Source organism: Mustelus asterias, chromosome 6, assembly GCF_964213995.1.
Source record: "Mustelus asterias chromosome 6, sMusAst1.hap1.1, whole genome shotgun sequence".
Taxonomy (NCBI): domain Eukaryota; kingdom Metazoa; phylum Chordata; class Chondrichthyes; order Carcharhiniformes; family Triakidae; genus Mustelus; species Mustelus asterias.
Genome location: NC_135806.1, coordinates 114,731,458 through 114,875,636, shown reverse-complemented (window position 1 = coordinate 114,875,636; position 144,179 = coordinate 114,731,458). Strand labels below are relative to the sequence as shown.

Sequence of the window (144,179 nt, the reverse complement as noted above, 5' to 3'; positions counted from 1 at the left end):
TTGGGGTGGAGATGTGGCAGATCAGCTCCCACACTATGTCGCACTGCTGGGAAATTTTATCCGTGGTTGTACAGGTTTATAACAGGCTTCCCATCATAAGGAGTTGAGGAAGCTGAGACATATTTCCGGCTGCTGTCAGGACTTGGACCTTTTTGTTAAAATTCTGCCCGTGGCATCATTATAGCAAAGAAGGAGCAACTCATGTCATTGAGTCCATGCTGGCTCTTTGTGGAACAATCCAATCGGTCCCATTCCCCCACTCTATCCTTGTAGCCCTCCAACTTTCATTTTGCAATCATTGATGATCTTCATTTCCACCACCCCCATAAGCTGAGTTAAAATGTTATTCCTCACATCCTGGCTGCATCTCTTGCCCAAAACCTTCAATCTGTGTTCCTTAGTCCATGCACTGTCAGCTATTGAGAACAGCTTTTCTTAATCCACTTTATCTAGACCCGTCATACTCTTATACACCTCTATCAGATCTCCCTCAGTCTCCTTTACTCCAAGATTTTATTTAATCCTTAGGGAAGAGGCAAGGGAAGACTTCAGAGGAGACAATTAAAGACCTCAGAAAGACCATAGCAGGACGACACCAAAAGTCCTCAGAAGGAGTACATAGAAAGACACTAAATGACCAAATGAAGGACAACGAGACAATTGCGGAATGGAAATAAGTCAACACTTTGTCAGAGAAGGATCTGACCAACAGTGAAGTCAAAACAAGTAGAAATGACTGTTCCATTCGTAGAGTATATATATCCAGTAGGAACATGATGGATTTTCCTTGCAATAAATGCAGCAATTAAAGACTTCAAAAGAAACAAGGAACTATGAAACATAGAGAGGAATCAGCAAAAGGAATTAAAGCTTTTTGAACTTATAAGCACTGAAATCCCTGATTAACCTGTTATAGAGATGACTGATATCTCCATGGAAGCAAGTAGTAATGAACTGTCTGTGCCTATTTCCTGTGAAAATGACTTGGGTCAGATATTTGTTGATCACATTGTTAGAAACGAGGAACTATGAAACGAGGAACTATGAAACGAGGAACTATGAAACATAGAGAGGAATCAGCAAAAGGAATTAAAGCTTTTGAGAGGACATTAAAACAACAAAGATGAAATGAGTAACAGCAAATTTATAACAAAGTTGCAAGAATTGACAAAATGAAATTAAGAAGAAGGAGAACTTAATGAGAGTGTGGACTAAAAATACGTCCACAAAAAAGCAACCAGAAATAAGAACAAGTCCAGTGAAGAATTGAGTCAGGTGAATAGGAGCTTGAAGAAGGAAGCTTGACAATGAAAACTAACTGAGGAGGTAGAAACATTAAAATTGATGCAGGATCAGCCATTCAGACAGAGAAAGAAACTGAAATAACAGGCCAGAACAAGATTGTTGAAATGGTCACTCTAATACAAAAGCAAAAGAACCAATATGATGTAACAGAACGTACAGGGTAAATGGTAGGACTCTGAAGAGTGCAGTTGAACAGAGGGATCTGGGAATACAGGTACAGAGTTCCCTAAAAGTGACGTCACAGGTGGATAGGGTCGTAAAGAGTGCCTTTGGTACATTGGCCTTTATAAGTCGGAGTATCGAGTATAAAAGTTGGAGTGTTATGGTAAGGTTATATAAGGCATTGGTGAGGCCGAATTTGGAGTATTGTGTACAATTTTGGTCACCTAGTTACAGGGAGGATGTAAATAAGATTGAAAGAGTGCAGAGAAGGTTCACAAGGATGTTGCCGGGACTTGAGAAGCTGAGTTACAGAGAGAGATTGAATAGGTTGGGACTTTATTCCCTGGAGCGTAGAAGATTGAGGGGAGATTTGATAGAGGTGTATAAGATTTTGATGGGTATAGATAGAGTGAATGCAAGCAGGCTTTTTCCACTGAGGCTAGGGGAGAAAAAAACCAGAGGGCATGGGTTAAGGGTGAAAGGAGAAAAGTTTAGAGGGAATATTAGGGGGGGCTTCTTCACGCAGAGAGTGGTGGGAGTGTGGAATGAGCTGCCGAATAAAGTGGTAAATGCGGGGTCACTTTTAACATTTAAGAAAAACTTGGACGGGTTCATGGATGAGAGGGGTGTGGAGGGATACGGTCCAAGTGCAGGTCAGTGGGACTAGGCATAAAATGGTTCGGCACAGACAAGAAGGGCCAAAAGGCCTGTTTCTGAGCTGTAATTTTCTATGGTTCTACTACCATTTATAAGTTCAAGCCCAAGTCACAAGCTACCCTGACTTGGAAACTGGGCTACAGTAGTTATGTCATCAAAAGAATATGAAGAAACATTTTGGAAAATTGCCCTACAAAAAACTGTAATTTTTGCTCAAATGTTATTCTGAAAATTCATTCACCCATTGTGAGTTCCTGTGGCAAAAAATATCCAAATAAAAGAAAAAAGTCAGTTAAATCAATTGTCTGTAATTATGGATAAGAGTCAAAGTAACTCATTAGCCTAAAGCTGGTTTCCTACCATGGAGTTAAACTGGACCAGTATTAAAAAGGTCACACTCAAAGATCTGTGGACAAATTCATGGAAGCGTACAAGTTATTATTCAGTGCAAGCGAGGTATTCGCACCCAAAGGTTCCTGTGGAGTTCGAGCAGAGGGCAGCCCAGCTGGCAAATGTGGAATAGGACTGGGCCATTGGAGCTGGGTACGTTGGATTTGGGTCTCCACATTCATTGAATAGAAACCTCAGGTGCAGAGATGTCTCCATGTCAGACTTCAGCAGAAGCCCAAGCCCAAAGAGGAGCCACGCGAGAAAACAAGAGGAGAGATGTTCACCTGTAGAGGAGTCACAGCACCTGCACCCTTCTCTAGCCCAGACACACATACCTTGATGGGTATGATCTCCAGGATAGGAAGGGTCTCACACCCTGGTGGTCACCGCATAGGCACATGGAGGAGGCAGGGTCAGCCAAGCTCACCAGCACTCGGAGGAGTACTGAGTAAGAGGCATCTGTGAAGTCAGAGTCTAATGGTGGGCCCCTGGAATTGGCCTTCTAACTGATGGTGGAGAGGCAAGAGGCAGGGAAACATAAAGCAGAGTTGTTGGCAGCCCTCACAGGGGTGCAGGCGTGTCAGAGGAGTCCATCCTCCTGCTGGCTGGTGAAGTGGTGCTGACCTGGACACCCCTGTGGCATCCACTCAGGAATCACAGAGGTTGTCAGCCCTTCCAAATCCCCTCTGCCTGTCATCCCTTCAATATCATCCTCTGCCGGCTGGCCCACAGGAGAATAGCCAAAGGAAGCAGGGTTCTCCATGTCTCGGCTTTCTCGAGTACAGCTGCCAAAGTCATCCAAGGCAACAGGGTCAACTAGTCAGCAAGCTGCCTCCACCCCTGCTGCAGATGTTGGCTGGAGTACATAGAAGGAGTAGCAGGCAAAGGAAAATCAAGGAATATCAATGACAACTGGTTGCACAGGTGCACAATTGATTGTCACAATTATAGAACCTATATAAAGTTATTAATTTTCACTTCAATAACGTTTATTGTCTTGTTTCAGTTTGGTACTTAAGACTTATTGAAAGACCCCCCCCCCCCCACCTTCTTTCGTGCAGACACATGACCTCCAAGGAATCTGCAGGGAGTCAAAGACTAAAAGGGCTACATAGAGTGAATGTGAAGAAGATGTTTTCATTAGTAGGAGAGACTAGGATCTGACAACACAGCCTCAGAGTAAAGGGACGATTCTTTAGAACCGAGATAAGGAGGAATTTCTTCAGCCAGAAGGTGGTGAATCTGTGGAATTCATTGCCACAGAATGCCGTGGAGGCCAGGTCATTGAGTGTATTTAAGACAGAGATAGATAAGTTCTTGATTGGTGAAGGGTTCAAAGGTTACGGGGAAAAGCGGAAGAGTGGGGTTGAGAAATATCTTAGTCATGATCAAATGGCAGAGCAGACTTGGTGGGCCAAATGGCTTAATCCTGCTCCCATATCTTATGGTATGTGTCAGGGCCCTTTTGAGCCATGTGCAAGCACTGAATTTCTACTTCACTGATCTTACTGGTGGTAGGGTGGAAGTGACAAGGGCTACAAAATCGATAGTGGTGTGTAGCCGATTTGAATATTTCAGTTTTCACTAATGGGCTGGTTTGCCAGTGGTTCACCAGGGGACCCATGAAGCCTCCTAAACTGAACCACCCAGCCCACAGGGATCAATGGGCCACCGCTGTGACCCCAGGCCATCCTGTGACAGGGTTCCCCCTCCACACTGATGGCCAGGCAGCTGTGGCCACAGTTTATTTTTTTAAAAAGAAACATCTTCAGAAGGCACCTCAAGATGGTGAAGCCAATTAGGCGGTCGTCTCCCTTAAGCTTATGCTGGCATATGCACTGCCAGCAGGTGTGAGGCCAAGACCTGAAATGGCCTTAACCAGCGATTATTTTTAATGTTGGTAAAATTCCACTCTATAAGAATGAGGCTATATTTTAACTCATAGCAAAATGGAGAGACAGGAAAAGTTGCAACAAAGGGAGGGCTTGGAGACTAGAGGTAAGAAAGGGATCCCTAGCAGATTGAGCACTTTTCTTTGTAAGCTGTGCAAGAATACAAGTATTAGGTTTCTAACTCAGACATGAGAACAGTATTCATTAATAGGTTGTCTTGGTCCTGAAATGTGATGGAACCCATCCTGCCATAACTACCAAGTTGTACCCACCAGAAATCTCTGGTATCACACTGGGCATTCTAGAGGTCAGGAAATGTTCCCTCAGTTGTCTAAGAGAGACACCCATTGGGTTTAGGGCACATGCCTGGTGACGAAGATAGAAACTCCAGCTGATGAGTGCCTGGTCTTGGAGAGGTCCTGTCCAGGTAGAACCTTGCGCGGCCCCTGCTAGCACTCTTTATGAGGAGGCTGCTGTAACAATTTTTCTTAAAAATAATATTTTCTTTACCTCAGTGTCCAGACCACTATTCTAGTTTGGGTTTAAGTTATGTCCAATTTCTTCAGCATTTGAGGCGTGGTAAGTCAGGAACTCCTGACATAGAGAGTTCCTGCGCCGCACCCCCACATCCCAGCTCCCTTACATCAATGGACTTGTTTGAAGTAGGAAGAGTCTCTGCCACCATCCAAGAAGGTCAACAATAGGCCAAAGGCTAGCATAGCTGGATCCTGACCTCATCTCAAAATCTTTCAATGGACTCCTGCTGAAGTTGGAGGAGGAGCACACAAGAAGAGCTTCAGATTTTTCTGTGCCTTGATTTTCATAGAAATCTGAATATCGAGAAGAATTGACAAATATGAAAGAGGAAAATTGACCATCTGAGAAGCAGTTTTGATAATTAGTAAGCGAGGCATTCCATTAATCAGAAGGGAGAGCAAGGCCAAGGAAGACCAAGGGTGGAAGTGAAACTGCTGATTAAATTTGCTGACATGTAAAAAAAACTATGAAGAACTCAATGACAGATACTTTTTGCTTCATTGAAGAGCACATAGAGTGCATACGATGCAAAGATTTAGCCATTGCACTGCAATCTGACTAAACTTTTGTGATCTGAAGGTAATTGATCAACATAAAGGATAAACACCAGTTAAATAATGGCTAGGATTTTAAGATGAATTGGAAGATGTCAGTATAAGAGAAAAGAGAAGGAGAGACGACACAGACCCAAAGTACCCTCGCCAGGGGGAAAATTGGAGTAAATAAATATTCCTTTGAAAAACCATAGCTGTCAATCAGGTCTTTGTAAACATTATGGTTGGGAACAAACAGGGTACTTGATATGCATTCAAGTGTAAGTGTAAAGATAAATAAACACAGGTGACTGGAGCCTGAGTAGAAATCCATTAAGCTGTGAATGAAAGCCTATTTCAAAGTACTGTACTATGAAATTGAAAGAGATCACAGGTTTTCAATGTAATAGAGAGGGTTTCAAAGGTTTTAGCTTTCTAGGAAGGTTCAGAGACTTCAAATAAAAGCTGTATGAATACATTGGAGCTGAGTGAACAGCTGTGGAGCGTCCCGCCCGCCCCCCCCCCCCCGCCCCCCTCCACCCAGTGTAATTAACATCTCTCTGTCAAAGGACTTCAAAGGGGTTTGTTCACACCTGTAGCTTCTGAAAGAGAGAATGGGAAATCCCTGTTGAGGAATGGAGTACTGCTGTGATTTATAAGCCTGCCAGCTGTCCAAGGGACATAGAGATTAAAGTGGCTAGGCCTTCAAATATTTACAGCTGACAGGCAGGAATGAAGATGTTAATCACAGAGCTGCCTGAAATCACCATGCCAGGGGTAATCTTCAAGTCTGCCAAGGCTAAAAGGGGCAATCCAGCCATGAGACCTCCATCCCCCAAGGCCCTTGGCGGATCCTCCCTCTGCAGCCTGGCAGGGGCAGAGGGCAAATGGCCACTGGACTTGGCTCCTTGACCCCCTGGGGACCCAAGGCATCAGGTCAGGGTATCAGTGCTAGGGAGCAGTGCACCACTGGCACTGCCAAGATGTAAGGTGGGGGGGGGAGGGGGGGGTCTGAGGAGGGAGGGGCCCTGAGTGGGATTCTCAGAGAGGTGGGCACTGTGGTGGTCTCAGGGGGAAGGGAGGTTGAGAGGGATCAACTTCATGGTGGGGTGACCCATTATTTGAGTGGTGAGGAGGTGCCCCCCCTCCTTTGAGGGTTTGGTAGTGCTTCCTTGGACCCTGAGGATCCAGCATGTCAGACCTATGCTAGTCATTACCAGCATCAAAGCCCGCCTCATGCACTTCCCACGGGAGAGACAGGCAAATGGTAGGGCACCACTGAATGGGCCATCAAACTCACTAATTGTATTACAATTAGTGGGTTTGCAGAATAATTGGGTTGCCGTCCGCTATGGGCAGGAACCCAATTGGGCCAGCAGGATGGACCAGGAGCATCGTGATGGGTTTGGTGTCTGGCACCAAACCTGTTTTTTGCCCGAATCCCAATTCTACAGGCCATCGCGATTCTTGCCAAGTGCGAGCGGGCCCAGAAAATCCCCCAGCCCCCCAGGGTCTAGATGCCGTATTAGTGACCATCGCTGCAGATGGCACTGCTGGGATCAAAGAGTTGCCAGCCAATCATATTGGCAAGCAGTTTTCAGAAGTGGATCTTTCTCCCCAGATTGGGGGGGTGGAAGGCCAAGCTAATTTCTGCTGTTGAGATTGTTAAATGACTGTGGGACAGTCTGCCAGAATAGGGGAGCTTTACATGACATTTTCAATGAATAGAAAACCCCTCTAGCTGTAAAATTATGACCATGGAATCATAGAATGATAGCACTCAGAAGAAATTCAGACTATTGTGCTCATGCCCGCTCTAAGCAAGAACAACTTACCTAGTTCCTTTCCCCTGCCTTTTCTACTTAGCTCTGCAAATGTTTTCTCTCCAAATAATTATCTAAATCTTTTTTGAAAGTCTCAATTTAATCTGCATCCGCTCCACTCACACCCTAACCACTCATTGCGTAAAATGTTTTTCCTCATGTCACCATTGCTTCTTTCATCAATCATCTTAAACCAGTGTCCTCTGGTTTTCGATCCTTCTGTCAACTGAAACACTTCTTCCATATCTACTTTGTCCAGACCCCTCAGGATTTTGAGCACCTACCAAAGCTCCTGTTAATTTTCTCTTTTCCAAGGAGAATAGCTCCAGTTTCTCCAATCTATCTACGTAACTGAATGGTTCCATGGTTGCAGATATTCCAAGACCAGAACATTCCATCCAATGTTGCCACTTGTAACCGGAAACAGACCAATAATTAAACATAACCACGAATGATTAGTCAAGAAATTTGAGAGAATTACTTTGTATTGCAAGGTGGGAGAGTGGAACTCATTGCCACCAGGAGAGGATGAAGAAGATAGCACTGGAGAAGGTACAAAAAAAGATTTACAAGGATGGTGCTGGAACTGAGAGGATGCAGCTATCAGTTCAGACAGCTCTTTTCTTTAGAAAAGAGAAGACTGAGTGGATGGGGGCAGTGGTGAGGGAGGAACTTAATCAGAGTATTTAAAATTTTGAATGTCTTTGCTAGGGCAGATGTAGAGAAGATGTTTCCATTCCTAGGGGAATCTAAACATAAGCATAAAAATAGATCAATCATTAATAAATCCAATTAGAAATTCAAGAAAAATTTTTACCCAGCAAATGGCTAAAGTGTGAATCTTGCAATCACATGGAGTAGTTGTAGCAAATGACACAGATGCATTTAAGAAGAAGTTACATAAGAACATGTGGGAGAAAAGAATTGAAGGATATGTTGGCATGTTAAAATGGAGTAGGGTTGAGGAGGCTGGTATGGCACATAATCACTGGAAAAGATCTGTTAGACCAAATGCTCTGTTTTTATGCTATAAATTCTTAAGGGAATGTTGACATGGTGGTAATGGTACAGGTCCAGTATTCCAGAGGCCACGGCTAATGTTCTGGGGCCATACGTTTAAATCCAAACACAGCAAACTGATGAAATTTAGATTCAATTCAGTTAATTTATAAATCAGGAATCAAAAGTTAGTCTCAGCAATAGTGATCATGAAACTACTGGATTGCCATAGAAAACCATCTGGTTCACTAACGTCCATTAGGGATAGAAATCTGTCATCCTTACCTAGTCTGGCCTACACATGTAAGTCCAGACACACAGCTGTATGGTTGATTCTTAACAGCCCTCTGAAGTGGTCGTGCAAGCCATTCAGTTGTACCAAACTGACAAAAATGTTGAAAAGAAATAAAACCATATAGACCATCAGGCATTGACCCAAGCACCGGCTACAGCACAGTTGAGTCTGCCCAGTTGACCTTGCAAGTTACTTCTTACTAACATCTGGGGACTTGTCTAAAAATTGGAAGTGCTGTTCCACAGACTAGTCAAGCAACAATCTGATTACTAAACTGTTTAATTTTCATAAGCCAAAGGTCTAGTGTTCTCCATCAATATCCCTACGTGTGTCACGACGAGAACAGACCCAACATATATGATGGCACAATGATACACTGTTGGGAGAGAGAGGACCTGGGAGTCCTTAACATTTACTCCAGATTCCATGAAGTCTAATGCAGTCAGATAAATGGACAAGGAAGCGTCCTGCTGATTACCATTCAGCACCCTCCCTCGGTACTCCTCCACGTTGAATACCACTTGGAAGGAGCACTGAGCATACCAAGGCCACAGAATGCACTCTGGTTGAAGGACTTCAATTACTACTATCAAGAGTAGCTTGGTGCCATGACTACCGACTGAGCGGCCGGGTCCTAGAAATCATAGAAACCCTACAGTGCAGAAGGAGGCCATTCGGCCCATCGAGTCTGCACCGACCACAATCCCACCCAGGCCCCACATATTTACCCGCTAATCCTTCTAACCTACGCATCTCAGGGGCAATTTTAACCGGGCCAATCAACCTAACCCGCACATCTTTGGACTGTGGGAGGAAACCGGAGCACCCGGAGGAAACCCACGCAAACACTGTATGGACATATCAGGCAGATTGGATCTGTGAAGGTGGTGAAGGAGCCAAAATGAGGGAAAAACCTACCTGAACTTACCTTCAGCAATCTATCTGTTGCAAATGCATCTACCAATGACACTATTGATAGGAGTGACCACTGTACAAACTTTGTGGAGTCCTGCCTTCATACTGAGGATACTGTCCATCGTGAATTTAGAAAAGATTTAGCAGTTCAAAGTTTAATATCCATGAGCTGCTGTGCTACTATCTGTAACTTAATGGCCTGGCATATCCCTCATTCTACCATTACCATCAAGCACAGGGGTCAACCCTTGTCAATTGAGAAGCCCAGGAGAACATGCCAGGAGCAGCATTAGCCATACTTAATAATGAGTTGCTAACCTGATGAAACTACAACATCTGGATACAGCAAAGGATATGAGCCCTGACAACATCCCAGCAATGGCACAGAAGATTTGTGTGAAAGAACTTGCTGCATTCTGAACCAAGCTGTTCCCGTGTAGCACTGACTTCTACCCATCACTGTGGAAGATTGCCCAGGTATGACCTGCCCAAAAAAAGCAGGACAAATTCAATCCAGCCAATTACTGCCCCATCAGTTTACTCATGATTATTCAAAAAGTTATGGAAAGTGTTGTTGACAGTGCTATCAAGTTGTACTTACACTGCAATAACCCACTCACTGATGCTCAGTTTGGATTCCACCAGGGCCACTCAGCTTCTGATCTCATTACAACCTTGGTCCAAATATGGACAAAAGAATATAATTCAAGAGGTAAGATGAGAGCGACTGCCCTTGACATCAAGACAGCATTTGATTGAGGGAGGCATCAAGGAGCCCTAGCAAGGCTGAAGTCAATGAGAATCAAGGGGAAAATTGTCCATTGGTTGGAGTCATACCTAGCACAAAGGAAGATGGCAGTGCTTGTTTGAAGCTATTTATCTCAGCCCAGGACATTGCTATCTTCAGCTGTTTCATCAGTGACCTTCTGTCCAGATATAAGAATTTTTGCACAGTGATGATTGCACAATGCTCAGTACCACTCACAGGCTACTCAGATACTGAAGCAGTCCACAACCATGTGTAGCAAGACCCAACAACATTCAGGCTTGGGCTGATAAGTGGCCAGTAACACTAAATCCACACAAGTGCCAGGCAATGACCATCTTCAAGAAGAGGGAATCTAACTATCTCCCCTTGACATTCAATGGCATTACCGTTGCTGAATACCCCACTAACAAAATCCTGGGGGCTACCATTGACAGAAACTCAACTGGATCTGCCATATAAACACTGTGGCTACAAGAGCAGCTCAGAGGTTAGGAACTCTGTGGCAAATGATTCACCTCCTGAATCCCCAAAGCCTGTCCATCACCTACATGGCACAAGTCAGGAGTGTGATGGATTATTCTCCAGTTACATGGATGAGTGCAGCTCCAACAACACTCATGAAGCTTAACACCATCCAAGACAAAGCAATGAATTTGATTTATGCACCATTCACCACATTTAACATTCACTCCTTCCATGACTAGGGCGCAGTGACAGTAGAATCATAGTATCCCTACAGTACAAAAGGAGGCCATTCGGCCCATTGAGGCTGCACCGATAACAATCCCACCCAGGCCCCATCCCCATATCCCCACATATTTACCCTGTTAATCTCCCTGACATTAAGGGGCAATTTAGCATGGCCAATCTTCCAAACCTGCACGTCTTTGGAGTGTGGGAGGAAACTGGAGAATCCGGAGGAAACCCTTGCAGACACAGGGAGAACGTGCAAACTCCACACAGACAATCACCTGAGGCCGGAATTGAACCCGGGTCCCTGGCAGCAGTGCTAACCACTGTGTCACCGTGCCAACCCATTTACAAGTACTGCGTATCATTTACAAGGTGCACTGCAGCAAATTCCCAAGCCAATTTCAACAGCATCTTACAAATCTTTAACCTCGACCACCAAGAAGGACAAGGGCAGCATACACATGGGAACACCACCACCTGCAAGTTCCTTTCCAAGCCACACACAACCTGACTTGAAACTATCTGCACAATTCTCCGACTCCTCACACTCATGCACAAATCACACTAGCGCCGGAGAATCACGGGGAAGGAGGCCATAACGATTAGCGTTAGTAAGAACCCCTTTTGGGATTCTCCCAGCCCCTGCGCCTGATGTAATCTGGTTCACATCCACCAAAGCATAGTGGGAACCTGGACGAATCACTACTGGTCCCCACAAACGGAAACCAGTCGTGATGGTCATACCAGGGGCTTGGAGGCCATTGAAGCCCCTGGGAGGTTGGGGAAATGATTGAGTACTGTCCTGGCACTTCCCCCTGGCACTGCCAGGTTGGCACTGCCAGGTTGGCACTGCCAGGGAGCCAGATTGGCAGTGTTAAAGGGAGGACCTGAAGGCAGGTTATTGGGTGGTGGTGGAGGGTGGGGGAGACAGCTCCTGAAGGTGGAAAAGACATGGGAGGGCTCCTGAGGGGGAGCCAGAAAGAGGCGGCCCTTCCCGACCCCATAACCAGGTGCCGCTGACTTGGGTGAGGGGTGCTGGTACAAGTGAGTGGAAGGGAAGCTGATGCCAGCTAGTGGCGGGGGGAGGCCTGGTGCCTTTAAAAATGGTGCCCTGATCTCCGAGGAGCCAGCATCTTCAGGTTCCCATTCCAGAGAAAATTCGCTGTGTGTGAATTAATTGAGAATCTACCCAGGCTCCAAAAAACTTCCCAAGGGGACAATCTTACCAGCTCGTCCCACCAGTCGATTGGTATGGCGAGCCGGTAAGATCGCAAAAGAGGCAAGAAACCGGTTTATGAAAGTTTATTTATTTATTAGCCACAAGAAAGGCTTACATTAACACTGCAATGAAGTTACTGTGAAAATTCCCCAGTCACCACACTATGGCGCCTGTTCGGGTCAATGCACCTAACTGGCATGTCTTTCAGACTGTGGGAGGAAACCGTAGCAACCGGAGGAAACCCATGCAGACATGGGGAGAACATGCAAACTCCACACAGACAGTGACCCAAGCCGGGTCCCTGGTGCTGTGAGGCAGCAGTGCATGCCCGGTTTCTCACCTCTCGCGATATTACCAGCCCTGTGAAGCTGTGATTAGCCTTGCTCCCAGGAACAGCGGGATGCTGATTATAATATTTAAATGCAATTTAAATGTCATTAGTGAGTTCCGAATGGAATCATCCAGTCCTTGCTGGTGAGGATTTCATATGGTCCCCAGCAATGGGGACCTGTCGTGATGGTCTCGTCGGTGGGACTAGAGGCCATTGATGCCCACCGGGTGTTCGGGGGGCAGGGGAGGAAGTGCGAGCTTGGGGGGGGGAGGGCGGGGTGTATCGAGGCGGCGGTCAGCCGGAGAGGCCAGCGATCTGGGGGGATGATGTCCGCGGGGGTTGGGGGGAGTGACAGATTTCTTAGTGCACTATATACAGTTGTACACAGAACACTGAGAGATGAAGGCTTCCCAGCAGGCATAGACACCATCCACTTTCCCTACTAGCGCGAATCACACTTTGCCTCGTTTTTTGCATTTTGGCATAAGATACCATCTGAGAGCTCGCCCAAAAATGAGAGCAATTCTCTCCCGTTTTCACACTCATTTAGCACTTAGAATTTTTTTGGTAAGATTCCCCCCCCGACCACCACCAAGTGTGGGTGAATTGCAAAATGAACCACACCAACCCTCCCAGTATACTGATCTCACTGGTTTTGCAGCTGGTGACAACATTTAGAATTTTGGGGGAAAATGCCACCCTATAATCATTGTTCCTTCACTGTGGTTGGATTAAAAACCTGAGCTCTCTCCCTTAGAGCTCTGTGGGTATATCCATAAATAAATAAACTTGTTATGAGCAGGTGAGAAGGAGTGAACTGGCTCCCCTCTATTCAAACACCTCAGTTGGTCACAGTAAAGGTTTAAGTTAGTTTTTCACAGGGATATGCCTTTTTCAAATAAGAATGTATTTAACAATTTATGCAGTGAGCAATAATGAGCCAATCAAACAAGGCTTTCTTGAGTTAAAGAAAGAGCAAATGTATTAACCTCTAAACCCAAGAGAAAAAAAAACAATATTTTATGTGCACAGGTATGAGAAATAAAGGAAATTAGAATCCAATTTAAAAGTTAAAAGAATCTACTGTTAAATGTCCTTTGATTGTCCTGCAGGTGTAGATTTTTAAACATTGTGCCCAATTTTGATTAACTGGTTTTGTGGATGTGGTCAGAGGTAGTAGATGTTGTAATTATTACCAGATCTCAGTTCGACAGTTGATTTCCAGTAAAGTTGCCTCCTGAACTGGGAAAAACACTTATTTCAAAATTGAGAAAGGGAGACAGAGACAGTTTTCAGCCTGTCTTTTCTGCTGAAGTCTTTCTTGCAAATCCTTCTGCATTGGCTGCAGTCTGGCCTGTTATACTTCACTCATTGTGTATTTGCAATCGGTTTTGGGTGTGTCTGTCTGTGACAGCCATTGTTTCAATATCCAGAACCTTGCATTTTAATGTCCCTACTTTAGATAGTGACAAGTTTTAATGGGTCTCCAAATTATAGGAAATGTCCCTCTCTTCACACTCCCATGAGGTTGTCTTGTTTGCTTTATCGCTTTCACCTTGGAAGGTGATGTCTCATTTCAAATTACAAATTTTCCAGTCAGCTGAAAGTTGAAAAGTCATACTTTCAAAAACAAAGGGGCAGCCTCGTGGCAGACAGCAGTGGTTCAAGAAGGCAGCTAATCACCAACTTCGCAAAGGCATTTAAGAATTAGCAACAAATGCTGCCTTTACCAGCATTGCTCACATCCCATGAAAGAAGAAAAAATATGAAATGCCAAGCAGAATCAGGCAGAGGGCTCTTGAATATATATGAAATGGGGTTTAATTTGTGGATCCCAAATCTGCTCTGAAAGACCAAAGTTTTAATAAAGGGAATTCATTTAATTCTCAACAGAATAATTTCCTTTCATTCTTTTCGCACCTAAGCGTTAAACTATACTGCATTATTTGTAAGAAATCTCCTGTGGTGAACCATTGTTGGTTCCCACCAGGTAGTGCTGAGCCAGGGTCTGGCCAGTACTATGAGTCTGTATATATGTTACTGTTGGGGTTAGGGTTAGGCTGTTCTACATGTTACTGTTGGGGTTAGGGTTGGGCTGTTCTACCTGTAATATAGTTCTTATGGTACATCCCAGTCGGGCTCCGCCTCCTGGGAGAGGTATAAAGGTCACTGCTCTGTCTGGGACCCTTTAGTCTGGGATCGTGTATTATATATGGTAGCTCTATTGTTGTAGTCAATAAAAGCCTTTATTTCCCCGAGTACCTCTAGCCTCGTGAGTTATATCGCGCATCAATTTTATTGACTACAATTGAACTCTCTTCGTTGAAAAAAAAAACCAACACAGAGAACATGGAGCAAATGCTTAAACCCGAACGGCTCACGTTGGACCCACGTGCGGCGGGCGCCTCAAACACCTTCGACCACTGGTTGAAATGCTTTCAGGATTACCTTGAAGCCTCCGCAGCGGTCACCACCGACGCCAACAGACTCCGGGTCCTCCACGCAAGGGTAAGCGACGCTGTATATTTAGCGATCCGTGGGGCCACCGACTACAAAGTGGCCCTCGAGCTTCTTAAGAAGCGCTACATTAAACCGCTGAACGAGATGCATGCTCGATATCTCTTAGCCACTCGACGGCGGCAGCCCGGCGAAACGACGGAACAGTACGTGTGCGAGCTTCTACAGCTAGCCAGGGGCTGTAACTGCAAAGCAGTGTCGGCAGACCAGAACATGAACGACCTCGCTCGAGATGCGTTTGTGGCGGGAATCGGCTCGTCTTACATCCGCCTTCGGCTGTTGGAGCAAGGTAATCTCGATCTCACTAAGTCCATAGAGCTAGCGGATGCGCTAGAAACGGCCTCCAAAAGTCTGGCGATGTACCCCGACGACCACGTGGAGACAGCGTGGCAGGAGCAGTCACAGACCCCACTTCATTCAGCGGGACCGAAAAACTGCGTGATTGCGTTCCCATCCTCGGGCCTGACGACGGCAGCAGCTCCAGGCGGCCCGCGGTGATACTTCTGTGGGGGAGTGAAGCACCCTCGGCAGCGATGTCCCGCTAAAGCGGTGTTGTGCTCCGCCTGCGGCAAGAAGGGGCATTATTCGAAAGTATGCCGATCCAAACTTCCATCCAGGAACAGCAGTGCGGCGTGTGACTCCCCGGAGCCGGTTTCCTCGTCGTCGGCATCATCAAGGGCCTCTTCCACGTGCGAGGCCAGGACGTCGCCATTCCAGACGACGGAGTCGCAAGAGACGCGCAACCACCAGGGGCCGCTGGTTTTGGCGCCATCGCCCACGTGCGACCTATGGGGGCAGCCATTTTGGTCGGCACCGACCGCGAATGACCAGCAGGGGTCGTCATCATTCATCTCAGCTGCCTGCAGTGGCGCCCACGAACCAACGGTGGCGTCGATCATCCTGGACCAGGCAAAGCCTCACAGACTCGACAAGTCCATGATGGACATACAGGTAAACAAACGCACGATTTATTGTCTGTTTGACAGCGGGAGCACGGAGAGCTTCATTCACCCAGACGCCGTGAAGCGGTGTGGCCTCTGGATTCAGCCTGTCAAGCAGACAATTTCGATGGCGTCAAGGTCCTGGTCTGTCACCGTGCTAGGGAGTTGCGTGGTAAATCTGACGGTGCAGGGCACGGTTTACGAGAGCTTCAAGCTCCTGGTGTTACCGCACCTTTGCGCGCCAATACTCCTAGGACTAAATTTCATGGTCCACTTGAAGAGTGTAACCCTACAGTACGGTGGGCCACTCCCTCCGCTTTCAGTGGGAGACTCGCAGCCTCTAAATTGCCCAACGCGCTCCATCTGTAGCCTCTCGACACTTAAGATTACCACACCCTCTTTATTCCAGAATCTCGTGCCAGGCTGCAAGCCCATCGCGACTAAGAGCAGGCGTTACAGCGCTGAGGATCGGATCTTCATTCGATCTGAGGTTCAGCGGCTCCTCAAGGAAGGGATCATGCAACCTAGCGCTAGTCCTTGGAGAGCGCAGGTCGTGGTGGTCAAGAGTGGGAACAAACCCCGGATGGTCATAGACTATAGTCAGACCATTAACAGATACACGCAGCTGGATGCGTATCCCCTCCCGCGCATATCTGACATGGTCAACCAGATTGCGCAGTACCGGGTGTTCTCCACCATCGACCTAAAGTCTGCTTACCACCAGCTCCCCATTCGCCCAGAGGACCGACAATACACGGCTTTTGAGGCGGATGGTCGCTTGTACCATTTTCTAAGGGTTCCTTTTGGTGTCACGAATGGGGTCTTGGTCTTCCAGCGTGCTATGGACCGAATGGTGGACCATAACGGACTGCGGGCTACCTTCCCGTACCTGGATAACGTCACCATCTGCGGCCATGACCAGCAGGACCACGATGCCAACCTTCTTAGATTCCTACGCACTGCATCTCGCCTGAATCTGACCTACAACAGGGAGAAGTGTGTATTTCGCACGCGCCGCCTAGCTATCCTCGGATATGTGGTGGAAAACGGGGTCATTGGCCCTGGTCCAGACCGTATGCGTCCCCTCCTCGAACTTCCCCTGTCCACTAGCGTAAAAGCACTGAGAAGATGCTTAGGCTTCTTCTCTTACTACGCACAGTGGGTTCCCAATTACGCGGACAAAGCCCGTCCGCTCATCAAGTCTACCTCTTTTCCCCTAGCACCAGAGGCTCGTTTGGCCTTTGAAAAACTAAAAGCCGACATCGCGAAAGCCACGATGCACGCTATCGATGAGTCCATCCCCTTCCAGGTGGAGAGCGATGCATCTGATTTCGCCCTGGCCGCCACACTTAACCAGGCGGGCAGGCCCGTCGCCTTTTTCTCTCACACCCTCCAAGGCCCCGAAGTTCGACATTCGGCGGTGAAAAAGGAAGCCCAGGCCATTGTGGAGGCCGTCCGGCATTGGCGCCATTACTTGGCGGGAAAACGGTTCACCCTGCTCACGGACCAGCGGTCCGTGGCGTTCATGTTCAATAACACGTTACGGGGCAAGATCAAGAACGATAAGATCTTGAGGTGGAGAATCAAACTCTCCACCTATAATTACGACATCATGTATCGTCCAGGGAAACTCAACGAGCCCTCGGATGCCCTGTCGCCTGGAACATGCGCTAGTGTGCAGGAGAATCGATTGCAGGCTCTCCACAATGACCTCTGCCATCCGGGGGTCACTCGGCTCTACCACTTCATAAAAGCCCGGAATCTACCCTACTCGGTGGAGGATGTCAGGTCCATAACCAGAAGCTGCCGGGTATGCGCGGAATGCAAACCGCACTTTTACCGACCTGACAGGGCACAACTCGTTAAGGCCACTCGTCCCTTCGAAAGACTGAGTGTGGATTTTAAGGGCCCCCTTCCCTCGACAGATCGGAACGTGTACTTCCTCAATGTGGTTGATGAGTACTCACGATTCCCTTTTGTCATTCCCTGTTCTGATATGACCGCTGCCACGGTTATCAAGGCATTTCGTGATCTTTTCACCCTGTTCGGTTACCCCTGTTACATCCACAGCGATAGGGGCTCGTCGTTCATGAGCGATGACTTGAGGCAATACCTGCTCTCATATGGGATTGCCTCTAGTAGAACCACGAGCTACAACCCAAGGGGTAACGGACAGGTTGAACGAGAGAATGCTACAGTTTGGAAGGCTGTCTTACTGGCGTTGAGGTCTAAAGGTCTTCCAGTCTCCCGTTGGCAAGAGGTGCTCCCTGATGCACTCCACTCCAAACGCTCACTCCTGTGTACGGCAACCAACGCTACTCCCCATGAGAGACTGTTTTCATTCTCTCGGAAGTCTTCCTCTGGGACCTCATTACCGTCTTGGTTGATGTACTCAGGACCTGTCCTCCTGCGGCGACATGTTAGGACCCGCAAGTCCGACCCTTTGGTTGAACAGGTCCATCTCCTCCACGCCAACCCTCAGTATGCCTATGTGGCATATCCTGACGGGTGAGAGGACACAGTCTCGATTTGAGACCTGGCGCCAGCAGGGGGCTTGGAAACCCCTGTCGCTCCCATACCTCCTGTTAGAGACCCCCCAACTATTGTTTCCCCTCCTGACACGGCGCGGGCAGCATCGGGACCATCACTTAACCCTTTTACTCCCGTGTACAGCTTGCCTGAGTCCAAGAGATGGTCGCCACTTCAAGGCGTGCCCGAGTTCAGTGGATTGTCATCACCTCGGGGTCTACCGGCCCGTGAGACATTGGAGGAGCCGTTGGACACCGCCTTGGGGAGAACGCCACCGCGAGTGCCTACACCGGTGTCATCGCCGGTGTTGAGGAGGTCACAACGACGGTGCGGTCCCCCAGACCGTCTGAACTTATAGACTGATGAACAATTGTTCTGTGTTTTGTACCCCGCCGGCCTTTGTTTTCAAAGGAGGGGTGAATGTGGTGAACCATTGTTGGTTCCCACCAGGTAGTGCTGAGCCAGGGTCTGGCCAGTACTATGAGTCTGTATATATGTTACTGTTGGGGTTAGGGTTGGGCTGTTCTACATGTTACTGTTGGGGTTAGGGTTGGGCTGTTCTACCTGTAATATAGTTCTTATGGTACATCCTAGTCGGGCTCCGCCTCCTGGGAGAGGTATAAAGGTCACTGCTCTGTCTGGGACCCTTTAGTCTGGGATCGTGTATTATATATGGTAGCTCTATTGTTGTAGTCAATAAAAGCCTTTATTTCCCCGAGTACCTCTAGCCTCGTGAGTTATATCGCGCATCATCTCCCAAATCAACTACTTCTGCAAACTGCCCCCTCTTGTTTTCCTAAATGCTGGTGAAAAGCTGTTACAGTTGATGAAGATACTGATGGCCAATGACTTCTGGATGCTCAAGGCTGTGAAGGCTCAGCTGTTGATTGCTGCACTGTGGCTGCTGTGGGCAGTCTGGCCCAGATAACTTGCTGGGACTATGCTAGATATTGGTTGTGTGGATAATGAAGGAGCAAGCATGTCCTGGGAGAAGGCAACATGTATTATTCACAGCATGCCTTTCCTATTGCCATGGGGCTGATTCTCATCACTTCCACTGATCTGTTGGAGAGCAGATGCAAAAGCTGAGTGACTCCTTAAAAGTCCCGTTCTGTTTTCTCTACCAATCGTTTTGCATTCGTCTCTGCATGGCACACATCTGCCTCTTGAAAGCGGACACAGATTTGAGCCCCTAGTCTGCATGGCAGCTGTTTGAGCTTCCATTAAGCATCAAAAGCTGATTGTGGAAATTGCCATGTTTTCCAGAGAGCAGAGTGCTGATGTTATGGCAGAGAACACAACACAGGCTGGAAGTGGACTTTCAGGCTGAAGGGACAAATTTCTTTGGCATGTTTTCCAGCACCTTCTCATAAACTTATGCTTATCAATCAATATGTTCTTTACCTCAATTGCATTATACAAGCAAACATAGCAGCCAATTTGCACATAAAAGTAGTGAGACTAGGAACTAGATTATAATTTTTTTGGTGGAATATGTTGACCAGAGCATTGGGAGAACTCCTCTCCTGTACTTCGAATAGTGGGATTTTTTTACATCCACCTGTAAGAAGTCCTTAGTTTAATATCTCATCCAAATGAGAGCACATCCACCATTGATGCACACCCTCAGAACTGCAGTTAGCTTGATTTTGATACTTAAGTGCAGCAGTGGATCTTGAGCACAATTCCCTGGCTCAGAGGCACGAATGCTATTACTGAACCAAGAGTAAATGTAACTGAGGTACAAACAAGTGTCACCATGTGCTGAGGTTCTATCTGTCCCCAGTGTTGCCACATTGCAGTAAAATGCTCCAAGCTGTTGGACTGTGCCCCACCATCCAGCCCTCATAGAAAGGCTTATGTAGAAAAGCATCTTTGACCACAAGTCCATCAGGCAGTGGTCTGCACATAATATCCTAAAGGCCTTGCGAGAAAAATGGACAGTAGATCCTGTTGGATGGTTCCCTGAGCAGACTATCAAAGCCATTAGGTAGAATGCCTCAATGCCAGAACTTTCAAACAAGCACCAAGATATAGCTTGACTGGTTGTAAGAAAGGGCCTCCCAATTAAATCCTTCCTGCGCACCCAGAGCCTCACCCACTTCGCACATTGCCCTCAAGATTGTTATAGCTCTAGCTCGTTAGAGGGGTCAGTTTTTGTTCAAAGCGTGCAGGAAGGTTTTTTGACTCAGTATGTAGACAGGCCAACTAGAGGTGAGGCTATATTGGATCTGGTGCTGGGAAATGAGCCAGACCAGGTGCTAGACTTGGAAGTTGGTGTGCATTTTGGTGATAGTGACCACAATTCGGTTACGTTCACCTTAGTGATGGAAAGGGATAGGCATGAACCTCGGGCCAGTGGTTTTAGCTGGGGGAAGGGTAATTATGAGGCTATTAGGAGAGAATTAGGAAACATAGGTTGGACTAGGAGATTACAGGGACTGGGAACGTCCGACATGTGGAGTTTTTTCAAGGAGCAGCTACTGCGAGTCTGTGATAGGTATGTCCCTGTCAGGCAAGGAGGAATTGGTAGGGCTAGGGAACCGTGGTGCACCAAAAAAGTTTCTTTGTTGGTTAAAAAGAAAAAGGAGGCTTATGTTCGGATGAGACGTGAGCACTCGGGTAGTGCACTAGAAAGCTTTAGATTGGCTAAGAGGGAGTTGAAGAGCGAGCTTAGAAGGGCTAAAAGGGGACATGAGAAGACTTTGGCGGATAGGGTTAAAGAGAATCCTAAGGCGTTCTATAGGTATGTCAAGAACAGAAGGTTGGTTAGGGCAAGTTTAGGGCCAGTTATAGATGGCAGAGGGAAGTTATGTGTGGAACCGGAGGAGATTGGTGAAGCATTGAACCAATATTTCTCTTCGGTGTTCACGCAAGGGGACATGAATATAGCTGAGGAGGACACTGGGTTGCAAGGGAGTAGAATAGACAGTATTACAGTTGATAAGGAGGATGTGCAGGATATTCTGGAGGGTCTGAAAATAGATAAATCCCCTGGTCCGGATGGGATTTATCCAAGGATTCTCTGGGAGGCAAGAGAAGTGATTGCAGCGCCTCTGGCTCTGATCTTCAGGTCGTCGTTGGCCTCTGGTATAGTACCAGAAGATTGGAGGTTAGCGAATGTTGTCCCATTGTTTAAGAAGGGGAACAGAGACTTCCCCGGGAATTATAGACCGGTGAGTCTCACTTCTGTTGTCGGCAAGATGTTGGAAAAAATTATAAGGGATAGGATTTATAGTTATTTGGAGAGTAATGAATTGATAGGTGATAGTCAGCATGGTTTTGTGGCAGGTAGGTCGTGCCTTACTAACCTTATTGAGTTTTTTGAGAAAGTGACCAAGGAGGTGGATGGGGGCAAGGCAGTGGACGTGGTATATATGGATTTTAGTAAGGCGTTTGATAAGGTTCACCATGGTAGGCTTCTGCAGAAAATGCAGATGTATGGGATTGGGGGTGATCTAGGAAATTGGATCAGGAATTGGCTAGCGGATAGGAAACAGAGGGTGGTGGTTGATAGTAAATATTCATCATGGAGTGCGGTTACAAGTGGTGTACCTCAGGGATCTGTTTTGGGGCCACTGCTGTTTGTAATATTTATTAATGATCTGGATGAGGGTATAGTTGGGTGGATTAGCAAATTTGCTGATGACACCAAAGTCGGTGGTGTGGTAGACAGTGAGGAAGGGTGTCGTAGTCTGCAGGAAGACTTAGACAGGTTGCAAAGTTGGGCCGAGAGGTGGCGGATGGAGTTTAATGCGGAGAAGTGTGAGGTAATTCACTTTGGTAGGAATAACAGTTGTGTTGAGTATAGGGCTAACGGGAGGACTTTGAATAGTGTGGAGGAGCAGAGGGATCTAGGTGTATGTGTGCATAGATCCCTGAAAGTTGGGAATCAAGTAGATAAGGTTGTTAAGAAGGCATATGGTGTCTTGGCGTTTATTGGTAGGGGGATTGAATTTAGGAGTCGTAGCGTTATGTTGCAACTGTACACAACTCTGGTGCGGCCGCACTTGGAGTACTGTGTGCAGTTCTGGTCCCCACATTACAGGAAGGATGTGGAGGCTTTGGAGAGGGTGCAGAGGAGGTTTACCAGGATGTTGCCTGGTATGGAGGGGAGATCCTATGAGGAGAGGCTGAGGGATTTGGGATTGTTTTCGCTGGAAAGGCGGCGGCTAAGAGGGGATCTTATTGAAACATATAAGATGATTAGAGGTTTAGATAGGGTGGATAGTGATAGCCTTTTTCCTCTGATGGAGAAATCCAGCACGAGGGGGCATGGCTTTAAATTGAGGGGGGGTAGTTATAGAACCGATGTCAGGGGTAGGTTCTTTACCCAGAGGGTGGTGAGGGATTGGAATGCCCTGCCAGCATCAGTAGTAAATGCGCCTAGTTTGGGGGCGTTTAAGAGATCCGTAGATAGGTTCATGGACGAAAAGAAATTGGTTTAGGTTGGAGGGTCACAGTTTTTTTTTTAACTGGTCGGTGCAACATCGTGGGCCGAAGGGCCTGTTCTGCGCTGTAATGTTCTATGTTCTATGTTCTAAGATGGCTGTGGTGAGAAGAGACCATTGTCTCTTGTGGAAAGTGCCTTTGCAAAGAAGGTCTAGAGAGAAATGCAGTGGTTTTTTTGAGGTTCACCCCAAACAGCTCTGTGATGCAAGACTGATGCAGCCCTACTGGCTGTTCACAGGAACACACATGAAGATAAACATTAACTGTGGTTACAGGACCATCAACTTTTTGGTCTTCTCGAAACTTGCTGGTCTTCCGGTGCAGAGTTTTCCTCGTCTGAGTGTTGCAGACAGTCGCATTTCATGGTACAGCACTATGTGCTGAGGGATGCACTAAAGCTTGGGGCTGATGCCTCAGAGGTGCAATTGGGAAAAGCCACTGTCTAAGTCCTTTCAACCACAGTACACTGTGGTGCTAGAATCTGTGGAATGTGCAATGTAAATATCAAGAGTATTAGAGTTGCATTGAGGCAACTCAGAGAAGAAGATGCTGTATAATGCAAAATGGAAATACACTTTCTGTAATTTTCTATTTGAATTGTTCTGCCCTCAGGTTCTTTGCCTGACATGGAATATACAGTGTAAACATCAAGAGTATTACGGTTATATTTGTTTGAGCCTCTCAGTTACAGTCCAGTAAAGGAAACGCAACTCCTGTTTCTTCATAAGCTCACTTTATTTTCTGATTCAACTCCACATACACATCCAACACCCAGTGCCACCTGTAACCTCTTTATATATCCCAGTGACTTCTATTAAATGATTAACACCCAATTTAGGGCGAAAGTAGAAGGTAACTGTTAACCCATTCCTAACAGTATTGAGGCTGCTAAGGGTGGAACATACTGTATGGAGACAATTTTTCTTCTATTCATTCATGGGACATGGGCGTTGCTGGCTGGCCAGCATTTATTGCCCATCCCTCGTTGCCCTTGGAGGGCAGTTGAGAGTCAACCGCTCTGGAGTCACATGTAAGCCAGACCAGTTAAGGACGGCAGATTTCCTTCCCTAAAGGACATTAGTGAACCAGGTGGGTTTTTCCAACAATTGACAATGGCTTCATGGTCATCAGTAGATTCTTAATTCCAAATATTTTTCATTGAATGCAGCAGGTGCAGCTTGCAATAAAAAATGCAAATGGGATGTTGGCATTTATTGCAAAGGGACTGTAGTATTAAAGTAGAGAATTGTTATTGCAATTGTATAGGGTGTTAGTGAGACCACATCTGGAGAATTATGCCCAGTTTTGGTCTCCTTATTTGAGGAAGGATGTGGTGGCATTGGAGGCAGTTCAAAGAAGGTTCATCAGATTGATTTTTGGGATGAAAGGGTTAACGTATGAGGAGAGATTAAACAGTTTGAACTTATACTCGCTGAAGTTTAGAAGGATGAGCGGGGATCTGATCGAGGTATATAAAATTTTGAAAGAGATTGAGAAAGTAGTCCAAATGTTTCCTCTTATGGGGCAATCTCGAACAAGAGGTCACAGGTATAAGTTGAGAGACAGTAGATTTAAAACTGAGATGCGGAGGAACTACTTCTCGCAGATGATGGTGAATTTGTGGAAGTTGCAGCCCCATAACGCAGTGGAGTCTGAATCATTAAATGGTGTCAAGAAGGAGATAGATATATTTCTAATTTAAAAACTGATAAGTGGACAGGTGAACAAAGAACAATACAGCACAGGAACAGGCCCTTTGGCCCTCCAAGCCCGCGCCGCTCCCTGGTCCAAACTAGACCATTCTTTTGTATCCCTCCATTCCCACTCCGTTCATGTGGCTATCTAGATAAGTCTTAAACGTTCCCAGTGTGTCCGCCTCCACCACCTTGCCTGGCAGCGCATTCCAGGCCCCCACCACCCTCTGTGTAAAATATGTCCTTCTGATATCCGTGTTAAACCTCCCCCCCCCCTCACCTTGAACCTATGACCCCACGTGAACGTCACCACCGACCTGGGAAAAAGCTTCCCACCGTTCACCCTATCTATGCCTTTCATAATTTTATACATCTCTATTAGGTCTCCCCTCATCCTCCGTCTTTCCAGTGAGAACAACCCCAGTTTACCCAATATCTCCTCATAACTAAGCCCCTCCATACCAGGCAACATCTTGGTAAACCTCCTCTGCACTCTCTCTAAAGCCTCCACGTCCTTCTGGTAGTGTGGCGACCAGAACTGGACGCAGTATTCCAAATGCGGCCGAACCAACGTTCTATACATCTGCAACATCAGACCCCAACTTTTATACTCTATGCCCCATCCTATAAAGGCAAGCATGCCATATGCCTTCTTCACCACCTTCTCCACCTGTGACGTCACCTTCAAGGATCTGTGGACTTGCACACACAGGTCCCTCTGCGTATCTACACCCTTCATGGTTCTGCCATTTATCGTATAGCTCCCCCCTACATTAGCTCTACCAAAATGCATCACTTCGCATTTATCTGGATTGAACTCCATCTGCCATTTCTTTGCCCAAATTTCCAGCCTATCTATATCCATCTGTAGCCTCTGACAATGTTCCTCACTATCTGCAAGTCCAGCCAATTTTGTGTCATCCGCAAACTTACTGATCACCCCAGTTACACCTTCTTCCAGATCGTTTATATAAATCACAAACAGCAGAGGTCCCAAAACAGAGCCCTGTGGAACATCACTAGTCACAGGCCTCCAGCCGGAAAAAGACCCTTCCACTACCACCCTCTGTCTTCTGTGACCAAGATGTGGAGATGCCGGCGTTGGACTGGGGTAAGCACAGTAAGAAGTCTCACAACATCAGGTTAAAGTCCAACAGGTTTATTTGGTAGCAAATACCATAAGCTTTCGGAGCACAGCTCCCTCGTCAGATGGAGTGGATATCTGTTCTCAAACTGTGCAAACAGACACAGAAATCAAATTACAGAATACTGATTAGAATGCAAATCTCTACAGCCAGCCAGGTCTTAAATGTACAGACAATGTGGATGGATTGTATTCTGTAATATGATTTCTGTGTCTGTTTGCACTGTTTGAGAACAGATATCCACTCCATCTGACGAAGGAGCTGTACTCCGAAAGCTTATGGTATTTGCTACCAAATAAACCTGTTGGACTTTAACCTGGTGTTGTGAGACTTCTTACTGTTCTGTGACCAAGCCAGTTCTCCACCCATTTAGCCACCTCCTTCTTTATCCCATGAAATCCAACCTTTTGCACCAACCTACCATGAGGTACTTTGTCAAACGCTTTACTGAAGTCCATATAGACAACATCCACGGCCCTTCCCTCATCAACCATTCTAGTCACTTCTTCAAAAAACTCCACCAATAAATGTAATTTTGAAGGTGGACTTGAGACCAGGCAGAGATCTGACATGATCTGATTGAATGGCAGAGCAGGCTCAAAGTGTTGAATTTCTCTACTTCTGCTCCTAATTCCTATGTTCCTATTGAATTCAAATTCCACTACGTGGCAGGACTCAACCCCAAGTCCCCAGAACATTAGCTGTGTTTCTGGATTAATAATCCAGCCTCCCCAAGTTAAATTTTATTGCACTTTTTGTAATTTTGAAGGTGAAATGTTTTGCAATGTACTTTTATATGTGTTATTGGGGATTTTCACAGTAACTTCATTGCAGTGTTAATGTAAGCCTACTTGTGACTAATAAATAAACTTTACTTTAGTTACCCATATTTTAGGGATGAAATGTTGAGATCAGCCAGGATCTATTTGAGTAGTTGAACATTTCAAGGGACTGAATGACTATAACTATTTGATTGTTTATTGACTTCATTGTTGGGTATGGGTTGTCAAACTGTTTTATATAAATCAGTCATTAGCCCTTTATCTGGATCATAACCACTGAAGACCTATGACTAGTCAGGCTAATCCAAAAATATACTTTTTTTTACAATAACTGTTAGGTCAGTCTGAAGAAAAATGCAAACCTCTGATTTTCAGACTTTTAGAAAAAGCAAATCAGACATAAGTAATTTGCATGCAAGACATATACATATGTTGTGTTAAAAATCAATCCAAAAGTATTGCATTAAACTGGAGATACTTTTGATTAGTACAGAAGTTTCCAGACTTGTCAGAAAAATGAGGCATATAATTCTCCATGGATCTTGGATATTCCATACTAAAATATATTGCATCCCCACACCTTCTAGAAGGAAAACTTAAAAAGATACAAAAATCTTGTGGAGTCCAATTTCCAATTTGTCATCTAGATGTGAAATGGCATTCTGGATGATCTGCCTTCAATAGAAATCAAAACCAGGAGGTTTCTACAACTGGTGTCTGATCTACAATGCTATCTTTATATGGTGGCATCAAGGAATCAGAGGAAACCTCTCCACTGTTGGACTCATACTTGGTACAAAGGAAGAAGATTGTGGTTATTGGAGGACCATCATTTTGGCTCCAGGACTTCATTGCAGAAGTTCCTCAGGGTAATGTTCTAGGCCCAACCATCTTCAGCTGCTTCATCAATGACCTTCTTTCCATCATAAGGTGAGAAGTGGGGATGTTTGCTGATGTTTGCACAATATTCAGAACCATTTTTCTATTCCTCAGATACTGAAACAGCCCATGTCCAAATTCAGCATGACCTGGACAGTATCCAGGCTTGGGCTGACAAGTGGCAAGTAATAAATACACCACACAACAATCATCTCCAATAAATGAGAATCTAAACATGGTCCCTGGACATTCAATGGTATTAACACCATTGAATGCCCCAAAGTCAACATCTTGGGTGTTCTTATTGACTAGAAATTTAACTGGACTCACCATATAAGTACTGTGGCTACAAGAGCAGATCAGAGGCTAAGAATTAGAATTAGATAAGTTTAAGTTTATTTATTAGTGTCGCAACTAGGATTACATTACCACTGCAATGAAGTTACTGTGAAAATTCCCTAGTCGCCACATTCCGGCATCTGTTTGGGTACACTGAGGGGGAATTTAGCATGGCCAATGCACCTAACCAGCACATGTTTCGGACTGTGGGAGGAAACCAGAGCACCCCGCAGACACAGGGAGAATGTGCAGACTCCACACAGACAGTGACCGAAGCCAGAAACGGAATTGCTGTGAGGAAGCAGTGCTAACCACTGTGCCACCATGCCATCCCAGGAGTGGAGATTGGACAAACCTGATTTGTTTTCACTTGAATGTCGGAGCCTGAGAGGTGATCTGATAGAAGTTTACAAAATAATGAGAGGCATGGATAGACTGGATAGTTGGAGTTATTTTCCCCAGAAATGTCAATTACTAGGGGACATAGGTGTCAGGTAAAAGGGGGAAAGTTTAAAGTCAATGTGAAAAGCAAATCTTTTATACAGAGGGTGGTAAGTGCCCGGCATGTGCTGCCAGAGGAGGTGGAAGAAGCAGATACAATACCAATGTTTAAGAGGCATCTTGATAGATACATGAATAGGTCGGGAATAGAAGGATATGGACTCCGTAGAGGCAAAGGTTCTTTAGTTTAGAAAGGCGTCATGTGTTGGCGCAGGCTTAGTGGGCCGAAGGACCTGTTCCTGTGCTATACTGTTCTCTGTTCTCTTTGAATATAAATATAGTAAAAGAATGAAGGAGTAGAGTTGATTAGGGACCAAAAAGGGGATTTATACATGGAGGCAGAGGGCATGGCTGAGGTATTAAATGAATATTTTGCTTCTGTCTTTACCACGAGTGTAGATGCTACATGGCCATGGAGACAGATGAGGAAACTCTGTCCCTAGAATGGTTCCAATTGATAAGGAGAAAGCACTGGATAGACTGTTGGTACTCAAAGTTGACAAGGCACTGGGGCCAGATGAGACACATCCAAGGATATTGAAGGAAGTGAGAATGGAAATTGCAGGAGCACTGGCCATAATCTTTCAGTCTTCCCTAGACTCAGGGGAGATGCCAGAGGATGGAGGATTGCAAATGTTATGCCCTTGTGCATAAAGGTTGTAAGAAAACCCCAGCAATCAGGCAGCACGGTAGCACAGTGGTGAGCACTGCTGCCTCACAGCGCCAGGGTCCCAGGTTCATTTCCGACCTCGGGTCACTGTCTGTGTGGAGTTTGCTCCGGGTGCCTACAGACATTCTCCCTGTGTCTGTGCTCTGGTTTCCTCCCACAGTCCAAAGATGTGTGGGGGGTAGGTGATTGGCCGTGCTAAATTGACCCTAGTGACAGGGGGATCAGCAGGGTAAATACGTGGGGTTGCTGGAATAGGGCCTGGGTGGGATTGTGGTCAGTGCAGACTCGATGGGCCAAATGGCCTCCTTCTGTACTGTAGAGATTCTATGATTCATCACAGAACAGTCAATTTAACATCAGTGGTGGGCAAACGTCTAGAAACAATTATTTGGGATAGAATTAGTAGTCACATGGAAAACTGTGGGTTGTTAAGGAAGAGCCAGCATGGATTTCTAAAGGGAAATTGTGTTTAACCTTTCTGCCGGAATTTTTTTTAAGAGTAACAGAAAAGGTCCATGAGGGTAATTCTATTGATGTAGTGTACATAGACTTTAAAAGAGGCTACGCACAACAGACTTGTGAGAAAAGTCTGGAATAAAAGCTCATGGAATAAAAGGGACAAAAGCAACATGGATACAATTGGCTGAAAAATAGGAGGCAGGATAATGGTCAGTAGTTACTTTTCAGGCTGAAGGAAGGTTTGTCGTGGTGTTCCCCAGGTATCAGTATTGGGACCCTTGCTTTTCCTAATATATATCAATGATCTAGATCTTGGTGGGCAGGGGACAATTTCAAAGTCCGTGGATGACACAACACTTGGAAGCATTGCAAACTGCAAGGAGGAAAGTGTAGAAGATTGGGCAGATGAAATTCAATGCAGAGAAGTGTGAAGTGATGCATTTTGGTCGGAATAACATGGAGAGACAATATAAAATAAGGGGTAAATTCTTAAGGGAGTGGAGGGGTAGAGGGACCCGGGTTTATGTATACATAGATCATTGAATGGACAGGAGCAGAGAGCAGTTAATAAAGCATATAGTATCCTGGGCTTTAAAGTAAGGTAAGGTTTATTTATTAGTCACAAGTAGGCTGACATTAACACTGTAATGAAGTTACTGTGAAAATCCACTAGACACTACACTCCAGCGCTTGTCCGGGTACACTGAGGGAGAATTTAGCATGGCCAATGCATCTAACCTGCACATCTTGGGACTGTAGGAGGAAACCGGAGCATCCGGAGGAAACCCACACAGACACAGGGAGAACATGCAGACTCAACACAGACAGTGACCCAAGCCGGGAATCATTAATAGGGGCATTGAGTTCAAGAGCAAGGAGATTATGCTGAATGTATACAAGACACTAGTTGGATCTCAGCTGGAATATTATGTACAATTCTACATGTTGGATTATAGGAAGGAAGTGAACGTACTCGAGAGAGTGCAAAAGAGGTTTACAAGAATGATTCCAGGGATGAAAAACTCCACTTATGAGGATAGATTGGAGAGATTGGGATTGTTCTTAAAGAGAAGAAGGCTATGAAGTGATTCTTAACAGAGATGTTTAAAATCATGAGGAGGATGGACAGAGGAGACAGGGAGAAACTGCTCACATTTGTAAAAGAATCAAGAACGAGAGGGCACAGATTTAAAGTGATTTGCAAAAGAAGCAAAAGTGATGTGGGAAAAAAAACTTTTTCATACAATGAGTGGTTCAGGTCTGGAATACACTGCCTGGAAGTGTGGTGGAAGAAGGTTCAATTGAAGCATTCAAGTTGACATTAGATGATTACTTAAATAGAAACAATGGGGCCGATTTCACCAAATCGGCTCTAAGTGCCGGGTGCGGTCGTAAATCAGACCCGCGCCTGGCAGCCGTGCTCCAGTGCCCCCATACGCCTTTTTTCGGCGCGGGTCCAGTGGGTGGGGCCTAGCGCATTTGCATCTGTCGGGGCCGACAGCGCTCAGCGCGCCCGAGCGTGAAAGTCAAAGGCAGCGCTGACAGCACTGCTGTCTGCGCTGCCTTTGACTTTCCCTGGTTGGGGGTGGGGGTGGGGGGGTGGTGGTTTGTGACGTCTCTTCCCTCGGGGGGGGGGGATGTGACATCTCTTCCCTGAGGGGGGGGAGGGGATCTGACATCTCTTCCCTGAGGGGGGGTAGGGGAAGGATGTGATGTCTCTTCCGGGGGGAGGGGGGGGGCGGCAGGGGAGGGAGATGTGACGTCTCTTCCCTGAGGGGAGGGGAGGGGATCTGACATCTCTTCCCTGAGGGGAGGGTGGGGGGGGATGTGACGTCTCCGCCCACACCCAGGGGCAGAGACATCACATCCTCCCCCCTACCCCCCCCCTCAGAGAAGAGATGTCACATCCCCCCCTACCCCCCCCAAGTGAAGAGACGTCGACTATCCATCAGGACCCCCGGAGCAAGGCCAGGATCCAGGATCGCAAGATGCTTTCGACGGACACCAGCAATCAAGATAGGTCGGGGGCCCAGGGGGTCCGATCCCGGGGGGGTGGGGGGCTGCTGGCGGGGCCTGCGTCCCGGGGTGGTCCGATCGGGGGGGCGGGGGAGATGGGCTGCCAGGGTGGTTCGCGGGGGCGGTCCGCCAAGGGTGGTCGGGGGCGATTCGGCGGTTCAGTTGCTGAGTTGAAGCCCTATCGGACTTGAATTCAGCAACACGGTAAATGCGCGGGCGCCGATCGGATCGGAGCCTTGTAAAGTGGGAATCCTTGGGTAAGTTGGGCGCGGGCTTCATTATGCTGATTTAAATGCATGCAAATGCATTTAAATTGGCCCGCTGGCCGACTAGGGCGCGCGCCCGATAGGCGCCCGGATCGGCCGTTGGTAAAGGCGCGATTGGCCTTGGGTCAGGTCTGGACCGCGTTTTAGGCCTGACGTCCAACTTTACCACGATTTCGCGCCCAAATTTTGGTAAAATCGGGCCCAATGTGTTGGGGTATGAGGAAAAGGCAAAGGAATGGCATGAAGTTATAATGCTCATTTGGAGAGCCAATGCAGACACGATGGTCCAAATGGCCTCCTTCTGCAATTCTGTGATTCTCTGTGACTCTGAATCCTGCAGTGAGTGACTCACTTCCTGGCTCCCCAAAGCCAAGTCGGGAATGTGTTAAAATACACTCCACTTGCTAGGTTGAGTGCAGTTCCACCATTCAAGAAGTAATACTCATAAGGGCATCAGGCAGTGTAAGTGTGCCATTGCAGAGGGATGTCAGACATGAGTTATAACAGCACTCACAAGCAGATACAGTGCACTGAAGGTGTGTCTGCCACTTCATGGTCTCAATCTTCTGTCAGGCGCAAGATATCCTGTTTCTGAATCACTTACTAGGGAAGGCTCAGGAACTGGCAGAGTCATGCATGCCCCTAAACTGCTAATGCACTCATTGGGATGCCACTTAATTCTTCTGTATGTCTGTAGGACAAGAACGCTCACAACCAGAGGGACTGTGCCAAGATCAGCGGTAGCATTTCAGGCCTCAGAGTCCTCACCACCTTTGAAGGGGAAGCTCCTGGTGCTGGGACACGCTATGCCAGCTCCTCCTCAGTTGCACCATGATTAGCAAAACAGCAATGTGCTTTCAGCCATTATCCGGGCTGCCTGGGGTGCTCTTCGATCACATTGTAGTAACCAATGGAGTCATCACATTATTTGATACTTTTCCTCCATCTCTGATCAATTCAGTCAACAGGACGGCCTGTATCTAGTATCGGTTTACCCCTGGCACCAACACTGCACTATGCCTCTCCGGACACGGTACACTCCCCCTCCCAGACACTCTGCACTCCCCCTGCCCAGACACTCTGCACTCCCCCTCCCCGGACACTCTCCACTCCACCTCCCTGGGCAGTCTGCACTCCCCCTCCCCGGACACTCTGCACTCCCCCTCCCCAGACACTCTGCACTCCCCCTCCCCAGACACTCTGCACTCCCCCTCCCCAGACACTCTGCACTCCCCCTCCCCAGACACTCTGCACTCCCCCTCCCCAGACACTGTGCACTCCCCCTCCCCAGACACTCTGCACTCCCCCTCCCCAGACACTCTGCACTCCCCCTCCCCAGACACTGTGCACTCCCCCTCCCCAGACACTGTGCACTCCCCCTCCCCGGACACTCTGCACTCCCCCTCCCCAGACACTCTGCACTCCCCCTCCCCAGACACTGTGCACTCCCCCTCCCCAGACACTCTGCACTCCCCCTCCCCAGACACTCTGCACTCCCCCTCCCCAGACACTCTGCACTCCCCCTCCCCAGACACTCTGCACTCCCCCTCCCCAGACACTCTGCACTCCCCCTCCCCAGACACTCTGCACTCCCCCTCCCCAGACACTGTGCACTCCCCCTCCCCGGACACTCTGCACTCCCCCTCACCAGACACTCTGCACTCACCCTCCCCGGACACTCTGCACTCACCCTCCCTGGACACTCTGCACTATCCCTCTCCCTGGACACACTGCACTATCTATCCCCGGACACTCTGTACTCCCCCTCACCAGACACTCTGCACTATCCATCCCCCGGACACTCTGCACTCCCTGGACACTCTGCACTCCCCCTCCCCAGACATTCTGCACTATCCCTCCCCGGACACACTGCACAATCCCTCCCCGGACACTCTGCACTATCCCTCCCCAGACACACTGCACGATCCCTTCCCGGACACTCTGCACTATCCCTCCCCGGACATACTGCACACAGAAGGAGACTTATGTTAAGATGAGACGTGAAGGCTCAGTTAGGGCACTTGAGAGTTACAAGTTAGCCAGGAAGGACCTAAAGAAAGAGTTAAGAAGAGCCAGGAGGGGACATGAGAAGTCTTTGGCAGGTAGGATCAAGGAAAACCCTAAAGCTTTCTATAGGTATGTCAGGAGTAAAAGAATGACTAGGGTAAGATTAGGGCCAGTCAAGGACAGTAGTGGGAAGTTGTGCGTGGAGTCTGAAGAGATAGGAGAGGCACTAAATGAATATTTTTCGTCGGTATTCACACTGGAGAGGGACAGTGTTGTCGAGGGGAGTACTGAGATGCAAGCTGTTGGACTGGATGGGATTGATGTTCATAAGGAGGAGGTGTTAGCAATTCTGGAAAGGGTAAAAATAGATAAGTCCCCTGGGCCGGATGGGATTTATCCTAGGATTCTCTGGGAGGCTAGAGAGGAGATTGCAGAGCCTTTGGCTTTGATCTTTGTGTCGTCATTATCTACAGGAACAGTGCCAGAAGACTGGAGGATAGCAAATGTTGTCCCCTTGTTCAAGAAGGGGAGTAGGGACAACCCTGGTAATTATAGATCAGTGAGCCTTACTTCTGTTGTGGGCAAAGTATTGGAAAGGATTATAAGAGATAGGATTTATAATCACCTGGAAAGGAATAATTTGATTAGGGATAGTCAGCACGGTTTTGTGAAGGGTAGGTCGTGCCTCACAAACCTTATTGAGTTCTTTGAGAAGGTGACCAAAGAGGTGGATGAGGGTAAAGCGGTTGATGTGGTGTATATGGATTTCAGCAAAGCGTTTGATAAGGTTCCCCCTGGTAAGTTTTTGCAGAAAATACGGACACATGGAATTGAGGGTGATTTAGTGGTTTGGATCAGGAATTGGCTAGCTGTAAGAAGACAGAGGGTGGTGGTTGATGGGAAATATTCATCCTGGAGTTCAGTTACTAGTGGTGTACCGCAAGGATCTGTTTTGGGGCCACTGCTGTTTGTCATTTTTATTAATGACCTGGATGAGGGCGTGGAAGGATGGATTAGTAAATTTGCGGATGACACTAAAGTCGGCGGAATTGTAGACAGTGCGGAGGGAAGTGGCAGGTTACAGAGGGACATAGATAAGCTGCAGAGCTGGGCTGAGAGGTGGCAAATGGAGTTTAATGCGGAAAAGTGTGAGGTGATTCACTTTGGAAGGAGTAACAGGAATACAGAGTACTGGGCTAATGGTAAGATACTTGGTAGTGTGGATGAACAGAGGAATCTGGGTGTCCATGTGCATAGATCCCTGAAAGTTGGCACCCAGGTTGATAGGGTTGTTAAGAAGGCGTACAGTGTGTTAGCTTTTATTGGTAGAGGGATTGGGTTTCGGAGCCAGGAGGTCATGCTGCAATTGTACAAAACTCTGGTGCGGTCGCATTTGGAGTATTGCGTACAGTTCTGGTCGCCGTATTATAGGAAAGATGTGGAAGTGTTGGAAAGGGTGCAGAGGAGATTTACCAGGATGTTGCCTGGTATGGTGGGAAAATCGTATGAGGAAAGGCTGAGGGGCTTGAGGTTGTTTCCGTTAGAGAAAAGAAGGTTAAGAGGTGACTTAATAGAAGCATACAAGATGATCAGAGGATTAGATAGGGTGGATAGTGAGAGCCTTTTTCCTCGGATGGTGATGGCTAGCACGAGGGGACATAGCTTTAAATTGAGGGGTAAGAGATATAGGACAGACGTTAGAGGTAGGTTCTTTACTCAGAGAGTAGTAAGGGCGTGGAATGCCCTGCCTGCAGCAGTAGTGGACTCGTCAACATTAAGAGCATTCAAATGGTTATTGGATAAACATATGGATGATGTTGGAATAGTGTAGATTAGAGGGGCTTTAGATTGGTTGCACTGGTCGGCGCAACATCAAGGGCCGAAGGGCCTGTACTGTGCTGTAATGTTCTATGTTCTATGTTCTATCCCTCCCCGGACACTCTGCACTATCCCTCCCCGGAAACTCTGCACACCCGCTCCCCAGACACTCTGCACTATGCCTCCCTGGACACTCTGCACTATCCCTCCCCGGACACTCTGCACTATCCATCCCCAGATACTCTGCACTATCCATCCCCGGACACTCTGATCTCCACCTCCCCAGACATCCTGCACTCCCCCTCCCCAGACATTCTGCACTCCCCCTCCCAGGACACTCTGCACTATCCCTCCCCGGACACTCTGCACTCCCCCTCCCTGGACACTCTGCACTCCCCCTCCCCAGACACTCTGCACTCCCCCTCCCCGGACACTCTGCACTCACCCTCCCCGGACACTCTACACTATCCATCCCCGGACACTCTGCACTCACCCTCCCGGGACACCGTGCACTCTCTTACCCCGGGACACTCTGCACTATCCCTCCCCGGGCACTCTGCACTCCCCCTCCCCGGGCACTCTGCACTCCCCCTCCCCGGACACTCTGCACTATCCCTCCCCAGACATTCTGCACTATCCCTCCCCGGACATCCTGCAACGTCCCTCCCTGGACACCTTGCACTGTCCCTCCCCAGTCACTATCCCTCCCCAGATACTCTGCACTATTCATCCCCAGACACCCTGCACTAAATTCTACACTGTAAGAGATTATTGTCTGGGATGCATTGTCTGAGAGTGTGGTAGAGGCATATTCATAGGATCGTAGAAAATATACAGCATAGAAAGAGACCATTTGGCCCATCATGCCTGCACTGACTAGATGAAAACAAAATAGCAGAATTAAGGAAACGGTCGAGTAAATGGGGCCAGCTGAGTTTCTCTTGCAGGCTGAAAGGCTTTCTTCAATGTTTTAAGAATTCTATGATTCAATTCTGTGGGAGACAGGGAAGAGAAGGTGGCATAGTATTCACAATACTAGTATTCCAGATACTAATGTCCTGGAGACATGGTTTCAAGCTCCACCATGGCAACTGGTGGAATTTAAATTCAATTTTCAAAAGTCTGGAGTTAAAAGCTATCCTCAGTGGTAGTGAACATGAAACTATCAACAATTGCCATAAAAACCCATCTGGTTCAGTTGATGTCCTTTAGAGAATGAAATCTACCACCCTTACCTGATCTGGTCTATATTTGAGTACAGATTGACAGCAATGTAGTTGGCTCCTAACTGCCCTCAAGCTATTCAGTTCACTGACAATTGGGGATGCATAACAAATGCTGGCCTTGCCAGTGATGCCCACATCCCGTGAAAGAATAAATAAGAAAAATACTGTGGGCTGGATTTTCACCGAGTCAAAAAGACTCAACAGACCTTTAAAAATGGTTTGTGGGATCTGGATGGGGAAGTCCCATCCTCATTTCCAACAGATCCAATGTTTTGTCAGGAGGGAAAAAGGGGAAGGTGTAATTCACATGAGAAGGAAGCTTGAAATCTTCGTGCTGAGTTCAAACAGACTATTTTTGTGGTTGCAAAGACCTTAAGGTACTCTTAAGGGAGTCACAAATTGATGGAGTTGACGGAAATACTCCTGAAGGGCGAGTAAGTCCTGTATAACTGTCATAGAGTCATAGAGGTTTACAGCACAAAAACAGGCCCTTTGACCCAACTTGTCCATGCCGCCCTTTTTTTTTAAACCCCTAAACTAATCCCAATTGCCTGCATTTGGCCCATATCCCTCTGTACCCATCTTACCCATGTAACTGTCTAAATGCTTTTTAAAGGACAAAATTGTACTCGCTTCTACTACTACCTCTGGCAGCTTGTTCCAGACACTCACCACCCTCTGTATGAAAATATTGCCCCTCTGGACACTTTTGTATCTCTCCCCTCTCACCTTAAACCTATGCCCTCTAGTTTTAGATTGTCCTACCTTTGGGAAAAGATATTGACTATCTAGCTGATCTATGCCCCATGATCTGAAGTAACTTAAAGAAAAGGCTGCAGCTGTCAGTTAGAATTCAAAAAACCCTCTGCTGGACTGCCATGATTGACAGGCCATTAGGTGCAAGTTAGAAAAAATTTAGCATTTTTTGTGCAGTTTCAATAAAGTTCTTTGTTGACATTTCCCAAAGAGCTATTATTATGTCATTATGAATACTTGGCTGAGTTTCTAAAGTTACAATTGTCTCAGCAGGGATTCTGAGTTCACAATTTCATAGGCAGCCTACAGAATCTATCAAAGAATCAGTTGTCTTTGATGTGGGGGCTGAATAGAAATATGTTTGTTTTCATAAGAGATTCACTTGGGGATATTTACTGTGGCGGCACGGTGGCACAGTGGTTAGCACTGCTGCCTCAGTACCAGGGGCCTGGGTTCAATGCTGTCCTTGGGTGACTGTCTGTGTGGAGTTTGCATGTTCTCCATTTCTGCGTAGGTTTCCTCTGGGTGCCCTGGTTTCCTCCCACAGCCAAAGATGCGCAGGTTAGGTAGATTGGCCATGCTAAATTGCCCCTTAGTTTCCAAAGATGTGTAGGTTGGGTGGTTTAGTCATGGTAAATGCATGGGGTTGTGAGGATAGGCGGGAGGGGGGTTGGGTAAAATGCTCTTTTTGAAAGTCGTTGCAGACCTAATGGGCTGATTGGCCTCCTTCTGCACTGTAGTTCTATGGTTCTAAAAGCTTTGAATGAATTTTATGAATGGGAATTTTCTCCCTATCACATATATGAGTGAGAGCCGTACTGCATTAACAGAAGTATTTTTTTTATCTCCACATGGCCCCTGAGGTCTGCCCATGGTGATTACTGGGTTATGGAGGGGGCATAGGAGTATGAGGGGGTGGATGGGGCTGGATGGGTGACATACCTTGGCACTGAGTTGGCATGGAGGATATGAGATATCATGGGGTTTGTGTGGTGGATGACTGAGTGTGAGGGGCAAGAACAAGTGGGCCTACTGTCTTCTGAAACAACTGGGGCAAAGTCCCAGAGCCTGAGGAGGGCCTTTAACCTGCCTGCCTCAGTAGTCACCCACCCTCATGCCCATTTACACTCTGCCTCCAGACTCAACAGGCCCAACTCCAACCCACACCTGACCTCAAAATGACAATTGCATATATTGGAGTACATTTTTAACTGAGGCAGGTCCAGCAAGAGGGATATTTCCTGATTTGAGCAATGTGCCTTGGCAGTAAAAATCTGGCCCTGTGTGTTCAATTATTTCGAAGTTACAAGTTTTTGGACTTTTTAATGTCTGGAAAAGGTGAAGTTGATAAGCCAAGCGTCACCCAGAGAAGAACTCGCTAAACAGGTAGGTGCAACATGAGCTGTTGATCCAACCAACGTGACAACAGCATGTAAAGAGAAGGCACTCTGAATGAGTTGAATAAGGACAAGGATCCAAAAGATATCATAGCCAGAGGGCCCGTCTGATTTGTTTTGTAAAGTGTGACAGGAGGTGCTAGATATGCATACATTGGAAAAGGGCATTTTCTGTGACTTTTAAAGGAATTGTCGGTTCAATCGAGGCGCTGTGATCCAGCCACCATTGCATATGCCTATATGCTAAAGGTCTGTAATCCACACATTGCAACTCTGAACAGATGAAACAAAAAACCCACTTTTCTCATATCTGAAGGTTCATTATCCCTGCCAACTTCCTGTTGTGCCGCCTGAGCCACTCAGGATGCAGTGGTGGGTGGCTCTTCACAACCCAAACTAGGGCATTTGGAATGACAGGATGCTGTGTGTGTATAATTAGCAGAAAGTGTGGGGAGCTGTCCTGACGTCACCCTATAATTGCTGTGCTTTGACGTCAGGCCGATCCGGAACGAGGCGGGCGAGCGCGCGCGGGGCGGGGAGGAGCGGCGACGGCGCGACGCGCTGACGTTTATTTAAAGGTCCGGCGCACGGAGGATGGACGGACATAAGTGCCGGAGTGTGTGTGAGGGACGGAAGGGAGGCAAGGCAAGGCAAGGCAAGGCAGACACCGACCGACTGACTGAGTGAATGGAACTGGAGCTCTGCTGACAAAGGAATGGAACGTAGCAGCTGGAACGCCGTGTGTCTGGAATCTTGACCCGGCTGCACGAGCGAGCCTCTCGCGCCGGCCACTGCCTCTCCTTCCCCTGCGTGGAATCCTGACCCGGCTGCACGAGCGAGCTCGCGCTGCTCACCGTCCCTCCCTCCCTCCATCTCTCTCAGCTGGGGCCGCGAGCGGTTGACCCTTTCCACCCTCCCTCTCCCACCTCCACCTCCAGGCACTCCGGACGGGGAAAAGAAAGGGGGGAGGGAGGGTGGTCCGCAGAGGAGAACTTGTCGAGGTTTAAGCCGTGCTGGTGGCGGCGGCAAGCAAGCAGCTCTCCCTCATCCTCCTTCTCATCTGAGGGCTGAAATGATCCATTGCCATGTCTTGCTGAGCTGAGCTGGGGAGAGAGGTGGGGGGTTGCTGGCTGGCTGTAAGAGAAGCCTGGGTCTCGGCACCATCACCATCATTAACGCAATAAAGCGTTCCCGGCAGGCGGAGAATCGGCGTGTCTTCATCAGGAGGAGAAGAAAAAAAATGGGGTGAGACATTCCGTTCCCTACTGCTGTTTGATGTGTGGGGTTGGGTGGGAGGGGAGGGGGGGCGAAAGGCACACTTTGCACCACCCACGGTGGGTCGAGTCGGTCCAGGTTCTTCTCCCTCCCTCACACTGAGGTTCAATATCTAATGTTGCTTTCAGGTTGACATCAGGTCGCTGACGCGGGTGTTTCGCGCTACTCGACTGTGGCTGTGGGCGAGGGTCAGTTACAGAACCCCTTCAGACTGATTAGCTGCATTCCCCCCCCCCCCCGGTTTAAATTCGCATAGTTTTAAACGTATACATTTGGTCATGCAGCCTTGCTACCAAGTCAGAGGAGGCAACGGCGTGTGTTGAGCGGAGTCGATCCTGCGAAGTCATAGTGTACGGTTATGATGTAACATTAACATAATTTGAAGTTTGAAAATTAGCCTGGGTCTGACCTGAGAAACTTTGAAAACGCCATTCCCGTAATTTGATCACGCCAGAATGTTCTCCTCCAATTGTGACCATATACAGCATGATGTAAAGGGTACCTAGCTCTGTAAAACTTGTGTGTTCTAAGTGTTCACCGCACTGGATCAAGACTGTTCAGTATATTGGGCGTGCTAACACTTTCTTTAAAGTAGCGGATAAGGACTCCCAAGTTAAAATCGTGTTTATGGCAAACTTAAATATCAAATATTTTTATTAAATACTAAAACAATTAAACCCCAAGTGCTCTTGTTTGAGGATCTTGTATTCCAGTGCTCTGGGACCCGACATGGCAACAATCAGCTAAACTCGTGCTGTCTTCGTAATGCAGTGGCAGTCTGTCAAGCAGCATTATGAATGATAGCTATTCAGTACATTGATTTCTTCCTTTCGTATCTCATGTGTTTCAAACCTTTTTTATGTCTGACTTTAATTTTCAGTCGAGGGTGATTAAGTTGGTGAAACAACATCTGGTATATTCCTTAATTCTTGGTAAAACTTTTATTTAAAGAAAACTCATCACCTGGTAGCTGTGGATTCGGTTTAGATGAAGGTGAATGATTTGTTTTAATAAAACTAAATTGGACGACTATTTAAACACTTAGTCACAATTTGTACATGTTAAGATTGTTTGCACATTTAGAGCTTAAATTTGGTTTTGATTGTGAGTTGGTAGCTCTGGACTAGGTTTTATGATTAATTTCTGAAGCTTGAAAGCCAAAATAGTGGCAAGATTCAAGCTCAGGTCTAAAGGCATTTTTCACATCGATTTTTGTGAAATCAAGTGTGCACATGTTTGTGTTTCAAATGTTCTAACCTCTGCATTTAAAATTCACATGGTCATTCTGTGGTGTCATTGCACCAGTTAATAACTGCTATTTGTCATAACAAATCATTGTAGTTTAGTAACATGTGAAGTGTTTTTTTTCTTAACACTAGATTGTTACAACTACTGTTAAAAGTATTTTTTGAATGATCTCTACATTAGTGAGAGGTGTGGTTTCCTGAAGTGAGCAAGAATTAAATTGCAACTTATGAAGCTCTTCTCCATTTTGCCATGCAATGATCTGTCCAAATTATATTTGTTAGGAACATGTGGGCAGTTTTAAAAGTTCTGAGTAGACCTTTACCTGTTTCAAGAAGTTTATGGTCCCACTTTAAGCTTTCTCAGTGAGCACTCTATATTTTCAAGCTCAGCATCAAAATGGAATATTTTTCAACATTTATTTTTAAGCTAAGATTTCAGGTCTGATCAAGGCATTTTTCACTTTTTTTGTATCACAATTTATTTTCCGTTTACTATTTTGTAAGAGGTGATCTTTTTAATATTTTCTGTGGGGCCAAACCAAACACATTTAAGCAGTGAAAAAATACATTTTGTTGGATAAATGGTCTAAATTGTACCTCTACTTGCTTGATGATTAACCCAATAAGGCTTGTTACACTACCTACTCCAATACTTGTGGTCACAACAGGTTAAATGTGTTTAGCTTCACAAATCTTAGCCAGCATGGTTGTACATAATGGCATTATACCCATAGATGTAACTGGGTGATGGAGGAACGAGAGTCATTCAATGTAGGTGTGAGTATGCTTCTGTTTCAAAAACAACATTCGATAAGGTGCCACATCAAAGATTACAAAATAAGAGCTCATAATTTTGGGGATAACATATTTGCATGGTTAGAGGATCGGTTAGCTAACAAGTAGAGAGCTGGGATAAAGTGTTATTTTGGGATTGGCAGGCTGTAACCTGTAGAGTGCCACAGATATCAGTGCTGGGACCTCAAATATTTACAATGAGTGACCTGAATGAAGGGACTGAATCTACAGTTGCTAAATTTTCTGATGACACCAAGCCAAGTAGGAAAGTAAGTTGTTTCAAGATCATAGTCTATAATGGTATGTAGAAATGCTAAATGAGTGGGCAAAAAATTGACAGATGGAAAATGTGGTCTTGCCCACATTGGCAGCAAGAATAGAAAAGCAATATATTATTTAAATTGAGACTGCAGAACTCTACAGTACAGAGGGATTTGCATGAATGAGAACAAGTTGGTATGCTGGTACAGCCATTGATTAGGAGGACAAATGGAATGTTGGCATATATTGCAAGGAAGATCAAATATTAAAGTAGGGAAATGTTGCTGCCGCTGTACATGGCCTTAGTTAGGCTGCATCTGGGATACTGTGTACAGTTTTGGTTTCCTGACTTAAAACATAAAACCGCATTAGAAGTAGATCTGACAAGATGTATTCAGTTGATTCCTGGGATAAGGGGCAGAGGGGGGGTGGGTGAGTGGAAGGAGCGACTTGTCTTATGAGGAAGCCTTGGATAGGTTGGGTCCGTATACATTAGTGGCTAGAATGGGAGATAATATTATTGAAAAATATAAGATCCCAAGGGGACCTGACAGGGCAGATGCTGAGAGGATGTTTCCTGTGGGGGAAGGAGGTCTAGAACTAGGGACACAGTTTAAACATTAGGCGTTTCCCATTTAAGACTGAGATAACAAAAACAATTTTTTTTCTGAGTTGATAAATCTGTGGAATTTTCTTCCTCAGCAAGAAATGGAGGTTGGGTCATTGAATAGATCCATGACAAGTTAGCCAGATATTTTGATCGACAAGGGACTCCAGGATTGTAGGGGAATGACAGGAAAGTGAAGTTACAGCCACAGTCAGATCAGCGATAATCATTGGCTGAGCAAGCTTGATGAGTTGAATGGCCTACTCCTAATTTTGTCGTTCAATGTTCACAGTCCCTTAAACTATAAGCATATAGCTGCAGTTGCTCTTTTTAGTAGAGATGCTGTTGAGTTATTTTTCTCTCTAGTGGCTTCAGTGTAACCCACAGTTGTGTTTCATCTTCTGGTCATCTAAATGGTTTGCATTTTGTTTGTGTTATCTATGTTGTCGTCTTGGACACTATCATCTATAGAGCTATCACTTTCCATCAAAATCAGTCTGCTCCCCTGCTGAGGGAAATCACTTAACAGCTGAGAACTTCTTGAGTAATGTGGAAATGTAAATTGAAAGATGCTGGAAATGCATGGTAGGTCTGTCACTTTAAGAAGGAAGTAAGGAGCGAAACCAGTGTATTTAACGAAGTGCTGTAAATTCTGAAAGCTTTTTATAGATTTCTTTTTTCAGTTTTTTAAATTCAATTTCTGATCTTCCTGTTTCCAGGTCTGAAACATTAACTTGTATCTTCTCTTCAGATACTAGCAGGTGTATTTCCAAAATTTTCTGTTTTATTTTGTAACAAGATTTCATTTGTAGTCCCACAGTATGTGGTCTAGTTATGAGAAGCAAAGGATTTAGAAAACTGCAGTCAAAAGAAGCCTAGATTAATAATTCTAATGGAATAGATGTGTATGGAGGCAGCTGCAAGTTTTATTCTCAAATGTAAAAGATCCAAAGTGATGGTTGTAACGTATCCGTGTATGTAACAAAAATATCCTTCGTGCAAACTTTTGTGGTCCATAAACTTGGTTAAAGAAGTCTGCAAGTGTTGCTAACAACCCTCAGAACAAAAAAAATTCTTGTCTGTCTGTCTTAAATGGTAGACCTCTACTCTCAAACTCTATCCCCTAATTCTATTCTCTCCCACAGGTGGAAGCATCATCCCCATAAAGTCCCCTCATGATCCTATATATTTCGATAAGATCATCTCTCATTCATTCTTTTAAACTCCAATGGGTAGCAGAAATCATAGGTTGTGGCACAGAAAAGGTATAAGCCATAACATATAAGATCCGTTGATACAATAATAATGTAATAACCCTATAAAGATGTATTGGGCATTGTACATGTTTTTCAGTTTAGCTATTTTGCTTGCTGCAGGAGAATTATTTTTGTCTCATTGCAATTAAGTCAACATATTCTGTAGCGCCTAATTGAAGAATTCATCTCCAGTACATCAACTTGGCTGTTTCTGATGTGTAGAAATTAATCCCTGTCAAACTACTTTCTTCATGTTTCTGAATCTTTATATAGTAAATGAGTATTGCTTTAAAGCAAATTGTTTAAAGCTTTTGAAACTAAAACTTCTTCAAATTTGTCACTTGAATTGATCATAGAAACTGTTTTAATTGTATTATTAACATTGAGGTTTTAAGTAGCAGCGTAGATGAGGGAGAAACCAGTGGATGTTGTGCATTTGGATTCATCAAAAGCCTTCTACAGGGTATCAATAAGAAGTTTTTACACAAAATTAGAGTTCATTGGATTGGGAGAAATATATTAGCATGAACAGACAGGCTGTTTTCAGGTTGACAGACAGTAAATAGTGGGGTACCACAAAGTTTAGTTCCTGGGTCTCCGCTATATCAAAGACTTTGAGGAGGAGCACAAGCAAAATTCTGCAGATACTGGAAATCTGAAATAAAACACATTCTGTAAATACGCGCTAAAAAGAGGTCAGTCAGTCAGACCAAACAGATTGGGTGGCTGCTTTGCAGAAAACCTCCGTTCGGTCTTCGGGCATGACCCGAGGCTTCCAGCCAGCTATCAAAGAACAAAGAACAATACAGCACAGGAACAGGCCCTTCGGCCCTCCAAGCCCGCGCCGCTCCCCGGTCCAGGATTGAATCCTGAATCCAGGATCCCCGCCCAATTTTCCAGCCTATCTACATCCTAATATCCTATCCACCGAGCTGTCCCTCACAGCTACGATGCTTTGTTCTATCATTTAAATGCCTCACCTTGGTGTCTCTCAGATCTCCGGGTTCAATGAAGATCAACATAAGCTTGATGAGCAGCACCCTGGCTTCCGATTAGGTACATTGCCGCCTAACCTAACTCAATATTTGTGTTCAACAGTTTTAAACCATAATCTCTGCCCCTACTTTTTCTTTTTTTAACCTTGTAGGTTTTGATTTGACATTTGAATGGCAATTATTCATCATTCTGCCATTCCTGCATCTTCTGGGCACATCTTTTGTTCCTTTACTTGTCCAATTAAAATGCTCTGTCATTTAATTTCTTGTCTTCCACCCTATCATGGTCCTTTTTTTTTCTGTAGTTCTTTCCAATCCCATTTCGCTTGCTTGAAACGCATGACGTTTAAGTTTTCTCAGTCCTGATAAAAGGTCATTGACCTGCAATATTACTAACTGTTTCTCTCTTGAAAGATGCTCCCTGACTTGCTGAGCATTTTCTGATTTTACTTCGATGAGGAGGCTGAGAGTGATATGTCCAAGTTTGCTGATAGGTGGAAAAGTAAGCCTTGAAGAATCTGCAGAGAGGCTTCAAAGGGATCTAGTTTAAAGTTTATTTATTAGTGTCACAAGTAGGCTTACATTAACACTGCAATGAAGTTACTGTGAAAATCCCCTTGTTGCCACAACCCGGCACCTATTCGAGTACACTGAAGGAGAATTTAGTATGGCCAATCCACCTAACCAGTCCATCTTTCAGACTGTGGGAGAAAACTGGAGCACCCGGAGGAAACCCGTGCAGACTCTGCACAGACAGTGATCCAAGCTGGGAATTGAACTCCGATCCCTGGAGCTGAGGCAGCAGTGCTAACCACTATGCCACCGTGTTGCACGATATAACCAGGTTTACTGAGTGGGCAAGGAAGTTGCAGATGAAATATAACATGGCGAGGTGTAATGTTTTCCACTTTGAAAGGACAATTAAAAAGCAGAGTTTGTTTTAAACGTGGGAAATATTGCTATTCAAAGGGACCTGGGTACTTTTGTTTATGAATCAAAGTCAACATGCAGATATGGCAAGAAAATGATGTGTTGTAACAAAGGGCTTTGGAAGGAGTGAAAAAATGTTGATTAGACTGGCTCCTGGAATTAGGAAATTGCATGTTGAAAAGAGATTTAATAGACTTGGACTATATTCTCTGGAATGTGAAAGGATGAAGGTGATATCATTGAAATAAAATTCTTAAAGGTCTTGATAGTGTTGATGTTGAGAGGATATTTCCCATGGCTGGCTAGCACTAGGGGTTACGCTCTCATCAGGAGCCAGCCATTTAAGGCTGACATGAGGAGAAATTCTTTAACTCACTTTTGCAATTCTCTACTGCAGAAGCCTGTGGATACCCCGTTGTTGAACATATTTGAGACAGTAGATTCCTTTCAATCATTTCCTCTTTTGCACATGCACTGTAACCAACAGTATAAGGGTAGAATGATTTTCTTTATATTTATATAGTGCATAATTATGGGGAAAAAGAGCAGTTTTTAATCAAATATTTAATTTGATAGAGTTAATGCAGTGTTAAACATCCTTGTCATTCTAATCTAAATACGGCCATAATTCTCTTTTTTTTTCTTAATTGTGCTTTCCTTTTTACAATTTCCCACAATCTTGCTATACAACTTTTTTAAATCGAGGATTCCTTACTGAATTTTATTGTATAATGAGGGCAGAAAGGATCTATCTTGTCACTCCCTTTAATGAGTGAATCTGCAATTAGTTAATCCAGAGTTTGGTAGGTGCCTGTGCTGCTGTATTAATACTGCTGTGTGAATGAGAAGAAGCTAAGACTTATCAACATTGTAGCCATCTTAATTGCTGCCCTGTAGCTGAAATTGCATCTTCTCTCTTTCGCAGTAGAGTCAATAAAATAAATATATTGTTGTGCTTTTGAATGCTGAAAGAGTAGCTTGACTGATTCCTTTCCTCATCTCCATCTTTTTATCCCTCACGGTTATTTTCTCATTATTTCTATTACAATTTTTTTTTGGGCTTTTGCAGCTCCATGATGCAATGGTCTATCATACTACAGCTGCAACCTACACTTGGGCAGTTCTTGTAGCATAGTAAAATGTCTCAAAGCAGTTCACAAGTTCTACTGTTTGCTGATCCATTATGAACCATGTAGCATTCAGGTTCCCTGTGAGGTGTATTAAGGGGTGTCTTAGTAAGAGGGTTTAGAATGGATATTCTAGACAATATGAAATTGTTCTGTTTGTGAATTCTTGGCTGGGTAAATGCAGTTCATTATTGTTCTGATAAATGAATTACTTGCTGCATTTAATTCACTTGCTGGGCATTTTTGTGACTGATATGTTTGTGGCCAACATGAAGCGACATCACGGTGACCAATGCCTTCCACATATATGCTGATGGCACCCAACTCTGTCACCTCTCTTGACTGCTTTAGTAGTGCTAAAAGAGTTTTGGCCCCTCTCAATGACTTCATATTAGGTGAGCAGAAATTTTCTACAAATAAGTATTAAGATGACAGAAGCCATTGTCTTTGATCTCTGCCACAAGCTCTGTTCCCTATTCCACTCCATGACCATTGTCTGAGGCTGAACCGGACTATTCACCATCTTGGTATCCTATTTGACCTTGAACTGAGTTTCTGGCCCTATGTTCTCCTTAGACCAACTATTTCTGCCTGTAATATTGCCCATATTTGTCACTTTCAGCTCATCTGTTGAAATCCTCATCCAGGCCTTTATCTCCAGACTTCACTATTCTGTTGCTCTCCTTGCCAACCTCCATCTTTCACCCTTAAACTGGAGGTCATCTGAAACTCTGCAGCCTGTATCCTAACTTGCATATTTCATGACCCCTGTGTTTGTTGTAGTTTCTCTTTTTGTATCTAGTTTGCAGAAGGTAGGCTTTCATCTGTTTCCATAGCTAGATTTTCTTGAGACAAGTAGCTAGCTTGTTGCCAGAAGTTTATAGCTGGAGGAGTACCACTCTGCATCAAGCATGGCGAACCAGGAGTCTCTCCTACTCTTATCACCTGCTATTGTCAGTATTGTGCAGATTGCTATTTGACCCGTTCACCATATTATGAGTGCACCTTCCTTGGCCATTATACCTGATGTAGGTCTCAAACCTGGAGCTCCTGGGGCAGGGCCACTCCCCACTGAGCCACAAGACCTCAACCTTTGTACTTGCCCATCATAAATTTGCTGTTGTTTTGGCAATATGACAATTTTTAAATTCCTATTATCTTCAAATCTCTCCATGATGTCATTGCTGTCTGTCTGCCTCCTACAGCCACATAACCTGAGGTAGTTCGGTAACTGTTGAGGTAGGTTATGTAATGCATTGAATTGAGTGAAGATCGTGTTCGGAAAATGGCTTTGCTCTTGGCAGTCGTGTTTCTGTACTTTTAATCAAAAATGCAAATTTCTTTATTAACCAAAAGAGGAAATGCTGGAAAATCTCAGCAAGTCTGGCAGCATCTGAGAGAAAAAATCTGTTTTGAGTCTAGATGACCCTTTGTCAAAGGTATAGAAAGTGGGAGGTATTTGTACTGCGAGGTGAGGGAATGAAATAGCCACAGAAACCAGGGGAAAAGACTGCTAATGGCAGCCCATAGAGAGAATAAAGGGTGTGAATGGCCAAACGGCAGAGAAGCTAAAATCAGAGGGAAGACTGACAGATGAAGATGTGGGGGAGGGAAGATGGGTGGAAGAGGGGTAAAATATAAAAAAGGGGATAGAGTGGGGGGGGGTGGGGGGGGGGGGGTGGAGGGAAAAATGAGGAGACAACAAAGAAACAAAGGTAGAGAACAGTAAAGAAAAAAATTAAAATGAAAACCATGGAGTCGAGTTGGGTAGAGCTAATCATCTGAAGTTATTGAATTCGATGTTGAGACCGGAAGGTTGTAAAGTGCCTAGCCAGAAGATGAAATCCTGTTCTTCCAGTTTGCATCAAGCTTCACTAGAACATTGCAGCAGGCCAAGGACAGGCATGGGAGCGGAATCCTGTGTTAAAATGGCAAGCAACCAGAAGGTCAGGGTCCTGATTGCTGAGCACATTTGGTCTGTGCGCAAAGTGATCACCCAGTCTGTGCTTGGTCTCTCCGATATAAGAGGAAACCACATTAGGAGCAGCGAATGCAATTCACCAAAGTGAGAGGTGCAAGTGAAACACTGCTTAACCTGGAATGAGAGTTTTGGACCTTGGGTGGTAAGCATGGAAGAGGTAAAGGGGCAGGTGTTGCAGCTTCTGCGATTGCATGGGAGAGGTGTTGGGTATAGTGGAGGAATGGACTAGGTTATCCTGGAGGGAACAGTCTCTGTGAAATGCTGACAGAGGGAGTGAAGAGAAGATGTGTTTGGTGACGGCATCACACTGGAGTTGGTGAAAATGGTGGAGGATTATGTTTTGCATGCGCAGGCTGGTGGGGTGGAATGTGAGAACAAGGAGGACTCTATCCTTGTTCTGGGAGGGAGGGGGGGGGAATTTCTTGATTGATATACTGCAATGTAAGAAGTCTCTCAACACCAGGTTAAAGTCCAACAGGTTTATTTGGTAGCATGAGCTTTTGGAGCACTGCTCCTTCATCAAATGTGTGGAGAGTTGGGTTCACAAACAGGGCATATATAGACACAGACTCAATTGCAAGATAATGGTTGGAATGCAAGTCTTTACAGGTACAGACAATGCAAGTGGAGAGAGGATTAAGCATAGGTTAAAGAGGTGTGAATTGTCTCAAGCCAGGACAGTTAGTAAGATCTTGCAAATCATGGGTGTTACAAGTAGTGTGACATGAACCCAAGATCCTGGTTGCGGTACTTGGCTATCAGTTTCTGCCCGGCATTACTTTGCAATACAAGTGATTATATCATCAAAACACATCCGTGCAGATTGATGACTCATTGCTATAAACTTTGTTTCATGGACTTTTGGCATATTCTTCGTAGCCTCTACAAAATTTGAATTGATAACTGTTCTGTACAAGTTGGTAAGAATGCTGATATGTACTCCACTGATGAAGCATATAGAAAGCATTGTTTCTTGTAAATGCAATTGTTCATTTCCTTTAAAAAATATGACTCATCAGTGCTAGTCAGTTCATTATGGAAGCCTAAATTAAATTTTTTTGATTTGTTACACCATGTAAACGATTCCCACTGCTTGGTGATGTTCTAATTGCATGGTGAGTATTTTGAGAGGAGAATGTAGCCAAACTTGAGCAAATTTTCATTTTTGAAGCAAATTGACTTGAGGTTACAAAATTAGTGCTTGGTACCTATTGGGTACAACTGTTAAGATCCGATCTGACCGGAAGAACTTGCATTTCAGGAACAGGTTTCATAAATACTTTGTGATGTAAGGTAACAGTGTCCAATTTGTGTACAGCAAGGAGCAAACTACAGAGATCTAAATAGCCATAATCTATTCTGATGGTGTTGACAGTGATAACAGTGAGTATTGGTCAGAGCCCAGGAGAACACCACTGCTCTTCTTCAAATAGTGCAAAGAGAACTCTTGTATCCACTTAACATGGCTGATGGGACCTCCATTTGATCTCTCATCAGAAAGACTTCACCTCCAATAACATGGCAGTCCCCTTGGTACTAAACTGAAACATCAGCCTGGTTTGTGTGCACAAGACTTTGGGGTGAGCCTTGAACTCAATCTTCTGACTCTGCTGAGAGTGCGAGCACTGAGCCAAGATTGACACCTTAAACAGTTTGTGAGCTGGAGTTGAAATTTTCAACGTACAATATGTGTAGAATGAATTTGCATGAAGCACTTGTAATATTACAACCTGCAATCAATATGACCTTTCAAAGACACATTCAACTCTTATATAAAAGGTGTCAAGAGCAATTTAATTCTGTATATCTCTACATAGAAGTTTTTCCATGCTGACAGTGAGTACTTTGCGGTGCTTTGCCAGAGTAGTGGAGAGAAAATTAAAGGGAGAACTTAATTTCAGAAGTAGACCTGATGGCTGGTCAAGTTAATTCTGTAAGCTACTGGTTATTTCTGTATATCTGCCAGTAAACAACACAAATGGAGCTGTTGGGGGGGAAATGTCATTAAACGGTAAAACAAGATGAAGATAGTTTAGAGTTGATATGGGGGAGGGGGGGGGTAAACAAAAGGGGTTACGGGCAATGTTTCCACTACAGTGCTAAAATTCTGAAATTTCAAGATTTGATTATAGAAATCCTTTTGGTTGTTAACCTAATCTATAGTATCCTTGATGTAGACTGCACAATAAGCTGATTTACTGATTTCTTTGTGCAGTTTTTGGTTTTAAACTCAATCTCTAATCTGGTTTTTGCTAGAACAATGAATGCTAAAGTTCTACAGTACATCAATCGATTTGTATTAGTATAGTCAGTGACAATACTGAAACATGCCATTCTGCCATCATGCACGTGCTGGCTCCTTGAAAGGAGCCATTAGTCCCACTCTGCTTTTTCCCATAGCCCTGCAAGTTTTTCTTTGTTAAATATCCAGTTCCCTCTTGGAAATTATGACTGTATTGAATCTGCTTCTACCAACCTTTCAGACAAGGTGCTCCAACTAATTTTTAGACCAGGAAAATAGAATAATCTTCCCTGTGACTCTTTCGTTGGTTATCTTAAATCCATGCTACCTGTGTAAGAATCCTGGAAATCCCTACATGTTTTCTTGTAATAAACTAAAATACAATGGCTGTACCTTTCTTGAATTTCATTAATATGATGCTGAAATATTTTTTCCTCCTCGTGATCTATTCTGGATAAAAGTTGGCGAGTGGTTTCATCTCCAGTGAGATGAACACCATGGCAGCATCTCGGTAGCGCAGATAAATGTTAGAGCCAAGATTGAATAACTGGGTGCCTAGGTTGCCATGTTTTCCTTGGTTTCGCCAAGCACCAACATTCGACTGTCTGTACACTGATAGATGCCAGAGATCTTGAAAGTTTGACCTGATGAGAGCAGCTATACAATTCAGTTAATTTTTTTGTAATTGAGCTGTTAACCTAATCATCACCTCACTATTATGTTAAATCCATCTCCAAAGACTTTGTTGCGTGAAGAAATTCCCACGTGCACAGATTGTGGAGGATTTGCATCTTGCCTTGACTGATGTGACAGTACCTGAGGCATAATCAGAGTATCAAGTCATGTGGAGATCACGCTTCTACCTGGGGCATAATTTTAATTGTGTTTTGATATTCCTGTTCACACATTGGTATATGTCAAGTCTGTCTTCCCAAGGAATAGAATATATCCAGTCATCAATAAGTGTTATCATTGAATCATTTCATAACTTGTGAATAGAGGATTAAAAGGTTAATTGACTCAGTCCCTCCTAATTAAATTTTCCCTTCACCACCTCTCTCCATGAGAACAATCCCATTTCTCTAATCTCTCAGCCTTTCAACCTATACTTTTTTGATTCTAAATATACACAACTACACTAGTTGTCTGGTCTGCAATAGCTACTGCCATGTAATAACTTCACTAAATTGGACAGATGTTTTCTGCTTATAAACAAACAATCATTTTCGTGCAGTTTTGTCTAACATGAATAAAGTGTTCAGCAACTCTATGAAATATAACCAGAATAAAGCTTAAATTATTCATTGCTTTTTGGTTCACATATCAGAGTTCCACTAAATGCATCCAAGGTGTAAATACTGTGTTCAATATTAAGAAACATGCTGAAGTTTGAGCTCCAATTTATTGCAGAACCACAACATTATTATGGCACAGGAGGAGGCCTCCGAATCAACATTCCACCTATTGCCATTCTCCTGTAACCTGGCACCTTTCTTTCTAAATCCTCTAATTCCCATCTGAATGCCTCAATAAAATCATCTCCTCCACACTTCCTGGCAGTGCATTCTAGACCCAAACCACTCGTGTGAAATATTGCTTTTGCTTCTTCCCCCAATTACTTTACATCTGTGCCTCCTCGTTTGCGATTCTTTCACGAGTGGGATGTTTCCCCCCTGTCTACTTCTATCAAATCTCTTCTCAGCCTCCTTTTCTCCCAAGAAAGAGTCCCACTTCTGCAATCTATCATCATAACTGAAGCTCCTCGGCTCTGGAACCATTTTTATAAACCTTCCCTACACTTTCTCCAATGCCTTCACATCTCTAGTAAAATGCAGCAACCAGAACTGTAACCAGTACTCTCACTCGGGTCTAACTAGTTATTATGTATGTGCAACCTCTTCTTGTATTCTCTGCTCCTTGTGATAGTGTAACTTTAAGAAGTGTTTTTTTTAAAAATCCTGTTCTCTGCAGCTTTCCCAGCCTCAGCTTCTGTCATTGTTGTCGAGTTACCTGTAGAAGTCCTTTTATTACTAGTTAAATGGGGGTTATTTTTACTTTGGGATCTTTTAGGACCTTGCATTGTTAGGAGGAAGGTCATGTGTTTTGGACAGTTTTTTTTTCTTCCCAGCGAATGTAAGGTTTCATTTTCTGTTTGGCTGGCAGCAGTTTAAGTTTTAGAAGGGACATCAAGCTGAAAAGAAGTGTTTGCGTCCCTGGTGTTTAGAAATTCTGCTGGTTCCCTGAAAATAAGATTCCTGGAAAATCTGCTGTTGGTGTCTTGACCAGTGTCTCCCCTGGTGTTCTGGGAAGCTGTTCTGACTCCAAGCCTGTCTGTGTACCTCAAGAGAACTGCAACATTCATCCAAAGAACTCAGTCACAGTGTCGCATGAGCCTTTGTTCTGTTAAGCCTGTGGAAAGGGTTTTATTTTTTAAGGGAAGTTTTGTTTGGAACATTTTAGATATATTAAGGGTTGTACATAATCATGGTGGTTTTGTTATTGAGAAATTATTGCTAATTTTCTTTCTATACATGTTAACTATATTAAATAAACTGTTTGAGTGCTCCCCAGTGGGTCATTTGAATCATACTGAAGGTGCAACATATCACACTTATCTAGCCACATTTAAAGTGCAAAACTCATGATCCAGGCAGGCTTCATTAAACTCTTTGGAGTCTCTGACCCGAATTGTAACACCATATTAATAAAGCCGAGGGTACTTTTTGTTTTATTAACTGCTTTCTCAACCTGTCCTGCCACCGTCAATGACCTTCACACATGTACACCTCTGCTTCTGCACTCCCTTGAGAGTAGTACCCTTTATTTTCTGTTGTCTCTCACATTTTGGTATGAAGAACATGGATCACCCTGCATAGCATTTCATCTGCACCAAACTACTCATCTGACCAACTTGTCTATCTCCCTTTTGAAGTTCTATAGGGTCCTTCTCTCAATTTGTATCATCTGCAAATTTTGAAATTGTCCTAGATTGCTTCAGCTCAGATCATTTGTGATTGAGTTCCAATGCCCTAAGTTTGTGAGGGGGTCAGTCCTTGCTTTGAAATATTAAAGGTTTGGTAATGTCTGGAAAAATAAGTTAACTCTTTTGTAATTTATTACATATTAGACTATTTTGTATCTCATTTTACAGGTGGCAAAGCATTCTAGTGTATGTTTATTTTGCTAATAGCTTATTTAATCAATCAGTGACATAATTAAATATTTGCAATAAATGCTTTTATCTAACTCAAGTAGGCAAGATGAGAATTTATCTAGCTTTTAGTATTTAATGTAGGAAAGTTTCTCTATTTAAAAACAAAAAATGGTTCATTTGTAAAGTTTAAAAAAACAACAAATGATGACTTGCAGAATCTTTTCAGGTGGTTTTTGGATTGAAGAAACCTGCACTTCAGATTTTGAGTATGTCACGGTTTGTATTCAATTCAGAGGGAAGTTTTAAAAAAACTTGAAATTGTCATTTTGCAAAGAAATGCCAAGAACACTTCAAGGAATGAATTGCTTCTTGGAGTGCAGTTCTACTTTATAAAGGTCAATACTGCAACCATTTTGGGCAGAGTAAGAATTTGCAAACAGTGGTAGATAAATTAGTTGATTTAGTTTTCTATGATTATGACTACACTTCAAAAAGTGCTTTACTGATTGTACAGCACTGAGACATTCTGTGGTCATGAAGTGCAAGTCCTTTTCATCTACCTTGTTTGTGGAAGTTGAGGAAGAAAAATTAGCCAAGACACCAGAAGAGTCTTCTGCTACAGATGCCTCTTCATCAACAGGAACTGCCAGAACAAGCAGAGCAAATGGGCCAAAAGATGAGATGCCTCACTTGAACACTAGTGCAATAATGCAGTACTATTGCATTAGTTTGTCAGGCTACATTATATCCAGTAGCTGTAGATTTGCAAACCTTTGGTCACCTGATTCAGAAGTGAAGATGCTATCTCAGCAGGAATATTATGTACAGTTCTGGGTGCCCCACTCTTAGAAGGATGTGAACACATTGGAGAGAGTGCAGAAAAGGTTTGCAAGAATGGTTCAGGGGTCAGAAACTTCAGTTATGAGGTTAAATTGGAGAGGTTGGGACTGTTCCCTTGGAGAGAAGAAGGCTAAGAAGCGGTTTGATACAGATTTCCAAAATCATGCGGGGGCTGGACAGAGTAGGTGGGGTGGGGGGGGGGGGGGGCGAAACTGTTTTCAACTGCCCCAAACCAAAATAGATAAAAAGGACTTGCATTTTTTTACAACCACCGAATTGTAAAAGGATCAACAATGGGAGGACACATTTAAAGTGATTTCCAAAAGATGCAAATATGATATGAGAAACTTTTTCACACAAATAGTTTGAATCAGGAATGCACTGCCTGGAAGTATGGTGGAGGTATGCTCAATCCAGGCATTCGAAGTCATTCGAAACATTGTACACGGATGTGGGGGAATGGCACTAAGTCAGAATGCTCATTTTGAGAGCTGATAGAAACACGAATGGTTTTTATCTACATGGTAACAATACTGTAATACCAAGTGAGCCAAGTTTTGCTAAGTAATTTTTATAATTGAGTCAAACTTCTCTCAAAATATTTGAGTCTTGTAAGATTTTGAATGCAACATACCCAATTTTAAAAAAATAATACAAGTATTTTTCTTCAGATGCACAGTATTCTCTTTTCTTGCAGAAGGTGCATTTCTATTTGCCAATGCAAATCTTAATGTATTACTACGTGCCAAGTATAAAGCCAAAGAATCGCATTTCAGATTGCTTGACTAATTACATTGCAATATTCCCAATAGAAGCCACTTGTTTTGTGGGGACTGAATAGTGATATGTCTGATCCATATGTGAATTGGAAGCCTCAGACTGTACACTAGCAAAACAAACCTTTGAGTCTAAAATGTTGTAGCACAGGTGGAAATGATCTAAAATAGTTTGGACTATTGGCAATGGAAGTGTTTATTTTAGTGCTCTACCTCGTGATGTCGTTTACGGGAAATACTATTGTGTAGTTTAGTTGATTTTGAACAGTAATACCATACTCGAGACTGAGCAACTTTTAGTTCACAAACATTTCACAATGCAAATTCAGCTTTATCTGATGGTAAACTTATGAAGCTGTGCTGTTGAACTTCAGCATTTGTGACAGCCAGCAGAATTGTTTTGAAGAGTAGTTTGACAAACTAAGCCATGAAAACAGCTTTCACATGGGAATGTCAGAACTGTTGGGGTGGGATTTTACAGCCTTGCTTGGACGAGACTGGAAATTCCGCCCTCGGATCAATCAAGATTTCTGCTGTGGGATCCTTGCCCGCACTGATTCGGTGACAGGCGAGGTGGTAGAGTTCTGGCTTTGATTTCCTCTTGAGCTCCTACTTTAGAAACTTTAATCTGGATTTTAGATGGAAGTGCATTCTGTCAGAGGGAATGGCGGTTTGCTGCTGAGGTTGGTATGGGTGATAAGCCCACTTCACAGAACGGAAGTCTTCAAGAGCAGATATGTGCATTGGGGGGTGGTGTAAGAGAGATTGTGGTTGTGAAGAAGATCCCAGTCACAGGAAGAGTCTTATGGTGGGGGGTATAAAGTTAGATTCTTGTGGCTTTGGAAATGGCTGGTTTATTGGGTTGCTTGGCCCTGGGGGAAAAAAAACACTCCTCTTCCTGGTCCACAAGCAATGTTGTAGAGGCATTTAACTCATGGACTCAAACATTCTTGCCTCTGTTTAGGATGCCGAGTTTCCAAACAGCCAGGAAAACCTAGCTGCCTGTGGTTAAAGAATAGCTGTTAAAATGAAGGCCCATAGTCTCATTATGGTAGTGTCTCTATCCCAACTCCATTAAAACTGGAAATGGGCGGGTTCAGTTCCTATTCTGGATTTTTTCAGTTTAATCTGACACTATCCTAACCAACCTTTTTTTGTGTAGAGATTTATCACTTTTTGAGAAGAGTACACTGGTAGTAAATAGTTTTTGATGGAAAAAAGAGACATGTTGCTGAAGCTTTTCATATTGTACTCATCAGAAGAAACAATGATGTGGAGATGCTGGTGTTGGACTGGGATAGGCACAGTAAAGTCTCAACACCAGGTTAAAGTCCAACAGGTTTATTTGGTAGCACAAGCTTTTGGAGCACTGCTCCTTCAGGTGAGTGAAGAATTGGATTCACAAACGGGGCATATATAGGGCACAGACTCAATTTACAAGATAATGATTGGAATGCAAGTCTTAACAGGTAATCAGGTCTTTACAGGTGCAGACAATGGTAGTGCAGAGAGGGTTAAGCACAAGTTCAAGAGGTGTAAATTGTCTCGAGCCAGGACAGTTACTAAGATTTTGCAAGCCCAGGCAAGTTATGGGGGTTACACATGGAAGAAACAAAAATGCCCAATTTCAAATGATCATTTGTACTACAGGAGAAAAGGGTGCTGATTCTTTGGCAAGTCGACTCTAGCCAAGGCCTTGCCATGTAGAAAGCAAGGGAACAGCGTGTTCCTTCAGTTGTTTATAATAGAATCTACAGTGCAGAAGGAGGCCATTTGGCCCATCGCGCCTGCACCAACAAGAATCCCATCCAGGTCCTGTCCTATCCCTGTAACCCCACATATTTACCGCCCTAATCCCCCTGACATTAAGGGGAATTTAGCATGGCCAGCCAACCTAACCTGCTCATATTTGGACTGTGGGAGGAAACCAGAGCACCCGGAGGAAACCCATGCAGACATGGGGAGAATGTGGAAGAACCCAGGTGCCTGGTGCTGAGGCAGTATGCTGCCCCATAATCACTTGCAAAACCACACATCTACTGTTAGATGTGATTCTGGGATTGGGAGGCACTTGACTGCACTCGGCCACACCAAAAACCAATTTATGATTAGTCAAGCTCATAACGTGGCTTATTTATGCTTGCTAAAAGTGACTTAAAATGAATATGTTCACAGTGCTTTGTGCTGTAGGAAAGTGTTACCTGGAAGCAAAGTACAACGCAGGCTTTTTCATCCAAGGCTCTGTGAAATGTGATTGAGCTAGAGGGACAAACTGCTGCTGCTTTTAAGGCTTTGTCCCTTAAATGAGTGGAATCTGCTTTCTGTGAGATATGATGCACCAACGTCCTATTGAGTTATGCTGCCCCACAATTGCCTGGGATACCTGTTGCCTACCAAACAAGGGCTCTTGTTGATTGCCTAATAACAAGCTAGTTCATGCCTCTCTCAACTGGGTTCTTGGCCAGCATTTGGATTGTTTGATCCTTCGGTGTACTGGATTCAACTTTGAACAAGCAGCAATAGAAAGGAAAAAAACTTGCATTTCTATAATTTTTAATACCTGTAGGCATTTACAAAGCACTTCAGTTAATGAAGTGTTGTAACTTTACAAAGAGAAGGACATCACAAATAACAATGGAATAACTGACCTGTTTGAGCAAGTAAGTTGGCTACTGTATAATGTGCCCCCTAAACATTGCAGTACTGCACTACATCAATCTAGCTTGTGTGCTCAAGGTCATGAATTCAAGATCCATCTCTGGGCTTTGACAGTGAGAATGCTAACACTTTGGCTTTTAAGTTCCATAGAATCATGATCGAGCAGAAGAGGCCATTCAGCCCATTGGGTTTATACCTACACTCGAGCATCCCACCCTGGCCCTATCCCCCAGAACTCCACATATTCACCCCATTAATCCCTCTGACCTATATGTCTTAGAACACTTAGACGCAATTTAGCATGGTCGATCCTCCTAACCTGCACATCTTTGGAGTGTGGAAGGAAACTGGAGCACCCTAAGGAAACCCACAGACACGAGAAAATGTGCAAGCTCCACACAGTCACCCAAGGAATTGAACCCAGGTCCCTGGTGCTGTGAGACTGACGTGCTAACCACGGTGCCACCCTACTATCCTTGCACTCGTCATTTTGCATGCTACTGTGGCATTTTTTGCTGTGAGCCTGAAGTGAAATTTTAAAAAGGGAAATGTTGAATCGCATGCTGCTTTGCCAGCAACTGTTCAGAGTGGGATTATCAATAATTGATATAATTCCACCTTGGTTCATAAACATAAGGAGAATAATTTTTCCTCAAACCATAAGCAATTGAATTATTTCTGTTTTAAAGGAAAATTTGGCCAAAGCTTAAATTTACTTTTAAGGTTTGTCATAGTGGCTACTGAATTCAAATTTTGATATTGCATCATTTGACTTCGAGTCCTATCAGAAAAATTGAGTTAGCTGATCTCCCATATGTAGTGAAGAGGCGGGGAGGGGGGGGGGGTGCTGCAGTTGGCTTCAGTTCCAGGAATAGGAAAGCGGAAGACCAATCCAGTAATTCCTGCTGCACAGTAAATGTGAATGTTGGGTGAGAACCTGATTGAGCTTGGCTGTTGTTTTGTTAACTCGTGTGGATGATGATGATGTCACTTGATACTTGGATGGGGAATTTAGCAGGACAGTGGGGTTTGACTCACGGCTTGTGGTGAAAAGTAAGAACACTGACTTTGTGATCCAACTGGCCCACTCCCATAGTGTAACATTTGAATTAGTCCTGATTCACAAATGGAGAAAGACATTTTGGACAAGTTACTGGATGGCAGCTGGAGTAAACATCATCTGACAAGGAAAGAACATTCTAGGATACAAAATTGGCTTGATGACAGATGCCAGAGGTGGTTGTCGAGGATTGTTTTTTCTAACTGGAGGCCTGTGACCAGCGGTGTGCCTCAGGGATCGGTGCTGGGTCCACTGTTATTTGTCATTTATATTAATGATTTGGATGAGAATATAGGAGGCATGGTTAGTAAGTTTACCAATGCCACCAAGAAGGTTATCTAGGATTGCAACGGGATCTTGATCAATTGGATCAGTGGGCTGACGAATGACAGATGAAGTTCAATTTAGACATGAGGTGATGCATTTTGGTAGATCGAACCAGGGCAGGACTTGCTCAGCTAATGGTAGGGCGTTGGAGAGAGTTACAGAACAGAGATCTAGGGGTATATGTTCATAGCTCCTTGAAAGTGGAGTCACAGGTGGACAGAGTGGTGAAGAAGGCATTTGGCCTGCTTGATTTCATTGGTCAGAACATTGAATACAGGAGTTGGAATGTCTTGAAGTTGTACAAGACGTTGGTAAGGCCACACTTGGAATACTGTGCAACTCTGGTCACCCTATTATAGAAAGGATATTATTAAACTAGAAAGAGTGCAGAAAAGATTTACTAGGATGCTACTGGGACTGAATGGATTGAGTTATAAGGAGAGGCTGAATAGACTGGGACTTTTTTCTCTGGAGGCTTAGGGGTGGTCTTGGAGGTCTATAAAATAATGAGGGGCATAGATCAGCTAGATGGTCTTATCTTTTCCCAAAGATGGAGTCTAAAACTAGAGGGCATAGGTTTATGGGGAGAAATACAGAAGGGTTCAGAGGGGCAATTTTTTCTCACGGGGTGGTGAATGTCTGGAACAAGCTGCCAGAGGTAATAGTCGAGGCAGGTATAATTTTGTCTTTCAAAAAACATTTAGTTACATGGGTAAGATGGGCCAAACGTGGGCAATTGGGACTAAATGGTTTTAAAACTGGGCAGCATGGACAAAGAACAGAGAAAATTACAGCACAGGAACAGGTCTTTCGGCCCGCCAAGCCCACACTGACCATGCTACCCGACTTAACTAAAATCCCCAACCCTTGTGGGACCATATCCCTCCATTCCCATCCTATTCATGTATTTGTCAAGACGCCCCTTAAAGGTCACTCTAGTATCTGCTTCCACTACCTACCCCGGCAGCAAGTTCCAAGCACTTTTTAAAAAAATCCTCATACATCTCCTTTAAACCTTGCCCGTCGCACCTTGAACCTATGCCCCCTAGTAATTGACTCTTCCACCCTGGGAAAAAGCTTCTGACTATCCACTCTGTCCATGCCTCATAATCTTGTAGACTTCTATCAGGTCGCCCCTCAACCTCTGTCGTTCCAGTGAGAACAAACCAAGTTTCTCCAACCTCTCCTCATAGCTAATGCTCTCCATACCAGGCAACAAGCTGACAAATCTTTTCTGTACTCTCTCCAAAGCCTCCGCATCCTTCTGGTAGTGTGGCAACCAGAATTGAACACTCTATTCCAAGTGTGGCCTAACTAAGGTTCTATAAAGCTGCAACATAACTTGCCAATTTTTAAACTCCGTGCCCTGGCCGATGAAGGCAAGCATGCCGTATGCCTTCTTGACTACCTTCTCCACCTGCGTTGCCACTTTGTGACCTGTGTACCTATACATCCAGATCCCTCGGCCTAACAATACTCTTGAGGGTTCTGCCATTTACTGTATATTTCCTATCTATTAGACCTTCCCAAACGCATTACCTCATTTGTCTGGGTTAAACTCCATCTGCCATCTCTCTGCCCAAGTGTCCAACTAATCTATATCCTCCTGTATCCTCTGGTCCTCATCACTATCTGCAAATCCACCAACCTTTGTATCGTCAGCAAACTTGCTAATCAAACTAGTTACATTTTCTTCCAAATCATTTAAGCAAAGTTCTCAGCACTGATCCCTGAGGAACGCCACTTGTCACAGCCCTCCATTCAGAAATGCACCCTTCCACTGCTACCCTCTGTCTTCTTTGATCAAGCCAGTTCTGTATCCACCATGCCAGCTCATCTCTGATCCCATGTGACTTCATCTTCTGCACCAGTGTACCATGAGGGACCTTGTCAAAGGCCTTACTGAAGTCCATGTAGACAACATCCACTGCCCTACCCTCATCAATCATCTTTGTCACTTCCTCGCAAAACTCGATCAAGTTCGTGAGACACAACCTCCCCTTCACAAAACCCCGTTGCCTCTCGCTGATACGTCCACTTATTTCCAAGTGGGAATAAATCCTGTCTCAAAGAATTCTCTCCAATAATTTCCCTACCACTGATGTAAGACTCACTGGCCTGTAATTACCTGGATTATTCTTGCTACCCTTCTTAAACAAAGGAACAACATTGGCTATTCTCCAATCCTCTCGGACCTCCCCTGTAGCCAGTGAGGATACAAAGATTTCTCAAGGCCCCAGCAATTTCTTCCCTTGCCTCTCTCAGTATTGTGGGGTATATCCCATCAGGTCCTGGGGACTTGACTACCTTAATGTTTCTCAAGAACCCCAATACCACCTCCTTTTTGATCTCAACCTGACTCAAACTGGAGCCATGAACAAGCTGGGCTGAAGGACCTGTTTCCATGCTGTAAACATCTGACTATGATGTTGGATCTTGTTGTGGCCAAATAAGGCATGGTTTAATTTCCCCTCAACTTTTTGGTTGCATCTCTGCTTTGCTCTTTGTTTTCTTGGTGCAGATCAGCTGCAGCTTCTTTTGGGTGGAGGGAAAGGAGATGATAGGACCAAGTTGATTCAGTTGCTGATGCTCATGCATCCTTCCTAACAAGTATAAAGTCGGTTTGGTGGAGCCACAGAGGTCAGTCATTGTGCACTCCCAGCCCCTACTCCCTAAGCCAAAAATAGCACGGGAGATTTCCAAGTATGAAAAGCCAACACATTTAGTGATTTCTTAAATAAAAAAAATAAACTGTAACTAAGACAAATGGAGTAATGAAAGCTTCAACTTGCTTGATTTGATTCCAGTCAAATACAGCCTTGAGCGTTATATGATTGCTATTGTGCATATTTTTAGAAGCAAAGGTAATCCTCCTTTCTAATTAATTCTTTTTAGTAAAATCAAATGTGAACTTTACAGCTTGCTTATCCCAAGTTATATTTGGATTTTGATCATACACTGGAAGGCTATAACTAACAACAGTTAAATAAAATAATTTGACTTGCCTCATCCAGGCCCTCTTTTTGGAAGTTCCAATAGCTTTTATTTAATGCCCTCTTCCTTCTGTCTGAATATGAAATCTGTCATTCCGCCCTGACTTCTTTAACAGGTAGTCATGATGTGGAGATGCTGGCGTAGGACTGGGGTGAACACAGTAAGAGTTTTAACAACACCAGGTTAAAGTCCAACAGGTTTATTTGGTAGCAAATACCATTAGCTTTCGGAGCGCTGCTCCTTCGTCAGATGAAGTGGAAATCTGCTCTCAAACAGGGCACACTTTTGTGAGTCAAAATCTAGAAACATGTAACTATCCTAGATTATGTGGTCAAAAAAGTGGATCTGCCATTCATCTTGGAGTCTTTCATTAACTTGATGTCTTTCATGATCTTGGGATATCAAGCCTGTCGTAGCCAGGTATAGTCACTGTTGTAATATAGGAAATGAGCATTTTTACTGACTGAGAAAGAGAATGGCATATGGAAATTTTGAAAGAACCCATTTCAGTTGCCAGTACGATGGAGCAGTAATGTTCTAGGCTTCTTTCTGAGCAGAAACCAAGGAACTCTGCTTACAGCACAACAGTTAATGTTCAGATTAAAAATGATGTAATCAGTGACCAGTCTCGAGTGTGTTTTGCTGAACAAAATGTATATGTATGCTGTTGGAGAACCTGAAGTTAGGGCAGCGTCTCTCAGTAGCAATATTTCAACTGTTATTTATCTGTCCAGTTTTCATGTTATTTCCAAGACATTGTATCACTTCTCGATTTGCATATTGTAGATAATATTCAACTTAAAACTATCTAAATCTTCAAAAATACAATCTGTCCAGAATTTACACTCCTGTGGAAAAACTTGACCGTTAAGATACTTGTGTACTTGCATTGTATTCAGTTGCAGCTTATAGACGTATAACGTGTTCTATGAATATATTGGCGAATTGTCCTTTTTATTGCATTTCAAACTTTTCACCTGCTTGCTGGGTCAACTTGTTAGAACTCCCTCCCTAACAGCACCCTAAATGGGTGTACCTGCACAACATGGTCTGCAGCGGATTAAGGTTGGGCAGTAAATCCTGGCTTAGCTCGAGGTACCAACATCATAGAGTCATAGAGATTTACAGCTTGGAAACAGGCCCTTCAGCCCAATTTGTCCATGCTGCCCTTTTTATTAAAACCCCAAAACTAATCCCATTTGGCCCATATCCCTCTATACCCATTGTACCCATGTAACTTTCTAAATGCTTTTTAAAAGCTGAAATTGTACCCACCTCTACTACTACCTCTGGCAGCTTGTTCCAGACACTCACCACCCTCTGTGAAAAAATTGCCCCTCTGGACGCTTCTGTATCTCTCCCCTCTCATCTCAAACATATGCCCTCTAGTTTTAGACTCCCCTAGATATTGACTATCGAGCTGATCTGTGCCCCTCATTATTTTATAGACCTCTAAGATCACCTCTCAGCCTCCTATGCTCCAGAGAAAAAGTCCCAGTCTATCCAGCCTCTCCTTATAACTCACTCCATCAAGTTCAGGTAGCATCCTAGTAAATCTTTTCTGCACTCTTTCTAGTTTAATAATATCCTTTCTGTAATAGGGTGACCAGAATTGCACTCAGTATTCCAAGTGTGGCCTTACCAATGTCTTGTACAACTTCAACAAGACGTCCCAACTCCTGTATTCAATGTTCTGACCAATGAAACCAAGCATGCCGAATGCTGCCTTCACCACTCTGTCCACCTGTGACTCCACTTTCAAGGAGCTATGAACATGTACCCCTAGATCTCTTTTTTTCTGTAACTCTCCCCAACGCCCTACCATTAACTGAGTAAGTCCTGCCCTGGTTCAATCTACTAAAATGCTTCACCTCGCATTTGTCTAAATTAAACTCCCATCTGCCATGAAATGAAGAAATATTATTGTAATTCTTGACCAATTACATTCTATCTTCCTTTTGAGACAAAAAAAGACCATGCACAACACAATCCATTGCTAATGAGCAAATTAGCAGTAAACCTGAAAGAAGATGTACACCGTGAGTTGCAGATCTCAGCAGCTTGTTGGTTTGTGCCACTTACTACTTGTCTTAACAAATCTCTCCTGGAGCTGCAACAGTTTTTTAAATAACTTGCTGCACTTGCACGTTAATTGCCCATTAAACTTTGAGGCTGGTAAATAACCACAAGTGTCCCATTAATTAACTGATTGGTATTACATAAGCAATCTCCCCAGTCCAAAGATGGAACAACTTGAATTAGTGTTTCATTCTGGCATGTAGTCAATTGTTTTTGGAGATTAAAATTCTGAATTTAAAAAAAAACATTTCTCTCTCTCTGATCCAATCTTTCTTTCTTATTCTGTACTTAATTTGACTCCAATTTTCCCTCATTCTTCATCAAAGAGTGGGGTGAAAGGTTATCGGGGGTAGTGGGAATGTGGAATTGAGGTTAAAATCACATCGGCCATGATCTTACTGACTGCTGGAGCAGGCTTGAGATCAAGTGGTCTACTCTTTTGAATTTCTGTGTTCATGTTCCTGTTTCTTTGTCACGATGTGGAGATGCCAGCGTTGGACTGGGGTGAACACAGTAAGAGTTTTAACAACACCAGGTTTATTTGGTAGCAAATAAACCAGGTCTTAAAGATACAGACTGTGAGTGGAGGGAGCATTAAGCACAGGTTAAAGAGATGTGTATTGTCTCCAGACAGGACAACCAGTGAGATTCTGCAAGTCCAGAAGGCAAGCTGTGGGGGTTACTGATAGTGTGACATAAACCCAACATCCTGGTGTTGATCCTAAACCGGGATTGCAGAATCTTACTGGCTGTCCTGTCTGGAGACAATACACATCTCTCTTTAACCTGTGCTTAATGCTCCCTCCACTCACATTGTCTGTATCTTTAAGACCTGGTTGGCTTTAGAGACTTGCATTCTAATCAGTATTCTGTAACTTGATTTTGTCTCTGTGCCCTGTTTGAGAGCAGATTTCCACTCCATCTGACCAAGGAGCAGTGCTCCAAAAGCTAATGGTATTTGCTACCAAATAAACCTGTTGGACTTTAACCTGGTGTTGTTAAAACTCTCACTGTCTTTATATCATATCAGCTCGTACCTGCAGCAAGTTGTGGCACAAAATTGTATTCAAGTCAGTGTGCAGGAAAATTTCTAATGGTGCATCCCATAAGATGCCCTGGTCTGACAAGATTTAATCCATTAACTTTCAGCATTTATGGTCTCATGACTCTTGTTTACCACTGGGTAGTTCAGTCCTAATTGTATCCTGTGGGCTGCCCTTGGAAAGGCAGACAGTCATTCTGTTGGAGCATTCTTCTTGCATTTCCTTTATGCTGTAAAAGTTAGTATTTGGATCCAATTCTCATTGTTTGAGGACCATGTTTTACTTATTAAAATGCTGACTCTGGGGGACAAAGTGATTACAAAATTGACAGGAAAACTAGATGGCATTCAAAATACACTGTGCAGCACTAGCAAGGATCTAGCAACAGATAGCTTTAAGTTATGTAATCAAATCCTCTAGCAGTTAGATACATACCATGTGTGGGAGTTCATCTTAACAACAACTTCAATGGGGATTCCACATTCAGCAGAAAACATCTAAAGCAAACCGGGTTCTTGGATTTCTGACATAGGATTTTTGACATTGCAACAGAAATATCAGATTAGCAAACAGTTGTGTGGAGTGACCATACAAATAAGATTAAACAATCAAAAAATTTGCTGCACAAATTAGTATGAGAAATATACCAGTATCACAAGATTTGAAATGGGAATCACTGCAGGAAAGAATCATAGAATCCTACAGTGCAGAAGGAGGCCATTCGGCCCATTGAGTCTGCACCGACCACAATCCTACCCAGGCCCTATCCCTGTAACCCCATACATTTACCCCAGCTAGTCTCCCTGACACAAAGGGGCAATTTAGCATGACCAATCCACCTCACCCACACATCTTTGGACTGGGAGGAAACCCATGTAGTTCACGGAGAATGTCTGTGCGGAGTTTGCTCAGTGACCCAAGCTGGGAACCGAACTCTGGTCCCTGGCGCTGTGAGGCAGCAATGCTTGCCATTGTGCTGCCCCAAAATATGGAGTTACTCAGTACTGGAAAAGAACTGAGGGGGGGGGGTAGGGTTGGCAGGTCCAGCAGCACCTATGGAGAGCGATACAGTTAACATGTAAAGTCCATAATGACTGTTCATATTGTACTCAAATGTTAACCCCACAGATGATGCCAGACCTGCTGAGTTTTCCAGCATTTTGTTTTTTTGGATCTCCAGCATCTGCAGTATTTTGCTTCCATGAAATATGGAAAGGGCTGGCGGGTATTATCTGCTGCCCTCTGGCAATGACAAAACACGCAATGCGGAATCTTCCTGAAGTTCACGCCGGCAGGATTTTCTGGTCCCTGTTACAGTGAACATGAGACTTGGCTGAGCACCAAATTTCTTGTCCTGCAGTGGGGCATGAATGGCCAGTAAAATTGCGCCTATGGTCATCTTTGCAAGACCATGTATCAACAATCTTTCCTAATGACTATCCCACAACAGAACAAGCCGCCAAAGGAAGTAGTTACAGCCCTGTCACTTAATCTTCAAATCTATCTTTATTTCCATTTATAAGTTTTTAAAAATTTTATTATCAGGCCTACATCTCAGCGGGTCATTCCTTGTTCTGCTCTCCATATATATTTGGACAGAATATGGATATTAGTATACGATATCAACACAGCAGGGAAAAAAGGTAACAATCTCTCAAAGGTCCTAAAGACTTTTAAGTTGAAGCTTAAAAAAGAACTCTGTATACCATTGATTCTTAACTTTCTCATGCCAGTAAACAATTTTTGGTTATATTTTTCTCTCCATTTGGGACAGAGAAAGCAGCTTTTCCTTTGCATTTTGTTATTCATCATCCTAATAAGAGCGTGCAAATTAAATTTCCTTGTATCAAGTGCCGGGTGCAATTTTAATAAGGTAGATAGGTTGGATAGGTCAAGGTCCCAGACTGCATTTTATCATGGGATGAGAGAGCAAAAAAATTAGCTTATTCTCTTCACCCACCCCATTGCAATTAACTATCAATAGTGCTTTGCACCTTGTAATTTGTACTGTAGTCATTTAAAATGCTAATCTTAATTTTATTGCCTGGTTTAAGTGTTGCAATTACTGCAGTTGTCAATTAATATGCAAATTTTATGTAGAAATTCTGTGGCTGCTTGTGCTATTTGCAACTTTACAAAGCCTTATTTGTTATGTAGTATTGCAGAGGCTAGGTTAACCCAGGTTCAGCATTAGCTGTCTGCTCACCTATGTCTTGTCAACCAAAGCTGTCAATTTGGTTAATCCCATTTGTCCTTCCATCGCATACACATTTGGTTACTGTGACTGTTGCCTTGCTCATTTTGATTGGGCATCTTTTGTTTTTTCAAATGTTTTCCTTTTGAAAACAATATATTAATATCTGGATTTAAAGGCCAAAAGTTGCTTAAACCAAGATTTGTATTCCTTGTTAATTTAGCAGGAGTTATTGTGACTGTTGAATGGAAGAAATAGCAAATCGTGAGATTCCTACTTTAGGTACAAAATACAACAAAGCTATTGTGTACAAGCACGCAGTTTGCATCTAATCAATGTTAACTGCCATCCATATCCCTTAAAATGAGGGTGCTATTATCAGCAACATTAAAACTGAAGGGTTCAATTATTGGAATCCAAAATCATCTTTATTGATCATTCTAACTCTTTGGCATATAGAGAATTATAATCTTTTTACAACATGCACTCCATCTGCCAGTGGAGTGCTCTCCATATGTTGGATTGCTGGCTGATGTGGGTTGTTAGAAAGATCTTACAGGATGTGTTATTATTGCATCAAATATATACAGTGGAGCCCCATTATAACACAATGGTTGGGGTCCATAAAAGTGGGGTTGTGCTAAATTTGCCAATTAGTAGGAAAAGGGTCCAATGACACCATCACGTTATATGCAAATTCGCATTAAATCGGGGCTCCACTGTTATTCTTTGGGTCTTCAATTAATCCTGCAGTTTAAAACACTTTTTTTTTGCATTTTTGTTTCTATCTTTGTTTCCCTTTTGTCCTCCTGCCCGGCCACCCCCCTCCAAAATCATTTGCTTTTGCTTTTTTTTTTCTTGGTAGTCCCTGCAGCTAAATGATTATTAAATAGTAGACGCACCATCCCTGACTTTTAAATTGAACATTTTCTCTTGTAGAGCTTCAAAACCTTGCTTGTGCTGTTGCATTTTCATGTTGAAATATTTGTATTTAATGAAGTCCACTTCAAGCATCAAGCAGTTCAGCTCCACTGTGACGGTAATCTTTAGAATTCCCACTTGCTGAAATGGAATTGGAAGATGCTGTTGAAGTGTGAACATCAAAATAAACTAATTGAAAGATAAGTAGCTTTATAAACTTTTTACATGAAGCTGGAATTGCATCTAATTGGAAGAGGGTACAGGAAAGTAGGATCGCTAACTTATCATGCTCCACATGTGTTTAAAACCACATGTTTAAAGATTTTTCTGGGGTTTTTTAATGAATTGATTTTCCCCCTCATCCAGACTTGCTTCTGTGAGCTCTTTCAGAAGCTTTGATTGCAATTCATTGAAATCATGTAGGATGCATTAGTTTAATTGTTCAACATCTGATGTTGGCTGCTTGCTTCCATTCCTGATGTTTGTTTTTGTGAGCAAGCTGATAACTTCGACCAATGATTTTTATGCATCCAGGGCAAGTTGAGCCTCTTAACTTGTAGCAAGTGTGTTAAAATGTATTATTTATTTAAATGCCAGCTGTAATTTTCACCATGAAATGAATAGGGAAAGGCAAGTAGAACTTTTATTTTGAAATAGACTGTGGCTAAGTGATTATAATGCCTTCAGGTTTTAGTTCTTTAATATCCTTAAAATGGATCTTAAAAATGCTGAATCAAAGTTTTAAAAATTTATCAATGTTGAACGATGCATTGTATATAATGGTGGCGTGTGACAACTTAACCGGAATGTTTTCTGAGGGGTAAAAAAGCTGTGGATACATAAAGTAGACCGTTTGGCCCCTTGAGCCTCCTCTACCACTTGATTAGATTGTGGCTGATCTGATCGTTGTCTCAACTCTTGGGTTCCTGTTTACCCCCCTATAACCTTTGACTCCCTTGTTAATCAATAGTCTCTCTAATTCAGTCCTAAAAATATACAATGACCCTGCCTCCACTGCTCTCTGTGGAAAAAGAATTCCACGACCAATGAATCTTTCAGAGAAAATTCTGATCTCCATTTACTACTTTTAAAACTATTTCTCCCAGTTTTAGTCACTCCCATAAGGGGAAAAACATCCTCTGCATCCACCCTGTCAAGTCTCTTCTGAATCTTGTATGTTCCAATAAGATCACCTCTCATTCTAAACTCCAATGAAAACCAGGTCAACCTTGCCTCATAAGAAAACCCCTTCATCCCAGGAATCTGTCAAGTGAACCTTCTCTGAACTGCTAATGTAATTATACTCTTCCAGTAAGGAAACCAAAATTGTACACAGTACTCCAGGTGTCGCCTCATGGGAGAGGGGAGATGAGGTAGAGGTAATATCACTGGACTCATAATCCAGAGGTTCAGGTTAATGCTCCGGCTATTGGAAGTTAAATTCAATAAATAAAATCTGGAAATGGTGACTTTAATATAGATTTTTAAACCCCATCTAATGCCCTTTTTTAGGAAGCAAATCTGGCCCACATGTGACTCCTCATCCACGGTAATGTGGTTGACTCTTAACTGCCTTCTGGTTTGCTAGTCCATTTCATTCAGTTCATGGGCAGTTAGGAATGGGTAACAAATGCTGGCCTTGCACCAACGCCCAGATTCCAATAAAGAACAATAAAAAAAGCAATGCCCTGTCCAACTGTAGCTATTTTTATATTCCATTCCTCTTGCAATAAATGCCAAAATTCCATTCGCCTTCCCCAATCACTTGCTGTACCTCCATAGTAACTTTTCATGGTTCATGTACCAGGACACCGAAATCCTTCTGTACCTGAGTTCTGCAATTTCTTTCCAATTAAATAGCATACAGCTTTTCTATTCTCCCTGCCAAAGTGGACATGTTAATATTTCCTCACGTTATACTCCATGTGCAAAATTTTTGCCTATTCGCTTATCCTATATACTTCTTTGCAGACTCTTTATTGTCCTCTTTGCAACCAATTCTACATACCTTTGTCATCAGCAAATTTCACAACCATACATTTGGTCCCTTCATCCAAGTCATTGATATAGATTGTAAATAGTTGAGGCCCAGCAATGATTCTTGTGGCACTCCACTAGTTACAGCTTGCCAACATGAAAAAAAAATCCTCATTAAGCCTATTTTCTGCTGCTAGTATGTTAACCCCTACAGCATGAGCTCTTTTATTTTGAGGTAATCTTTGACAACTTACCAAATGCCATTTGGAAATCCAAGTACAGTACAAGTTCCCCCTTTGTGCTCATTACTTGTTATTTTCTCCAAGAACTCTAATAAATTAGTCAAACATGATTTCCCTTTCACAAAACTGTGACACTGCGTGATTGCATTAAGGTTTTCTCATGCCCTGCTATAACCTCCTCAGCTAACTGTAGTTTCCTGCTTTCTACCTCCTTCCTTTGCTAAATGGAATCTAGGGAATTTTAGAAAATTACAACCAATAAATCTACTATGTCTGTAGCTTCTTTGCAGACCATCAGGTCCTGGGAACTTGTCAACCTTTAGTTAGTTTTCTCAACACATTTTTTTCCCAGTAATTATAATTGTTTTAAGTTTCTCCCCCTCCCTGCCCCCATCCCCATTGACCTCTTGATTTACAATTATTTCTGGGTGTTTTCTGTTTGCCTTCACTGTAGAAGAGATAAATATCTGTTCAACACTGCTGCTATTTCCTCACTTCCTAATATTAATTCCCCATTCTCGCTGTCTAGAGGACCAACACTTTAGTTACTGTTTTCCTTTTTAAATACTTGTAGGAACTCTCTTGCTATTTGTTTTCTCACTAGCTTTCTCTCAATCTAATTTCTGTTTTTTAAGTCATTCAAATAATATCTGCTTTGTTATCCCAGGAATATCAGTCAAGTTTCAAATACACTATTGTGCAGTATTTCCTGTATGTGGTAATTTGATAAACAACAGATACGTTTAATATGTTTTAATTTCTCTGCATTGTCATGGCTGATCATTTCCATATTGCAAGGTTTGGTATAATTTGTAAAGTGTGAAATCAAAATATTGATGATCACCTTTTAGAACTTTTGTGATACAAGTTTGTTGGGCCTCTGTATGGAGTTTCATTCTGGATTCCCAGTAATTACAGCTTTTCTATATCGCTGCCATACATTTGTTACTATTGTATGGCTTTCTGATTAAAGCATTGACATTTGTGTAACAAATTAAGTATAAATGATCTCCTGGACAGTGAACAGATTGTTGGATTTAATTTTGACTTGGCAGATAAATCCCTAAAATGTCACATTGAGAAATTTCATCCAACTGAGGTTTAACTGCCAACCCGTTGCAGGATTTCTAAATGGAAATGCAGAAATGTTTTGGCAGCATTTTGCTATGTCCTAACTGGATTGTTTCCTCTTTGTTCTCTTTTATTCTTCCCTTTATTCCCCAATATGTTGTTTTGGTCAGGAAATATTTTTACATTGTGAAAGCAGAGCATTAGTAAGCATTGACGTTGAAAAACGTTAGCAGACTATACAAATGCAAGGGAAGGAGAGGGATTGCTAGGGTGGATCTGTATATTTAGTAGTCCAGCCTTTGGATTGCACAGTTAGCATTACCTAATTGGGAAAACCATGTGCAATAATTCCTTTACTTCTAAAGGAAACTAAAGTAAGTTGAACTATTGGACTTCTCCATCCCCTGTATGATTGTGCACAAGCAATTTTATGCTCTAATTTTTACTTTCTATCCCCTCAGGGAGCAGCCCATCTTCAGCACGCGAGCCCATGTCTTCCAGATTGACCCTACCACAAAGAAGAACTGGGTTCCCACCAGCAAACATGCTGTGACTGTGTCCTACTTCTATGACAATACACGCAATGTGTACAGGATAATCAGCCTTGATGGGTCAAAGGTGAGAGCTACATGAAAGTACAACACATATGTCTGATTCTTATTTCTGTAGAAACCGACAAGTTACCAATGACTGACTTGAAATCGTGAAGTGATTCCTTCAAGTTTTTAATAAATCTTTACTGTAACAACAAACTAAAAGTGATCTCAACTAAACATTACTTAGTGGCACCTAATACTTTAAACTACAGAAAATGTATCCCTCCGTGTTTAACATGACACTGCAATTCTGTGGAGAGTGTACTCTGAAGTTAATGCAGTCTTTTCAGGAAATGGTCCAAAGTCACTTGCAGCTTTCAACGGTTCACTTCTCCCCATTTTGCCATGTTGTAACATCCAGTGTCCTTCAAAAACTGTCTCGCTCAGTCTTCCAGCAAGTTCTGAACCAACTCCAGCAGCACAGCTTGCCCGACATTCCTTCCCCAGTCATAATCATACCAGGACAAATCTGAATTTCAGTTATTAATTTCTTGTTGGTTTCCTCAGAGGGTCAGCTACTATTAGCATTCTATCTGATAGATAACACAACAGCCTTTTCCTTAGTATTTGTTGTCTGTCTTTATCCTGGATTCCCCCTCCCCCTCTTCAAAGTGTGCGAGACAAAGTCTGTGATACCAGAAATATCTGCTCTGCCTCCTTTTTATTGGATGTTAAACCTGGTATGTGCATTTCAACCACACTCGACCTAGACTCCTGTCCCCATGGTTATCAGGGCACATAGGCTAGTTTTTGGGAAGAGCTCATAAACTGCTTGGCTCTTCTTTGCTCCATTTTACCTTGAGTTGAAGAAACAACTTAAAAGCTAAACATCTTTACAAAACCTCACATTAGTAACGGTGTTTTTAAAAAAAAAAAACCTGGAGATTCTATTTGATAAAATATTAAATTTGAGTCTGTCTTTACAATTTATCCATCCAAGACCTGGAATCATCCTGGTCATTTCTCTTTTCACTGCCCCCATGTTCTGAGATGAAACCTTTTTGCAATGTCATGCCCTCCTGTATCCGTCCCAGTATGTGATTGGCCGTGATGGTAACTGACTCTCAATATCAAAATATTGCCAAAGTATAATTGTTTCTAATACTCTGCATTTTTGACTTCTAACAATGGAGGTCACAAAACAGGACTATTTCATGTTTTGAGGGATTGCTTTACGTTTCTAGTTATGTCTTCCTTGACACTTTTTTTGGGTCACCTAGAGCAAACCAAGCAGATTCAAAGATTTTAATTTGCAGCAATGCTTTTCACAGCTACATTTTTGTTTTGAGTTTCCTCTGAGTTGATTCATTTGAATTATTTTAAAGCTTGTTATTTTGTTGTTCACTGTCTTACCGAAATTGTTTGTCAGACCTTGTGATTTTCATTGGCGTACTAAAATAGAGCCTTTCATGTCACATGCACTTTTTTTTTGCCTTTTCTTATCCATATTTTTTTTAATTCATCTGTCTCGCAACTTGCAAATCCACCTACCTCTTGAAATGGTCTAAGTATATTTGAAGATAATTATTCACTTTCTACTCTATCTACTTTGTATCAAAGGTGAATTTCATGTTAGACCTGTTATTACAGACCCACTGTACCACATACTTCATGAATAGTAGCAGAATTCTCCAATCATTTCATGTACCATTCCATTGGTGACACACTCTGCCTCCAGTCAATTTTGCACTTACACTATCTTTGTTGCCAAGCCAGTTCTAAACCCATCTGAACATCTGATTTTTTTTAAGATAAAGAAAAATATTCTTCAGCCTAGTATCAGGCATTTGATTGCAATTCTAAACTGGAGCACAAATTGAGATTGACGCTCTGTGCAACACACAGGGAGTGCTGCATTATATGAGGCAGTGGTTCCCAACCTTTTCAGTAACACTGCACACTTCAATGGAACAATTCTGTAGCATACCCACTTTTTCAGCTGAATCAATTGCTCATGAACCTCACATTGACTTTTGTGATAGATCACATTGACATGGTGTGAGTACATTGAGAAAATAGTCCTTGCATTGACTGAGTGAAGGATTTAGAAAGGTTTGTGATTAACCAAAGGTGTCTGGCCAACCAGGTGTTAGATATGGGGAGGGAGCAGATGAGCATGGAAGGCGTTCCAATGGCAACAGGAATAAAGCAGATCCCTTAGGATGCCAGCAGGGGGAAGCACAGTACCTGACTGAGGTGGGGGAAAGCAACAATTTGGTGGTTAAAACTGGCTTGAAAATAACCCGAAGGAACCTGCATTATCACTTATCTCGAGCTGGTCTAGCTCAGTTGATGCACCCTACAAAGTCTTTGGGTACCAGCCACTTGTCCATTCAGTTTTTGGATTGCAAAGAGTTAGAAACAGCTGATGGGGTGACCAGCCAAGCTCTTCTGAGATCTGTGATTTGGCAGGAAGTGTAGGTCTATCCAGAGGTCGACTTGCAATGAAACACAGCGTGACTGTGGAAGCACCATTCAGAGACTGGTAACTCTGAATTTGGGTGGTATTTGGGGATCAGCAAGGCGACTTGACCAAAGGTGATGACTGGGTGGTGCTTGGCAAGAGCAGAGGCCAGATAAAACCAGTGGCAGCAGCCAGCCAGAAATGTTGGCTTGCTGCTGTTGCTGGTTTTATCTGACTTCTGCTCCTGTGCTAGCCAGTCGCCTCCCAGCCCCTCACTCTCGGCCCTAGCCTCTGGGTGAGTCACCCTGCTACTCCCAAAACCCCACACATTCTCTGATTAGTGGCCCCAATTGTGTTCTTCAGGCCTGGCTATGCGAACAAGAGATGAACACTGAACAGTCAGGAGGTGCAAGTGATCTGGATGTGGAGTTGCCGGCGTTGGACTGGGGTGAACACAGTAAGAGTTTTAACAACACCAGGTTAAAGTCCAACAGGTTTATTTGGTAGTAAATACCATTAGCTTTCAGAGCGCTGCTCCTTCGTCAGAGAGTGGAAATCCACTCCAAATCCATTTCCACTCCATCTGACGAAGGAGCAGTGCTCCGAAAGCTAATGGTATTTGCTACCAAATAAACCTGTTGGACTTTAACCTGGTGTTGTTAAAACTCTAACTGGTCTGGAAGCAGAGAGCAGCAGCCAATGAGATAACAGCAAAGCTTTGGTCAAGGGGAGCAGATGCAGGGGCAACTTCAGCCCTGGGCAGGCAAAGATAAGGCCCTTACTGATGGGTGGGCCACCACATCATTGGGGGACCTGCAAAAAGGGTGCCCCTAAAAATGCAAGTCCACCTCTGGGTCCAGTGGACCCTACAAGACAGCTCTCCAGATGTGGATATTTCTGGTGAACCCTTGGAGCCAGAGGCATTGGTGGGCCCAGCACAGCCATCATCAGATGCTCTTTACCCATCCCAACATGATCATTCATTCAAAGTGCCACCCACAGAGATGGAAAGAGATGAGTTCTTGGGTAAATTCAAGCTAATCTAGGGAAACAATATCTCAATTGTCTTTAAACTGCAGCCAGTTTCGGTCCCATTTCTATGAATGGGAAGAAATAATTGGCATGACTGCATCCCTGGTTGAAGGGGCCCTGTGGTCACAGTTCATAGAAACCCCACAATGCAGAAGGAGGCCACCCGGCCCACCGACTCTGCACTGACAACAATCCCACCCAAGCCCCACCCCTGACACCCCACAACTCCATCCCTCCAATCTCCGCATCCTGGGACACTAAGGGTCAATTTATCATGGCCAATGCACCGATCCTGTATATCTTTGGACTGTGGGAGGAAACAGGAATACCTGGAGGCAACCCACGCAGACATGGGGAGAATGTGCAAATTCAACACAGGCAGTAGCCCAAGCCAGAAATTGAACCCAGGCCCCTAGAGCTGTAAGGCAGCAGTGCTAGCCACTGCCATGTTGGGGAATTCGAGTGGCTTAATGCAAGGGTGTGTGTATGGGTGTGCCAGCAGCTGTGGCACACTTGCACACTTCAGTGCCCTGCAGCACAGTGCTTGTGAACTACTGGCCTGAGGTGCTGTCTGTTGGATGCAACATTAACCAGAGGTCCTGTTGATTCTTAGGTGGATGTAGAACATTCCTAATTTGAAGAGCAGGGCAGTTATTCCTGGTGCCCGTGCCAATAATTATCCTTCAGTCAACATCATTAAAACAGATTGTCTTGTTATCACTACATTGGTGTTTGTGGAAGCTTGCCAAGCACAAATTGGCTGCCATATTTCCTACATAATCATAGTCACTACACTTCAGTATTATCTTATTGGCTGCAAAGCACTTACGATGTCCCAAAGGTCATACAAATAGCTATATCAATGCAAGTCTATAAAGATTCATGTACCTTTTTAATTCGCCTCCCTTGGTTCTTGGATACACAAAGAAGAATGACTAAGTCATGTACAATTTTTTTTGAACCATCTAGTTCATGAACAATCTGAGCAATTCAAATGAGGTGAGCCAGCTGTGTGGAGGCAGGCTCGCATCCCAACATTTACACTGGGGTGCAAAGAGGCCACCCTTGGCATGTAACCCAGGGTGAGGTGAGATTGGCTGTCCTTGACCAGGCAGCATTTGACTGAGTATGGCATCAAAGAGCTCTAGTGAAACTGGAGTCCATGATAATTGGAGGGAACACTCCATTGGTTGGAGCCATACCTGGCATAAAGCAAGGTGGTTAGAGGTCAATCATTTCAGCCCAAGGACATCACTGCAGGAGTTCCTCAGGGTAGGCCCAACCACCTTCAGCTGCTTAATCAATGACCTTCCTTTCATCAAAAGATCGAAGCAGGGATGTTTGCTGCTGATTGCAACATCATTTGTGGCAACTCGGATGCTGAAGCAGTCCATGTCACAATGCAGCAAGACTGGGACAATATTTGGGTTTAGGCTGAGAAGTGGCAAGTAACATTCGTGTCACAAGTGCCAGGCAATGACTATCTCCAAGAGGGTCTAACCATCACACCTTAACATTCAATCACGTTACTATTGCTGAATCCCCCAGTATCAACATCCTGAGAGTTAACTTTGACCAGAAACTAACTGGACCAGCCACATAAATAAAAGGCCTGGAATCCTACAGCGAGTAACTCTTCTCCTGACTCCCCAAAGCCTGACCAGCTACAAGGCACAAGTCAGGAATGTGATGGAATACTTCCCATATGCTTACACGAGTGCAGCTCCAACAAAAGCTTGATAGCATCCAGGACAGAGCAGTTTGTTTGATTGCTACCCCTTCTACAAACTTTCAATTCCTCCACCACTGAAGAGGCAGCTGTGAGTACCATTTACAAAATGCACTGCAGGAACTCACCAAGGTTCCTTAGGCAGCACCTTCCAACTTAGTGACCACTTGTCATCTGGAAGGACGATTAGTATATACTTAGGAACAGCACCACCTGGAAGTTCTCCTCCAAGCCACTCACCATCTTGACTTAGAAATATATCGCCATTCCTTCATAGTCGCTGGGTCAAAATCCTTTAATGTCCTCCCTAACAGCACTGTGGGTGTACCTACACCTCTGACTGCAGCGGTTCAAGAAAGCTGCTTTCCCAAGGGCAGCTAGGGATGGGCAATAAATGCTGGTCTAGCCAGCAATGCCAACATCTCGTAAATGAAATAAAAGTATAGTGATGCCCAACTTGAGACTTTTATTCCCAATGCATTCTGAGCATAGCTTTTGGGTGATGTGGATAACTACTTTTCCAAAAACCACATCCTTGCAAATTGTCTCTAGAAATGCTCAGACTTTATACTCATAATGACAATCCTGTACTACATGGGAATTGTTATTGCCTAACCAATCTACTGCATAATGTGCACAACTATTTTTTTTATGTTCCAGTGTTTGGACTCTAGTTGATCTGTTTCCTATTCACTTAACTCATTTATACATGAAACAAGAATTGTCACTATTTTGTTTAACTTTTTTTTATTTGTTCATGGGATGGGGGTATTGCTGGCAAGGCCAAAGTTATTTCCCATGCCTAAAGCACCTTGAGAACATGGTGGTGTGCCGCTGCAGTCTGTGCAGTGTAGATCCACCCACAGTACTGTTGGGTAGGGATTTTGAGAATTTTTGACCGAGCATGGGTAAGGAACACCAATGTGTTTCCAGTCAGGATAGTTTGTGACTTGTTAATTATATATACACAAGTGTTTGCATTGGAAATTTGTACTCCCCAAGTACCACCTAACATTTCATGCCACACACCAGCTCAAGACTAAATGTTGTCCAGTTTGCTGCAGGCATGCACAGACTGCTTTGTTACAGAGTAGTACAAATGAAACTGAACACTCTGCAATCATCAATGACTGTCCCCATCCGACCTGGGAAGAGGTCACTGAAGCATCTGAAATGTTTGTGCCTAAGACACTCCCAAGTACCTCCTGCAGTAATATTCTGAGGCTGGCCACCAACAACCATAACCATTTTCCTTTGTGCTCGGTGACTTCAACCAATGGAGTGTTTTGACCCAAGTTCCTATTGACTTCAATTTTGCTAGGGCTCCTTGATTCCACATCCAGTGAAACACTGCCTCAATGTCAAGAGCAGTCACACACATCTTGCCTCTGGCATTCAGCTCTTCTGTCCATGTTTAGACCAACACTGTAATGAGATCTGCGGTCCTGGCAAAATAGACCACTTGATGAGCAGGTCCTGCTTAATAGCATTGTTGATGTCACTTGTCATCACTTTGCTAATGATTGAGTAGATTGGGTGGTAATTGTCCAGATTTCCTGAACAGGATGTACCTGGGCAATTTTCCAGTGTTGTAACTATACTGGAATAATTTAGCTAGAGGTGCAACTAGTTCTCAAATATTCACTTGGCAGTACTACTTGAAAGTGATTGTAAATACTTTAGCCTTATCTCTTGCACTCCTGGGCTTGCTCCAAAATCATTATTTGTAGAACCCCCTCTCTCTTGTTCATCTATCACCAGTGGATCTGACAGGACCACTGCAGAGCTTTAATCTGATCCATTAGCTATTCGATCACTTGGCTCAGTGTATAGCATGCTGGTCCTGTAATTTAACACTTGTGGTCCTGTGTTGTAGCTTCACCAAATTGCTATCTCATTGGGTGTACCTGGTGCTGCTCCAGCCAAGGATTTCTTTCCTCATTGAACTAAGGCCGATGCATGAAAATGAGTGGAACTAATCGAGTAGCCCTAGTGAAGAACTACCACAGACATGATGGGCTGTATGACTACCTCCTATGCAGTAACATTCTCAGAATTTGACTTTTAAATGTATGACTTTTAAATGTATATCTTTTGCCTTTGATATTAAGCAAAGGTCAACACCTGGGCATTGGTTAGCATTGCTGCCTCACTGCACCGGGACTGGGGTTCAATTCCAGCCTCGGGTGGTTGTCTGTGTGGAATTTGCACGCTGTCCCAGTGTCTGCATGGGTTTCCTCTGGGTGCTCCGGTTTCTCCCCACAGTCCAAAGATGTGCAGGTTAGGTGGATTAGCCACGCTAAATTGCCCCTTGGTGTCAGCCTGGATGGGATTGTTGGTGCAGCCTCTGGGCTGAATGGCCTCCTTCTACAATGTAGGCATTCACTGATTCTATGACCGTTGATTATATGAAGTTCATGGGATTGAAGGGACAGTTGCTATCTAACTCTGTCTTGCTACCATCAAATAATACCAGTACAGTGAATTTGTAATTTCATTTTGTGGAGTGATTGTGTAGAATAAGAGTTTTGTAGGGAAATGTAAAAACAGGCTGCAACTTTGCTCTGCTTAACAATGTTTAGAGTTCAAGTGAGTTGCTGAGAAGATGCACGTGACTCAAAGGATCTGAAATATAGAAAATTTTTTTAGTCCATAACAAGTAAGCATTGCTCCTCCCAGACTGTCGGATGTGGCTCATTGATAGCGCGTCTGAGCCAGAATTTTGAGCTTAAATCCTACTTCAGAGAGTTGAGCACAAAACCCAGGCTGATACTCCAGTGCAGTACTGAGGGAGTACTGCATTATCTGAAGCTGTCTCCAGGATGAGATATTAAACTGAAGCCCCATCTGCGCGCTCGGATTAATGTGAAAGATCCCATGGCACAATTTTGGAGGAGCGAGAGAGTTGATTTCCCCAATCGTCTGACAAATATTTTCCCAACATCTCAAAATAATATTTGGTCATTATCGCATTTTGATTTTTTTTTTGGAGAGAATATGCTGTGTGCAATTTGACTTGCATTTTTCCTACATTATGATAGTGACTACACTTAAGTAATTTGCTAGTTCATAAAAGGCACCATGTAAATTTTAATTTTGTTCCTTGGCAGCCCCCCCTCTTGAGAAAAACACATTAAAAGATTTGTTTTCTTTAGATCTTTAGGTATTTGGCTGAAGAACATTAGAAAAAAATTCTAGTTAATTAACTTGCAACATTAAAAGGGTAAATGTTAAGATTTTAAATATGGAAAGATTAGAGTTTTTTAGAATTTCTGAAAAATGAAATTAAAAATTAGCGCAAGTTTTATAAAAAGCTAACTTTATGTAATGTTTGTTAAACATTAGTTAATTCATGATTATGTTTTGTAGAACTATAGATGCTATTCTCACCTCAAGCTTCTATCTGTGGCAGCTTTTCCAGCAGTGTGCTTTGTGATCAGAATTCCCCTGAAGTGCCTGACTATCCAAAGATTAAAAGCATTAAAATTATTACTGCCCATGGTTCCTGAAGCCAACAATTAAACTTCCTTATCTGCTTGAAATATTTGCCAAGTGTTAAATGACTAAATTGGACCCTATTTAAAATTGGGATGACTTTTGGTTAATAAGTCGCAATCTAGTAACCTGCTTCTCATTTGATAGCGCAGGGAGATGCAAGTTACTTTGTATTTTATGTGGAAGCTTTAAAGTTTACGAGCTCCACTTTGTCTTTCCATGGAAAGTTGTGATTTTTCTCTCTAGGAAACATTTTCGATTCCTGTTAATACAGTTAAGATGTATTATATGCATTCTTCCACAAACTGATTTTGGCATTTCCCTTTTTAATGTAGAAAGCAAGCAGCCAACAGAAATATGGATAGTTTGGCACAAACCACTTCCAAATGGGTTGGTGAAAATATAATTGACCAAGTCAATTATACACCACAAAAAAAGGTGGCATGGGCCGAAGGGCCTGTTTCCATGCTGTAAACCTCTGACTCTTGTGTCTTTCAATATCAATTTTGAACTACCTGTCTGAAGTACAAGTGGTTTGGAGTTAAATTGCCTAACATTAGTGGGGAAGGCTGGGGCCGTTGACCTGTTTTGAGGGATTCGACTTGTAAAGCCAATTTAATAATACAATAATGTTGTTTCTTCTCTCCCAGGCAATAATCAACAGCACAATCACCCCAAACATGACATTCACAAAAACATCTCAGAAGTTTGGTCAGTGGCCGGATAGCCGTGCAAATACAGTATATGGCCTAGGTTTTTCCTCGGAACATCATCTAACAAAAGTGAGTAAAATCATGTGATCTGGTACCTAATTTTGGAAAACGGCAAAATAAATACTCCAATTCAATACAAGTACAACCAGATGTGTTTATGATGTTGTACAAAATTATGCCTAATTTCTAGTGCAATACTAAAATGTTATAAGATCAGTAATGCACAAAAACTCCACGTCCTCGCACAGTAGTTCCTCACTTAACATTGTATTTGTGTTCTAAAAAGTACAACTTGAAATTAAACCATGTTAAGCAAGGAAGTTATGGTGGACCTTTTCGTAGAACAAGGATTCGGCCTCTACGAGTATTGTATCCAATTCTGAGCACTTCACTTTGGGAAGGATATGAAGACAGTGCAGAAGAAATTCACAATGGTTCCAGGGATGAGGGGCTAAGTTACATGGATAAATTGGAGAAGCTGGAGTTGCTCACTTTTGAGCAGAGGAGATTTAATAGACATACTCAACATCTTGAAGGGTCTGGCCAAAATAGATGTGAAACTTCCCATTGACACAAGGGTGGAGAACCCTAAGGTGAATAGCAATGAATCAAAGGTGACATGAGGAAAATCTCCTTTATGCAGCATGTAGTTAAAATCTGGAATGTGCTACTGAGTACAGTGGAGGTGAATTGAATTGTGACATAAAAACAAAATTGGAGATTATCTGAAGAGGAAATTTGCAGGAATATATGGAATAGGTGTGGACGTTCATGTTACAGCTGAGCAACTATAAAGCCCATTGCTTGGGTTTTGCTTGTGCATAAATAGCTGTCTTGAACAGTCATCTGAATGTTGCCCATTTATTGTTCGCAGTCTTTCATTTCTTAGAAACTAATTTAAAAACCTTTATTCTCAATATAGTTTGCAGAAAAATTTCAGGAATTTAAAGATGCAGCACGGATAGCAAAGGAGAAAATGCAGGAAAAAATGGAGTTAACCAGTACACCTTCACAGGTGAGCACTATTATAATGCATTAAATGTCACTGGGTGGAACCAAGTTTGTGTGATCAGCAAAACAATAAGCAGCTCTGATAATTCAAAGGTAGCATGTTTTACCTTCCAACAGCCCCTTCATAGAGAAGTCCATGAATCAGTTGTCTCTGAGCACAAAATGATGCTTCATGAGGGCGGTAAAGCACTTGGTGAAAATCAGCATTGATCCATTTTGCAGTAAATAACCGAACCAAATCAGGTTTTTAAAACTTGGGCACACTTCCTGTTCACTTAAGAATGATTGTTACACCATCCAGACCTGTGATTTAATTATAGAGCAACATCATCCATAATGTTGCAAAGGTATGGTGCTGGGCATTTTGCATACCAAATGCAGAAACCATTTCATGTAGTGCTGCATTAGAAATTGTTTGAGATCAATGGCATTAAAGGGAGAGTGAAGATATGGGTAACAATGGCCAAGAGGTAGATAACAAAGAACAAAGAACAGTACAGCACAGGAAACAGGCCCTTCGGCCCTCCAAGCCTGTGCCGCTCCTTGGTCCAACTAGACCAATCGTTTGTATCCCTCCATTCCCAGGCTGCTCATGTGACTATCCAGGTAAGTCTTAAACGATGTCAGCGTGCCTGCCTCCACCACCCTACTTGGCAGCGCATTCCAGGCCCCCACCACCCTCTGTGTAAAAAACGTCCCTCTGATATCTGAGTTATACTTCGCCCCTCTCAGCTTGAGCCCGTGACCCCTCGTGATCGTCACCTCCGACCTGGGAAAAAGCTTCCCACTGTTCACCCTATCTATACCCTTCATAATCTTGTATACCTCTATCAGATCTCCCCTCATTCTCCGTCTTTCCAAGGAGAACAACCCCAGTCTACCCAATCTCTCCTCATAGCTAAGACCCTCCATACCAGGCAACATCCTGGTAAACCTTCTCTGCACTCTCTCTAACGCCTCCACGTCCTTCTGGTAGTGCGGCGACCAGAACTGGACGCAGTACTCCAAATGCGGCCTAACCAGCGTTCTATACAGCTGCATCATCAGACTCCAGCTTTTATACTCTATACCCCGTCCTATAAAGGCAAGCATACCATATGCCTTCTTCACCACCTTCTCCACCTGTGTTGCCACCTTCAAGGATTTGTGGACTTGCACACCTAGGTCCCTCTGTGTTTCTATACTCCTGATGACTCTGCCATTTATTGCATAACTCCTCCCTACATTATTTCTTCCAAAATGCATCACTTCGCATTTATCCGGATTAAACTCCATCTGCCACCTCTCCGCCCAATTTTCCAGCCTATCTATATCCTGCTGTATTGCCCGACAATGCTCTTCGCTATCCGCAATTCCAGCCATCTTTGTGTCATCCGCAAACTTGCTGATTACACCAGTTACACCTTCTTCCAAATCATTTATATATATCACAAATAGCAGAGGTCCCAGTACAGAGCCCTGCGGAACACCACTGGTCACAGACCTCTAGCCGGAAAAAGACCCTTCGACCACTACCCTCTGTCTCCTATGGCCAAGCCAGTTCTCCACCCATCTAGCCACTTCTCCTTGTATCCCATGAGCCTTAACCTTCTTAACCAACCTGCCATGTGGGACTTTGTCAAATGCCTTACTGAAATCCATATAGACGACATCCACGGCCCTTCCTTCATCAACCGTTTTTGTCACTTCCTCAAAAAACTCCACCAAATTTGTAAGGCACGACCTCCCTCTTACAAAACCATGCTGTCTGTCACTAATGAGATTGTTCCGTTCTAAATGCACATACATCCTGTCTCTAAGAATCCTCTCCAACAACTTCCCTACCACGGACGTCAAGCTCACCGGCCTATAATTTCCTGGGTTATCCCTGCTACCCTTCTTAAACAACGGGACCACATTCGCTATCCTCCAATCCTCAGGGACCTCACCTGTGTCCAAAGAAGCGACAAAGATTTCCGTCAGAGGCCCAGCAATTTCCTCTCTCGTCTCCCTGAGCAGTCGAGGATAGATGCCATCAGGCCCTGGGGCTTTGTCAGTTTTAATGTTCCCTAAAAAACCTAACACTTCCTCTCTCGTAATGGAGATTTTCTCTAACGGGTCAACAGCTCCCTCCGAGACACTCCCGGTTAACACGCCCCTCTCCTTCGTGAATACCGATGCAAAGTATTCATTTAGGATCTCCCCTATTCCCTTGGGTTCTAAGCATAATTCCCCTCCTTTGTCCCTGAGAGGTCTGATTTTCTCCCTGACAACTCTTTTGTTCCTAACGTATGAATAGAATACCTTAGGACTCTCCTTAATCCTGCCTGCCAAGAACATCTCGTGCCCTCTTTTTGCCCTTCTAACTCCCCGTTTGAGATCTTTCCTACTCTCTCTGTATTCCTCCAGAGCTCCATCTGTTTTCAGTTGCCTGGACTTAACGTACGCCTCCCTTTTCATTTTAATCAGATCCTCAATTTCCCTGGTTATCCACGGCTCTCGAATCCTACCTTTCCTATCTTTCCTTTTTACAGGCACATGCCTATCCTGCAGCCTTATCAATAGTTCCTTAAAAGACTCCCACATGCCAGACGCGGACTTACCCTCGAACATCCTCTCCCAATCAACATCCACCAATTCCTGCCTAATCCGGCTATAGTCAGCCTTCCCCCAATTTAGCACCCTGCCCGTAGGACAGCACTCATCCTTGTCCATTACTATCCTAAAGTTAACAGAGTTGTGGTCACTATTTGCCACATGTTCCCCTACCGAAACTTTGACGACCTGACCGGGCTCATTTCCCAGAACTAGGTCCAGTATAGCCCCCTCTCTAGTCGGGCTATCTACATACTGTTCCAAAGAACCTTCCAGTACGCATTTTACAAATTCCTCCCCGTCCAGTCCCCCAGCTCTAAGCACTTTCCAGTCTGTGCCAGGGAAATTAAAGTCCCCCACTACAACAACCCTATTTTTTCTGCACCTATCCAGAATCTCCTGACATATCCTTTCCTCCACTTCCTGTGGGCTGTTGGGTGGTCTGTAGTACACCCCCAGCATAGTGACTGCACCCTTCCTGTTTCTGAGTTCCACCCACAGCGACTCAGTACATGACCCCTCTAAGTTGTCTACCCTCTGCACCGCGGTAATATGCTCCTTAACTAATATCACTACTCCCCCACCTTTTTTAGCCCCTCCTCTGTCTCACCTAAAACACTGATACCCCGGAATATTCAGCTGCCAGTCCTGTCCTTTTAACCAAGTTTCCGTCACCGCAACCACATCCAAATTCCGCACAAGCATTAAGGCCCTAAGTTCGTCTGTTTTACCCGTTACACTCCTCGCATTGAAGCAGATGCACTCCAGACCTCCAGGCCCAGTCAGGTCGTCCTCCTCCAGAGTGCTCCTCTTCTTAGCTAGCCTTGCCCTGGCCCCCAGCTCGACCCCAGCCTCAGTATTTACTGACCTCCTGTTTTGTTCCCCACCCCCCTGCCACACTAGTTTAAATCCTGCCGAAACACTCTAGCAAAACTCCCAGCCAGGATATTTGCTCCCTTCCAGTTAAGGTGTAACCCATCCTTTCTGTACAGTTGCCATCCTGACTTGAAGATTTCCCAGTTATCTATGAATTTAAAACCCTCCCTCTTGCACCAGTCCTTTAGCCACGCGTTCAACTGTAGAATCTCCCTGTTCCGAGCCTCACTTGCACTAGGCACCGGGAGCAGTCCAGAGATTGCTACACTGGAGGTCTTACTTTTTAGCCTAGCACCCAACTCCCTGAATTTCTCTTGTATGACCCCCCTGCTCTTCCTACCTACATCATTTCCCCCAATGTGTACAATCACATCCGTTTGACTACCTTCCTTTTTAAATATGCTTCCTACCCTCTCGGAGACATCCAGTACCCCGGCACCAGGGAGGCAGACTACCATCCTGGATTCTCGTTCAGTCCCACAGAAGCGCCTGTCCGTGCCTCTAACTATTGCGTCCCCCACAACTATCGCTCTCCTAAACCCCTTCTTTCCCTTCCGGACCCCTGAGCCTGTCTCCGTGGAGGCGATCTGGTCCTCGTGGCTTACCCCTGGAGGGTCATCCCCCTCCACAGAATCCAAAACAATATACCTATTGTGGAGGGGGACAACCACAGGGGATCCCTCCACAGACTGCTCACTCCCTTCCCTTCTCCCATCTGTTGCCCATCCCTTTCTCTTATGGGAGACTGCCACTGGGGTGCTTTCTGGCACATCACCCTTCTGACTATTACCCCTCCTAACCGTGGCCCACGTGTCTTCCTTCCGAGACCCTGGTGTCACTACCTGACTATAACTTTTATCTATGACTCTCTCATTTTCCCTAACTAAACTGAGTTCATCGAGCCTCAGCTCCAGCTCCCTTACACGATCCTTCAGGAGATGCAGTTCCACACATCTGGCACAGATATGGACTTCCGGGAGGCAAGTTGTCTCCAGGAACTCCCACATCCCACACCGAATGCAGTATACTGGCCTCCCACTCATACCAGCCATGTCCTTTTTAGTTTTGGGGATAAAACAAAAAGGGGGTGTAACCAAAGAAAAACAAACAAACAACCTTCCTCGCCGAAGCCCTGTGAGCCAAAGCCCTTTTAGCTCTCACTCTGTCCCCTGCTCACGCCGCTGCCCGCTAACGACGCTGCCCGCTCAAAGGTGCGGCCTACTTTTAAACCCTCCAAAATCTTCCCAGGCTGCTGCTGGGCCTATTTCCTGTTTAGAAAAAAAACCTCCGATTTTTTTCACTAATTTAACTGAAAAATAATTAAATAAATTAGTGCACAAACAAGCTCCCTTACCCTCAGCCTGCTCCTGTGGAACAATTGTGACAAGAGGATTTTTCTCGCACTGATCATAGAATCTACGGCATGAAGATAAGCCCTTCAGCCCAAACTGGTCCATGCCGACCAAAAAGCCCATCTGCCTGCATTTGGTCCATATCCCTCTAAACCTTTCTTATCCATGTATCTGTCCAAATGCCTTTTAAATGTTTTCAAAGTCCGTGCCTCAACCATTTCCTCTGGCAGCTCATTCCACATATGTACCACCCTCTGTTTTAAAAGAAAAAGTTGCTTCTCGGGTTCCATTAATTCTTTCCCCTCTTAACTTAAACCTGTGCCCTCTAATTCTCAATTCCGCAATCCTGGGGAAAAAGACTGAGTGCATTCACCCTATCCGTGCCGCTCATGATCTTATACACCTCTCTAAGGTCACTCAGTCTCCTACGCTCCAAAGAAAAAGGTCCTAGCCTGTCCAATCTCTCCCTATAATCAGTCCCTTGGGTCCAGGCAATATCCTTGTAAATCTAACGTCTTCTCTATGGCAAGGTGACCAAAACTGAACACCATACTCCAGGTGCGGCCCCACCAACGTCCTGTACAACTGCAACATAACTTCCCAACTTCTACACTCAGGGGGGTGCACGGAATAGGGCAGATGGTGTGAATCCAAACCCAGTTCGAGAGGTAAAAGACTTGCATTTGGCACCTACAATTCCAATTACATTTCTACTGACTGGGGCAAATTTGGAAGCTTATGTTCATTGATTTTCTGATCATACCCCAAGTAATGACTCTTTTTCAGAATGAAAGATTTGAGAATTTTGTTTCGCAGGAGTCTGCAGGAGGTGACCTACAGTCACCTCTGACACCAGAGAGTATCAATGGGACAGATGATGAAAGGTCTATTCAGGATGTGGCACAAGATTCTGATGCGCGAGCTGAAATTAACCAGAGTTCTCTACCTTTTACTCACAGGTAAGCATATGAAATGTGAAGTTTTTTAGTCCAGTGGTAATTGTGTTGGAGTAGCTGTTGAGTAAAATCCCCTATTGCTTTAAACTACATTACAAATTTATTTTGCTGGAGTTTAAGTGTCTTGGAGAACCAACATAAAAATGTTTTGAATTGAGAAACCAAAGCAAAGTGCCAATTCCTGTAATGGGGGCCATTGACAGGGTTAAAATTATTTTTTGACATCAGAAAATGTTTGAGGTGTGTTTTAATGGTCTGATTGCAGAGGAAATGGAAACTGAACAAGAGTTTAAGTTGAGGAAGTACAGCATGAGAAGTCCTGATTTTAATAATGTTGGGTAATGTGTTTAGAGTATCGGAGAATAAGAGGAAAGCTGATAAAAGTTATGACTCCAGCTGCCCATTATAATGAGAACAGATCCAGTTATGGTTGAGTTGCCTATGTTTGCTGAAATTTTCATTTCGAATATGAAAAGTTTTCAGAGGAGACTTTTCAAAAACGGGAGCAGTAAGTCTTGGGCTGACTGACTTAAGAACTTTAAAATTCTTCATTATAGCTTGAGCAAGCAACATGGAGGCATCTTTGGAAAAGGTGTGACTTCCATTTGAGATTAGCAAAGATGTTTCAGAAGAGCTGAGTAAAGCTAGGAATCAGTTGGACAGGGAAAAAAAACTGAAACATGAACTGTCCCCATGCTTTCAATTTGTGTATATCAGCACATGTAATGGGATCACAGGCTGCTTGAACTATTGAATCTTGGAAGTTTAAGAACCATTAATTAGAGCTTGGTTTTATGGGTGTCATAGTAACACAAGTATTTAAAGATGGTTTAATTTTTTGCAATAACTTGTTAGTATAGATGGCCATTTCAAACTGTGGGCAAAGCTGTTTAATTGATTGAAATAAAGCCTCTAATGTGATTGATCTGCATGTTTTGAACAGCCAGGAGGCAGTTCTACGACCCTTAATTTTTATTCCCAAATGAGTGTCATCTTTAGATCAATCATAGATCATGTACATCATATCTATCTCAAATACATAATCATAGAATCCCTACAATGCAAAAGAGGCCTTTTAGCCCATTGAGCCTTATCCAAGCTCTCTTCCCCCTCTATCTCTTTCCCCGCCCCCCCGCCACCCTATTCCCATATCCTCACACATATTTACCATAGCTAATCTACCCTAACCTGCATACCTTTGAATTAAATGTTTTGTTTAAATAACTAACATTTCTTCAGCTAAGTATGTGGATATGCTCAAATATTAGATTTCTATATAGGCCAAGCTGTCAATCCTGAATCCAAACCAAAACATGCCTGGAAATGTTTTGATATCCTAGAATGATACAGCACAGAAGAAGGCTATTTGGTCCATATGTCAGGTCTTTGAAAAACTAACCAATTTGGCCCATTCCACTGCCGTTTTCCATAGTCCAGTTTTTTTTTCAGGTACCTATCAAATTGCCTTTTTAAAGTTTTTAATCTGTTTGCACCATCCTTTCAAAGGCAGTGCATTCCAGATCATGACTTGGCTTTTTAAAAAAATGCTCATGTTTCTTCTGTTTCTTTGACCTTAAATCTGTGCCCTCTAGCTATTGTACCTTGTGCCATTGGGAACATTTTCTCCTTCGTTACTTTATCAAACCCTTCATAATTTTGAACTTAAATCCAAATTTCATACTGCTAGTGTAGCCATGTTGCTTCTGTGCAAAGGGCACTTTTTACAAAAAAATATAGTAAGTGGAAAAGGAAATAACGAAACCAACCATTGGTTTTATTACCTCCTTCTCACAATCTTAATTTGAAGCTTCAGTGAGGAGATTTTTTGTTGTATTGCCTTAGTGTGTTTGGAACTTGTGTGTGAATGATTTAGTTCAACAAAGCAGAGGTAGACTGTGAGTCAGTGCCGCCATGTACATGTGTAATTCTGAACTAACCTTCAATGTAACATAAGGCTGTTGTCACCCATTAACCCTAATATGGATTTGGTGAAGCATTACATAAGGGAAGTCGAACCATGTTCTGTCAATGGTGGATCATATTTTGATGCTGTCAAAGCACATTCTGGTTGGAGAAGTGCAATTTATTTTCCTCCGTTGTAGTCTGTGAATTCACATTTCTCTCGATCACTGCTTTGGTGTCCATGTCAAAATTGACTTGAGTCACATCTTTCATGATCATTCATTCCGTTTTAATTAAGATTCGGGGACCATTGTTGTCAGAAATGTGCTTCATAAGCTGGAATGTATCCATGAGCAGGAAGCCAATCACCATCCTGACTTGAGAATATATTGCTGCCCTGTCGCTAGGTCAAAATCCTGAAACTGCTTCCCTAACAGCACCATGGGTGTACCTACATCACATGGACTGCAGTGGTTCAAGAAGGCAACTCACCATAAATGCAATAAATGCTGGCCTAGCCAACAATATCCACATCCCTTAAATGAATTTTAAAAAGGCAAAGCCAATCCTGTCTTTATTCAAGCATTTATCCATTGAATTGAGAAATGCAACAGAATTACCTGCCCTACAGCCTCGACTCAAATTGGGACCTGTCTCTGCAGTGATGCTGCTACTTTTTGAATAGTAAAGCATTGCTATGGAGAAGGAATAAGAATTTAACTGCGAATACCTCCCAAAATATGAATGCCCTACATCAAGTATCCTAGGGAGTGAGTGGCTATAAAAATATCCAAGACAATTTTGGGAAACAACATGAGGGGTAGAGTGAATGTGGTTGACTGCTACAGTTGATTACGATAAATCAATTGAAAAGGTTTTTTGTTTCACACTTAGAAATTATCAAACCGATAGAGTTCGGGCTTCTACAATACATCTAAAATTTTACTAGTTCTAATTTTAAATCTGTGGTGACTCCCAGTCCGGAAAGTCCACACACATTGATCAATAACCATGTAGTTTTTTGTATCTGACCTACTTAGTTCTGCATTTTGTTTTAAACCAGATTGAATTCAGGTCACAGATAAACAGATTGCAGGAATTGGTCTTTCTGACCTGACCCAATTGAAATGCTAATGACCATGGATGGATTTGCAAGCTAATCATCATTGTGACAAAGTTTATGCACATCTTTCGCAATGTGGTGTAGAGCAGGTTATGATATAGGAAGGTGCAGAAGATCCACACACTATCACTCTCAGAATATCTGTAACAACTCTCATTTATATAGTCTCTCTAATACAAAACAAACAAGGGGGGGAAGTAAACGACCTGCAGAACTGGGTTTTAAGGAGTATCTTTGAAGAGATGTAAACGGATATAGGGAGGCAATTCCAGAAAGTAGAGGCTGAACAGCTGAAGATACAGCCAGCATTGATTGGCCAGGTGGAGGGAAGGAAGGCGCAAGGCCAAAATGTGAACAATGAAAGAGTTTGGGAATGATAACCAATGTGCTCAGAAGCCAACATGTTTGAGAATGTTGGAAAGGCATGTGAAGGTGCCAGTACAGCAGTACTTTGCAAAGACTAAGAAGTCAACAGTGAGTTTTTGCGAGGGGAGAGGGAGGAGTTGTTTCATTTGCAGAGCAGAGGAAACTATTCACAATATTGGATAGCCTAGCAGCCAGAAAGGATTGTTGGGTGGTCAACATGTGATGGTCCCCTCAGGAAAGATTGGAGGGTGGTCATGAGGAAATTGGGGTGGGTGGGTGGGGGGGGGGGGGGGGGGGGGGTGGCAGAATTGAATATGTTCCAACATCTGATTTGTCATTTACTGTAGGTATCTTTTAATGTCAGATGCAAATAGACTAATTTTTAAATCCATAACAAAATGTACACTGGTTAATCGTAACAAGTTGTTTTTTTTAATGTACAGTACCACAATAGGAAAGCATTGGGAGTCTGAATTGGCAACCTTAAAAACCAACAATGCTAAACTTACAGCAGCACTACTGGAATCTACTGCCAATGTTAAACAGTGGAAACAGCAACTTACTGCTTACCAGGATGAAGCAGAGCGGCTACACAAACGCGTATGTATTAATGGACTGTAAAGTTTCTGCCCACTAGTTGTATCATATGTAATGTTAATAGTGACAGGTCACTGTCCAATATATTGTCTTAAACTTGAAATGTAACTGGAATATTTCATTGAATTTCAGTCTGTTTCAAAATGGTCATGTATATAGATTTAAGATTTCTTTTTTGTTTGTTTGTGACACAGCCAGCATTTATTGCCCATCCTTTAATTGAACTGAGTGGCTTGCTAGGCCCTTTTAGTGGGCATTTTAAGAGTCAGCCACACTGCTGTAAGGACAGCAGATTTCCTTTCCTGAAAGACATTAGTAAAACAGATGGGTTTTTATGGCAATCGTCATTAGATTTTTTAATTCTGGATTTTTAAAATTGAAATTTCACCATCTACCCTGGTAGGATTTGAACCCAGATCCCCCTGGGTCTTTGGGTTACTAGTCCAGTGATAATACCACTACCTTTCCAACCTATAGTAAGAAGTATCAGAACACCAGGGTTAAAGTCCAACAGATTATTTGGCAGCACAAGCTTTTGGAGCACAGCTCCTTCATAGGCTTTCAAACCTATGGCACTGGCCGGTTCTACATTTTCAGGATGTGTGAAGATTGTATGGTCTAACTATATAGCCAATCCGTAACTCAGTGAGACTAACAGTTATTTCTCAATTAGATGCACAAATCTGCCCAGAGTGTAAGGATTAATTGACAACTGTAGTTCTCATTCTGGAAAAGTAACTTTCAGTAGCAGTTGGCATCTTCAATGTCTCCACATTTTGTTCATAGCTGCACTTTTTAGAGTAGTCCACAGACCAGATAGTTAATAGCTCCTGTATTTAGTAGGCAATATTGCAAAAAAAAAAGTTTAGTAGGAAATAAACACTTCCATAGTTCAGCACTGAAAGCTGCATTAGCAGATTTTTTTCTCTTTCTATTTGAGGGTCTGTAGAATGTTCAACCAGGTGAAATTATTGCTTTAGTTGATAACATTGACTTATTAAAATTGGTAGACCACAAAGAGTAACTGCAGACCCTCATTGGTCCCAAACATTTTTGGGGAAAATCGTGGAATCTAGCTGATGAATAAGAAGTTAGATTTCAGATTAGGATGACATTATTGGACAACTTAATTTCACTTGACTGACAGTCATGGGCCATTTTAAAACTAATAGATAGTTGATGGAAACTTGCTGCATTAAAATGGTATAGCAATGTAAATCTTGATGTGTCTATTACACAAATAGTTTCATTGATAATGATGCACATGAAAATTCATCCCCATGATTTTTTTGGCATGATGACAGGAGCTGCATGTAAAGTGGTATTTTGCATTGGTGTCCCAGCAAAGGATAGCGCAAATATTGTTTCCCTGCCAGAACTGCTATGTTGCCAGTCCACAGTACTACAGTGAGGAGGTCAGTTGCCACCTTACAATGAGAAGGAAGGTAATTTAGCTCCAGGCTGTTTTATGTTGATGCAGACAGAGCAGGTTCCATGTTATCTGCTTGTATTATTGTTACTACGTGGACTGGGTGATGAGCTCATACTAACAAAAACACATTCCATTAATTGGAAGCTGAACTTTTATTAACTAGGAATGTTACGCAAATTATTTCTAAACATTGTACTAAAGCTTTGACTTTGGCAAATGTGCACGCATTTTTAAGAATGTTGAAAGGGCTAACTGCTTAACTATTGACTAATGCTACTGTAATATCCTTAAAATTGTCAAGTTTTCAGTCAAAATCTTATCTTGAGCCAGGAAGTTTGTGCTTGCCAAATGAAATTATTGTACTGAAATGAGTCTAGCCCCTGAGTCAGTCTAATGTGTGGCCCTTGCAAAATACAACTATGGACAAAGTATGTGGTCATGTGCTGAATTTATTTTTGCTAGTAATCAGAAATTAGCTGCAAGCATAATAAAAATATAGCATAAAGTTTTACACACACACGATCATTATTGGACTTGCGTTTAGAGTGAAATGTTAAGATAATATTGACCAGAAGCTGAACTGGACTAGCCATATAAATGCTGTGGCTACTAGAGCGGGAAGTGTATCGCCTCCTGACTCCCCAAAGCCTGTCCATCTATAAGGCACAAATCAGGAGTATGATGGAATACACTCCTCTTGCTTGTATGCATGCTGTACCACCAGCAATCAGGAAGCTCAACAGCATCCAAGACAAAATAATTCACTTGACTGGCACTTCAGCCACCACCTTCAGTATTCACTCCCTCTACCACAAATGCATAGTGGCAGCAGTGTCCCTTACACAAGATGCACTGCAGGAACCCACTAAGACTCTTCAATAATACCACCTAAACCCAGGCCCTCCAACTTAAAAGGACAAGGGCAGCAAAAACATGGGAGCACCTCTCCAAGCCATATACCATCCTGACTTGGCAATATATTGCTGTTCCTTCACTGTTGCTGGGTCCAAATCCTGGAACTCCCTTAATTCCTAACAACACTGGGTGTACCACACAGACTGCAGCGGTTCTAGAAGGCAACTCACCACCATCTTCTGAAGGACAATTATGGCTGAGCAATAATTCACATCCCATGAAAGAGTTAAAAATAAATGTTGACGGGAAGAGTTCCTCGTTTTTTAATTACTTGTGAATTTCAGTGAGTTGTAAGTATACATCACAAGGCATTAATCTTTTTAAATTGCATTAGATATAAGAGTTATGCAAACTTATGATCAGATCAGGGACAAGAATTGTGGGAGATGGTGGAACTTGATATCCTGACCATTGCAGTATTTGAGTAGTGAGTTCATTGCTGAAAAGTGCCTGAAGGATTGTTTGGCAACTTCATGGAACAAATCTTATTGTGAATAACTCGTGTTCCTTTTGGTTTTAAAAAATGTGGAAGTATTACTTTATGCCTTAGTCTGAGCTGGCTGCTCAGCTTTGTTGAGCATATCGGCAAATGGTTTCCTACTGTAGGAAGCAGGAATTTAAAATTTGATACTCCGTTTACGTACCATCAGCTAATTCCAGAGTATAGCTAGCACAGGCATCAAATTGCATGGTTAATGTCATTAGGAAGAGGTTTGTATGTTGTTCTGAGTTAACTGTTTGCTGGAGACTACCAAGGAAACAAAATGTTATAAGGTCCAGTTTTCAATTTGGTTAGTCTGCCCCCTTGTGTTTAAATGCTTTTCCAATGCAGTGAATGGAAAATCACTTTTTTTTAAAAATCACAGTATTGTTGTGGTGCTGAAAGAGGCCATTTGGCCTGTTGTGTTTGCACCAGCTCTCTGAGCATTATGATTTTAGTGCTATTCTCCTGCCTTTTCCCTGTAACCTTGCACGTTGTCTCTATTCAGTTATCTAATGCCCTCTTGAATACCTCAATTGAACATGCCTCCACCACTCTCCCTGGCAGTGAGTTCTTGACCTGAACCACTCACTGTGAAAATGCTTTTTCTCGCTTCACGTTTGCTTTTTTTGGCAAATCACTTTAAATCTGTGTCCTCTTGTTCGCGATCCTTTTGCTCGCAGGAACAATTTTTCCCTGGCTACTGTTCAGCCCCCTCATGGTTTTAAACAGCTCTTGTCCACAAAGTCTTTCTCCTAGTACAAGTAACCCTTGAATTTAATCAGAACCTTGTCTTTAAGTGTCTGGCAGTGTGCGAGCAGTCTCTGTCCTCGGGAAGGTTGAGGTAAAGCACAAGGCTGTCCTGAGGCTAATCTTCCCTTGGCCGCCTTCTCTTTGAGGAGAACGCACAATAACTAAGATGTTTGGTGTTCAACAAATGTGCTCTTAACTGTGTACCTCTATTTTGGTTTGAACAGTGTTTAATACAAATCCTCTGATATAGTTTTGTATGCTACTAAAAATATAATTGAATGCAAGAATGATGAGGGAGGAAGAGTAGAAATTTGGAATAAAAACAAGGTTCAAGAAATGCACTGCATTCAGTCAGTACCTATAAACCTAAAAGACTGTTAACATTTTGGATGTGTAACCTTTGGTACATTCTAATAAAGTTAACACCCAAAATGTCAAAACCTGCCTTTGCCCTTTACAGGTGTTGATGAGCTATATTCTTTGTACTTATAAAATACTGGAAATTAGAGTGTCAACACTCGGTGTTGAAACCAGTTTGTGAAATGTAGTTTATCGTTTGCCAGTCTGAAATGATGGAGCAATATTCACTTGTTCTAATGTGTTGAAAAATAGCAAACTGGAGTGGTAAATGGTAGAGGAAGTCTGTTTCATATTGAAAAATAAAAATCCATTATTAAATTTGCACAATTATTTGAGCAGAGGTCAATCAAGTTATCTGGCTTGAAAGTCCGCTCGTTAACTTTTTTCACTTCCCTTCATTCTCCTTGTTGCAAACCCAGATGCTGAACTCCCCAAGTTCAATTTTTCACATACCATAGAAATGGCTGTGTTACTTTGTGCAGTAATGGTAATAGTAAAAGATCTTTTTTAAGTCCATGTTAATTCTGCAATTTTGGTCCAAACTGTTGGAATTCCATGTATGAGAACACAAGATTTGGGCTCTTAACCTAGCTCTGCAATTCAATTAAGATCTGATCTTATTGTGTCTTTTTTATTCATTCGTGGGACATGGGTGTTGCTGCCCGCCAGCGTTTATTGCCCTGCCTATCCCTAGTTGCCCAAAGGCAGTTTAAAGTCAACCATATTTCTGTGGCTCTGGAGTCACATGTAGGCCAGACCAGGGTAAGGATGACAGATTTCCTTCTCTAAAGGACTATCGATGAGCTCATCAGTAGATTCTTAATTCCAGATAATTTTTGTTGAATTCAAATTCCGCCATCTTCCATAGTGAGATTCAAACCCAGGTCCCCAGAACATTAGCTGAGTTTCTGGATCAATAGTCTAGCGATAATGCCACTAGGCCAATGCCTCCCCTGACTCCTGTGTTGATTTTTAAAAATCTGTCTAACCCCACCTTGAATATATTCAGTGAACCACCACCTACTGCTCACCTGGGGAAGAGAATTCCATAGACTGACCATACAATTAAAAACATAATTGGAATAAACATCAGTGAAAAATGTTTTCTCATTTTGATTTTCTATATTCAGGTTTCTGAACTTGAATGCCTGAGTGGGCAGGCAAATGTGCTCAAGACACACAAAACTGAATTGAACAGGACAATAGAAGAACTAGAGGCACAGATGAAGGACAAGGAAGAGGTAAGGACAAAAATCTATCTTCGTCCAACTTTCCTGTAGTGATATTTGGTTGGAACACTCTGTGCATGATTATAAATTGAATTCGGTGTAAACCGAAAGTTGGTTGTGTTGTTGACCAGTTGTGTATAATCATATGGTGCTCTATCGCATTGAATCGATGAATGAATAATAAATGGCAACACTGGAACATTTTTTACAAGGGGTAAAAATATAAAACCAAGGGGGCAACGTAAGCAGAAGCCATGTAGCAGGCTTCCCACTGGGCTCCACAGCCTCCTTGTCTCCAACCACCAGATTTCCAGCGGAGCTGAATAAATTATGCAGATAATCATTTAAATATCATTAACTGGTTCAGGACTGAAGTCTCTAGACCTGTTTCACTCCAGCAGGGTTTACAACACCTCCCTGCTAGGGGGGGAGCTGGCAGCCCAGCCCCAATGGAGTGAGGGGGGCCATGGAAGGCCCCCAGGAGGACAAGAGTAAGGGGGTGTCCCCTGGAAAACTGATTAGTAAAGATTGCACTGAGTCTAGTAGTACGTCAGAAGCAGCACATATACACCCAAGGTGCCACAGTGAACGACAAATGGAATAATGAGTTATTGATGCTTCCATAAAATTAATTTATCTTTAGCCGTCTTTTGACTCAGCCATGCATTTTCCCTGACAGATTTAATTTTTTTTTTGTTTTTTTGCTAAGCATGGTTTGCAACTGATAGTTGCACAGAAGTTAAGGGACAACTTATACATAGGGTCCAGGTTTGTATATTTATGAAACGTAGTCTTTTGATTTGGGATTCTACGGTCAAGTCAACATTACACTAAGGAAATTTAATAATAATTGTTTATCTATATTTGAGTATAGCTGAAATAAAGACATGCTTTCAGAGCTTTTTTTCTTTTGCACTTATCAGAACAGATGTAAGGAACAGCAATTTGTACTGCATAGAAAGAGGGTGCCAATTGGTAGAGGCAGAGAAAATACCCACTAGAACAGTTAACTGCCAAGCATTTGTTTAAATTCAAACCAGGAAGTAAACTCTGGTCAAGGTATTATCATGGGGAATGAATCCCAGGGAATGACTTGCCCCAAACTTGTGTTTATTGAAAAAGTGGCAATGCATGGGCATGTTGTTTTTGTTTGAAAGGGACAGGGCCCTGTGTTTGAATATATGAAGCTTCTAGCAGGCATGAGAGCCACACTGTAAAGCCTGTCTGATCATCATTTGGTTATTATTGTAATTGGCACAATCAGGGTGTTTGTAAGTGTTGTTCAATCATCGAATCACATCTAATGTTGGACACTACATTCTGAGTTTTACAAATATGGGCTGGTTGGGTACAGTCAAAGGGATCTGCTGTTTGATACAATCCACCAGCTGTTGGGGAAATACTGCGTGTATATCTGATTTCATACTGGCACTGAAATTCATATACCATGTTGCTTGTTTTTGAGATAGACGAGCAACATGTCTTTTTAACTTGACTATAACATCCTTTTAATGGAGAATGTCACCAGTGTTTTTACTGCATAGTAGTATTGAGAAACAGCTTCACCTGTTGGTCACATTTTTTGAGGCACAATCTGAGCCCTCCAGCATAATGCTATAATCCACCAGTGTCATTGACACTTTCTACTCACTTTCAAACACTTTTGGATAGGGAGGGTCGGGTGTTAGCTCTCCTCCTTTGTAACCAAGTTAGTGTCATAATCCTTGTATTGCAAGTCAAGCATGTGTTAAAAGGTTTTCCTAAAGACCATTTACACTACATCCATCACCTCTCACCCTACCCCACCAATCCGTCTGATGGATACTTCCTCAGAACTAAGTTTGTCAATCACTTAAATCTGCACTGGCAACCTTAACTATTTTCTCTTTACCTAAATGTGGTAATTTCTTCCCCTTTATAATTCCCCTACTAGAAATGCTCATCTGATTAGCAGTACTTCAAAATGAGGACTATATTAATTACTCTCCAATCTTCTGGCACGCATTGAGTTTGGAAATATTTCTGCAATTTCTTCCTTCAGATTGTAGTATGTATTCTGTCAGGCTCTGAGACTTAAATAACTTGCCTAAAATTGCATTTTATCCATCGAACTGCTGCTCATCTTGTCCATGACTGTTTCAGGATGCACCACCTCTTCAATATCCTTGTTATTACTCTATTTGGTGCTTTTGAAATTCTCATAGCTCACTATATATGTAAATATTCAGGTTTTACAAATCTTGTCACATTTTACACTGACAAATGCTATGAAAGTGCACTAATTTCCTTAGAGTAAAGAAAGCTGAAGGGGGACTTGATCGAGGTGTACAAAATTTGAGGGACATAAATAGATAGGAAGGTATTTTTCCCCTTAGTAGAGGGTGCATAGATTTCAGATGAGGGGTTGGGGATTTAGAGTGGATTTGAGGAAAAACGTTTTCAGCAAATGGGTGGTGGGAATCTGGAACTCTGCCTGAAATGGTGGTATAGTTGGGAACGCTCTGCCTAAAAGGGTGGTAGAGGTGGGAACCTTCACAATATTTAAGAAGCACTTATTATGGCATTTCAAATGCTCACTATACAAAGTCATGGACAAATGCTGTAAAATGAGAATAGAATAAGTAGGTGCTTGATGACCAGCATAGACATAATGGGCTGAAGGGCCTTATTTTGTGCTGTAACACACTTATGACTCTGACTCTAAGCTGCATTCACTTTGTACTCACTTCACTCACATTTATTTGGTGTGCAATTTTTATGTTCATTTACTTGCACATTGATCTGATGTGAGCCCTGTTCTAATAACCTTAATTTCTCTCAGTAACGACTTGTATTTAAACAAATGAAGTTAGAATTTTGCTTGAAAGCTAATGCTCCATGGGATTAGGGAAGGAAGTAATTTGTATTTATATAACACATTAAACATCTCATGGGTCCCATAGTACTATATATTAGAGTAATATAATTTGAAGTACACTCACTGTTATACAAATGAACATGCCAGGTATTTTGCAGAAAGCAAGATCTTGGTGGATCTAGTTTTGGTGCTCATTAAAGGAAAAATGGTTGGCCACGATACTGAAAGAAGCCTTTGCTGCTCCTTGAAGAACATGTGCTCTTAATATCCATCTGAGCATACAAACTGATGTATAGGGCCTTTGTTTACTTTGATTGGCATTACAACATGTCTTGAATATACCTCATTGTGTATATCAATATTGCATCCAAGTAGAGGAGTAGGATTGGAACCAGCATTGTAATTCAGAAGTATGATTGCTGTCAACTAAATAAAGAATAGATTGAATACCATTTGCATGCAAGATCTGAAAGCACGTGAAAAACTATAACAAAATGAAAGTACGCCAGAAGATTTTGCTTCAAGTTGTTCCCCTCATTACCAGACTAAAAAATATTTGACACATGCAAGTAGTGAGGAATAAAATGTACTACTTTACAGGGAAATTGAATCTCCAGAAAATGATTAAAAGTGCAGGTACCAGCATGTTGACTTGGCTTAACCGCTTTTAATATGATCACTGATGCTAACATCCTTTTTTTAGGAAATTGAGCGACTGAAGAAGGATATTGAAGGAGCTAAGCAGCTGGAAGTACAGAGGGACACATTGTCACAACAATTACAGGTAAGTGTTACGGTTGATCCCCCACCATTCAGATTTCTTGGTCATTCGTGTGTTACTTCCCTATAGATCCTGACTTCTGCCATCTACTGTATTTCACTCCTTTTTAGTCAGAGGTGTGCACAGTCCAGATTGTAGATTTTTCTATTGCTCCATATAAATTTCTAGACAATCAATAGTGCCTTTTGTTAACAATGTAATAACATTCCAAGAAGATGGTGCTTTCTTGATCAAGGAAGAAGAAAGTTGCGGAGAGGAATGAGAGACAAAGATACTTGATTTTGCCTTTCATCTCCTGCCAATAGAGACACTGATTGTAGGACAAATCATTAACTAAATGGCAGGTATTGATCGTCAGTATATCATCTGTGACTCAGTGGGCTGAAGCCTTTTTCCAAAAATCACCATACTTTCGTAATGCTTGTGTTATATACACATTGTTTGGCAAATTTTATAATGCACTAAATTCCAAAGGGGAAGGGCTAGCACTTTCAGTTATCTGCAACTTAAAATTTTCAGGGTGTACAGGATAGTCTGGATTTGCAAACTGAAGCATGTGAGCAGCACTTGGCAGAATCAGTAACTTGTGTGCGATCATCACATTCATTTGTTTATAACCCTCTGCTGGTAGTCTCTTTACTCATCTTGTGTGTTTTTTATGAAACCTAAAGGGTATGGACTTGATATACCCTACTGTGTTCTTGATATTAGCAAAACCATTTTAGAGCACTAGCACAATTTTACTTTTGTGCTATTCATGAGTAGGTACTATCTATAATCAGCCTTGGGAGTGGGCAAGATACAGCATGTGCTCTGTGGTGAAATAACCAAGAAGGGGTTAATTCTTTTGTCACAGAGCATGTACTTGGGCTTGGAATTGAGTGGATAAAGTTGTCAGTTTGATGAAGCTAAACTTCTGTTTCCAGCAACCCTTCCAAATTCTTGCAAAAAAGTCTTGTACAGAGCAGCCAATGATATTTCTGTTACATGAGAGAGCAGCTTCCAGGCTTAAAATAAATTCACAGCACTGAAAATCTAGCAGCATTCAGATCTATCTTGAAGTTCAGGACTTTTTTAAAATTCAAGAAAGCTTTCGACTATCTCTTTGACTCTAGGATATACTGTGTAATTGACCTTATTTCTTTCCTGTACTTTCAAAGTATCAGTTTCTCCAATTTTAGGTTGTGAATGCTTATTAGAAACGAACCATTTTTTCTCTCTTCCCTTTGGTCAGTACCAACTAGCAATAGTTTACTTGAAATGTAGTGTTTCATTAAAGGAGGGTTCTTGTCGATGTTTGGTTAAAGCAGCTTCCACTTTTTATCCACTCTTTAAAAAATGTTTTTGTTACCAAAATAGTAGGCTGGAATCCTTACTGCAGTTAAATAGCTTTTGAGATCTTTGTTCTTCCAGTTGTTGGTAACAGCTTTGTACCCTTCTAGTTAGTGAAGGCATCCTTGATGAAGTGCACGCAAATCTTGTTCTACAGCACCTTTGTCTACGCAAGCCTACCAAATCACTTCAGACAACATGTAGACTGTTCAAATCTACCACTTGAAAAATTAGATAATTAAAAATGTCTGAGGAAATCTTTACTATTAAAGGTTCCATAAGCCCTTGTATCGGAAGAACGATTTGAAGGATCATTGCTTTTATTGCCAAACATTCTTCACCCTGTGTACGTCACTAACCCAAATGGTGCTAATTTAAAGCCCTTTCTTTCAAGAGAGTAGTAAAGATAGATTCTGCTATGTGTTGTCTGAAATTGTGTGCTTTCCATTTCTTTCCTTTCTCTGTGTTCGGGACCAAACTAGAACAATATAACAAATACAAAGTATGCACATTTTCTGGTTTCCTAAATGCAACTGTTGAACCTGTACAGAGCAAATAGAGCCATATAGTAACTATTGATGTTAGTTTCATGGGTGTCATTTTTATTGTAATTTTTAATAACCTTCTAGATTTATAACCTTGATACCTAGTTTGTATTGTAACTTATTAAGCTGTTAAGATTGCACTTGGATAACTCAAACTTCAAGAAACCTGGGTCCAGATCTATATTCCAAAAGCATGCCTGAAGTTATATGATCGCTGACAAAAGCTAACTTTTTGCCAAAAGTATAGAAGCTATTTGTTTTGAAAGATCGCAGACTAGCAAATTTGCCTGGAAGTATGAAAATAGATTTGAAGCTTGGTTATTTTAAGTTCTGCACCTGGCTAATTTATAAAGTAAAATTACATATGTGCAAGGTTGTCAACAATGAACTTAAAACTAAAGCAAAGATGAGATCCAAGAAACCATAGCTCCATATTCTGAGATTTATTCAGACTGTCCTGTGCTGTTTGAATCACTTAAATCTGGAACTGGGTTTTTCTATTCTGTAATGGATGAGAGATTCTGCGTGCAGTAAATGGTCATTTTACTTGCTGGGTGTTTCAAGAGGTTCCAAGTTGCTCAAGTGCTGACACTAGAATTGTTGTTGATTGCTAAGCCTAAAGTTACTTGAAGGTTGAGACTAAAAATTTTCAAAGAGAACCGTTGTTGATCCGGATTTCAATTCTGTTAAATAAGAATGGATGGCAAGTTATCTGAATTCCACTTGTATTCTGCAATAACAATTGTATAGTGTGCAAGAAGTTGGTGTACTTTTTCTGAACTTCAGTGATAGAACTTCACTAAAATACTCTTGCTATAAAAAAGAAGAGCACATCAAGGGTATGCAAAGCCTTTCCTGCATCAATGTCACTACAACAGCCAGATAATTGCAAGTTCCAAAGAGACTTGCTTGCAGCTGCGTTGCAAAACCGCATTTCTAACGGGATGTGTAGTTGCTGGAGAAAATGCTACAAGCCATTGACCAATACAACGACCAATACTTTTTTGCTGAGAGAAACGTAAGACACACATGGATACAGAATGAGAACAGCATGACTGACACGACATACTTCACTTCTACATGAAATATGATCACGTTTGTTTAGCACATTACACAAGGCAGTCTTGTGTTCATGTTGCGGAACTGACTAAAAGCTAATGTTTGGTTTGAAACAAAGGAAATTCACTTTTGGTGAACTGCACAACTATCTGCTGGCTACAGGCAAAATGATTGTACCCTTCTGCTAAGCGCTGGTTCCTCTGGTAAACTACAATGGCTTGTTTTCTGAGATTCTTGTTACAGTGGACAATGATGTTTACCTTTGCTGTTGCCATCAAGACCAAGCATCTGGGAAGAAATGGACTGGGCAGTAAAGATATTAACACTAAATTAATTGGCTTGGGACCCAAGATAAGCAGAATTTCACGTAATGTTTTTAAGCAACCTTTTATATAAAAGTGTAAAATTGAAACCTTCAAGTACTTTTGCAAGTCTTAATGGTAAAAACTTGATGTATGTTTTAAATGCAGTGTAATCTAGTCCACGATGAGAACAATTAAGCTGTTGTTGAACAAAATGAACATGTTTGTTTAGATTTTTGTTTTCTAAAATGTTCTTGCTATATTAAATGATTTTAAAAAGAAGACTTTAATGGGCAGTTCGTTTTCTATAAGGCTTGTGGCTGGCCTGACCTTTTCAGCCTTTGCTCCTTCTGACATGTGGGCAGAAACTAAAGCAATTGAATTTGACCAAGAATAAAGGAGGTTTGAGCTGTGATTTTTGAAAAAGCTTGAAGATTTTTCCTTGAAGACCTCGGGTTTTTTAAAAAAGAACTAACATGATCCTTGGATTTGAATGCAGTGTGTGCAGAAGAAAAGCATCTCTGTGGGAGTGCCTTTAGAATGTAAAATTAGCCTACAACTTGATCTTCAACCAGTTAACAGTTTTGAAAAAACAGATGAGGGAAGTCGACTTCTCATTTCTGAATAGATTGTCTTGCTGCACTGCCTGAATAAACATTTACAAACCTGTAGTGTGGTCTGAATTTTTTTCTTGCTGTTTGCATTTAGATGCATGTGCATAATTCTGTGAAGTCTTCAGAGTTTATTTGTATTGCAGGATATGGAATTAGATGGGCCCTCTTACATGTATACTGCTATTCTAAATATTTACCCAGTTGATCCAGAGCACCCTGATGGGAACAAGAAAATATACCCCTATCTTTGGTAATGAGGGCGGCACGGTAGCACAGTGGTTAGCACTGCTGCTTCACAGCTCCAGGATCCTGGATTCGATTCCTGGCTCGGGTCACTGTCTGTGTGGAGTTTGCACATTCTCCTCGTGTCTGCGTGGGTTTCCTCTGGGTGCTCCAGTTTCCTCCCACAGTCCAAAGATGTGCAGGTTAGGTTGATTGGCCAGGTTAACAATTGTCCCTGAGATGCGTAGTTAGAGGGATTAGCGGGCAAATATGTGGGGGTAGGGCCTGGGTGGGATTGTGGTCGGTGCAGACTCGATGGGCCGAATGGCCTCCTTCTGCACTGTAGGGTTTCTATTCTGAGGAAAACAATTTGATGGTCTACTTCCTTGGAAATGATGCACAAGTATATGAAAAATTCAGGGTAACTCCACCTGTAGCATCACAATTGTTTGCTTTTTAAAACTATAATTTGAAATAGTGATGGACAAGCCGAGTATTTCACTCATCATTGATTTTAGTGCCACAATTTCTGCTGATCCTGGTTGACATAATCTGTAGACATAGACACATACATCAGTGGTACTATGTTTTATACTCTGTCACTGTCACTTGTTTGATCATCACCACTATTTTAGTGCTGTCACACTCTTTGCCATCCACTATTAATTAGGCCATAACTTCCCAGACTTGAATGTCAGGAAGACTGATGCAATTATCTTCCAGCTCCGGCAGAGATTCCATGAACTTCCACAACAACTAGGTAGTTCACAACCTCTAGTTCTGATACCTCTGAGCTGACACTTGTGGGTGGCACAGTGATTAGCACTGTTGTCTCAGTGCCAGGGACCCAGGTTTGATTCCTGGATTGGGCCATTGTCTGCACAGAGTCTGCCCGTTCTGTGTCTCTGTGTGGGTTTCCTCCCACAGTCTGAAAGATGTGCTGGTTTGATGCTTTGACCTTGCTAAATTCTCCCTCCGTGTACACGAACAGGTGCTGGAGTGTGGTGACTAGGAGATTTTCACAGTAACTTCACTGCAGTGTTAATATAAGCCTACTTGTGACTAATAAAGTTTATCTCCATGCAGAGACAAATTGCTCGCAGTTTGATAATTTTGGCACCTTTTTCCTGCAATTTAAAATTTCAGCTGGTGAAATTCTAATTTATATAAAATTACACCACAGGAGCAGGCTAGTCCATGTGTGTTTTATATTCCACACAGATCTTCTCCCCTCCCTTTATTGGGCAGCATAGTTGGTGCAGGCTTGGAGGGCCGAAGGGCCTGTTCCTCTGCTGTAATTTTCTTTTTATCTCAGCCCATCAGCATATCTTTCTATGCCTCTTCTCTTTTTCTATTTATAAGTATTTAATCAATTTGCATCAATCACATCCTGCAGTAATAATTTCCACATAAATCAGAGTAAAAGTAATTTCTCATTCTGGTTCTAGCTTTATAATTTTTGCACTTTCTCCAATATTTCTATGTCCTTTTTTATAGTGGTGAAATTTATGACTGAACACAATATTTCAGGTGCAACTCAGCCAGGCTCCTACGCAAGTTTAGTATAATTCAATAAACGTCCCTCTAAACCTCAGGCTTGACTTTTCTTTGCTACTCCCCTATCCTCCTCCAACAACCTGCACCTTTCCAAAACTCAGCTGCTTGAATCCCACCCCGATTGCCTTGTTTTTACTTGCCTCCTGGCCTACCAACATCTGTTTGTTTCCAAAGCCTTTCTCTTCTGTACTTCCAACTTCCTTTACAACCTCTTCACCTGCCTAGGTCACAACAGCTGGAATTTCCTTATCCTCATTTCAACTTGTCTATCATACTTTTCTATTGTATTCTTTAATTCTCATCTTGTTGATTGTACCTTTTAGTAATTCCCTCAATCATGGCTTGGAGCCATGCTTTTCTCAAAATGTGAAACACCCTGATTTTTTTTTTGGCTGTGTAATTGCTGTTAATCCACTTCAACTGGTGAAAGTTTATATCCATTTATAAAGCTCCAGTTCTGGTTGACATAGTTGAGAGCATCACAAATCTTGCATTCTTCAGTTTATAAACATACAAGAGGTTCAGCTGATCTGCCAGACAATGTTTAAAACTGCTTGATGTGGCACTGGAGCTACACTCCAGCTGTTTACACCAGTGGGATTATCTGGTCCCACTGCAGTATGTGGAGATTTGGCTGAGTGCCAAATTCTCCATCCTTGCTTGCAGCAGTGTCATGGCATGAATGGTTGGAGAATTCTGGCCCATATAGTGTCAAGACAAAGAGGATGAGATTAGCTGTGTGGGTGGCACTTTGCATGATCAGTGCTTCTGGTAAATCTGACTGGTTCTGACCAACCTTTTGAGTTATAAGATACAACTGTAAACTGAAACCCATATTGGGCAATTGGTGGATAAGGTGTGTGCAATTCTTGTCCAATGGCTCAGTGAAAGGAATAAACCATTCTTATGTTTAGACCTTTGGTAGCTTGCACACTCATCCCTATGGGTTGCGGGGTCATAAGGAGTATGAAAGGTGGAAAGCAGTGGTGAACCCAGTAGCCTGTCCATGGAGTTGAGCCAGAATTGGGGCCTGAGTGGTTGGGTGAGGCTGAACCATTCCCAGGAAAGAAGGCACTGAACAACCTGCAGTGGCCCTCGAGAGCTGTACAATTGTTGGCTGTAATCTGAAACCTGAATCTTACTGGACAGCCAGTTTTCAGCAGTCCTGTTTCCCAGCCTCAATGGAGCAGACAACAATTAAAACAATTACCAAAAATGGATGGTCGTGGGACTGTAGGGGGTGAGGTCCTTAAAACGATTACTATTACTAAAGAGGTAGTGCTTGGTAGGCTAATGGGACTAAAGGTAGACAAGTCCCCGGGCCCGGATGGAATCCATCCCAGGGTACTGAAAGAAATGGCAGAAGTAATAGCGGATGTGTTGGTTGTAATTTATCAAAATTCGCTGGACTCTGGGGAAGTGCCGGCTGATTGGAAAACAGCTAATGTGACGCCACTGTTTAAAAAAGGAGGTAGACAAAAGGCGGGTAACTACAGGCCGGTTAGCTTAATGTCCGTAGTTGGGAAATTGCTGGAATCAATCATTAAAGAAGAAATAGCAGGACACCTGGAAAAAAAATGGTTTGATCAAGCAGACGCAGCATGGATTCATGAAGGGAAAGTCATGTTTGACGAATTTACTGGATTTTTATGAAGATGTAACGAGTGCGGTTGACAGGGGAACCGGTGGATGCGGTGTTTTTGGATCTCCAGAAGGCGTTCGATAAGGTGCCTCACAAAAGGTTGCTGCAGAAGATTAGGGTACACGGAGTTGGAGGTAAAGTGTTAGTGTGGATTGGGGATTGGCTATCTAACAGGAAGCAGAGAGTTGGAATAAATGGGTGCTTTTCTGGTTGGCAGTTGGTAACTAGTGGCGTGCCGCAGGGATCGGTGCTGGGGCCTCAACTGTTTACCATATACATAGACGATCTGGAGGAGGGGACTGAGTGTAAGGTAACAAAGTTTGCGGATGACACAGATGAGTGGGAAAGCAAATTGCGTGGAGGATGCGGAAAGTCTGCAGAGAGATTTGGATAGGCTGTGAGTGGGCAAGGATCTGGCAGATGGAGTATAACGTTGACGAGTGTGAGGTTATCCACTTTGGAAGGAATAATAGTAAAATGGCCTATTATTTAAATGGTGAAAAATTACAACATGCTACTGTGCAGAGGGACCTGGGGGTCCTTGTGCATGAATCGCAAAAACTCAGTTTGCAGGTGCAGCAGGTGATCAAGAAGGCAAATGGAATGTAGGCCTTTATCGCGAAGGGGATGGAGTATAAAAGCAGGGAGGTCTTGCTGCAATTGTACAAGGTACTTGTATAGATAGGCTGGAAATTTGGGCAAGGAAATGGCAGATGGAGTTCAATCCTGATAAATGCGAAGTGATGCATTTTGGTGGCAATAATGTAGGGAGGAGCTACACGATAAATGGAAGAACCATAAAGGGTGTAGAGACGCAGAGGGACCTGGGTGTGCAAGTCCACAGATCTTTGAAGGTGACGTCATAGGTGGAGAAGGTGGTGAAGAAGGCATATGGCATGCTTGCCTTTTATAGGACGGGGCATAGAGTATAAGAGTTGGGGTCTGATGTTGCAGATGTATAGAACGTTGGTTCGGCCGCATTTGGAATACTGCGTCCAGTTCTGGTCGCCACACTACCAGAAGGACGTGGAGGCTTTGGAGAGAGTACAGAGGAGGTTTACCAGGATGTTGCCTGGTATGGAGGGGCTTAGTTCTGAGGAGAGATTGGGGAAACTGGGGTTGTTCTCCTTGGAAAGACGGAGGATGAGGGGAGACTTAATAGAGGTGTATAAAATTATGAAAGGCATAGATAGGGTGAACGGTGGGAAGCTTTTCCCCGGGTCGGTGGTGATGTTCACGAGGGGTCATAGGTTCAAGGTGAAGGGGGGGAGGTTTAACACAGATATCAGAAGGACATATTTTACACAGAGGGTCGTGGGGGCCTGGAATGTGTTGCCGGGCAAGGTGGTGGAGGTGGACACACTGGGAACGTTTAAGACTTATCTAGACAGCTATATGAACGGAGTGGGAATGGAGGGATACAAAAGAGTGGTCTAGTTTGGACCAGGGAGCGGCGCGGGCTAATTGTTCCTTGTTTCTCGTTTCAAGGCTTCATTCTATGATCATCTTGCTGGTGCCAGTACAGAGCGAGACTGCGGATAGTTGGGAACCTGTCTCGGGGGCAGGGAATTCAGATGGTGTTCGTAAAGCAGAAGTGGAAATGAATAGGGTTGGGAAGCATTTTCCGATCATGGCCAGTGTGATCTCCTGGACTCGTTTCGATCGCCTCAGGGGGTCGGAGAGGAATTTCCCAGATTTTCTTTCCCCATATTGGCCCTGGGGTTTTCACTCTGGGTTTTCGCCTCTCCCTGGAGATCACATGGTCTGGAATGGGGGGGTGGGGGTGAGTTAATAGGTTGTGATGAACAAAGCATCGTAGCTGTGAGGGACAGCTCGGTGGATAGGATATTGGTATGTAGATAGGCTGGAAAATTGGGCGGGGATCCTGGATTCAGGATTCAATCCTGGACCGGGGAGCGGCGCGGGCTTGGAGGGCCAAAGGGCCTGTTCCTGTGCTGTATTGTTCTTTGTTCTTTGTACTGGTGAGGCCGCAACTGGAGTACTGTGTGCAATTTTGGTCCCCTTATTTGTGGAAGGATGTATTGGCCTTGGAGGGAGTACAGAGAAGGTTCACCAGGTTGATACCGGAGATGAGGGGGTTAATTTGAGGAGAGATTGAGTAGATTGGGCCTGTACTCGTTGGAGTTTAGAAGGCTAAGGGGAGATCTTGGAGACATATAAGATAATGAAGGGGCTAGACAGGGTAGAGGCAGAGAGATTCTTTCCACTTAGAAAGGAAACAAGAACTAGAGGACACAGCCTCAAACTAAGGGGGAGTCAATTTAGAACAGAGTTGAGGAGGAACTTCTTCTCTCAGAGGGTAGTGAATCTCTGGAATTCTCTGCCCATTGAAGCAGTGGAGGCTACCTCGTTAAATATGTTTAAGTCACAGGTAGATAGATTTCTGATCAATAAGGGAATTAAGGGTTATGGGGAGCAGGCAGGAAAGTGGAACTAAACCACTGTCAGATCAGCCATGATTTTATTGAATGGCGGGGCAGGCTCGAGGGGCTAGATGGCCTACTCCTGCTCCTGTTTCTTATGTTCTTAAATTTGTCTTGCTGACCCAGTAGCATTACTGTAGTGACAAGAGTAGTGTCAGTCTAACTGCAGCCTTAATGAGCCATGCTAGGTAACTCGGGACAGGCTGGCCCCTTTTGAAGAACATCTCTCCATCTGTGACAATGGTGGATGATCGACTTTCTTTTCCAATCTGCTGAGTGACCAATGGTGCAAAATGTGGGGAAAATATTAATGGAAGTCCAAGCAGTTACTGTTTTAACAAATGTTTAAAAATCTATTGCTGATTTAACACTAATATTTTAGTAATCCCTAGTCCTGCACCTGGCTAAAGCTCAAATATGGGGGGGATGTGTGTTATGATTGGACATTCAAGCACAAGTTAAAACTAAACTCTCAACTCTTGAAAAATTATGCTTATATTTTTAATGATGAGCTGTCAGTTTGACATCCTTTATTGGTACAGTTTAAATCGGGTTTTTGAATACCACATAATTGAGTCAATTCCGGGCCTTGTCCTTCAAAATTTAATGCTCCCATTTTGATAAACTTCTAATGACCACAAAAAATTTATACAAAAGCAAATCAATAAATGTGAACCCAGGAATTATAAACTAATTAGCCTGGCATGCATCATTGGAAACAAAGGGTTGCTAGCATTTTGCAGGATGACACTCGTGCATGGAGAACAAAGAGGCCACAGGCAGTATTATGCATGGACCTCAAAGCTCCGCTTCACATTATTGCTAATTTCATTTGACCAGGTAACTAGAGTAGGATGTTTTGTAGATATAATTTTAGTTGGCAATCCTAATACCACAGAAGGGATTTATAGGTTCATGAAATTGTGATAAATTAATTTTTTAAAAAGTTCTGCAAGTGCAATACATTTTTCAGAGGAAGGTCATAGAAAATAGAAACTGAAATTGGCCATTTGAGCCTACTTCACCATTCATTTTGATCATGGCTGATCGTCACATTCAATATTCTGATATCCCATGTCCCTTTAGCCCCAAGCGTTAGATCTTCTTGAAATCTCACAACATTTTGGCCTCAACTACTTCCTGTGGTAGTGAATTCCACACATTCACCACCCTGTGGGTGAATAAATTTCTCCTCCCCTCAGTTCTGAAAAGTTTACTCCTTCTCCTCAAACTATGACCCCTAGTTCTGTACTCCCCCATCATTGGGAGCATTCACGACAATGTTGATTCAAATTGATTCAGAATTGAGCCAAAAGCAAGATTTCTACCTCCAATGTTGACTTCTCTTCAATCACTTTTGATTTTGTTTTAACTTGATTTACACTTGTTTTAACAATGGTTATCGCTAGGGAGCAGTGAGCAAGGTTGTCCTTGGAATCTCACGAGCCCTATGCTGGTAATGCTAATAAATAATACAGACAAGAGTATTACAGTTAAATTTAGTTTGAATTATGCTGAATGTCTTTCCTTCAGCAACACTCTGGTTCTGTATTACCAAATGACTATTTGTTGAATTATGTTGCTATAGAGAGATGGAATTTAAAATAAAAACATGGTGACGGGCTACATGAGAGGTGGTTTTAAAAACCGATTTAGATTTGATTGTTCATTGAATATGTTGGCTATCAAGCAGACCAGGGTTTATATCTTAAAGTTAAAATCTACATGTCTATCTCCAAGCACGTGATACTCAAAGGCATCATTGGAGCAGAGTCGGAGAAGAATAGTGAGGTGATTTCATAATGATGCTGATAAATTCATAGACATTTACAGCACAGAAGGAAGCCATTCAGTCTGTGTCCATGTCAATTGATATGCTGTTGAGATATGGTCTCAAAATAATTAAGTGGCAACATAATGCAAGTTTTTAAATTCAGATATCTGGTTAAAGCTAGATCTAAAGATAGAAGCTAAATAATTTGTTCTCATTATGACCTAAATGGACAATTTCTGGTTGAGCAGGATTGAAATATCCATAAGCAGGTCTAAAATGATCTTCCATAGTGTTCCTGCTGAGCTGCTAGAAACTCTACAATGAAAAAGTGACATCTAATGCATTTGTCCTGATGAATGCAAGATGAAAAACTTCGGCAACATATTTCTCTTCAGCAATACACAGAATGTAGTATGTCCAAACCAGACTCTATAAAATTTGGTAATTGAACTGGCTAGCTCTTGTTTTGTCATGCTGCATATTGATCTCTGAGTTCAATATTTGATGCACTGTGTTTTGAGTTATAAAGTTGTTTCTTTTGATTTAATTATTGAAAAGTAGATGTTGACACTGATGGCTTTAAAGTTTATTTGTTTTAAAGTTTATTTATTAGTCACAAGTAAGGCTTACATTAACACTGCAGTGAAATTGCTGTGAAATTCCCCTAGTCACCGCACTCCGGCGCCTGTTCGGGTCAATGCACCCAACCAGCACATCTCTCAGAATGTGGGAGGAAACCGGAGCACCCAGAGGAACCCCACGAAGACATGGAGAATGTGCAAACTCCACACAGACAGTTTAGCCAAGCCAGGAATCGAACCCAGGTCCCTGGTGCTGTGAAGCAGTAGTGCTAACCAGTGGTACCATGCTGCCCATAAGGCTTCTAGGGCTCGTGTCTCAACATCACCAAGGCTTATAACTTGGATGTTCAAATAATTTCAACGAATTTTGCCTGTGAACACCTTTCGGGACAATTCCGATATGTTTTGAAAGAATTAAGGCATTGGATCTCCTTTTGTCAGATTTGAACAAGGGATACACTTTTTTTGTCTTTTGGGTAATATTCTGACATAGCAAATCACCTACCCACGACAGAATTTACCCAAGTTTCATTCCATTAATTTCAGTGGAATGAAAATTGGATGGGTTGTGTAGTGGGCTCTGCCAGATTACCACTTGTTTCTGAAGACTGAAACCTACCCCAATGTTCAAAATACCTAGTTCCTTTGGATCAGCCTGGATGAGCTGAAAGGAACTGCAGATTAAATTGCAGGAATAACAACATGCAACAACAACTCAGCTTGGAGAATAAAATTTCATTTAATGCAGTATTTTTAAATTATGAAAATAAGCAAGGAGTCTTGTCAAAGGCTTATGGGGAAGTATACGATCAAGGGATGAAGTGAATCGAGAATTAGGGATGAGGTGATGTGAAATTGGGGCCTTGAAGTTAAAGTTTATTTATTTTGTCACAAGTAGGCTTACATTAACACTGCAATGAAGTTACTATGAAAATCCTCTAGTCGCCACACTCCAGCATCTGTTCAGGCACACTGAAGGAGAATTTAGCATAGCTAATGCACCTAACCAGCATGTCTTTCAGACTGTGGGAGGAAACCCACACAGATACATGGAGAACGTGCAGACTCCACACAGACAGTCACCCAAGCAGGGTATTGAACCCAGGTCCCTGGTGCTGTGTGGCAGCAGTGCTAACCACTATGCCACCATGCTGCCCCTAGGGAAGGCTTGGCGTCTATTTAAAGACAACAATCGTTGAAGAGAATAAACTTTTGAGATTTGGGTGCACTTCAAAATTGGGCACCCCAATCTTTGAGGAGCTGTCTTTGCCAGCAATGTTAGATTCCACATATCCCTGCCGGCAGGAATCTCCCCAAGTCCCAAACAAATGATTAAGTGTGGGTGAATTGCAGTCTGAATCGTGCTGACCCACTCGGTGGAACTCTCCATGCTTTTCCCACTGGAGATGACACTTAGTCATTTTTTGGGAGAATTCCAAAATTTGTTTCCGAGCACACCGCATTTCATGGTAACAAGTTTGAGCAGTGGAGGTGTTGGAGGAAGCCACGCATCTCAGATGGAAAATTACAAATGGAACTATCAAACATAAGTGGTAGTAGTTGTTGGTTAGACTCTTGATAAAATTGAAATGCTTGAAAGGACCACAATGTTTATTGCTCCATTGATCAAGATGTGAATTCAACCATTACATATCAATAGGACTGGAGTTTTAAGTGTTAAAGGAAGCTGAATCTAGAAGACAGTAAAAGAATAGGTAGAATTGCCTGACGTGTATGTGAAGATGGAACTGTGGGGCAAATGACATTAGAACTTTGGGGTTCTTTGGAATTGATAGAAAAGGTTGGGACAGCTTTAATTAGTGAGGGAAAAGGAGTATAATAACAAAAGCAAAATACTGTAGGTATTGAAAGTCAGATCAGGCACCATGTGTGGTGACAGAAACAGCATTGTTGTTTCAGGCTGGTGACTCTTTAACAAAACAGAGGCAGGAAATGAGCTGGAAAGAAGAAAAGAACAAAGAGTTTGATAGGGTGGCTGTCAGGGGACATTACCACTCCCTTTTTAGTTATTTAATGAGATAAAGAAACAAAAGATAGATTGAGATGGCAATGCAAGTCAGCATCAACAGCTGCTGTCTGGAACAAATGAGAGCAACAAATATGATCTGAATTTGCTGGACTCCAATTTGTTTATGCAAGGTTCTAAAGTGCCTAAGTGTAGATGAGGTGCTGTTCCTTGGGCTTCCATTTAAACTTCATTAAAACTGTAGGAGAGAGAGGTCAGAATGGGCAGGGGGCAGAGAATAAAAATGACAAGTGACAAATTCAGGATTATACCTTCCGACAGAGCAAGTCTTTACCGACGTGATTTCTCTATCTGTATTTGATCTCCACTCTATAGAGGAGACTGCCTCATGAGCAGCAAATACAGTATATGGAATTGAAAGTACAAGTAGATTACTGTTTCAGGTGGTGTCATCCTGCACGATGGGAAAGGTCGGGGGGGGGGGGGGGGGGCGGTGTGGCCGGCCAGTGTTACAGCTTCTAGCATTGGAATGCCATGAAAAGGGAAGAGTTAATTGAGAGAATAGAGCCAACGTTTTGAGTCGAGATGACCAGAATCAGTGGAGATTTATACTAATGAGGGTGGGAGGGGGTGGGTGGGTGTAATGGGACAAAGGGAATGTAAATGAGCATACAAAGCTGAGAAGGTGCTAAAAAGTGCCCATTAAATGATCAGTGTGCGAATGGCAGAACAGAGGTGCAGATTGTTAAAGGATTGCCTGAAGAATGTGGCAGTTGCCCTGAAAGGGGGGGGGTGGGGGTGGTTAAAGAGGGGGCAAGAAGGAGAGCTGGAATGGAAAGTGGGAAAAATGGAGGTGAGAAAGAAGGATAATAAAATGGATGAATAGGATGAAACAAAATGAAATAAAATAAATGGAAATTAGGTCAAGGTGGAGGAGAGAGTTCATACCTTGAAGTTGTTGAACTCAATGTTCGGTCCGGAAGGCTGTAAAGTGCCCAATCCTTCAGTTTGCGTTGGGGTTCGCTAGAACGTTGCAAAAGGCCAAGGACAAACATGTGGACAGGAGAATAGGGTGGTGTGTTGAAGTGACAAGCGACAGGAAGGTCAGAGTCCTGCTTGCGGACAGACCGAAGGTGTTCCACAAAGCAATTACCCAATCTGCGTTTGGTATCTCTGATACAGAGTAGACTGCATTGGGAGCAGGAAATGTAATGGACCAGATTGAAGGAGGTGCAGGTGAAAGGGGCGTTTAGGACCTGGGACAATGGGCAGGGAGGAGGTAAAGGGGCAGGTGTTGAACTTTCTACGATTGCATGGGAAGATGCCGTGGGCAGGGGATGAGGTGTTGAGTGTGATGGAGTGGACCAGGGTGTTCCGGAGAGAATGGTCCCTGCAGAAAGCTGACGGGTGAGGAGAAGATGAGTTGTAGTGGCGTCATGCCGGATTTGCCAGAAATGGCGGAGGATGATCCTTTGAGTGCGGAGACTGATGGGGTGAAAAGTGAGGACAAGGGGGAATCCTATCCTGGTTCTGGGAGGGAGGGGAGGGGGTGAGAGCAGTAGCCTGGGGGATGGGTTAGACACGGGTGAGAGCCCTGTCAACCACAGTGGATGGAAAACCACCCTCATTGTATAGTCTCCGCTGATTCCCTTTGCTCTCAGTTCTGACGTAGGGTCATCTTGAACAAAGAAAATTACAGCACAGGAACAGGCCCTTCGGCCCTCCAAGCCTGCACCAACCATGCTGCTTGACTGAACTAAAGCCCCCTACCCTTCCGGGGACCATATCCTTCTATTCCCATTCTATTCATGTATTTGTCAAGATGGGTCACCATCTTGAAAGTCACTATCGTATCTGCTTCCACGACCACCTCCGGCAGCGAGTTCCAGGCACCCGCCACCCTCTGTGTAAAAAAAAAAAGTTGCCTCGTACATCTCCTTTAAACCTTGCCCCTCGCACCTTAAACCTATGCCCCCTAGTAATTGACTCTTCCACCCTGAAAGAACAAAGAAAATTACAGAGAATATAGACTCGAAGCGTTGGCTCTATTCTCTCTCACGGATGCTGTCCAACCTGCTAAGAATTTCCAGCATTTTTTGGTTTTGTTTCAGATTCCAGCATCTGCAGTATTTTGCTTTTATATTAATGAGTTATTGGAGGTTTTTTTTGGAACAATGAAAGGAGAAGAGAAGATGTGATTGGTGGTATTATGTTGGACATGGTAGAAATATGGAAAATCTGTTCAATGTGGAGGCGGGTGGATGTAATATTAGGACCAAGATGGAGCAAAACTGAGGAAAAGATATACGGAAGTAGATGTGGAAAGTGGCATTGGTAGAATGATGGAGAGAAAAATGAAATGAAATCCTTACTAGAAATGTAGTGGGAGGAAGTGCAATCAAAGGTAGATGTGGGAGACAATGGACTTTTAATAAGTATTGGTTGACATCCAATCCCCAGAAATGGAAATGGATATGTTGAGGAGTGAAAACTGTGGCAGAGGGCAAAGGGAGGTCATGAATGTAGGTTAAATAATAATAGTTTTGAGTGAGCATGGTGTTAGACCTTGTCCAAGGTACTGGTGATGTCCAAATAACTCAAGTTCTCGGAAGTAGAAGTGCATAATGTAGAGCAACAAGGTCACTGTTAGAATGAGGCCAGTCAAAAAGCATATAATTTCCAAGGATAAGGCCAACATTTTGAAAGTGATTGCCAATTACTTTAAAGGAGAATGGAATAGAACTAAAAGATTGAAGCAACTTAAGATGAATAATGGATTGAGGTTTGGGGTTGTTGTTTATGCGTTGGATTTAAAATGAACAGGTTTGTAAAGTGGCAGTCAGGCATTTTGTACCATGCTTGAGGTTGTCAACTGTGATCAAATGTATTCCTGGAGATTTCATCACGTGCTCCCACACTCTTGCTATTAGTCGGCCAACACAGCCACCCTTGTGACGCACTGCTCTCCTAAGCCAATTGGAAAGCAAAAAGCCTCTACTCAATTGGATGATGTTTGACTGTCAGCTAAAAAACGATTTTCCCATTTTCGATACTTTTATATCTTTTTAAAAGAAATGTTCAAAGGAAATGACAAAACAAAATATGATTTTTCTCCACAGTTGCACACAGCTGTGTCCTGGAGATTGATCTTCTGCTCCAGGAGGCTCTGAGCCAATCCTTAAGGGTTGGCAACCTTAACCATGTTCCCCATGTGCTCACAATGCTGCCATTTTTTTTTTTGTAGCTATGCTTTTTAGGGAGGGGGCTAATTTAAATTTGTACGTCACAGCCAAATCATTAATGTCATGTAAAATAGTATATCTGCCAATAAAACTGGGTGAAGTTTGGATCTGAGCTGCACTGAATCTAAAATTAAAGGAGAACTCTTGTTCGACTCAGTGCATCAGTACATTTTCTCGGAAAAGTTTCCAATCTGTCATTCAATTAGTTTAAATTTTTGGTCCCTTATCATCTACAAAGCATGCAGAGCATACAGGTCAAAAGCATTTTTCTTGGATCTATTTGTAGAGCATTGTCTTGGCCTAGTTGATGAAGCATAGCCACCTGTTACCAATAGCTCTCAAGACTATCAAAACATTTAACTTCTTCACTACTGCTCCTTCCCATTTGTTACAGGAGCCATCACCTTTCAACTCTCACTTGCTGTACTAAAATCCTCATTAGTGCTCTGTTTGATTGTGCTAACTATTACATAATGATCCTCATTAACCTTCACAGCCAAAACCATAGCAGAGAGATTTTCAGCAGTGACCAGTTTACCCCCTCAGCCCAGACATTGTTAACTGTCATCATATCACCATAAGAATGCTCCCAAACCAACCAATAGCATTCCTCAATAGCATGGTTAGTAATTGATCACAGACAGGACCCTGCAACTTTGTGCAAGATATCTAGGAAAATTTAACAATGCATTTATGCAGACCCACTATACCATTTCATCACTCATCTGAACCTAGCAGGATGATTGTAGGGTGATGAACAGTACCCTATTTACATGTGACATCCCACCACAGTTGCTCCATTCCTGAGCAGCATACATATAATTTAAACTGTCAACCCACTGAGAGGATTTCTGAGACTATAACACGGATACTGAAACAATTGGTCAGGAAATTGCTATGTGAAGGTTCCTACAAAATGCCCCATGAAGTAGTTTTGTGCTACATACTTCGAAGCCTTGCTATACAGAAAGGCCTACATTCAGAGGGTGCAAAGCAACAGCATTCACCGTCAGATGAGAAAGCAGCAAATGATGAGTCCCTTCAAAGCCTTGCAGCAATAGATGTGAAGGATCAGCTCATTTCACTATGATTCTGGCGATCTGAGAACTTGCCCAAAGCATTGCTGCTTAGCAATTTTGTTGCATCCTACATTAAAGAAATGCTTGTGTTTATATAGCACTATGAGGCATCCGGCGGTCAAAGTGCTTTACAGACAATGAAATAACTTTGAAGTGTAGTCACTGTTGTCGGAAATCACAATCTGTGCATAGCAAGCTTCCACAAGCAGCAATGTGATAATGACCAGGTGATTTGTTTTTGTTATGTTGATTGAGGGATATCTATTCACCAGGGGTTACTCAGCTTCTACCACTCCGGTGTCCAGGTACATGGGAAGTCTTTATCTTCAAGTTGTCCTTCAAGCACTTCCAAGATGGCAGCTCACCAGCACCTTCAAGGGAAACTAGGGATGGATAATAAATGCTGCACTTGTCAATAAACCCACATTCTATGAAAGAATTTTTAAAAATCCCTGCATCTCTTCTAAATAATGACTTGGGATCTTGTGCCCAGCTGTGAGGGTAGACAAGGCCTCGGTGTAACATCTCAGCTGTAGCATGGCACCTTTGACAATGCAGCATTCCTTCAATACTGTACTGGAGTGTCCAAGCCTTGTGTGTCAGAGGCGAGAATGCTGCTACTGAACCACGGCTGACACATACAAGATATTAAAATTATTCTGACAACTTCTTTATCAATGGCATACTGAGAATTCAATTGCACAAGATGAAATGACACCACAGCATGAACCAGAGCGTCAAATACAAAAAAAGTTTAATGCTGAACGTGGCATTGAATTAATTTCTCGTCCAAGTGCTCAACCCATTGGTTTTTTTTTTAAAGCCAATTTCCTAACTCCAATACTAGGTGCACCTGTAGTGAACTGAGAAAATGCTGTTATTTCAAAAGTGAGGACCTTCAGATCCTTGTGACTATAAACTGCTGCACCACAGCTGCTGCTAGGGCAGTCTGGCCTGCCTAGCTGACTGTGGTACTGACAGGTAATGATGAAGAAGCAGATGTGCTGACATTGAGTGTGTGCAACGGGGGGTGCCTGGGTAGGATGCTCTGTTGGTGAGTCAGTGCAGACGCAATGGACCAAATGGCCTCCTGCTGCACTGTATGGATTCTATGAATTCCTAGCCTAGCGTGGGTGACAGCCTCTTGAGCTGAGAGAATGAAACCAGGCTGACTAAATTTATAAATAAATTAATATTAGATGTATAAAATTAATGCTTTATTTCCAAGTTTGATGATGATGCAAAACTAGGTGGGAATGGGAGTTGTGAGGTGGATGCAAAGAGGCTTCAAGGGGACATGAGTGGACAATAGCATAGCACTTGAAACATACAATAAGTCCTCACTGACAGCTGTGGTTGTGGCCCTTACTTGCAACTGGCATTCTCCATTGCCACTGAAATTGAATGGAGTTTTGACTGGATCACCAAATTCTCCATTCTCACTTGCAGTGCGGCAGGCAAGAATAAGATCAGAGAATCCTGCCCACTATATGAATTCATATTCAAACATATTAAAATCACGAGTGTGTGTTCAGAGTGCAAATGATGCAAATGCAAAAATGGCGACACAAAGGGTCCTAGTGAACAAATTGCATTAAAACAAAACACCATTAAGTGGGGTTACGTAAAGCAAGGACTTGCTATAATGTGGAAATGTGTGAAGTTATCTACTTTGGAAGGAAAAGCAGAATGGCCAGGTAGTTCTTAAGTGATGAGGGGTCCAAAGGGATTTGGTATTTTTGGTCATAAGTCACTGAAAGCTAACACGTGGGTGTAGCAAGCAATTAGGAAGATAAATAGTATGCTGCCTTTATTGTAAGAGAATTTGCATACAGTAGTAAAGATGTTTGGCCTCAATTGTATAGAGCCTTGGTGAGAACTGCACCTGGAGTATTGTGTACAGTTTTGGTCTCCTTACCCAAGGATGGATATACTTGCCATAGAGGGAATACAACAAATGTTCAGACTAATTTCTGGATGGAAGGATTGTCCTATGATGAGTGATTGTGGAGACTGGGCCTGGTTTTGCTGGAGGTTAGGAGAATAAGGGGTGATCTCATTGAAACATACAAATTTCTTACAGGGCTCAACAGGATAGATGTAGGAAGGATATTTTCCCTGGCTGCAGGGCTGGAAACAGATGACACAGCCTCAGTTGGCTGTTTGGGACTGAGATTATGAGGTGATGAAGCTTTTGAATTCTCTACAACAGAGGACTATAGAAGGTTAGTCAATGAGTATGTTCAAGCAGAGATAAATTAGATAATAAAAAATCTCAAGGGATATGGGGATAGTGCAGGGAAAAATGGCATTGAAGTCAACGTTCTGGCACGATCAAGTTGAATGGCAGAGCAGGCTTATGGGGCTGAATGGCCTGTTTCTATTTCCTGTGTTCCTATATAACTCAAAAAGCTGTATCACACTTTAAGCTATATAGATTAGTCCATTGCATAAAATGCCAAATTATTTCTCCATGGGTAGAGCTTGCATCTGTCTTGCTTCAGGGTCTGACCTCAATGCAATTGTTCGTCTGTTATGGGCTGGGCTATGAATTTTGAAGTTGATCTAACTGATTGATAGAAGGTGAACAAATAACTGCATTTTAAGCAGAATTAACCTTGCCTAAAATGCTTCAACAAGTCCATGAAGAACATCATAGAATTCAAGAAGTGGCAAACTTGATAAAAGAAATATCAGAAACTTGTGCAGGAAAATGAAAATCGGAAGCAAAGTACTGACTGACTATGTACTGAAATCTTAAGTCAACAAAGATGAGAATAGAAATTTGCTATTAGCAGTCCATGAAGCAAAATGGAAAGGGTACATCTTTGACACTGACTAGCTAAATATCAATGCAGCAGTTCCCTACGGCAATCAGGAAAGATGACAGAAGTTGATAATTACAAAGAATGAAGTAAGAACAGCTGTCGGAAGGTATACATTGTACAGACTTCCTGCTGGCTTCCCAAAGGGAAAACAGTCATAGAGCAATGCAGGAAACTTAAAACAATATAAAGAACAATAAAATTATGCATGACGCACAAGCAGAAACTTGTGATCATAAATAAAGCAGACATAATGTAGCATGAAAATTAAAGGGCAGTTACGTGCATCTGTCACAACGTGTTTCTTGAACTCATCAAATGCCTGTTCAGCTTGGTAGAGGAATACCATGGAGTCCAAAAGAAATCGTAATGCAGTAGATATTTGGCTTGTTGGTAGTGGAAAAATACTTGAAAAAGAATTGCAAAAAATTGGCTGGCATTTTCATTTGACTTCTGGCACCAAGATCTATATTAGCTACTCTACGGCTGCCAGCAGCATTCAAATTCTTTGGAATCTTTGCAAGTAAGCAGAAGATGCTGTAAGATGTAAGAAATTTGACACATTGGTTTTAACCCCTGCAGTTTACCTGGTTTGCCTACTATTCTTGGGCATCTTGTAGCATATTTTGATCCAAACACAGAGGTGGCACGGTGTTACAGTGGTTAGCACTGCTTCCTCACAGCCAGGGGCTCGGGTTTGATTCCCGGCTTGGATCACTGTCTGTGCGGAGTCTGCACATTCTCCCTGTGTCTGCGTGGGTTTCCTCCTGGTGCTCCGGTTTCCTCCCACAGTCCGAAAGACGTGCTGGCTAGGTGCATTGGCTATGCTAAATTTTCCCACAGTGTACCCGAACAGGCACCGGAGTGTGGCGACTAGGGGATTTTCACAGCAACTTCATTGCAGTGTTAAAGTAAGCCTACTTGTAAATAAAGCAAAAAATAATAGGGAATGGAAGAATTAACAACTTGAAATTTGTTCTTGATGCTTTTCTTGCAAAAAGTAGATGTGTAAAATTTAATGGATCTTAAACAACAATCAAAAACATGAATAGAAGGTTACTAACCAAGGAAGTTAATTTTTCGTTCAGTCTTGCATGGAAGAGGATAAAATGTTTTTTTAAGCAATGAACACTTACAACAGCTAGCCTAGCTCTAACTATTGAGTTCTAAATACTTATCAGTACACCGAAACACACTCTTGCTCTTCAAATAGCACCATGGGAACTTGTGACCCTTGCCTTAACATCTTATGCTCAAGACGCACCTCCAACAATGCAGTATTCTCGCAGTTCGGCACTGAAATGTTAACTTGTGCTATGTCCTCAAGCCTCTGGAGTGAGACTTGAGCTGGCAACTTCTGTATCAGAGATAAGAGTGCTACAACTGAGCCAAGGATGACATCTAAGCAGTGGAATAACGGTGAGCAAGATTTGATACAGAATAAGATATGGAATACTATGTCTTGGATGAATTGAAGACATTGTAGATTGAAGAAGGCTAACCAGAAGATCATTGGAATAGTCAAGCCTGGAACTGTCAAAGATTTGGTGGAGAATTGTAGCAGCAGATATGCTGAGGCAGGTGCAAATGCAGGAAATACAATGGAGAAGGAAGTAGATGAACTTTGCAATGCAAAGGATGCCTGGTCAGAAGATCAGCCTAGGATCAAACTGGGCTCTTGAGACTGCGACAGTTTAGTTCAACAGGGTGATAAATGGAATTAGCAGCGTGGATACAAGAGTTTGTGATGGGCGTGAGAAAAAATTCCACTCGTCCAAATTGGATGTTGGACGAGTAAACTGACAATACAAAGCCGCTGGAGGTATTGAGAGAGTTGCTGGAAATTCTAACAAGGTGTCACACATTTGTGGAACTGGTATCTTTAAATTTTTCATGTTTTTCTTGGTGGACAAGAGGAAAAGTAGCAGAGGCAACTTCACAGATGGTCTCAGTATATGGAGGAAGAGGTGTGGGGATGACCGGATGGTCATGAAGTATGAAGAGAGAATTCAAAGTGAATTGGAAAAGAGCAAGGATATATTGGGAAGCAATTGGATGAGAGTTGTAGACAATGATTTTAAAGGTGTTACAAAGATACAAGTCAAGAAACTCAAAGAAAAAAGAGGGCACCAGAGGAGCAAGAGGAGAAACCAAAGTGTGATTTGGTGATGAGGACCATGCTGTTATTGGATTAATAGAATCATAGAAACCTACAGTACAGAAAGAGGCCATTCGGCCCATCGAGTCTGCACCGACCACAATCCCACCCAGGCCCTACCCCCATATCCCTACATATTTTACCCGCTAATCCCTCTAATCTACGCATCCCAGAACACTAAGGGGCAATTTTAGCATGGCCAATCGACCTAACCCACACATCTTTGGACTGTGGGAGGAAACCGGAGCACCCGGAGGAAACCCACGCAGTCACGAGGAGAATGTGCAAACTCCACACAGACAGTGACCCAAGCCGGGAATCGAACCCAGGTCCCTGGAGCTGTGAAGCAGCAGTGCTAACCACTGTGCCACCGTGCCGCCCTTGGGTAGGACAGGTGTGGAAAACTTCAGTAAGGGTTTCCACCCAGAAGCTAAGTTTCAGACACATCTATCCAGTTATCTACAGTAAGGTCAAAAGAGTGGGATGGGGCAATTGAAGTTGAAGCTTGTAAAGAAGCAATGATGAGAGCTTTGATGGCCCCTCAAAAATTTGATTTGATTTATTATTGTCACATGTATTAGTATGCAGTGAAAAGTATTGTTTCTTGCGCACTATACAGACAAAGCATATTGTTCATAGAGAAGGAAAGGAGAGAATGGAGAATGTAGTGTTACAGTCATAGCTCGGGTGTAGAGAAAGATCAACTTAAAATGCCAAAAGAGGCACAGAAGGTAGTTATGGGTTTATTCAAATATGTTTCAATCATAGAATCATAGCCAGCAACATGGTGAGTAGAGATGCAATAGAGTAGGATTAGAGGAAGTAAAAGACCAAAGAGGGAAAAATAGTCAGTAACATGTCTGGTTGGCAGGAAGAAAAGGAGACAGGAAACAAGAGTCAGAGGAGAGCCAGGAAGCCTGGTGCAACAGTCAAAATACACACACCACTCTAGTTTCATAAGCATTGCAGAGAATAGGAGGAGCATTAAGAGAGTATGTGAATAAATCTAGACTAATTGATTTTCTGTGGTAAAGGACAAGCTAACATAACTTGTATAGCAATATTTGTTAGTAATGTGATGTGCATTTTTATTATGAACTGGCAGGCTAGATGGGGCCGAATAAGCTGATAGCATTCCATGGGTCAAAGTCAAACTTTTAATTCAATAAGTAAGACGACCATGTAGAAATGTTTTTGGGTGGGATTTCGACTGCGCTCGCCCCAAAACCAGGAAATCCCACCCGAGGTCAATGGACCTTTGCACGGTCTGCTCCTGCCCTCTACGATTCCCGTGGAGGGTGGGACAGGAAAATTCCGGTGTTGATGTTTTTACAAAAATTGTTGTCTGCACTGACCCTTATTAATTTTAAGAATATTTCAACATTGAGGAGAAAAATTCTTTATAGGTCATAGTTGAACCAGGGCATTTTGGTACGACTGTAGTTTTACCTTTCTCCCCCCACTGCAAGATTCAGACCCTGCTCCAGACAGTCCGGACAAATGGAAACTTGAGCTGTTGGCTCTAAATTCTAGGTTGACATCCAAGAAGTACATCTGTTGGATTTGTGAGGAACCACTGCCTCGACCCCCTCCATTGACTGGTTAAGAGAATCTTAAAATCTCTCCAGCGCATAAAAGTTAACTTACCAATCAGCTAGTAAAATCTGGCTGCTGAGACTGAGTGTGAAAGTTGGTAATACATTCTAATCAGAATATGTAAAAAAGTATTTAAATATATGTAGCTCATATATGAATGACTTTGCATCTCATCTACCTAATTTGGAAACTTAAGCAATTAACCTCAATTTCTTTTTGTAATATAATAGTAAACCATTTTACTTGTACATGTAGTAAAAATAATGTATATAATGCAGCTCTTATTTGGATTGAGCAGTCCAGAAATCATTGTCACACAATTCTCAGCCTTCAGGTTTTTTGGTTGTCTGTTTCAGTTCAGTTATTAATATTCAGGATATAAATCCTCCATGGAATACTCCAATTAAACTCCTCTTCTTATTTTCTTCTGATAGGAAGTAGAAAGCCGCAATCGAGATCTGGTGGAACAGTTGGCAGACTTTGAACAACGTCTGGAGAAGAGTCAAAACGAGCAAGGGGTCTTCCGCAATAACTTAAAAACACTTCTAGAAATTCTAGATGGAAAAATTTTTGAACTAACAGAATTACGAGATAATTTGGCAAAGTTAATAGAAGGTAGCTAAAACGAGAACCTCTGCATCAGCATTGTCATCCAAATACAGTACATATAAAGGCCAGGTTGAAATCTATCTTTCTTCACAGTGGAAGGGATACTGTTGGCTCCCTATATTGGCAAAAGATATGCTTTGCGCTCTTTATTTAGTGTGTTATATCCATTACTTAAGGAGGTGCAAAAGCATAAAGCCTAACTGTAAATTGACTTTTCCCCACATTATTTCTTCTCCTTGTTTGCTATAGTCAACAATTTTGTACATTTAGTTTTTAAAATTCCATTTCACAAGACTGCTCCAAAATGTAATCCGGACAACTTGGGAAGGTTTATAACATGACAAATGAAGCCTTTTAATCGCAAACAAATGGATTTTACTGAATCAAAGAGACAGTATCCCTTTATACAGTTATGTAATGGCTGTTATTGGTAACATCCGCATACTGTTTGCATCTCAACCAAGTTTCATTCATTTTTGCTGTCAAATTATTACAACAGTGAAAAATGGTGCACTGATAGATGCATTTATTTATGGGCTCCAAAGAAATTCTTTATAAGAATGATTTTTCAATTTATTAAGAACACTAAATAGTTCTTTCAGAAGGCTTAGAAATGTTTGAGTATGGTGTACAGTTTGATTCTGAGATATACTTTGTGCAGGTTGATAAAAGGGATGATGTCTCTTTAAATTTAATAAAAGTGTAAGTTTAATATAACTGCTACCTTGTTATTTACAAAACATATATTATGGTTTTCCTAAGTAGTGCCGTTGCACTCACCATACACACATTCAGAAGTAAATTTATGAAAATCCAAAAAATTAATATTGGGCAGACATCAGTTTTTAAGGTGTGTACTATACAGCAATAATTGAATGCCACTAAAGTTTTAAATGTATAATTTATTGAAATGTTTTATTCAGAGTATCATTTTTATTGTGCATTTAAGTAATTTATAGATGTGTAAGCAGACCTAAGTAATGGTTAATTGGTTATTTTCCATGGCATAATGAACAGTGCACTTTGGTTAAGGTTTAAGAAGCTTCTTGTATCTTGGAGAAAAATTGCATTTTTAAACTGGAGCTCTTGTTTCAGCATAAGTGCTGCAACAGTCTGTGAATTTTCACTCCCTGAAGGCTCGTACAAATAGTTGACTTCTAAAAAGGAAAGTGGAGGGGACAGGTTATAAATGAGAAATCTATTTACTGTACATGCTATAAACAATGTGAACAGTGGCTTACAATGTACGTTATAAATCTAAAATAACGTGGTAGTCTTGGAGTGTTACACATTTAAATGTTTATCAAGCTCTCTGAGAATATATACCTGTCTTTCTATCACAACCTACAAGTTACTGGAAGTATTGGCTAATGCTGTAATAGTTGACAGACTAGTTAAGACTATACCGGCATGGTTTATTTAAGCCATGCCTCCATTGCAAACTGTCTGCAACAGAGAAAGGAACCAAGACAACGACTATATAATGATTGAGTTGAGGAACGGCAACCAAGTTGGTGAACTGAAGCAAAAATGTAACCTTCAAAATGTGAATCTGCTGTAGAATCGTAGTCTAGAATAGACCTTGATTGAGCCTGCTGATGAGATATGTATGACTTAATTAACATTTATTTAAGATATGTTTGAAGGACAATTGTACAAACTTCCTAACACTGCAGTAAAACAATGTAAGATGTAATTTCTGGGAACCCATTTTTTTCTCAGTCCCAATAGTTCAGTAAAAACGTAGCTCTGGTCAGAACAGAAACAAACATTTGGCGATTATTGGAACTTGATTATTGATAGATGAGCACTAACTCCAAGTGAAAAAAATAACTTCACTACAGTTGAATCTCCTACAAGAGTGAAGGACTTGGGAAATGAGCATCATGATTTTTTGGATATAAAGAGCCCCTGCAACAGATTCATGAAAGTTCTCACTTCTGGATCACCCACTCATTTTTTGAAAAAAGACAACATTTGGAACAATGCCAGCTTCTGGTCTACGTACTAAGATGAACCTTGGTACCCTGATTAGCAAAAGTATTATTGCTTTATATACAACTGGCCATATGTTGCCCTCATATGGGATAACAGAATATTCATCTGCCCCCGATGACTTTTTAGATATTTGTGTCATCTCTCATACATTCAATATGGGGGGGGTCAGATCTGTTTTTCATGTTTTTAAACTTTATTGTTACACTGGGATCAGGAAATATAATAGAGCCTTGACCCAATACTGCATGCTAGTGAAACAGAGGCTACTCTGTTTATAGTTACTATAACTATAGTGTGTTTATAGTGCAGCTAGATTGCACTAAATAGTTTTGTGTAGCAAGTTGAATGAGGTTTAATAAAGGGAAGGGAAACTGCAGCTTTATGTTCTGTACTTCGTTAGGACATTATATTGCTTGATAAATGAACACGAGCAACACTGCATTAATTAGCATAAATGAACTGTTTCATTTGGCCTTCAGAAGGTAATGCCGCTGGAGTTTCTGAAGTATTTTGAAGATGTTGACTATGTAATATTTTTAATTCCGCAAAGTCTAGTTTTTTTTTCTAATTTGTTGATTTCCGAAGAAAAGAAATGTGCTCAGTGGGTGGCTGAAATTGAGGACTAATTAGAGGGCTGTGTGTACCTTTTGCTGACCTGTCTGATCTAAATTAAACCGCACATCTTTTCTCCTCTTTTATATAAGTGTTTTGAGAACACTCATCAAAACAGTGGCATTAATACTACAGACATGCCTGCGCTTTTATGGATCCACAAAAATCAATTTGTACCGTCTAAGGCATCCTGGAAATACGGTGTAGGAACATTTTTTTTGAAGGGTGGAGAAGTTAAAAGTTTTTTAAGACACATGAATAATCTTTGATTTGGAATTGTGTCTTGGGTTGAAGTATCCTATTAATCATGTTACCAAGTGTAGCACCAGTTGCATGTTGAAGCTCAAAATTAAATGGTATTATGCTTGGACAATTCTGCACAATGTTGGCTTTGAACCAGAATAAGCCGATCGGGAATAGAAGCATTCGATTATTGACTCGTATCATCAACTTCAGGTCCACCGTTATAACATAGAACAGGTGTGTTGAATGCTCTAGTTAACAAGTGAGCACAAATCTAATACAGTGTATGGTACAGAGCTCTCCTGTTCTGAGCATGTACAGTATAGTGGGTCAACGCTCTAGGCTATTCTGTTGTTATGCCACTATTTAGGTGTAACTATTATTTCTCAAAAATGTGGCTGGTCGACAGCTGTGCCAAAATTGATAAACCCAGTGTCCTTTTTACAGAAACTGTCAGTGATTCTTTTTTATATGTGAATGTCTTTCCAAATATGGAGTCATTGATTTATTGCAATACTGTAATATTCTTATGGTGTGTCTTAAGGTGGATTTTATGATTTTAGAATCCATGTAAGCCCTTGTGCCAAAAGAACTTGTTTGTACTGTATTAAAAACTGCAACAATGCAGACTTCTATTGCTGTTGGTTAATTTATATTAAAAACATAATGTTTTCAGTTTAAAATGAAGGATAAATAACCTAGCCCTGCAAAGCACAATGACTATCTCAGCATTGTTGAGCATCTCTGAAGACATTTAAGAAGTCAAGTAACCCTGTGAGGTTTATCAATAAAAAAACACAGTAAATATCAGGGCCATGAATTGCAATTCATAATTCCTGTGAAATTCAACACAATTGATAAATATTCTTTTATATTTGTCTGCAATCAATACCATTAATAATATAAAAATGGCCTTCCATTTTAACTTAAGCGCTTAGAAAAATGGATATCAGCATGAGTAATTGAATTTAAAGGACAATCCTTTTGCAGTGCCACTCGACTGAAGATTTATCCTGTTGATCCAGTGAGTGGTTAACTCTACAGAGTGCGAGGCTCTCGAGTTCCCTCTCCAGTCATTACTTTGACTGCACAAGTTCAGCAAAATGTATCACTATATTATGTTAATTATCTAGGAATCTGCATGTGCTTTCTATTGACTTCCGTTATAATTCCTTCTTTCCACATTGATAATGGGAACTTCCCATGTAAACCTGTCACGCTTTCACTAGCCCTTCCATGTGGAAGTGTTGCAATGTCACCACTAATGGGAGAGTGTAATCACCTTGTGACAAGTTAACATAGGCAGTTTTTAAGTATAAAACAGTAGCGAAATTACTAATGTAGGCAAGCAAAGCAGATTGCACATATTAAGGTCCCACAAACTACACTGAAATAAATTATCACTGAATTGTCTGGTTTTATTGGTTGACCAGCTAACCTCTACTGTTTTGTGAGATCAATGGTGGTAAGATAATATGCTCATAAGTCAAAATTTTACTGACTCAGTTTAACACTTCAAATAAAACAAAGTACTTAAAACAAATAAGCTTAGTTGAGAAAACAATTTCTCTTGTATTTGCATTTCTTGAACTCGCTCTTCCTAGCCAAATCCAAATTTCTGTTCCAGATCTGCTGGTTTACCTTTCTTCATTCCAAATCACGGACAAAAATGCCCTTCTAAGTAATGCTGAGCATACCCTAATCACCCCTTGTTTACATGCAACTGTACATCAAATGGTTAAAGTTATTGAGCGACGTGGAGGTTTCCCTTTTTCAAATGCTAATGTCTGTGTGGAGTGGGACTGAACCTATACCTTCTGACTCGAGGTATTATCGCGGAGCCAAAGTTGACACCGAATCTGTAAATACATGGCTTTGGCTCACGGCAAAATGCTAAACCTGTTACTTGTGTAGGTTCAGTAAAATCATTAAAATGCTGGCAGGAATCTGCCAAGGAAAATGAAAAATATTTGCTCAGTAATAATTGGAAAATAATTTGTGGGATTAAAAGGCAATTCTCCAGGCAAACCTGGACCAGATAGGTACCCTAGTCAGTGTGTGCAACGTATGTAATAATGAGGTATTCTATTAATGATGTTATTTGTTTCCACTAAATTTTAGAAATATTTAGACATTTTGAAAAATAAAAAGAAACCATCATGTTTGTTGTTGAGATCAAAACAACTGTAAAAGTATAGATTTATATGAAGAGACTGCACAATATCTTTCACGCTCCACAAACCGAAGTACATTCAAACCTCCATTGCCCATATTCTAATTTGCATCAAATCCCATCACCTTTCTGCTCAAGGACCATATTGGCTCCCAGTTGAGTCAGCAATGTTTTGAGTTCTGAAATTCCCTCCTTAAACCTGTCTCTGTCAGTCTCCCTGTAAAACGCTCCTTAAAACCTACCTCCTTAACCAAGCTTGGGGTCATCTACTGCCTCCTTACATGGTTCGATGTCAAATTTGTTTGATAATGCTCTTCTGAAGCACCTTGAGACATTTAACTCTATTAAAGGTACCATATCAATGCAAATTGTTGTTGCACACCTGACTTCTAAATTGAGTTTATATTTTAAAAGATCATTTGGCATAACCAGAGCCTGCAGTTAATGCCAGCCTAGATAACGGAAGGAAAATTTCAATGGTTCGAAGAACATGTCTACAAACGTAGTTGTTGCTTTTATTGTCATTTTCCAATTATGATGCAATATTTTTCGTTGTACTGAAATGTACAGGATATATTTGCTTTCGTGAAGGGAATAATGCTGCTTTCAAAAATTTAATCACTAGACCTACAGAGTGAAAGCAATGTAAAGCAATGTGCAGTGTGCCAAGTGAAACAATCCACACAACCCATGATATTAAATATCTGCAAGCAATATTGCCATTAGGCTCCCTTATAGATGTTAAAGCTATTGTATTTCACTGGTTATGATTTCCTTTTTCTCTTTGCAGATATGAATGGTTTACTGCTAAATGTGAGTACCATTCCAAAACACAGGATAATGTAATCCAAACTGCATGGTATTTCTTGGAATGTATATAAGCTTTAATCATTTGGTAGTACAGAAGAATATTGCTGAAAAAAGATGAATGTTGTCGAAGCTTTTTAACTTGCACTCATCAGGACAATTCACAAGAATACCAGATGCAATGGGAACAACAAAAATCTCCTGCATACGAGGAGAGTACTGCTTGGTTGTAAGTAGACTCTGATTGGTGGAGGTGTTGCATGGAGAATGCAGTTGATGGTGACGAACAGTATCATTTGAAATTTAAACCAGGCAGACTGACCCTGACTAGTCAAGGAATTGCCCTGGGGGATAAACCAGAGAATGATTGTTGCCTATTTTGTTAAGTCGAAAAAGGAACAATTGCTGGAATTCTATTGCGCCGCCTGCCATGGGAATCGAAGCGGGCAAGGGGCGGACAATGGGAAGGTCCATTGACCTTGGGCAGGATTTTCCAGTCTCGGGTCGAGCGAGATCATAAAATCCCACCCACCCAATGTGTCGGTTTGCAAATGACAGGGCCCTGTGTATTAATATATGTAGCTTCTAGCATGTGTAAGTGAGCCACACTGTGAGCTTGACGGATCTTAAATTGATTATCACTGTAATCTTTAGCGCACTCAGGATTGTTTAGCAAATGTTGTCCAGTCATTGAATCATATCTGATACTGAATGCTAGGTTTTGAGTTTCACAAGCACGGGCTGATTGGGTACAGTAAGTACCCCTGCCTGTTGTAAACAAACAAAGGAACATGCTGTTTGATATGATCTGCCAGTCTTTGGGACATATGGTCCACATACCTAGCTTCACACCTGTGCTGGAATTCATATACCACATTACACATTTGCTTGATAGGCAGAATATCTTTTTGGCTTGAGTGCAACATCCTGTTGGCACTAACATTGATATTTAACTTCATTACTGCCTCTGTGATGTCAGACTACATCTGCATCCATCATAACTTCCTTCAGATAAACATTGTCATTTTCAGCTCTGCCATAAACTCTGTAACCTTATCACCGAGGTAATGCTGTGAAGGCAGCATGAGTGGCGACATGGTCGGGAGATTAAACACAGCGTGAGGGGAGAGACAGTCGGGAGTTTGGACACAGCGCGAGGGGAGAGGCAGTCGGGAGACTGAAATTGGTGCAAATGGAGAGGCAATTGGGAGTCTGAAAGAAGAAAAGATGCAATTTGCTTGGTTGGAGAAGATAGCTGTTTGTTTTTCTATAAGGAGAGAGGAGCTTGGGAGATAAAAGGGGGGAGAGAAAGAGAGAACAGAGGGACTTCATAATGAGGTGCAAGAGGGAGAGTATGAGATGATTGAGTAACAGGTGACTTCAAACACTTCACATGAAGCTAAGGTACGTCAGTGCAGTTTGGCCATGTGGATTGTGCATCCTGCGGGATGTGGGAAGCCTTGCAGGCACATAGTGCCCTGGATTACTACATCTGCAGGAAGTGTCATCAGCTGCAGAAACTTGAGCTCCAGGTTACAGAACCTGAACGGCGGCTACTGTCACTGTGGTACATCCACAAGGCTGAGGAGTAAGTGGATAGTATGTTTAGTAAGGTGGTCACACTGTAGCTAAGATGTACACAGAGAAAATGGATGACCATCAGAGTACCTAAGAGAAATAGGCAGTTAGTGCAGGAATCCCCTAAGGTTATCTCAATCTCTAACCACATTTCCATTTTGGATACTGGTGAGCGAGAAGCTGTTCTTGAGTCGGTTAGTACGTGACCTCAGACTTTTGTATCTTTTTGCCGATGGAAGAGAGAATGTCTGGGGTGCGTGGGGTCCTTAATTTTGCCGGCTGCTTTGCTGAGGCAGCAGGAAGTGTAGACAGAGTCAATGGATGGGAGGCAGGTTTGTGTGATGGATTGGGCTACATTCACAACCTTTTGTAATTCCTTGCGGTCTTGAGCAGGAGCCATACCAAGCTGTGATACAACCAGAAAGAATGCTTTCCATGGTGCATCTGTAAAAGTTGGTGAGCGTCGTAGCTGGCATGCCAAATTTCCTCAGTCTTCTGAGAAAGTAGAGGCGTGGGTGAGCTTTCTTAACTGTAGTGTCGGCATGGGGGTCCAGGACAGGTTGTTGGTGATCTGGACACCTAAAAACTTGAAGCTCTTGACCCTTTCTACTTCATCCCCATTGATGTAGCCAGGGGCGTGTTATCCTTTACTTTCCTGAAGTCAATGACAATCTCTTTTATTTTGTTGACATTGAGGGAGAGATTATTGTTGCCGCACCAGTTCACCAGATTCTCTATCTCATTCCTGTACTCTGTCTCGTCATTGTTTGAGATCCGACCCACTACAATGGGGTAGTCAGCAAACTTGAAAATCAAATTGGAGGAGAATTTGGCCGCACAGTTATAGGTGTATAAGGTGTATAGTAGGGGGCTGAGAGCACAGCCTTGTGGGGCACCAGTGTTGAGAATGATCGTGGAGGAGGTGTTGTTGCCTATCTTTACTGATTGTGGTCTGTGAGTTAGGAAGTTCAGGATCCAGTTGCAGAGTGAGCTGCCGAGGCCTAGGCCACGGAGTTTGGAGGTGAGTTTCGTGGGAATAATTGTGTTGAAGGCTGAGCTGTAGTCAGTAAATAGGAGTCTGACATAGGTGTCCTTGTTATCTAGATGTTCCAGGGTTGAGTGCAGGGCCAGGGAAATGGTGTCTGCTGTGGACCTGTTGCGGCAGTAGGCAAACTAGTGGATCCAGGTAGCCTGGGAGGTTGGAATTGATTCGTGCCATGACTAACCTTTTGAAGCACTTCATAATGATGGATGTCAGAGCCACCGGCCGATAGTCATTCAGGCACGCTGCTTGGTTTTTCTTGGGTACCGGGATGATGGTCGTCTTCTTGAAGCATATTGGGACCTCAGATTGTTGTAAAGAGAGTTTGAAGATGTCTGTGAATACCTCCGCCAGCTGATCCGCGCAGGATCTGAGTGCACGTCCGGGTACCCCATCCGGGCCAGTTGCTTTCCTTGGGTTGACCTTCAAGAAAGCTGCTCTGACATCTGCAATGGTGACCCCAGATACAGGTTCATCCAGGGCTTCCAGGGTGGAGGGCATGCTCTCGCTGACCTCTTGCTCAAAACGGGCGTAGAATGCATTGAGCTCATCAGGGAGGGGTGTGTTGGAGCTGGCGATTTTACATTCCTTCATCTTGTAGCCTGTTATGTCTTGCAGACCTTGCCATAGTCGCCGGGGGTCAGTGTGGCTAGCCTGGGACTCTAGCTTGGTCCGGTATTGTCTTTTGGCACCTTTGATGGATCTTCTTAGATTGTATCTGACTTTTTTGTATAGGTCAGTGTCGCCTGACTTGAACGCCTCAAACCTGGACTTCAGCAAGCAGTGGATATCCCTGTTCATCCATGGTTTCCAGTTGGGGAACACTCGGATTTGCTTCTTTGGCACACAGTCTTCTACACACTTTCTAATGAAGTCAGTTACTGTTGTGGCGTACTCATTCAAGCTGGTCGCAGAGTTTTTAAACACTGACCAGTCCACTGACTCCAAGCAGCCCCGTAGGAGATCATCTGATTCAATAACTTAGGTGCCAGACAATTTAGGAAAGCCAGCATGGATTCATGAAGGAAAAAACCATGTTTAACTAACATGCTGGAGGTTTTTTTGAGGTAGTTGATAAGAGCAATGCTGTTGATGTGTATGTGGATCAAAAGGTGTTGATATACTGCAGCAGAACAGATTACTGAGCAAAATTCTAATTAATGGAATAAAAGGCAAAGTGGACACTTGAATAAGAAGTTAGCTGAGTGACAAGAGAGCAGTGATAAATGAAAACAGAAAATGTTTGATAAACTCAACAACTGCCTCCGGAGTTGAACCAGACTGTTTGTTACTTCAGCAATCTCTTTGACCTCAAGCTGACCTCTGGCCCCGTGTCCTCTCCAACACATGCTCCACCTCCATTTCCATCCCTTGGACAGCCCATCTGCCATTGTAAACCACCACCATCCCCCTCCTCCACTTTCCCACTGTCTGACCTCAGGCTCCCACCCTAGCCCCACCATCGGCAGCCTATGATTCCTTTCCTAAATCTGTCCATCTTTCCTTTTAAGATTTATCTTTAATCAAATTGTATTTCACCCTCTCATCATCTTTCCTCCTTTAGTTCAGTATCTATTTTTAATGCCAGCTTTTGTGTCATGGTTTGGGATATTGTTCCAAGTTTAAAAACACTAGATTAATACAAATAGTTGGAATCAATATTCATGTGTACACTGTTTGAGTGAGTATAAGAAGTCTTGAGGATGCAGAGAAATGTCAGTAAGATCCATTTTCTGCACCTTCAATTTACTCTCCAACTTGAAAAGGCTGATGAAGCTTTTCTCATCGAGGTTATATTTCCCAGGTTTGAGTACTTTTATGGAATAGAACTGCAGCTGGGGGTAGGAAAAATGTTTCAACGGGAAGCTACCTTGCGAAGTTGTCATTCAGTGCAATACACTGAGGTGTCTGTGTCGTGTTCTTAAAATTCTCAATGTGTATGTTTTTAAAATGTGAAATCTGAAAATTGTTTTTGCAGTTCATCTGCGATTAGATTTCAATTACCAAGTCCATTCGACATCTTCACATATTGTAGGCTTCAGCATTTAGGTTTGCATCCTAATGTTATTCTAATGAGGTTTTTCCAAGAAATATCCTGTTGAAGTAAATAGCTTAATTTCTTCCTCTTTCTTGCTCCTTTCCCCAAATTAGTTCTTTTTTATTAAGCGTAGCAAGAGTTGTTCTGTACTGTAGCTTGAGAGCACTTGAATTCACATTTTTTTAATGCTGACATTTTTACGTAAGTCTGAATTTACACATTTTGCACCATTTTTGAACATGATGATCTGCCACAAAACCTTCTGATGAAAGGCCATTGACTTGAAGCATTTGTTTCTCTTCACAGCTGCTGCCTGCCCTTCTGACTATTTCCAGCATTTTCTGTTTTTATTTCAGATTTCCAGCAGCTTGACTTTAGTTAGATTGTGCTTAGAGAGAGCTACTTGTACTAAAATTACTGCTTACAGATGTACATCCCAGTATAGCCAAGAGTCCAAATATTTGAAAGACCTTCACTGAACTGAATTCAGCTAATTGTTCAGTTTTAAATGGGATCTAATCCATTGCTATTAGGTCTATATTCATTATGTAAATCATGATGGCCTTGTTTTGGTGTTGGAAATTTGCCAGAGTCAGGAGATCTGCACCCCACTCCAAAGACTTGAGCACAGTCTAGGCTGAGGCTTCTCAAATACTGCCACATTTGCCTAAATTAATAAGAGACTACATTTCAAAATTATTTGAATGGCTGTGAGGCGTTTTGAAATGTCAGATTCTGAAGGCTATATAATTTCCAGCATTACAAAAGCAAATTACTACGGATGCTGGAATCTGAAACAAAAATAAAAATGCAGGAAAACCTCAGCAGGTCTGACAGCATGTGTGAAGAGAGAACCAAGCTAATATTTTGAGTTTGGATGACCCTTTGTCAAAGCTCTGACAAAGAGCTATTCTGGCTTTTGTCACACAGGTGAGTATTAGATTGGAACAATATTGTACCTGCATTCAAATAGAATACTGTTCAGGGCATTAAGGACACAATAGTTATTCTTTATTAATTTGCAGTTGCTTATAGTCTATTAACTATAAAGCAAAACAGAAATTAGCAATATTTTAAATGGCATTAATGTGTAACCTTACTGCCATTGATGCAATCTCTGATGCTGTCTATATTTGAAATGTAACATTATTAATTGTTTTGTCTTCATTTATCTAGAATTGTGTTAGTTTTAATGACAATGAAGGGATAACATTTTGCTAAATACTTTTATCTATTTAATAGGTGTATTAGTATACGAGACTTCCTGTTCCAAACACAACGCATCTTATAAAATATGTTATATGATCTTAAATAGTCCCTGTCATAGTTTTACTATTTAGTCAGTAACTCTTGATTAAATTAACTAAACAACAGAATGATAGAAACCCGCAAAGGAGTGAGGAACAGAACAATACAGAATATTTGAATATATACCTAAAAAAAGAAGAATGAAAAGGGGAAAAACAGGCAAGATGAATATGGGAAAATATTTAAAGAGCAAAAAAAGGGGAAACCATAATATACATGTCGAAGCAGGAGTAAAATGGATCGAATCACAGATTGAAGAATGTGAAATAATAGCGACAAAGGTAACCTAAAGAATAAAGGTCCTGAAATTCCAGCAAGGTTCCCCCCAGTCTCTGCCAGAATTAGTGAAGGCAACCTCCACATAATTCCACAGGCATAAGAAACCCTCATAGGTATTTGACAAAGTCGCACATGGCAGGCTGGTTAAGAAGGTTAAGGCTCATGGGATACAAGGAGAAGTGGCTAGATGGGTGGAGAATTGACTTGGCCATAGGAGACAGAGGGTAGTGGTCGAAGGGTCTTTTTCCGGCTGGAGGTCTGTGGTGTTCCGCAGGGCTCTGTACTGGGACCTCTGCTATTTGTGATATATATAAATGATTTGGAAGAAGGTGTAACTGGTGTAATCAGCAAGTTTGCGGATGACACGAAGATGGCTGGAATTGCGGATAGCGAAGAGCATTGTCGGGCAATACAGCAGGATATAGATAGGCTGGAAAATTGGGCGGAGAGGTGGCAGATGGAGTTTAATCCGGATAAATGCGAAGTGATGCATTTTGGAAGAAATAATGTAGGGAGGAGTTATACAATAAATGGCAGAGTCATCAGGAGTATAGAAACACAGAGGGACCTAGGTGTGCAAGTCCACAAATCCTTGAAGGTGGCAACACAGGTGGAGAAGGTGGTGAAGAAGGCATATGGTATGCTTGCCTTTATAGGACGGGGTATAGAGTATAAAAGCTGGAGTCTGATGATGCAGCTGTATAGAACGCTGGTTAGGCCACATTTGGAGTACTGCGTCCAGTTCTGGTCGCCGCACTACCAGAAGGACGTGGAGGCATTGGAGAGAGTGCAGAGAAGGTTTACCTGGATGTTGCCTGGTATGGAGGGTCTTAGCTATGAGGAGAGATTGGGTAGACTGGGGTTGTTCTCCTTGGAAAGACGGAGAATGAGGGGAGATGTAATAGAGGTATACAAGATTATGAAGGGTATAGATAGGGTGAACAGTGGGAAGCTTTTTCCCAGGTCGGAGATGACGATCACGAGGGGTCACGGGCTCAAGCTGAGAGGGGCGAAGTATAACTCAGACATCAGAGGGACGTTTTTTACACAGAGGGTGGTGGGGGCCTGGAATGCGCTGCCAGGTAGGGTAGTGGAGGCAGGCACGCTGACATCATTTAAGACTTACCTGGATAGTCACATGAGCAGCCTGGGAATGGAGGGATACAAACGATTGGTCTAGTTGGACCAAGGAGCGGCACAGGCTTGGAGGGCCGAAGGGCCTGTTTCCTGTGCTGTACTGTTCTTTGTTCTTTGTATCAGTCTAGGTGAAGTAGAGAAACAAAGGGATCTTGGAGTACAAATAAATCCATCACTAAATGTTATGCCACAGGCTAGCAAGGCCATAAGAAAAGGCAAACCAAGCACTAGGTTTTATTTCGATAGGGATAGAATTGAAAAGTAAAGAAGTCATGTTAAATCTGTATTCAACCTTTATTGGGTAAGGCTTGGAGCACAGCACACACCATATGGTCACTGCATTATAACAATGATATTGTGACATTGGAGAGAGTACAGAGAAGAATTACATGGATGATGCCAGATGTGCATGGGTGTGCATACATATATAAAATCTCTATCTCTGTCTGTCTCTATATCTCTATCTATCTATATCTCTCTCTCTATCTCCGAGAAGTGGCCGGCCGGGTAGAAATCTATCGATCTCTGTCTTGAACATATTCAATGATTGAACCTCCATTGCCCTCTGTGGTAGACAATTCCAAACATTCACCACTGAGTGAAAAAAATCACCCTGGTGTCAGACCTAAACCACCTATCCCTTATTCTGAGAGTGTGTCGCCTGGCTCTAGACTCAGCCACATTCCCCCAGCCTGGAGAAACATCCTTCTTCCATCTCCCTATTGAGCCCTGTAAGGACTTTTAATATAATCTCTCATATGTTTTAATATAATCTCTCATATCGAGAAAACAGACCAGTCTCCTTAATCTCTCCTCATTGAACCATCCTGCCACCCCAGAAATCAGTCTAGTTGCACTCCCCCTATGGCAAGTATGGCAAACATTTAAGGTAGACAAGTCTCCAGGGCCTGATGGGATATGCCCCACAATACTGAGAGAGGCAAGGGAAGAAATTGCTGGGGCCTTGAGAGAAATCTTTGTATCCTCACTGGCTACAGGGGAGGTCCCAGAGGATTGGAGAATAGCCAATGTTGTTCCTTTGTTTAAGAAGGGTAGCAAGAATACTCCAGGTAATTACAGGCCGGTGAGCCTTACATCAGTGGTAGGGAAATTATTGGAGAGGATTCTTCGAGACAGGATTTATTCCCACTTGGAAATAAGTGGATGTATTAGTGAGAGGCAACATGGTTTTGCGAAGGGGAGGTCGTGTCTCATGAACTTGATCGGGTTTTTTGAGGAAGTGACGAAGATGATTGATGAGGGTAGGGCAGTGGATGTTGTCTATATGGACTTCAGTAAGGCCTTTGATAAGGTCCCTCATGGCAGACTGGTGCAGAAGGTGAAGTCGCATGGGATCAGAGGTGAGCTGGCAAGGTGGATACAAAACTGGCTCGGTCAAAGAAGACAGAGGGTAGCAGTGGAAGGGTGCGTTTCTGAATGGAGGGCTGTGATAAGCGGTGTTCCTCAGGGATCAGTGCTGGGACCTTTGCTGTTTGTAACATATATAAATGATTTGGAGGAAAATGTAATTGGATTGATTAGTAAGTTTGCGGACGACACAAAGGTTGGTGGATTTGTGGATAGCGATGAGGACTATCAGAGGATACAGCAGGATATAGATCAGTTGGAGACTTGGGCGGAGAGATGGCAGATGGCGTTTAATCTGGACAAATGTGAAGTAATGCATTTTGGAAGTTCAATACAGATAGGAAATATACAGTAAATGGCAGAGCCCTTCAGAGTATTGATAAGCAAAAGGATCTGGGTGTACAGGTACACAGGTCACTGAAAGTGGCAATGCATGTGGAGAAGGTAGTCAAGAAGGCATACGGCATGCTTGCCTTCATCGGCCGGGGTATTGAGTTTAAAAATTGGCAAGTCATGTTGCAGCTTTATAGAACCTTAGTTAGGCCGCACTTAGAATATAGTGTTCAATTCAGGTCGCCACACTGCCAGAAGGATGTGGAGGCTTTGGAGAGGGTACAGAAAAGATTTACCAGGATGTTGCCTGGCATGGAGGGCATTAGCTATGAGGAGAGGTTAGAGAAACTTTGTTTGTTCTCACTGGAGCGACGGAGGTTGAGGGGCGACCTGACAGAAGTCTACAAGATTAAGAGGCATAGATAGAGTGGATAGTCAGAAGCTTTTTCCCAGGGGGAAGAGTCAATTACTAGGGGGCATAGGTTTAAGATGCAAGGGGCAAGGTTTAACAGAGATGTATGAGGCAGATTTTTTTTACACAGAGTGGTGGGTGCCTGGAACTCGTTGCCGGGGGAGGTAGTGGAACCGGATACAGTAGTGACTTTTAAGGGGCGTCTTAACAAGTAGATGAATGAGATGGGAATAGAGGGATATGGTCCCCGGAAGGGTAGTGGGTTTTAGTTAAGTCAGGCAGCATGGTTGGAGGGCCGAAGGGCCTGTTCCTGTGCTGTAATTTTCTTTGTTTTATATCCTTCCTTGGGTAAGGAGACCAAAACTATACACAATACTAGAGGTGTCTGCAATTTCACAAAGACACTATACTATTGCAGCGAGACATTTCTACTCCTGTATTCAAATCTTCTTGTAATAAAGGCGAAAATACAATTTGCCTTCCTAATTGCTTGTTGTACCTGCATGTTAGCTTTCAGTGAGTTATGAATAAGGGCACCCAGGTTCCTTTGGACAGCAACTCTTCCCAATCTCAACATTTAAGAAGTACTCTGCATTTTTGTTTTTCCTACCCAAAATGGATAACTTCAAATTTTTCCACATCATATTCCATCTGCTATGTTTTGCTCACTCACTTAGCCTGTCCAAATACCCTGAAGCCTCTTTGCATTCTCATCCCAACTCGTATTCCATTTAATTTTATGTCATCCAGAAATTTGGAAATATTATAGTTGGTCCCTGTGGT

At 42.7% G+C, this 144,179-nt stretch overlaps 1 protein-coding gene across 1 annotated transcript; it reads left to right on the top strand.

The window, feature by feature from the left end:
- The first annotated feature begins 39,426 nt into the window (after positions 1-39,426).
- Positions 39,427-131,559, top strand: LOC144495095 (homer protein homolog 1-like). Its single transcript, XM_078214978.1, has 9 exons — positions 39,427-40,159; positions 73,428-73,584; positions 82,873-83,004; positions 83,858-83,950; positions 89,565-89,707; positions 93,539-93,695; positions 98,764-98,874; positions 102,423-102,503; positions 127,894-131,559. The coding sequence occupies exons 1-9, from the start codon at positions 40,155-40,157 to the stop codon at positions 128,080-128,082; spliced, it is 1,068 nt and encodes a 355-aa protein (XP_078071104.1). The 5' UTR covers positions 39,427-40,154; the 3' UTR covers positions 128,083-131,559.
- Positions 131,560-144,179: the final 12,620 nt, after the last annotated feature.

Bases quoted from the DNA above. Each gene is read 5' to 3' on its own strand.
- LOC144495095 (XM_078214978.1), top strand. The intron at 83,005-83,857 runs GTGAGTAAAATC...TTCTCAATATAG, and splicing joins CGGAACATCATCTAACAAAA to TTTGCAGAAAAATTTCAGGA. The intron at 93,696-98,763 runs GTATGTATTAAT...TTCTATATTCAG, and splicing joins CAGAGCGGCTACACAAACGC to GTTTCTGAACTTGAATGCCT.